Source organism: Antechinus flavipes, chromosome 4 (genome assembly GCF_016432865.1).
Source record: "Antechinus flavipes isolate AdamAnt ecotype Samford, QLD, Australia chromosome 4, AdamAnt_v2, whole genome shotgun sequence".
NCBI classification, from domain to species: Eukaryota; Metazoa; Chordata; class Mammalia; order Dasyuromorphia; family Dasyuridae; genus Antechinus; species Antechinus flavipes.
Window position 1 is genome coordinate 11,106,016 of NC_067401.1, and position 135,698 is coordinate 11,241,713.

General features: G+C 54.1%; 8 protein-coding genes and 1 non-coding gene across 11 annotated transcripts; 7 read left to right on the forward strand and 2 right to left on the reverse strand.

Moving 5' to 3' along the window:
- The first annotated feature begins 2,022 nt into the window (after positions 1-2,022).
- PSMD2 (proteasome 26S subunit ubiquitin receptor, non-ATPase 2) lies at positions 2,023-10,647 on the forward strand. Its single transcript, XM_051999936.1, has 21 exons — positions 2,023-2,194; positions 2,898-2,954; positions 3,429-3,593; positions 4,626-4,747; positions 4,861-5,085; positions 5,176-5,334; positions 5,429-5,573; positions 6,048-6,108; positions 6,258-6,404; positions 6,488-6,594; positions 6,730-6,857; positions 6,938-7,025; positions 7,388-7,550; positions 7,657-7,758; positions 8,035-8,180; positions 8,314-8,397; positions 8,982-9,150; positions 9,261-9,355; positions 9,488-9,614; positions 10,087-10,205; positions 10,328-10,647. Exons 1-21 carry the CDS (start codon positions 2,045-2,047, stop codon positions 10,508-10,510), a joined length of 2,742 nt encoding a protein of 913 aa, XP_051855896.1. The 5' UTR covers positions 2,023-2,044; the 3' UTR covers positions 10,511-10,647.
- Positions 10,648-15,574: 4,927 nt separating this feature from the next.
- On the forward strand, positions 15,575-33,040 carry EIF4G1 (eukaryotic translation initiation factor 4 gamma 1). The gene is given in 33 exon segments (XM_051999935.1): positions 15,575-15,689; positions 15,915-16,001; positions 16,471-16,491; positions 16,950-17,126; positions 17,319-17,418; positions 18,121-18,233; positions 18,992-19,084; positions 19,265-19,331; positions 19,427-20,287; positions 20,645-20,736; positions 20,824-20,869; positions 20,872-21,009; positions 21,100-21,233; positions 21,351-21,518; positions 21,605-21,793; positions 22,007-22,204; positions 22,293-22,439; positions 22,896-23,132; positions 23,248-23,352; positions 23,458-23,617; positions 23,847-23,947; positions 24,073-24,175; positions 24,322-24,424; positions 24,527-24,759; positions 24,842-24,960; positions 25,064-25,236; positions 25,323-25,448; positions 25,538-25,619; positions 31,408-31,506; positions 31,609-31,743; positions 31,832-31,913; positions 32,027-32,167; positions 32,423-33,040. Coding segments are annotated over 33 exon segments (4,872 nt in total). The 5' UTR covers positions 15,575-15,629; the 3' UTR covers positions 32,605-33,040.
- Positions 23,695-23,769, forward strand: LOC127563662 (small nucleolar RNA SNORD66). Its single transcript, XR_007954100.1, has one exon. It is a non-coding gene; the product is annotated as a small nucleolar RNA SNORD66 (small nucleolar RNA).
- Positions 33,041-35,210: 2,170 nt separating the features above from the next.
- FAM131A (family with sequence similarity 131 member A) lies at positions 35,211-40,351 on the forward strand. Its single transcript, XM_051999939.1, has 6 exons — positions 35,211-35,383; positions 35,828-35,970; positions 36,680-36,773; positions 37,760-37,942; positions 38,041-38,169; positions 39,793-40,351. The coding sequence occupies exons 1-6, from the start codon at positions 35,314-35,316 to the stop codon at positions 40,260-40,262; spliced, it is 1,089 nt and encodes a 362-aa protein (XP_051855899.1). The 5' UTR covers positions 35,211-35,313; the 3' UTR covers positions 40,263-40,351.
- A 1,386-nt stretch (positions 40,352-41,737) lies between these two features.
- On the reverse strand, positions 41,738-65,262 carry CLCN2 (chloride voltage-gated channel 2). Of its 2 annotated transcripts, XM_051999937.1 has the most exons (24): positions 65,117-65,262; positions 61,721-61,877; positions 61,427-61,558; positions 60,840-60,968; positions 60,626-60,759; positions 60,456-60,533; positions 60,269-60,347; positions 59,941-60,066; positions 59,206-59,290; positions 58,980-59,081; positions 58,019-58,103; positions 57,168-57,323; positions 54,797-54,866; positions 54,393-54,503; positions 52,844-53,057; positions 51,736-51,869; positions 49,807-49,979; positions 48,969-49,074; positions 48,714-48,787; positions 48,457-48,516; positions 48,302-48,340; positions 48,118-48,222; positions 42,418-42,504; positions 41,738-42,288 (listed from the first exon to the last, which is right to left on the reverse strand). In XM_051999937.1, the coding sequence occupies exons 1-24, from the start codon at positions 65,174-65,176 to the stop codon at positions 42,094-42,096; spliced, it is 2,691 nt and encodes an 896-aa protein (XP_051855897.1). In that variant the 5' UTR covers positions 65,177-65,262; the 3' UTR covers positions 41,738-42,093. The 2 variants fall into 2 exon arrangements, with proteins under 2 accessions (XP_051855897.1, XP_051855898.1); XM_051999938.1 differs by lacking the exon at positions 61,427-61,558.
- Positions 65,263-68,355: 3,093 nt separating this feature from the next.
- POLR2H (RNA polymerase II, I and III subunit H) lies at positions 68,356-75,119 on the forward strand. Its single transcript, XM_051999940.1, has 5 exons — positions 68,356-68,893; positions 72,063-72,146; positions 74,001-74,094; positions 74,377-74,460; positions 74,715-75,119. Exons 1-5 carry the CDS (start codon positions 68,821-68,823, stop codon positions 74,830-74,832), a joined length of 453 nt encoding a protein of 150 aa, XP_051855900.1. The 5' UTR covers positions 68,356-68,820; the 3' UTR covers positions 74,833-75,119.
- A 2,819-nt stretch (positions 75,120-77,938) lies between these two features.
- THPO (thrombopoietin) lies at positions 77,939-82,402 on the reverse strand. 2 transcript variants are annotated; one of them, XM_051999961.1, is made up of 6 exons: positions 82,306-82,402; positions 80,994-81,186; positions 80,457-80,587; positions 80,240-80,326; positions 79,009-79,176; positions 77,939-78,817 (listed from the first exon to the last, which is right to left on the reverse strand). In XM_051999961.1, the coding sequence occupies exons 2-6, from the start codon at positions 81,004-81,006 to the stop codon at positions 78,137-78,139; spliced, it is 1,080 nt and encodes a 359-aa protein (XP_051855921.1). In that variant the 5' UTR covers positions 81,007-81,186; positions 82,306-82,402; the 3' UTR covers positions 77,939-78,136. The 2 variants fall into 2 exon arrangements, with proteins under 2 accessions (XP_051855921.1, XP_051855920.1); XM_051999960.1 differs by lacking the exon at positions 82,306-82,402 and adding an exon at positions 81,841-81,969.
- A 2,748-nt stretch (positions 82,403-85,150) lies between these two features.
- Positions 85,151-97,071, forward strand: CHRD (chordin). The gene is made up of 23 exons (XM_051999986.1): positions 85,151-85,653; positions 85,871-85,974; positions 86,389-86,518; positions 86,791-86,919; positions 87,156-87,255; positions 87,433-87,520; positions 87,923-88,064; positions 88,483-88,623; positions 88,770-88,852; positions 88,951-89,098; positions 89,230-89,336; positions 89,471-89,590; positions 90,044-90,200; positions 90,350-90,570; positions 91,108-91,221; positions 91,501-91,830; positions 91,936-92,029; positions 92,141-92,197; positions 95,061-95,164; positions 95,684-95,786; positions 96,048-96,202; positions 96,396-96,492; positions 96,612-97,071. Exons 1-23 carry the CDS (start codon positions 85,338-85,340, stop codon positions 96,662-96,664), a joined length of 3,093 nt encoding a protein of 1,030 aa, XP_051855946.1. The 5' UTR covers positions 85,151-85,337; the 3' UTR covers positions 96,665-97,071.
- Positions 97,072-104,479: 7,408 nt separating this feature from the next.
- LOC127560611 (transmembrane epididymal protein 1A-like) lies at positions 104,480-105,594 on the forward strand. The gene has a single exon (XM_051995325.1). The coding sequence runs from the start codon at positions 104,585-104,587 to the stop codon at positions 105,452-105,454; it is 870 nt and encodes a 289-aa protein (XP_051851285.1). The 5' UTR covers positions 104,480-104,584; the 3' UTR covers positions 105,455-105,594.
- Positions 105,595-135,698: the final 30,104 nt, after the last annotated feature.

A 135,698-nucleotide genomic window follows, 5' to 3' on the forward strand; every position in this document is an offset into this window, starting at 1 on the left:
GACTGCCGGGGAGGTGATCCCCTCTTCAAGCCTCTCCTTGCTTCACCAAATGAATGGGTATTTGTAAAGAACATAGGGCGATGCCCAGTACACAGCAAGCACTCAATAAGTGCTTCTTTTCCCTTTCTACCCTTCCTATAGTTGCTGCAGTGATTTTCCTCAAGCACAAGGCTCATCACATCATCCTTTTATCCAATAAGCTGCATTGATTTCCAGTGCTTTTAGGCTCTGCTGTAAATCTGTTTATCATTTCAAACTTCTCACAACTTGATCCATCCCCCCCACCCCCAGACTTCCCACATCCCACTTCCTTTCAGGAACTCTATAATCCAATCCCATTCTCTCATTTGCCTTTGCAGCTCCCATTTTTCTCTTTTCCACGGGCTCTCCCAAATGCCAGGACCTGTCTCCTTCCTCACCTTCCCTTCCAAGGTTAACATCCCATCCGTGTAGAGGCTCTTTCCCATTAGACCGTAGATCCCTTCAGGAAAGGGACTGTTCAACAAAGGGCCCAGGATGTGCTTGATAAATGCTCATTGATTGGCTGAGCCAATGATGCTGCATAAAAATACTCTGAGACTTAGTTTGGCTGATTTGACATGTGATACCTTGGAATTCCAGGTCAAATGATTCCTTTCACTGATCATTGGACAACGATCCCCTACATTTATAGGGTGTGCGATTGTGAGGTCAGTTTCAGGGAATTGCTTCCTCCCATTTTAGAGATGAGAGAAGGGAGTTTCAGCGTGCACGTGACTGGCCCACAGTCACCCAGGCAGGATGTCACAAGTGGAGGAGGATTTCCAGATCCAGCCAAGTACGTCCCATTTAGGACGCGCAGTGCCAGGTGCGGGCGGCTGGGAGGACGTCTCTATAGCCACCCATACAAGCCTGCATCAAGAACTCGGCCCTCATGTGCTGGGGAGGAAAGGGAGACCCTCCCTGCCTTCAAGGATTCATATAATTTTTTAAGTTTTTATTTTCCAAAACATAAGCACGGACAATTCCGCTTCGGCCCCAGCAAAATCCTGTGTTCCAATTCCCCGCTTTCCCCACGCCCTCCCCGGATGGCAAGTGGTCCAGTACATGTTAAACCCGTTAAATCCAATATATGTACGCACTTTGTGCAATTATCGGCTGCGCAAGAAACAAAGCAGAATAAAATACAAGCAAACAACGGAGAGAGGGAGGGAGACTGCCGTGGTGTGGTCCACACGTCCGAGTCCTCCCTGAGGGCAGGGGGCTCCCTTCCTCACTGAACAACTGGAACTGGCCTGAATGACCTCATTGTTGCGGCCCCAGAACTGACCCTCGCAAATCTTGTCGCGGTGATCAAGGAGATTCTATTCTCCCGGGAAGATAAAGCGTTTCCTTATACGTAGCCGCAGGCTATGAATGATTTGGAGACAAAAGTAAAAAAACCAGGCTGCGTCCGCCTTTCCGGAGGGGACTCGGACAGGAGGGCGGGGCAGTGCTTCGGGGCGGGAGGCTTTTCGCCTCCGGGTGCCTCGGTTTCCCCATCTGCACAAGGAGACCCTCCCTCAGGAGGCTGGGACCACCAGAGGCCCCGCCGCTTGCCGAGCGCTCTCGCGATGCTTGGCAGCGGTGGGAAATCTTTCCCGTTCCCTTTTCTCCGGGTCCCTGAGGCGCTCCCCTTCCGGAGTAAGCTCTAGGAGGGCAGGGCCGGCTCGGTCTCGGACTCGGTCCCCCGTTTAAGCAGAGCGTCTAGCACGCGGTAGCCATTTAACAACAGCCGGTTTCATGAATGAATGAATGAATGAATGCATGAATGAATGTATGCATGCATTCCAGGCCGTCCCGGTGGCTTCCGCATGCGCAGCAAGATGACTAGGGCAAGAACTCCAGCCGGCCCATTCGCATTGCGACCCGTGGATTCAGCGTGGGTCGGCGCGCTGTCTTATGGGACTTGTAGTCTAACCGTGCGTGGTGTGCGTGGTGTGCGTGCGTGCCGACGAGGCGGCGTGGGCGCGTGCGCGGGCATGCGCAGCGGGCAGGGGGCGGCAGGAGCGGAGCGGAGCGCGCCATGGAGCCGGGCGGCCGAAACAAGGCGGTGTTGCCGCCACCGCCGCCGCCGCCTCAGTCGCAGCCCCCTTCGGGCGGCGCCGGTGCCGCGGACGAGAAGACCGGCAAGGAGCGTCGGGAGCTCAGCGACAAGGAGAAGGAGCAGGAGCTGGTGAGCGGCGGGCCGGGCCTCGGGCCTCGGGCTGAGTCACGGTCGGCGCCCAACGGCCTCCAGGCCCCGAGGCCCGAGGCCCGGCCCGGCTGCGCGCGGCGTTTAAGGCTTCTTTCCCCCCGCTTCCTTCCCCCACTGCCCGGTCCCGGCCCCCGCGCCTTTTCCCCGGCCCCCTGGTCAGAGCCCCCGGAGAGGATCTCGGAAACCTCCCTTGAGCTCCTTCCTCCTGTTTACGGGAGTGTAAACTGAGGCCGGTCGGCTCGAGGTTCCCCAGAGTCGATGACAGGAGCGGAATTGGAACCCAGGCCCATTTTGTGTCTCCTGGGATGGGCCAGGGGGCGGGGCTAAGTGACAGGGGGGGTCGGCGGAATGTCCCTGGTCCCCTGTGGTCCTCGTGGCGCTAAGGGAAGAAACTGAGGCACAGCCAGCCCCGGGCCTTGGGTGGGTTGGATTTGAATTCGGGTCTAACTGCTTCCAGGCCCGGAGCATCGCCTGCGCCCCAGCGCCCCTCTGCCTCTCTCCATCTCGATTTGTTTTTCTCTTTCTGTTTCATGTTTCTATTTGTTTCTCTCCGTCTCTCCCCTTCTCCCTCTCTTTCCCTCCCCTTTCCGGCTGAGGAGCTTAATACTGGCTGGGGAGGGGGCGGGGGTCCCTCCCGGGGAGGGGGGCCCAGGGCTTTGGCTGACCCTGTCTCTCGTTGCAGTCGGAGGAGGACAAACAACTTCAGGATGAACTGGAGATGCTGGTGGAGCGACTTGGGGTGAGTCAGGGGCGGGATCCCGTCCCTCTGCTTGTGCAGGAGAGCTTGGTGCTGCGGGCGCTCGCTGCCTTTTGTGCTCTGGGGCTCCCTCGCTGACGTGCAAGTGGCGATTGTGTAAAATAGGGAGTAAAATAACTGAGTCGGGACCTGGTTGTAAAGGGGAAAAATACACAAGTGCACATGTGAAAAACAAGTCCCCCTCCCCCTTCCTTTCTAATTTATTTTCTGTCTTCAAACTTAACCTGTTTCTGTGACTGATTTTTCTTACTGTGTTTGTGTTCACTGTATCTAGTCTCGATGACCACGTTTGTTTTGTTGCCTGCGGAGATGTCCGGTTTGGGGTATTCAGTCTGTCACTTTTGGTTTCTGTGAGGAGAGGGTTTTGTGGCTACGTGAAAGTCTCCTTATTCTGAGCTTTCCTTTCATTCTTGGAGGGAATGTAACTCCTCCCCTGCATCTCTTCTTCCCAACTAGGAGAAGGACACATCCCTCTACAGACCAGCTCTGGAGGAACTGCGGCGGCAAATACGTTCTTCTACAACCTCCATGACCTCAGTGCCGAAGCCTCTTAAATTTCTGCGCCCACACTATGGCAAGCTGAAGGAGATTTATGAGAACATGAAGCCCGGGGAGAATAAGGTGAGACCCCTTGCTTGGGCCCGGGCAGGGAGTCCCCAGAGTCATAAGAGTATGTGAAGGTTCACTAAGTGATTACAACCCAATAATGTGGTAAACCTAATTCCAGTGTGGAAGCATCAATTTGTCGCTGGGCAAAACTGAGTTTTATCCTTATCTGGGGTCATCTGGCACGCAGGTGTCAGAAACTGGGTCTTGATTCTGATCTTCTGAACTTTGTGCATTCAGAGCTGGTGACAGGACTTGCGTGTGGATTAGACCATATGGAATCAGGCCCTTGGTCATAAAAGGCATTAATCTCTTTCTGTAACTGTCAGTAGTCTATTAACATTAATTTTTTTTTTATTACAAACTAAATCTTAAGCGTTACCTGTCAGAAAAAATGAGTCAAATATAAATCCTCAACTCTGTCCGTGTTAAACTGGAATTCTTGCTCTGTGTCCTTGGCTACCTTGGATGATGTTTGGGAAGCCAAGAAACACACTGCCCCTTTTCAGAAATGTATCTTTAAACAATTGAAGGAAATGCTGAATTTTCTTTAGAGGTTATTGGAAATAAAGATGGTTCACAAATTTCTTAGACTCTGTTCCCCATGGACTTCCTTTTTGGTTCAGAGATCCAGGTTAAGAACTCCACATCTAAAAGGATGCTCATATAAACATATACACATAGGTGCTGGAACAAAGCCATCGGCCTTTGCTCCATTTTCCTCTCTGACTTCTGTCTGTTGCTTTCCATTTTACCCACTTAGAGTTGGGATCTCTAGTCTGATTCCATGTGGGCAGCACAGAAGGGGATCTTGGAAACCTCCCTTGAGCTCCTTCCTCCTGTTTACAGGAGTGTAAACTGAGGTCGACTCAAGGTTCCTCAGAGAGTCGATGACAGGAGCAGAATCTTGGCCCCCATGCCTGTCATTTGGGAGGCCCCCACAACAGGGTGGATGTGGCCCTCGCTCCCCGCCTGTCCTCCCATCGGGGTCCTTGCTTGTGGCAGTGCCATGTCTCCCCCTCCAAACGTGGCTCCGTCTCTTTGCAGCGCTTTGCGGCCGACATCATTTCGGTCCTGGCCATGACCATGAGTGGGGAGCGCGAGTGCTTGAAGTACCGCCTCGTGGGCTCCCAGGAGGAGCTGGCCTCCTGGGGCCATGAGTATGTTAGGTAAGGAGGGCTGCGGTTACTGAGGACTGGGGGTGGTCACTGAGGGTGGGCTCTTAGGCGTGGCCTGGGCAGGGGTCAAGGAGAAGCGCCTCCTGAACCCGGGCCTCCCCCAGGCACCTGGCGGGCGAAGTGGCCAAGGAGTGGCAGGAGTTGGATGAGGCCGAGAAGTCTCAGCGGGAACCACTGCTCACCCTGGTGAAGGAAATTGTTCCCTACAACATGGCCCACAACGCGGAGCACGAGGCCTGCGACCTTCTCATGGAGATCGAGCAGATGGACATGCTGGAGAAGGACATCGACGACAACGCCTACGCCAAAGTCTGTCTCTACCTCACCAGGTGAGCGTGGAGAGGAGCGGGGGGAGGGGAGGCCCGGGGCCCCCAGCTGGAGCTCTGGCTGAGGCAGGGCCACGGCCTTGTCCTTTCTAGCTGTGTGAGTTACGTGCCAGAGCCGGAGAACTCGGCCCTGCTGCGCTGCGCCCTGGGCGTCTTCCGAAAGTTCAGCCGCTTCCCGGAGGCCCTGCGACTCGCCCTGATGCTCAATGACATGGAACTGGTGGAAGACATCTTCACCTCCTGCAAGGACGTGTATGTGTCCCGCGGCGGCCGGGGGCAGCCAGCTGAGCCCGAGGGTGGGGGGGCTTCTGGGAAATGAGTAAAAGAAGAGGGCTTTCTCCCCCAGGGTGGTTCAGAAGCAAATGGCCTTCATGCTGGGCCGGCACGGGGTTTTCCTGGAACTGAGTGAAGACGTGGAAGAATACGAGGACTTGACCGAGATCATGTCCAATGTGCAGCTCAATAGCAACTTCCTGGCCCTGGCTCGGGAGGTGAGGCGCTCGGCTTGTGTTCATGGGCAAGGGGCTCTTCGCGCCAGGAGCGCTGAGACCAGGGTCTCGTGTCCCCAAACTCTGAGGGTAGTGGCGGGGAGACTGAGGGCTGGGCTAGGTCAGAGGCCACAGGCAGCGTCAGTGGAGAGCTGGCAAGGACCCAGGCTAGAGAGAGCGTGTGCGCCTTTGCCCCTGTTTGTGTTGGTGCACAGGTGTGGGGGGCCCTCCTCTGTTAGGGTCAGTTCCCCCAGGGCAGGCCCGCCCCCCTTGTGCGTGTGGCCTGGGCTGTGTCCAGCTCAGGGCTCACAGACGGCTGTTGTCGTCGGGGTCACTCCCCGTTTGGTGCTTTGGGACCGCCTCCTCCTCCTGTCTCGTTGTTTTTGGCCCCGATTACCTTTTGGTGGAAAAGCTGAAGGGAGGCTCTCCCTGTTGGTGGCACAGCCTTAACTTAAATCCGGAATGTTTGCTCTGCAGCTGGACATCATGGAGCCCAAGGTGCCCGATGACATTTACAAGACCCACCTCGAGAACAACAGTGAGTAGCCCCCGCAGTGTTTGGGCCCTGAGTCATCCTCTGGCACCCTCAGCTTAGACCCGGCCCGGTAACGTCCTTCCCTGGGCACCGGCGGGCTTGGACACAGGCCCGGCGGCCGGGCTCAGGCCTCCTTTCTCTCCCTGGTGCAGGGTTCGGGGGCAGCGGCTCCCAGGTAGATTCGGCTCGCATGAACCTGGCCGCCTCCTTTGTGAACGGCTTTGTCAATGCGGCCTTCGGCCAGGACAAGCTGCTCACGGACGATGGGAACAAGTGGCTGTACAAGAACAAAGACCACGGTAGGCTCTCCCCCCTTCCCCCACGCGCTGGCTCCCACTCCTCGGCTGGCTCGGCGCACTTTGATGCCCCCTTTCTGCCGCAGGCATGTTGAGCGCGGCTGCCTCCCTGGGCATGATCCTCCTTTGGGACGTGGACGGCGGCCTCACCCAGATTGACAAGTACCTCTACTCCTCCGAGGACTACATCAAGGTGAGCAGGAGCTCCCCCCCGCCCCAGGCCGGTCTGTGCCCCAAGGTTGCCTCGGGGAGCGGGGAATGGGAGTGGGGTCAGGGATTTTCTTGGAGGAGGAAGGACGGGTGGAGAGTGATGTCCTCCTCTCTGCAGTCAGGAGCACTCCTTGCCTGTGGCATCGTGAACTCGGGGGTCCGGAACGAGTGTGACCCGGCCCTAGCCCTGCTCTCCGACTACGTCCTCCACAACAGCAACACCATGCGGCTCGGCGCCATCTTCGGGTAAGCTCCTCGCTGCCGCCCCCGGCCCCTCGGGCTGCCCCTCCCGCCCTTGGCTAATGTCTTCTCTCTGGCTCGCTTAGGCTCGGCCTGGCCTACGCCGGCTCCAATCGGGAAGACGTCCTGACTCTGCTGTTGCCGGTGATGGGAGACTCCAAGTCCAGTATGGAGGTGAGTTGAGGGGGTGCTCACTCGGGAAGAGGCCTGGAGCTCTGGGAGTTCCCTGAGAGTGGGGGGGGACCTGGGGAGGAAGCGCAGGCAGAGCCTTCGGCGTGAAAGCACGAGATCCCGGCCTCGTTTGGGCTCCTGTGTTGCTGGTTTCTTGTCCTGAAGCCTCGATATTCCTTGGGAGAAATCATAACTCATCCCGAGATGAAATGGGGAACTGAGACGGAGAATGGCTCTTGGGCTGCTGTCTGGCGCTGGGAAGTAGCTGCAGAAGGAAGCTGCCTGGTGGGGCGAGAGAGGGTCCCCGAGGAGGGAGGAGGAAATCGCCCAGTGGCGGGCGAGGATCACAGCTCCCTCTCTGCCAGGTGGCAGGAGTCACAGCTCTGGCCTGTGGTATGATTGCGGTGGGTTCCTGCAATGGAGACGTCACCTCCACCATCCTGCAAACCATCATGGAGAAGTCTGAGACCGAGCTCAAGGATACTTACGCCCGTTGGCTTCCCCTTGGCCTGGGCCTGAACCACCTTGGTGAGCTGGGCTGCCCAGGGTGTGCCCGGACCTCCCGAGGCTGGTGGATGGGGTGGGGGCAGGGGGAGCGGGCAGGCTGGGAGCCCTGACCTCCCCCCTTTCTTAGGCAAGGGCGAGGCCATCGAAGCCATCCTGGCTGCTCTGGAGGTTGTGTCGGAGCCCTTCCGAAGCTTTGCCAACACCCTCGTGGACGTGTGCGCCTATGCAGGTCTGTGGGCCCGAGCCCGGCCCATCACTCCTCGGGCAACGTCGCATCCCCCTCGTTCTGAAGCATTTCTCTCCCCTAGAGGTGGCTTTCTCTGGGGGAAGGGGGTGCAGAGTCTCCTAAGTCACTTAATCTTTTCCTGCCTCAGTTTCCTCATCTGTAAAATGAGGACCAAGTGATCTTCACAAACTTAAGTCCCTTTGGGAACCTTCCGATTGCCCAATCACTCCTGCCTTTCCCTGCGAGGACCACCGCTCACCTTTTTCACTTCTGTCCCAGGCTCAGGGAACGTGCTGAAAGTACAGCAGCTGCTCCACATCTGCAGCGAGCACTTTGACTCCAAGGACAAGGAGGAGGACAAGGAGAAGAAGGAGAAGAAGGACAAAGACAAGAAAGAGGCCCCTGCCGACATGGGGGCGCACCAGGTGACGCCTGGAGAGGAGGCTCGGGGGCCTCTTGGGTGCTGGGCTGGGGAGGAGGGGGCTTCCCTGGGATGGGGACTCCCTGGGGCTGTGCCGGGGCTCCGCGCTCACTGCTGTGCCTCTGTCTGTCTGGCAGGGAGTGGCCGTCCTGGGCATCGCCCTTATTGCCATGGGGGAGGAAATTGGGGCCGAAATGGCTCTTCGGACCTTCGGTCACTTGGTGAGTTCCAAGTTCCTGCCCAGGGGAGGGGAGGACCTGGCAGCATGGGCGTGAAGAGACTTCTGGGGGTCATCTGCAACCAAACAAAATCTCACTGATTTAGCGAGTCAGGACCTTCTTCCCATGCACCAAAGGAGAGCAGAATGGAAGGCTGCTCCTGAAGGCCCTCAGACCTCTTGTGTTGATGTGGCCCAGGCTCCCCTTTGACTGTATTGCTATTATTACTTAGTTGTTCTCAGCAGGGCCTTGTGGGTGGGTTCTCACTTCCTGCTCTTCCCACCTTCCCTCATCTTGCTCACTTCCATTCCATTCACAAGCACAATAGACTGGCAGCATGGCCACCGGTCATTCCGGGTCCCTCATTTTACAGATGAGGGAACTTGGGCAGCCCATAAGTGGCAGTCAGGGCTCAAGCACATACCTTTGGGTCCTACCCTATTGGCCCCAGGGGCCCTCAGAGATTTGGATCAGAGCATTTATGGGTTGCCCTCTTTTCAGCCTAGTAGAGCTGTGATGGTCTGAGAAGTCTCTCTGTTCTGGGAGCCCTCCCTAACTTTTTAATTTTGTGCCCCCCTCACCCCCAGCTTAGGTATGGGGAGCCCACGCTGCGCCGGGCTGTGCCTCTAGCACTGGCCCTCATCTCAGTCTCCAACCCAAGGCTCAACATCTTGGACACCTTAAGCAAATTCTCCCATGATGCTGACCCGGAAGTGTCCTATAACTCCATATTTGCTATGGGCATGGTGGGCAGTGGTGAGTATTAGCATCGAAGGGCAGATATCGGGCCCAGGAGAACATCTGGGCCAGGTTTGGGCTGCATTCCTGCCTCCAGGAGGAGTCCCTCCATTGCTTCCTCTTTGCAGGTACCAATAATGCCCGGCTGGCTGCCATGCTGCGCCAGCTAGCCCAGTACCATGCCAAGGATCCTAACAACCTCTTCATGGTGCGCCTGGCCCAGGTGAGGAGCCGCTCTTCTCCAGACCTGGAGGCCGCTGTGCTGCTTGGGCTGGGCCTGGAGCGGCAGGGCTTCTGGGTGGCTGGGGGTGGGGAGCGTCTCTTGCAATCCTGACCCTCCCCATGTCCTAAACAGGGCCTGACGCATCTGGGGAAGGGCACCCTCACCCTCTGCCCCTACCATAGTGACCGGCAGCTCATGAGTCAGGTTGCTGTGGCCGGGCTGCTCACCGTGCTGGTCTCCTTCCTTGATGTCCGCAACAGTGAGTCCCCTGAAACGGCAGAGAGGCTGACTCGGGCTCAGATCTAGGGCTCCTCTGGAGGCACCTGGAAGTTTGGGTGGGAGGTGGGCCGCAGCTGGCCTTTTCCAGGGCTCCTCATAGGCCCTTTCTGTCTAGATCTGACTCTTCTTTTAGGTGGGCTCCGGTGGGGCTGATTATGTGCTGGGGATGAGGGGCTGGCCATTAATCCCAATGTATTTGGTGTTTTAGGCAACTTTTCCCCACCTCTGGAGAGTCAGGGAGAATGGCACCGGGGTTAGGGGAACAAGCAGAGTGTGGGCAGAATGGAAAGAGCGGCAGCTCTGGGGAACATAAGGCAGTGTGTGGGGATTGAGGAGCATCAAGACTGAGGAGGTGGGTTGGGGAAGGCTGGGGAAGGAGAGTTAGAGCCACCGAGGGGGGGTCTCAGGTGGCGAGGGAAAGCTGCTCACTGCCACCTTGTGCTCTCTCCTAGTCATTCTGGGCAAGTCACACTACGTGCTCTATGGCTTGGTGGCTGCCATGCAGCCCCGGATGCTGGTCACCTTTGACGAGGAGCTCCGGCCGTTGCCAGTGTCCGTCCGAGTGGGCCAGGTGAGAGGAGGAGATCCTGGAGCTGGAGCGTGTGTGGCACCTGGGCCAGTAGGTTACCGGGCTCAACTTTGCCAAGCCCTGCTCTGTTTTAACCTTTTTTTCTGTCCTCCTTTATCCTCCAGGCAGTGGATGTGGTGGGCCAGGCCGGGAAGCCCAAGACCATCACAGGGTTCCAGACGCACACAACCCCAGTGCTGCTGGCTCATGGGGAGCGGGCAGAACTAGCCACCGAGGAGTTTTTGCCTGTCACTCCCATTCTGGAGGGCTTTGTAATCTTGAGGAAGAACCCCAACTATGATCTCTGAGTGGCCCTGGGGGCCGTCAACTTTGAGTACCCCCTGTCCTGGGAGCTGCTCTGCAACAGCCCTTTAGGGGAACTGTTTTCCTCCTTTTTTGTTACGGAATGAGATGACTATGTTGAATTAAAGATCCTTGTGCCCTATGATGTGTTTGTGTCTTTTTTCCTGGAATGGGCTAATTGGGAATGAGGGCAGACAGGGCACAGGCTGAAGAGAGGGCACTTCTGGCTCAATGAGTTTTTCATACTTCATAGTAATTTTTTTTCAATTATATAGATTTACATTCATAGACATACAAAAATATATTCACATATAATATACATTGTGACTACATACAATTGCATAGAAACAATACCAAGTTAGATAAATTTTTCTCCTTCCCTCTCCTCTCCAAGACAGCAAGTGTGATAGATTACATGTGCAATCATGTTAAGTAAAGTTCTACATTAGTCCTGTCATGGAAGAATTTGGAACAAAAGGGAAAACCTGGAGAAAGAAAAGGTGAAAAGAGTCTGCTTTGACCTACTTTCAGATTCCATAGTTCTTTGGGTGTAGATGATGGCATTTTCCAAAATGAGGCTTTTGGAATTATCTTGGATTTGTTGATCATAGCTCAAAGTTGCTGTTACTGTGTACAAGGTTCTGGTTCCGCGTCCATCATAATTCTGGTTCTGTGTCCATCATAGTTGATCGCGGCCCAAAGTTGCTGTTAATATACAAGGTTCTGGTTCCGCTTCCATCATAGTTGATCACGGCCCAAAGTTGCTGTTACTATACAAGGTTCTGGTTCTGCTTCCATCATAGTGATCACGGCCCAAAGTTGCTGTTATTATATACAAGATTCTGGTTCTGTGCGCAAGGTTCTGGTTCTGCGTCCATCATAGTTGATCACGGCCCAAAGTTGCTGTTACTGTGTACGAGGTTCTGGTTCCGCTTCCATCGTGTTGATCACGGCCCAAAGTTGCTGTTACTGTGCACAAGGTTCTGGTTCCGCTCACTTCACGCTTACTGAGATTTCCTACAGTTGAGGTTTTATTCCTTTGGCTCTTCAATCCCTGAGCGTTGTTACTACTTGGCAGGTGCCGGCAGCCCTGGTCATACACCGAAAAAGGAAGCTGTTCCTACCTATCCCAAAGAACGTGCTCCCAGGAACACAGCGTGTGTAGAAATAAATGCCGAGTCTGTACACAAGCTGAGGGGGGGGGGGGGGGGGGGAGCAGGAAATGCTTCACTTTCTTGGGTGGAAGTGGAAGCCACGTCCCAACCTTACACAGTCTGGGCTGAAAGGGGTTTAAGGCTTTAAGACCCAGGCTGGCTGGCTCTCGCCGCCCACGGAGATGGTGACCCCGGGTCTGTGCCTGGGGTTTTCGGTGAGCCCTCTGCTCCCCAGCTCTCGGAGGCGCCCCCTGTCAGGATGTCTGTGCAGAGGCTGCTCCTCCCTGATTGCTCTTCACTCGCAGTGAAATTAGAAACTAGATAACCAGGTGAGGGAGGAGGGTAAGGAAGCCCCTGGTGCTCGGGAGTCAGGTTTGTGTATGTGCTGTAACGGATGCGTATTGGGCCCACAGGGCTGGACAGAGGCCTTTTTCTTCCCCATAATTTCACGTTTTAAAAAAGTTCTTGAAAAGTCTCATTGATGCTTTTTGCGGCGACTACTCCCTGTGGTTCCGGTAAGAGATTTAAGTATGAGCTCAGCAAGATCCATTGCGGGGCAGACTTGTGTGGGGCACAATATGCCACATTTTGCCTCTCCCTGCATCCCCTTCTAGCTTTCTGGTTCCCAGCCGCTTTGTGGAGATGAAGGGAGGGGAAAATGAAAGCGAATGAGACAAGGTGAACAGCAGGCCCGGGCAGCTGCCTCCTAACTGGGCATCGATGGCCCCGGAGCCTTAAGCCCCAGTTCAGTCCAACCTTACTCTGCTTGTGCTACTCAGGAAGAAGCCTTTGGGGTTGGTGCCCGGGACAGCCTCATTCGTTGGCCTTTTCCCCAGAAAGGAGTGCTCCTGCAGCCCTTCCCTGTTGGCTTCCCTGGCGAGTCCCTCTCTGTGACTCCATTTGGGTTTCCTGGGCGGATGCAGCAACGGTCTGCGTCTCTAGCTCGCTTTGCAGAGGAATCCCAGGCAGTGACTGCCAGTCAGGGAGCGGCTGAGGCTGGGATGTGAGTTCCGGAAGGGTCTCCCCGGCCTGGTGCTCCCCCCATTGGGCTAAGCTGCCACAAACCTTGTCTTTTGGGATCATCTTCCCTCTGACTTTTAACATGAAACACATTTTTTGCAAACCTCCCAATCCCACAAACCTTCAGCAAAGGGCTCGGATGTGAAGGCGGATCTCACCCTTCCCATGTGCAAAGCCCCACAGGGGTGCAGGCCCTGTCCCAAAGGGGGCGCAGTCAGGGAGGCCGCAGCAGCCCTTTCTGGAAAGGCCTTTCCCGGGGTCAGTGTCGGCAGTGCCCAGCTCTTTAGTGCTGATAAGAAATGAAGCTCCTGCCCTCAGGGAGCTGACATTCTAAGCCGAGGCAGGAAGGCTGACCCCCCTCTGATATGGAAGACGAAGCCCCGAGGCTCCCGCACTGGCCTCTCCAGGGGTTAGTCAGGCAGCCTGCGGGCGATTCTGTGTCCCCTCCCCCACCCCCAGGCCCAGGGCCGTGAGACGGAACTTTGGCTCCCGCTGGGGCTGGCCTGGGGAAGGTGTTTATTAAGCGGCTGTGGACTTTCTGGCCCAGTGGTTTGCCATCTTTGGGGACAAGGAGAGCTTCTGGCAGCTTCTCTCTTCCTTCACTTGAAAACCTGAGAAATGTTGCCCTGAGCCCTTTGTTCTCCTTCCAGACGCGGCAATCTGTCCAATGTTCCCTGACCTCGTGACCTTGGGGGGAGGGTGATTCACAGGGCTCCAGAACCTCCCCCAGGAAGAGGGCCTCCGAGCCCGAACGCACGGCCAGGGGCCGCCCCGAAGAGCTCCCCGGGGCACTCGGGAGATGCTGCTCCAACCTCCCCCTCGGGGATGGCCACGAAAGGCCCGCAGTCCTGAAGCTGACCTATCGGGGAGGGGGGTGGGGTGGGTGGAGCGCACGGTCCCGGCCCAGGAGCCCGAGGGGGGGGGAGGGGAAGATCGCCCTCCCCAGGCACCCCAGGGGGCCGTCATCTGGGCTCGCGGGCTCAGAAGGTCGCCCGGCCTGGGGATGGCCAGACAGAGTTCCAATCTACCCCGCAGGGTCCACGTGATTGCGAGGGGCCCCAGCAGGTGGGGGAGGGGGAGGTCTCTGCGCTGCGGCAGCGGGAGGACGGAGTGACGGCAGTGACGACGCACGCCGCGGGCGGCCCCAGTCCCGGCCGGCGCCACCCAGCCCCCTGCGCCGCGGCAGTCACGTGGTTAGCCGGATCGCGCCTGCGCCTGCGCCTGCGCCTGCGCCTCGGGGAAGAGGCGGCGGCGGAGCCGGAGCGGTGTGCGGGAGCCGGAAATGGTCGTGGACGGCGCCTGTGCGGCTGCGTGGGGCTCGGCCGCGCGGACTGAAGGAGACTGAAGGTAACGGCGCCATGTCCGGGCCCGAGCCGGGCCCCCTCCCCCCGGCATCCGCCGCCATCCGGCTCGGGGCCGCTCGCCCGGCTCCGCTGCTGCCGGGCCGGGCCCGGCCCGGCCCCGCCCCGCCGCCCGCCCTCCCTCCGGGCTCGGCCCGGCCCGGCCCGGCCCCGCGCTCAGCCGGGCCCGGCCCCGCCGCCGCCGCCCGCCTGCCCACGTGTGCCGGTCGCCCGCCGGGCCGGGGCCGGAGCCGGGGCTGCTGAGCGCGGGGCCGGGCCGGGGCCGGGGCTGCTGAGCGCGGGGCCGGAGCCGAGCGGGCGGGAAGTGACACGTTGTTCTCTGGCGCCGCCGCCCCGGGAGGGAGGAGCTCGGGCCGGCCCCGGGCCCAGGCCTAGGCCCTGCCTGACCCCGGCCCGGGCCACGCTCTCTGCGCCCGGGCCCTCTCTCTGCCCCGCGCCCCCCGTCCTCCTCCTTCTCCTTCCGACGCGGGCCCGGTGCCCCTGCTCTGTAAGAGGAAGCCTTTCTATTGAGCCCCTACTGTATGCCCGGGGGGTGGAGGGGTTGCTCCTATGTGCCGGGCCCTGGGCGCTCTCCCAGTCTTCTTTGCTCTCTAAGATCAAGCACTGCCTGTTGAGCTCCTACTGTGTGCAGGCCTTTGGGGGTCTCTCTCCCCTTCCTCCAAGAGGTAATCTCCGTGTAGCATCTACTAGGTTCCTCTCCCCTCCCCCTGCTCTGCAAGAGGAAGTGTTTCCAGTTTAGCACCTACTGTGTGTTGGGCACTGGGGCCTCCCCCCTTTCTTTGCTCTGACGTAAAGCACTGTCTGCTCAGCTCCACCTGTGTGCCAAGCCCTGGGGCCCCCTCCCCTGCTCTCGGGCTCCGGGAGAAGCGTTTCTAAGTTAGCACCTACTGTGTGTCGGATGTTGGGGCCCCCTCCCATCTTTGCTTGCTCAGCTCCACCTGTGTGCCAAGCCCTGGGGCCCCCTCCCCTGCTCTCTGGGCCCCGGAAGAAGCCTTTCTAGCTGAGCACTTACCATGTGTCGGGACCTTTGTCCGCTCTTTCCTATTCAGTCCTACTGGTGCCAGGCGTTCCTTCCCTCCCAGTCGCCTTTGGGAGCACCTACTGGGTGTCCCCCTCCGCTGTCAGGCCGCCCCTTCCTCTTCCCCTTTTCCTAGGACTTGGCGGCCTTCCCTTCTGGGCTCTGGCCCCCCCCGCCCTCACCGGGGCCCACGGGCAGCTTCCTCTGTCCTTCACGTGCTTTCTTAGACAAAAACCATTCATCTTGGTGGGTCTCTTGCCGCCCCCGGGGGGGGTCCCTTCCTTTTTTGTTCCTGGAGCTTGGTGCCAGGGAGACCTGGAATTTCCGGTTCTGTTGGTCTTGGGCTCCTGGAGCTGGGCTGATCCCCCCCCCTTCTGCTCCTAGGCCCCTCGGATGCCCAGAGCCCGTAGGCCACAGCGTGGATTTGTTGTTTCCCGAGGGGGTGAGTGAAGGGCAGGCGGGAGGCCCCAGGTTCGCTAGGGACAGTGAGCGTGCAGGCGGAGCTCAGGGCCTTAGCTCCCCCCTCTTTCTTCACAGGTGCTGGGGGGACCCTGATGTGGCACCAAATGAAATGAACAAAGCTCCACAGCCCACAGGCCCCCCACCTGCCCCATCCCCTGGACTCCCCCAGGTAACGGGCCCAGAACTGAGGGGGGACAGGGCAGAGCGCGCTCCGGTGGGATTCCCTCCTCCCGGCCCCCTCGTCGCGGGGCGAAGTTGGAGCCTTGGGCGGGGAGGGGGCCGTGACCTCCGGTGGAGAAACCGCTAGCTCGCTCCTTGACCCGCTCCGTTCTCCCCCCGCGGCTTCCCTTTCCCTCCGTTTCTCCTCTTGCTGAACTCTGGTCTCCCCCTTCAGCCGGCGTTCCCCCCGGGGCAGACAGCACCGGTGGTGTTTAACCCGCCACCAGCGACCCAAATGAACACGCCTTCTCAGCCCCGCCAGGTGAGGGTCTGCGGGGAGGCAGCGGGGACTTGGGGGGGCTGGGGAAGGACCAGGAGAGTAGTGGTCAGGGCCTGGCTCCTCGCACCTGACTCTGATCTCTTCCAATCCTTGTTCTCCTGTGTCCCCTTACTCTTTTTCAGTGAATTATTTGCTAATGAGTGCCCACAGGAGACACGCCTAGGTTATGGGGGTGACCCTAACGGGGAGCCCCAGAGCTGGGAGCAGTGCACCTGGGGTGGCCCTAATGGAGCTTACATCTTTTCTGTCTCCTCTCTTCTCCTGGTGGTCGCAGTAGCTCTGGTCATTGTCCCTTGTTGCCACTAGCCCATGGGGGAGAGGAGCCCTGTTTTTTCTCCCCTTCCCTGCTTCCTTCCTCCTAAGAAGGGATGCTTCTTTCCTTATTCTCCTCACTGCGTCCCTGGCCACCTGGGGGATAATTCTCTTCTTTCCTGTCCCCATGTGCTCTCAGGGAGGATTCAGGTCTCTGCAGGTAATGCCTCTTGCCTGGTCCTGGACCGTAGCCTGGTCTCCCAGTCACGGGCGGGGCAGCAGGGACAGGGTCCTGTCGGGCGCCCAGCCGAGGGAGCCCAGTGCATGGCGAGGGGCTGGGGCCGGCCCGAGCCCTGCATGTTCCTCCCTAGCGTCTGGGGGGTGGGGCGGGAGGCAGAGCAGTGCATGCTGGTCTAGCGGTTGCCTGGAAGTGTCAGGGAAGGCAGGGCGGCTTTTGTGTGAGGGGACCTCCGCTGCTGCCATATGGAGTGCATGGTTCTCTGGGAGCGAGAGCGCTGCGGCCAGGCGGAGGTGGAGGGAAGGCCCGAGGGAGCGGCCGGCCGCCCGGGCCCGCGAGCCCTCGGCCGCTTAGCGTAGCCCCCTGTCCCAGCCGGCCCGGTTTGGGTCTGGGGGCGCGCTGTGACGCCGTCCGTTCCCTTTGCTTCCTCGCCCTCCCAGCATTTCTATCCAAGCCGGGCTCAGCCCCCCAGTAGTGCAGCCTCCCGAGTGCAGAGCGCAGCCCCCGCCAGGCCTGGCCCGGCTGCCCACGTCTACCCCGCGGGTTCCCAAGTGATGATGATCCCCTCCCAGATCTCCTACCCGCCCTCCCAAGGCGCCTACTACATCCCTGGACAGGTGAGGCGGGGGTCTCCTCTCCCGGGAGGGGGGGACTCGGCTAGTCTCGCTCCTGGGTTCCAGGCTGAGGCGTCCGGCCCGAGCCCCCGGCCGCCTCCTCGCCCCTCCCTCCCTCCCCCCTCCCCGGGCCCCAGGAGGATGACCAGGCCCTCATTGCCACTTCCTCCCTCCCTCCCTCCCTCCCTCCCCCAGGGCCGATCCACATATGTTGTCCCAACCCAGCAGTATCCAGTGCAACCTGGAGCCCCCAGCTTCTACCCCGGAGCCAGCCCCACCGAGTTTGGGACCTACGGTGAGTGAGCAGCGCGGGCCGGCCCTGGCAGCGGCTCTGGCCTCCCGGAGCGCGCTCGCAGTGGTGCTTAATGTTTAACAAGTACTGGGGGGGAGTAGACTTTATCCTGCTGCCCAGAGACTCGGAGGCCTCCCAGCCTGCCCCAGGGCCTCCCCGAGTCGGAGGTCCACGTGCGGCGGCGCACGTCCTGGGCCTGCCTGGTGGGCCAGCTGAGCCCGGAACCGGGCCGCCCATGAGGGTCCCCGCCTCTGCCAAAGGGGCAGGTGGAACGGGGGTCGTGGGCAGGTGCCCCCCACTCGGTGGGGTCCCTGGGGTCTCCCTGAGTGGGAAGGAGGAAAGGGCGACCCCCGGGGTCCTTTGTGGCTATCGCTGGGTCTCTGACCTCGGGTCAGGGCCCGGATGATGGGGGGTGGGGGCGTGTCTGTGTATGTGCGTGGGGGGTGCCTTCCATCGAGAGGTGTGTGTGTGTGAGGAATCCTTGTAAACGCAGCTCAGACTGGTTCCCCGGCTTCTGTAGACGCCGAGTTCCCTGGGGGTGGGGGGCGGAGCAAGGGGCAGAGGCCCCGGGTCCCCTCCCCTCCTGCCGTGTGGGGAAAGCAGGGTTCTGGGGGCCCAAAGCCGGCCGGCCGTCCATGGCTGGGTCCTGACGTTTGCCATCGCTCCTCGTTCTCCCCCCTCCCCTCCTCGGCCCCTTCTGCAAAGCCGGTGCTTACTATCCAGCCCAGGGCGTGCAACAGTTTCCACCCGGCGTGGCCCCCGCCCCAGTCATGATGAACCAGCCACCCCAGATCGCTCCCAAGAGGGAACGAAAGACGGTGAGCCGCAGCGGCCGGGGAGAGTCGGGGATCTGGGAAGGAGGCGGCAAGGTCAGGTGGGAGCCAGGGCACTGTGGGCCAGAGCAGGGGGATTCTGGGAGAAGGGCTCCAGCCAGGCGGGGAGGGCGAGGGAAGGGCCCTGCGGATTTTGGCGGCCTGGCGGCGGAGCTTCGGCCTCGAGGAGCCCGCGGGGCGTGTGGGGGCGGCCTGAGGGGCCTGGGCTCTCGGGGGCTCCGTGTTGGGTTTTGTTTCTTGGGAACGATTTTGTCATGTGTGCTGTGCCCCCACCCCCATCCCCCACGGCCTGGAAGCTCTTGGTAGCCTCCGCCTCTGCTCAGTCCTCCAGCCCTGGGCGTGGTGCCCAGAATGGGGTGCCAGGGCTGGGGAAGCCGCTGAGTCACTGTGGCTCCACCCCTTGGAGCCCGGGCCCTGCCCAGAGAGCAGGCAATCCTTGGCCAGAATTGGGCTGTTTGAGGGCTGGATCTGAGTCCCCAAGGTGGGAGGAGGGAGGAGTCTGCTGTTGGCTTAGAGCATTGGGGGGGCAGTGGTGAGGGAGGGCATTGTGATGCACTGGGGACTCTGTGAGGTCGAGGCTCTCGTGGGGCGGGGGCTACGACTCCAGGAGCAGGGTCAGCAGTGGAATCCAGGGGCTTCCTGCTATCTACCTACCTGTTTCCTAGTGGGGGAGGGGTGGAGTGGGGGCAGGGAGGAGAAGTGGGCTCCCCCTGCTCCCCACTCAGCTGACACCCTTTTCCCAGATTCGGATCCGAGATCCCAACCAGGGAGGGAAGGATATCACAGAGGAGATCATGTCTGGGGCCCGGACCTCCTCCACTCCCACTCCTCCCCAGGTACCCAGGGTGGCGCCGGCCCCCTCCCAGCGGCCGCCCCACGGTCTCAGGGGGAGGGCTCCGACCTTGGACAGGATCTCCCCTCTTTCCCCAGAGCGCCCAGGCCGTGGGCTCGGGGGTCCGGGACTCTGGGGAGGGGAAGGCCTCGGGACCGACAGGTTGACCTTGCGCTTCCCACAGACAGGAGGAGGTCTGGAGCCTCAGGCTAACGGGGAGACTCCCCAGGTCGCTGTCATCGTCCGCCCAGGTGAGCGGCCCCCCCGCCCCCGGAGGGCTGGGAAGGGGGGGGGGGTTGCCAAGGGCAGCAGTGTCGGGACCCTCATTCTTTCTCCTCCGTCGCAGACGAACGACCTCAGGAAGTGACCGTCGGGGCCCGGCCAGGGGCTGGCCCAGAGCGCAGCCCCTCCGAATCTCCATCCCAGCCATCCTCTCCTTCCCCGGCCCCGTCACCGCCACCTCCAGCTCTACAGCCGGGGCCCGAGCCGGGGCTCCCGGTTGTCCCCATTACCGAGGACGCGATGACAGCCGCCGTGATAATGCAGTTGCCTGTCGAGGAAGCCGCCTCCACTGCCCACGAAGCCTCACAGCCGCCCTGCCCTGCTCCCGCGCCGCCACAGCCCCGCGCCTCTCCCGGACCCTCCCCGGAGGCAGAAGTGACTAGTGCTCCAGCAGCCCCCGAGCCTGCCCCTGCCCAGGCTCCCGGCCTCCACCGGTCTCCGGACACGGCGCTTTCCCCCGAGCCCAACGGCGTGGCCCCCGCGGAGGAGCCCGAGGCCCAGCCAGAGGTGGGCCAGGCTGAAGCGGTTCCGGTGCCGCCACCCCCCCCAGCCTGCCCCCAGGAATTCACAGTTGTGGCCCCTACGGCCCAGCCTGAGGAGCTGCCCAACGGGGCCCCCTCTCCCCCTGCCACGGACCTGAGCCCTATTGCTGAGCCCGAGGAGCCGGCTGAGGAGGTGGCGGTGGCGGCGGCGGCGCCAGCGCCGGCACCAGCGCCGGCACTCCCCACCCTCCCTGCCGACCTTCCCGGGCCACCTGCTGCACCTCCTGCCCAGGAGGAAGAGCTAGAGAATGAGGAGGAGGAGGAGGAGGACGAGGAGGAAGGGGAGACTGAAGGGGAGAAGGGAGGAGAGGAATCGTTGCCCCCTGAGACCACCCCCACCCCAGCCCCCCTTCCCCAGAGCCTTGACGAGACAGCCACCCAAGGTGAGGGGTAGAGGGGTGGGATAGCTGTTCACGGACTCGTTTGCTCGGGGGCGGAAGCCTCCGGGGCTCTGCTTAGCTTGTTCTGTACCCGGCATCCCCTGTGGAAGAGGTTCTGGGAGGGGAGGGGGCCCCAGGATGCCCGGAGGTGCGTAGGGGCACGGGAGAGGGGGGGCCCGGCCGCCAGGGGGGCTTGTTCCTCCGCCGACGAGGCCGCGTCTGGGCCCCCGGAGCCTGCGATGGAGCCGAGCCCCTGAGGAGGAGCCGGCACGGAGGCGCCGGAGCCGCCCGGGGAGCCTGGGCTGAGCCTGGAGCCGGGGGGAGCGTTTTAAAGTGTCTCGGCCTTTGGTCCCCTTCTAGTGGTGGCGATATCTGTGCCAAAGAAGAGACGGAGAATCAAGGAGCTGAACAAAAAGGAGACCGTGGGGGACCTGCTGGACGCCTTCAAGGAGGTGGGGGCCGGGGAGGAGGAGGGGGGTGGGGGCCGGGCGGGAGCCGGGCGTGGGGCCAGCCCTAGAGCCCCGGTCCTGTGCCCGCAGGGGAACGAGGGCACGCCGGAGCTGGAGAAGCAGTCCCCCGCGGGCAGTGCCCCCACCCCGAGCCCGAGGGCAGCCCCCGGAGCCCCCGTCCCGAGGAGGCCGACGAAACCTGGGAGGAAAAGGAAGACAAGATGGATGACGCCGAGAACATCCAGCCTGGGGACCAGAAGTACCAGTACAAGTCAGGTGAGCTCTGGGACCGAGGCAGCCGGACCGGGCTTGGGGGGCCGGGGGGCGGCGGCGCCTTTTAGAACCCCTCGCCCCTCGTCTTCTCAGATCAGTGGAAGCCGCTAAATCCGGAGGAGAAGAAGCGCTATGACCGGGAGTTCCTGCTTGGATTCCAGTTCATTTTTGCCAGTATGCAGAAGCCGGAGGGCCTGCCCCACATCAGCGACGTGGTGCTGGACAAGGTGGGCGCTGCTGGGAGGTGGGCGCCGGCCTGGGAGGGAGGGGGCGTCGTGGCTCGGGCCGCCCTGGGGCCCCTCGTCGTCGTCCCCCGCCCGCTGTGAGCTCCTTTCTGTGTCCAGGCCAACAAGACGCCCCTGCGGCCGCTGGACCCCACCCGGCTAACGATCATGAACTCCGGCCCCGACTTCACCCCGTCTTTCGCCAACCTGGGTCGGCCCAACCTCAGCAATCGAGGCCCCCCGAGAGGGCCCGGCGGAGGACCGGGCAATGAGCTGCCCCGGGGCCCGGTGAGTGAGGACGCCGACCCCCGGCGGGTGGGCTGGGGAGATCGGGCGAGGCCCTCGCGCGGCCGTCCTCACCCGGCCCCCTTCAGCCGGCTGGCCTCGGCCCCCGGCGCTCCCAGCAGGGCCTCCGGAAGGAGCCGCGCAAGATCATCGCCACCGTGCTGCTCAGCGAGGACGTGAAGCTTAACAAGGCCGAGAAAGCCTGGAAGCCCAGCAGCAAACGCGGCCCCACGGAAAAGGACCGGGGAGAGGAAGACGCGGATGGCAGCAAAACCCAGGTGCCCGCGCTCTGGGGGGCCTCACGTGGCACGCTCTGCTCCCCCCCCTGCGCTCTGGGGGGCCACACGCGGTGCCCTCTGTCCCGTCCCCACCCCACCCCTGCACTCTGAGGGCCTCACGTGGCGTGCTCTGCTCCCTCCCCCCCTGCGCTCTGAGGGCCTCACGTGGCGCGCTCTGCTCCCCCCCAACATGCTCTTCTGCCCGCCTTCCAGGACCTGTTCCGAAGGGTGCGATCCATCCTGAACAAGCTGACGCCCCAGATGTTCCAGCAGCTGATGAAGCAGGTGCAGCAGCTGGCCATCGACACGGAGGAGCGCCTCAAGGGGGTCATCGACCTCATCTTCGAGAAGGCCATCTCGGAGCCCAACTTCTCGGTGGCCTACGCCAACATGTGCCGCTGCCTCATGGGGGTCAGTGCCCGCCCTCCCCGGCTGCCCCGGGGCCCCCGCCTCTGCAGCCGGCCCTCCCCATCTAATGCCGCCCTCCCCTCCCCCACAGCTGAAGGTGCCCACCACCGACAAGCCCACGGTCACCGTCAACTTCCGGAAGCTGCTGCTGAACAGGTGCCAGAAGGAATTTGAGAAGGACAAGGACGACGACGAAGTGTTCGAGAAGAAGCAGAAGGAGATGGACGAGGCTGCGACGGTGCGGCCGGGCGTCCCCTGCTTCTCCCTCGGGCCCTGGGGGGAGGGACCCCGAGCGCTCTGCTTGCCCCGTGGGCAGACCCCCACGACCACCCCTCGCGCTGAGTCTCCCTGCCCAGCTGACCGCCGGCACACACCCAGGAGTCTCGGGCCGGTGCCCGCTGCTTCCCAGCGTCCAGACTGGGCGCGGCCTCCCGAGCTCTTTTCCACCAGTGTCAGGCGTTCGTTCCCTTAGGTTCAGGGAGTCATTTACCGTGCCCACAGGCCTTGTCTTGGTCCCGTGCTCCCGGGAAGCCCCCCAGGTCTTTCTCCTTCGGACCCTCGGTTCTCTGGCGGTTCGCGGGTGCCCGCGCTCCCGGGTGCCTTTCCCCGAGGGTCCGCAGTGCTCAGGGATGGGGGGGGGCAGGCTGGCCCCGCCGGGAGCTGACGCTCTCTCTGCTCTCCCCTGTGGCCCCAGGCAGAGGAACGGGGCCGCCTGAAGGAGGAGCTGGAGGAGGCCCGAGACGTGGCCCGACGGCGCTCCTTGGGCAACATCAAGTTCATTGGGGAGCTGTTCAAGCTGAAGATGCTGACGGAGGCCATCATGCACGACTGCGTGGTCAAGCTGCTGAAGAACCACGACGAGGAGTCCCTGGAGTGTCTCTGCCGGCTGCTCACCACCATCGGCAAAGACCTGGACTTTGAGAAGGCCAAGGTAGCGCCCCTTCCCGGCTGGGCCCGCTCCGGATGTCGGGGGCTCGGGCAGGGACCGGCTCCTGCCCCCGGCGCCCGCCCCCCTCTCTGAGCCTTCTGCCTGCCCTCTCCCGCAGCCCCGCATGGATCAGTACTTCAACCAAATGGAGAAGATCATCAAGGAAAAGAAGACTTCGTCGCGGATCCGGTTTATGCTGCAGGACGTGCTGGATCTCCGAAGAGTAAGTGCCCCCCAGGCTGTGCCCCCAGCGCCCGTCTCCCCCTCCTGGGCACCCTCGGCCTTGTCTGGGTCCGGCCCTGACCCGGCCTTGGCCTTGTTCTTGCAGAGCAGCTGGGTGCCCCGGCGCGGAGACCAGGGCCCCAAGACCATCGACCAGATTCACAAGGAGGCCGAGATGGAGGAACATCGCGAGCACATCAAAGTCCAGCAGCTCATGGCCAAGGGCGGGGACAAGCGTCGGGGGCCTCCGGGACCTCCCCCAGGCAGTGAGTCCCGAGAAGGGGGCAGGGAGGAGGAGGGTCTGCAGAGCCGGGGTGGGATCGGGCGGGTCGAGGACAGGATTCTCCAGTGATGACCTCCATTAGTGCCACGTGTCTGGGCCACTGAGACTCTGTGATGGAGCTGAGGTTCTGAGGAGAGTCGGGGCTGGTGGCGGCCTCTGGGCCGAGGCCGATCCAGGGACCGGGTTAGTGCTCACTGCCGCCCTCCCCCTAGGCCGAGGGGGTCTGATCGTGGATGACGGAGGATGGAATACTGTTCCTATCAGTAAAGGCAGCCGCCCCATCGATACCTCCCGACTCACCAAGATCACTAAGGTAGGCGCCGGAGGCTGAGGAGGGGCTTGGCTTGGGGGTCTCTTGGGGCGGGAGCAGGGAAGGCTGGTCTTGGCCCCTTGGGATTGGAAAAGTCCTAACGGGGCTCGTGTCCTATCTGATCTTAGCCTGGATCCATTGACTCCAACAACCAGCTCTTTGCTCCTGGGGGACGCTTGAGTTGGGGCAAGGGCAGCAGTGGAGGCATGGGAGCCAAGCCTTCGGACTCAGGTAGGAACAAAGGTAGGGGCGCCGGCCGTTGGGGCCCGGGATGGGGGGCGCGTCCTCGAGGTGGAGCCAGCCAGGTGCCCCTGGAATGGGGAAGGGGTCCCCGGACCAGAAAGAAAGTTTGCATTTCTGGGCTCTTGTCTCCCCAGCCACCGAGACAGCCCGGCCGTCCACTAGCACCTTGAACCGTTTCTCAGCCCTTCAGCAGGCAGCCCCCCCCGAGAGCGCAGACTCAAGGCGCGTGGTGCAAAGGTGAGGTCTCTGGTGCCCCGAGGGGGCCCCTCTGCCCGCCTCTTCCTCCCAGGGCACATGTGGGCCGGGCTCTGTGCTGAGGCTCGGCTGTCCTCCTTCCAGGAGCAGTCTGAGCCGGGAACGCGGCGAGAAAGCCGGGGACCGGGGGGACCGCCTGGAGCGTAGCGAGCGGGGAGGGGAGCGCGGGGACCGCCTGGACCGCGCTCGGGCCCAGATCCCCAAGCGGAGCTTCAGCAAAGAGGTGGAGGAGCGGAGCCGAGAGCGGCCTCTGCAAGCGGAGGGGCTGCGCAAGGCGGCCAGCCTGACCGAGGAGCGGGACCGCAGTCGGGACGCAGGTAAGGGGCGAGCAGGGCCAAGGAGGAGGGGGCTGCCCGGCCAGGTGGGCGGCCCCTCCACCTCCCTCTAACTTCTCTGCAGTGAAGCGGGAGGGAGCCTCTGCCCCCTCTGGACCCCCCAAGGCTGCGCTGTCTGAGGAAGAGCTGGAGAAGAAGTCAAAAGCCATCATTGAGGAGTTCCTGCATCTCAATGACATGAAGGTGAGGTGGGGGCGGGCAGGGAGGGGCCGTCGGGAAGAGTGCGTGCCCTTGCCAGGGACCGGCCCGCCTGACTCCCCTCCCTCATTGCCCCCACGGCCTCCAGGAAGCGGTACAGTGTGTGCAGGAGCTCGCCTCGCCCTCGCTGCTTTTCATTTTCGTGCGGAACGGCATCGAGTCGACCCTGGAGCGCAGCACCATTGCCCGGGAGCACATGGGCCAGCTGTTGCACCAGCTTCTCTGTGCCGGGCACCTCAGCACCGCTCAATATTACCAAGGGTAAGCGGGCCCCCGGGGCAGCCCCTCGGGCGCTGACAGACGGGTCTGTGGCCCGCTCCCCGGGCCCTCACCTCCAGTCTTTGCAGGCTCCATGAGATCCTGGAGGTGGCTGAAGACATGGAGATTGACATCCCCCACGTGTGGCTGTACTTGGCGGAACTGGTGACGCCCATCCTCCGGGAAGGCGGGGTGCCCATGGGGGAGTTCTTCAGGTAACATCCCGGTGGCCGGCGGCGGCCAGGGGCGGGCCGACTTTGGGGAGGTGGGAAGTGACTCGGTCTGACTTTCTCTGCCCCCACAGGGAAATATCGAAGCCGCTGAAACCCCTAGGCAAAGCTTCCCCTCTGCTGCTGGAGATCCTGGGGCTCCTGTGCAAAAGTGTGGTGAGTGTGGAGTGCTGAGGGTGGGAGCAGACCCCGAGCCCGCAGACCCTCTCAGTGTGGCCCCTGGCCCCGGAGTGGGGGGAGGCGAAATCAGGCTAAGTCTCCTCGCTTCATGTGGGCACGCGTTGCTAGGGAGCAGAGGCCCAGGGCTCAAATCCCCTCTGTGCTGGACAAGTCACCGGCTTCAGAGATGCGCGCAGTCTGGGGCGGGGGGTGGTCTGACAGGTTCCTGGACCTTCCTTCGCTGCCCCATCTTGACTCTGCAAGGGCCTTGAGAAAGGGGCCTCCAGGGCTTCTTCCAGCTTGGACATTTAGGGAGCAAGAGTAAGTGGGACATGAGAAACCCACCAGGGAGAAGACCTAGAAGAGGAGGGGCAGGAAGGTGGAGCGGAGGCGCTCCCGGTTCTCTCCCGCACTGTTGCTCCCTGTTCCCTTCCCGCTGCCTCCTCTCCCCAGGGGCACAGGCCACCTTTGTCCTGGGCTCCGGGTCTCGGGCACTGCATCGACTCCCGGGGGCTCAGTTGTTGGCCCCTGCCGATGACTGCGCAGTCTGGGCGAGCCTCTCGAGTGGCTCTTCTGAGCTGCCCATTTCCATCCTCCTGGCGCATGATTCCGAATGCCGTGCTCTGTCGGCATCTCTGATTCGGCCCGACCCAAAAGGGACTTGGGGTTTCTCCTCAAAGCCGCCTCTTCTTGTCCCTGGCAAGGGCCCCGCACTCACCTTCCTTTTCTTGAACTCAGCCCAGGTCTCAGTGGTCCCTTAGTGAACTCAGTAAACTATCGAGGGGCGAACTATGTCCTTCCCCAACTTGGTGAATTCTGTGGTTGTCTAGGAGGAAACATAAGGGCCTCTGGCTTTTGAAAGCCCGTCCCAGCTGGACCTTGCCATGGCACCTTGGCAGCCTTGCACATGGTTTCCCTTCTCTGTGGCCACACCGGTCTTGGTGTTCTTCATACACAGCACTTCGACTCTGGGCCATGTTTATCCTGGCTTTCCCTGCCTTAGGCCTCCTACAATTCTTCTCCAGTGGCATTTTCTCCATGAAGCCTTTTCTTTGCTTTTTTAAAATGTTAAACAATTTTTCTCATTTTCATTTTGAGTTCCATGTTCTATTTTTCCCTCCCTCCCCTTCTCTCCTCTCTGAGCCGGTAAGCATCTTGCTATAGGTTATACACGTGCAATCACGTAAACCATCTCCATCAAGTCATCTTGTACAAGTTGGCAAAAAAGAAAACGTGCTTCAGTCTCTCTTCAAATGGGATCAGTTCTTTGGAGGCGGATAGTGCGCTGATTTTTTAGTGCTTTGGGGTTACCTTGGCACATTGTATTGCTGAGAACAGTTGAGTCACTTATTTGAGCATCCTCTTCATATTGCTGTTACTTTGTATAATTTCTCCCGGTTCTGCTCACTTCACTTTGTATCAGTTCGTGTAAATCTTTCCAATTTTTCTAAAATCCTCCTGTTTGCACCATTTTTCATGGAACAATAATATTCCATCATAGTCATAATTTTTTGGCCATTTACCCAATTTTCAGTTTTCATTCTTAGCAGCCATAAAAAGAGCAGCTGTACAAAGAGATATATAGACCTAGTCAGGGTACTGCTGGGACATTATCGTATCGCTGCTGCTGGAGTTGTGGACTGATCCAACCACCGATTATTCTGGAGAGCCGCTTGGAACTGTGGCCAAAGGGCTAAAAAACTATTCCTACCGGTTGACCCAGCATGAGTATGATGAGTAGATAAGCTAGATCTTTGGCCAGTGGCAGGCTGGAATTGTCTCATTTTTCCCACATTCTGATATTTATCGGTTTCCTTTTTTGTCACATGAGCCACTCTGCTAGGTATGAGGTGGTCCCTCGGTTATAATTTACATTTCTCTAATCGGTAGGGATTCAGCATTTTTTTTTTCATGACTAGAGATAGCTTTGAGCTGAAAACTTCCTTGTTCATCTTCTTTGACCATTTTATCAGGTGGGGAATGACCTGTATCACAAACTCAATTCTGTGTATGTCAGAGAAATGAGAACTTCATCAGAGATACTTGCTGCAACAAGTTTTTCTCCAGTTTTCTGTTTTCCTTCTCATTTTTATTTCATTGATTTTGTTAATGCAAAAAAGTTTGCGTTTTGTAATCCTCTCTTGTCTTGTTGGTCCTAAATGCTTCCCTTCTCTGAAGGCCTGACAGAGACTCTTCCATGCTCCCCTACTTTGATGGAGCCTTTTCTTGATTTGCCTGCTGTGACCGTTAGTGCCATCCCAAACTCTGGTGTTTGTTTTGTCCGAGTTCCCCATCTTTAACACTGTGACTGGGGCCACAGGAGTGGACTACCTTTAGTGTCTGGTACTGAGGGGGGCGGCTTACCACATGCTTCTTTATTGATTAAAAGGCCATTAAAGGCATTTAAGGTTTTTTCAGGATGAACTTCAGGGGTTCAAAGATGGCAAAAACCAGCCTGTGCCCCAAAGCTGCTTACAGGCTACTAGAGGAAAACAACATTTGTGAGCAGATGAGTCTATATAGCCCTGGCAGCTGTGGGAGTCCAGAGGAGCTTCCAGTGGGAAAGGAAGTATGAGGGACAGTAGCAGCTGGCATTTTATAGCCCTTGAAGGTTTGCAGAGACAGTCACTGTTGGTAGAGTTGGTGATGTGCCCAAACCCATATGGTTCAGCTGGTGTTTGAGGCACGAGGCCCTTAGCCTAGCCTCTGTCACCCTGCTGGTGGGTAGCTGAGGGAGGGCAGAAGAGGTTTTGTTTTGTCGTGAGGACGGTGGGAAATGGCACGATCTAGCTTGTTCCTCGGGAGCTGTGAGACGGATGGCTGGGAGCTGGAGCTAAAAGCAGGGAGACCACTCAGGATACTGGCCATGGTCCAGGCAAGAGGCCGGGAGGCTGTCGATCTGGTGGAAGAGGGATGGCTGCCTAGATCAGGGAAAGGAGGGGTCAAGGACAGTTGAGGAGGAGGTGTTCTGGGAGGTATCACACAGACATTGGAGAGATGAGGGATGGCCTTAAGGGGCTGCTTCTGTGCTCTCCTCATGGAGGCCTTTGGTCCTGGGTCTGTGCCCTCTGTCAGTGGTAGGGAGAGGTTCTTGTTGAAACATACACTTAAAAGCAGACATACCCATTTCACGACTGCCGCCAGTGAGCAGGGAAAAAGCCCCAATAAGCACGTGTGTGGTTCAGCAGAGCAGATGGCTACATCTGAAAATACCTGCTGCAAACTTTGTAAAGCCCCTGCACTGTCTGTGGCAAATAGAATGTCCTTTGTAAATTGTTTCTCCTTTCTGCATTTGAAGTCCATGTCACCTCTGTGTTAAGAGAAGGGACGCTGCTTCTTGTTGTAATAATTCTTTTGGACACATGGTGTTGATAGGAAGTTGTAAAGACTTGGATGACAGTCTCATCGTATACATTGTTCTCTTGGTTCTGCTCACTTTGCTCTGTCCCAGTTCAGTGAGATCTTCCTGGTTTCCTCTGAAACTGTCCCATTTCCTCATTTCTTAAGGCTCAGCAAGCCCCCTTGTCAGTCTGCAGCAAGAGGACACCCTCTTGGTTTCCATTTTGGGGGCTGCCACATAGAACCTCCCCACAGAAAGTTCCTTTATTCTGATGATTTGAGGATTGAGACTTCGTTAGTGAGATAAGGAGATGTTGGGTCTGAATGATTTAGGACATTTGTGGGCCTTGTCTTTTTTGGTGGGGCAGTACATTTTTAACTTTATATTACATTTTGAATCCTAAATTCCCTCCCTCCTTGAGGAAAGGTGAGCAATTTGCTATAGATTATTAAGAAGCAGGGGAAACATTTCCACATTAACCATGTTGCAAAAAGAAAATAGAGCAAAAAACCCCAAGAAAAATAAAAGTAAAAAAATAGCTTTGCTCAGCATTCCGATTCTCTGCTGGAGGTGGATAGCATTTTTCATTATCTTCCAGGATTGTATTGCTGAGAATAGCCAAGTCATTCACAGTTGAACATGGTATAGTTTTGCTGTGACTTTGTACAACGTTGTGGTTCACTTTGCGTTACTTCGTACCAGCTTACCCGTATTTTTTTTTTTGAAACCATCCTTCATTTCTTAGTATACCATCACACTCCTCTACCACAGTTTGTTTCCAAATTGTAGGCATCCCTTTAATTTCTAATTATTTGCTCGTCACCACAAAAACAGCAGGTAAAATAGATGATTTTCCTTTTTTCTTGGGTCCCTTTGGGATATAGACTTGGGACACCCAGTATTGCTGGGTCAAAAGAGTATGCAGAGTTTGGTTGTCCTTTGGCCATAGTTATTATTCAAAATGGTTGGATCTGCTCACAACTCCAGCAATAGTGTATTAGTATCCACTTAAGTTATGGTTTGTGATCACCTCATATGGGGTCTCGTAACTGAATGTGGGAGTTAGGAAATTGATTTATTGTCACTAAATTTTGATTTTTATATCTTTTATATTGCTATATACTGAGGGTCATGTAAAAATCACAACAGAAAAAGAGATTGTCAAGTAGAATGAAGCTATCAGTTTTTCTCTATCCTCTAAAATTCATCATTTTCATTTTCTGTCATTATAGCCAAATCTGATAGATGTTGGGGTGGTAGCAGTTATTTTATTTTCCTTTTCTCTAATCAATAGTGATTTAAAATGTTTTTTATATGGCCACTGTAGATAGCTTTGATTCCTTCTAAAAACTGCCTGTTCATATCCTTTGACCATTTATCCATTGGGGAATGACTTTGTATTCTTACAGATTTGATTTAATTCTTTGTATGTTTGAGAAATGAGGTCTATTTATCAGAGATAGTTGCTGTAAAATGTTTTCCCCAGTTTTCTGCTTTACTTTTAATCTTGGCCTTAAGTTTTATTTGTGCAAAAACCTTCAAATTTAATATAATCAAAATTGTTTTAATTTTGCAGTGCTTGTTTGGTCCTAAATTGTTCATATACCATAGATCTGACAGGTAAACTCTGTCATGCTACTCTACTTCGCTCGTGATAATCACCTCGTATGTGTAAATCATGTGCCCATTTTGACCTTATTTTGCTGTGTGGAGTGAGGTGTTGGTCTGTCTCATTTCTGCCAAACTCCTCTCCAATTTTCCCAGCCATTATCGTTAATGGCTAGTTCCTACCCTAAAAGGTGGGATCTTTGCATTTCTCAAACACTAGATCACTCTGGTCACTTACTACCGTGTTGTGGGCCTAATTCCAAATTGCTTTCCAGAATGGCTGCCAGCTCCCAACTCCACCAGCAGCACAGGAAAGCAGCTCTGTTCTTGGCTCCTCCTTTTAAACATTGTCCTATTTTGTCATCATAGGTGCTTTTTATTAGTGACTTAGAGAATTCTTTTCATGGGATTGTTTCATAGCTTGAGTTTCTTTGAAAACTGCCTCTTCAACATTTTTTATTTGGGGAAGGCCTACCTCTTGCCTCTTCTTCCTTTGAATCAGTTCTGGATATGAGAGAAATTTAATGCAGATTTTCCTTCTAATTATTTCTCATTGGATTTAAAAAAAAAATTTCTCATTAGATAAAATTGTTGATTTTAGTAATCTAATCCCTATGAATATTTTTCCTAACCATAGATCCAGATGGTAAATTTCTTGTCTGATTTTAGGGTATCTTTTTTCTAGTTCATGTATCCATTTGGAACTTTGCTTAGCGTACTAAGATATGATGGATGGTCTGAACCCAGACCGTGGTCATGTTGTTCTTAAGGAGGGATGGGCTTGGCATATGAGATGGGAGGCATAAGGGGGCTGAAGGGATCTTGGCTTTTTTCCAGGGTCACAAAAAAGTTGGGGTACTGTGGCGAGAGGCTGGGCTCAGCTGGAAGGAATTCCTACGTGAGGACCAGGACATCAACTCCTTTGTTACTGAGCAGGTAGGCGGGTAGGGCTGCCCTTAGATGGCGACCTTTCGGTTCTGCTACAAAGCCTCATGGGATTGGGCCCCCTCACCCCGACCCTTGAATTCTCCGTCTTAGAAAGTGGAATACACCCTGGGAGAGGAGTCGGAACCTCCGAGCCGGCGAGAGCTTTCCCCTGACGAGCTGAGCCAGCAGCTGAAGAAGCTGCTTAAGGAGAGCACCAGCAACCAGAGAATCTATGACTGGATAGAGGTGAGAAGCGGGCCCAGGACCAAGAAGGGGCTGTGGGGGAGGGGTCTTGGGAGGGCCGGCGGGCTCACAGGTAGCACCTCTCCTTCAGGCCAACCTGAGCGAGCAGCAGGTGGCTTCCAATACCTTGGTCCGTGCACTCATGACCGCCGTCTGCTATTCAGCCATCATTTGTAAGCTGTGGGGGGCTCTTACCGCCTGGGGAGTGGGGAGGGCCGGGCTGATCCTGTGAGGGGCGCGGGCTGGAGGTGGGCCCAGCTGAGTCAACTCCCATCTTCGTTGGCAGTCGAGTCCCCCCTGCGAGTGGATGTGGCCGTCCTGAAGGCCCGAGCGAAACTTCTACAGAAATATGTGAATGATGAGCAGAAGGAGCTGCAGGCGCTCTATGCCCTCCAGGCGCTGGTGGTCACCCTGGAGCAGCCAGCCAGTAAGTCTGAGCCTGGGCTGGAGCTGGGCCTGGGCCTGGGCCTGGGCCTGTCTACTTGGGGCCTGGGCCCGTCTGCTTGGGGCCCGGGCCGGGCAGCCTCATTGGTTCCTTGGGCTCGCCCTCCTTCCTTCTACTCGACCTCTGGCTCTGGTGAATCTTATGTTTTTGGGGTTTGCTCCCCCACTGCCCCCCTGTAAAGGATGAGAAAGGGCGGTCCCGGGCCCTGCCCCCTCACACGGCCTTGCCTCCCTGCAGACCTACTACGCATGTTCTTCGACGCGCTCTACGATGAGGACGTAGTCAAAGAGGAGGCCTTCTACAGCTGGGAGAGCAGCAAGGACCCCGCTGAGCAGCAGGGCAAGGGCGTGGCCCTCAAGTCTGTCACTGCCTTCTTCACGTGGCTGCGCGAGGCCGAGGACGAGTCTGACCACAACTGAGGGCGGGCGCCGGCCAGGCGCCCGGGGGGTGGCCAGGCCACCCAAAGGGACACGCAGAGAGGGGCCGCACAGACTGCAGGGGGGGCTGCGGTGTGCGCCTGTAGCGTGGTGTGTGTCTGAGCTAATAAAGTGGTGGCTGACGAGGCAGGATGGCTTGGGGCTGCCTGGGCCCCCCCCTTCCAGGACGATGCCAGGCGCCCCTCCCCCCAGGGGCATAGAGATATATTATATATAAAGTCATAAAAATTGGTGTGGGGGTGGGGTACCACCGCCTACCCCTGGGGTCCTTTTTTTTATTTTAAGAAAATCACTTTGGGACGGCCGTCCTCGCTGCTGGGGGCGTTCCGCCCCAGCCCCCCGCACCTCCTCTGCTACTGCCTGGGCAGGGGAAAGGGGGGGCACGGTGCCTGTAATTATTAAACATGAATTCAATTAAGTTCCTTGTGTCTCTGCTTTCTGCCCCCCTCCCTGGAGGGGGCGCTGGGCACAGCTCTGCAGGGGGATGGTCCCTCGAGCCTTTTTGGGCAGTTGTCGGCCTGGGTGGCTGGAGAGGCTGCTCAGGCCTTGTTCTCCCATGGGGCCTTGAGAGTGGGCCCGGATGAACCTAGGATGCTTGAGGCTGGGGAAGCCCTGACTGCGGCGGAGGGGGGGGGGCGGGAATGTCAGGGCTTGTGCCCCCTGGGTTTGAGGAGTGGGGGAGCTGCAAGGTGATGAGGCAGCATTCGGCCAGTGAAGGGCCCTGGCTTGGCTAAGGGCACTGGCAGGCTGGGCGGGGAAGTAGTGATGGCAAAGGACCACCCCTCCACCCTCCTCCTCGTATTGAGGCATCTGCCGGGCCTCCCGACTCCGGGCCGGGCTCCCGGGGGCCAAAGCCGCTTGGCCCACCTGGCTCGGCCCCCCCCTCCCCTAGCTGTGACGTCAGCCCCGCTCCCCGCCCTCCCGGGCCCAGTGGCGTCACGGAGCCCGCCCCCAGCACTGACGTCCCCCCCCCCACCTCGGCTGCCGGCGGACTAGCGGCTCCGGCCCCTCCCTTCCCCGCCTGCTCCCCTCCCTCCTTCCCTCCCTCCTTCCTCCCTCCCTCCCGGGCCTCGGGAAGGTGATGGCCCGCGGCCCCCTCTGAGCGTCCGCGGGCCCTCCCTGGCCATGGGCTGCATCGGCTCCCGGAGCCCCGCGGGTAAGAGGGGGCGGCGGGCGGGAGCGGGCTCCGGGCAGCGCGGCGCGGCGGGGTCCGGCCCGGGGCAGCGCGGCGCAGCGCCGCGGGGGGCCCGGGCAGGTGGGCCCGAGGGGCGCAGGGATGGACGGCGAGGGATGGAGGCTCCGAGGGACGGAGGCTCGGAAGGATGCGGGGAGCGAAGGCGCTGGGGAGGGGGCCGGAGCCCGGGCGCGGGGAGGAGGGGAGGAGCCTGGTCCCCGCCGAGAGGAGGGGGGAGGGAGGGAGGGGAGGGGGGAGCTTGTGCTTCTGCGCTTCTCACCTGCCCGCTCTCGCGGCCCCTAGACCTGCCCGGGCCCGCTTCCCACCTGGCGCGCTGCTGAGCCGGGCTCTGCCTACCTTGACGCGGCCCTCTCAGCCCGCCCCGCAATCCAGCCATCCTGCCCTCCGCCTGCCCACACGTCCATAGGGATGCCCAGCTCCTGGCCCGGCCTCGCGGCAGCCGTCCCCGCGTGGTCCCGCCCGCCCCGTTAGCCGGCCCCTGCCCGCCGGAGACCTCCGGGGGCCCCGCTCGCGCAGCGTCCTCCCCCACCCGGCCGCCTGGCCAAGCCCTGCGAGGGGAGCAGCGTTGGCCCGGCTCGGGCCGGCCTCCCCCGCCCGTCTCCGGCTCCCCATCCGAGGAGCGAGCCCTTAGCTCCCCATGGTCCCGCTGCGTTCTAGGGGCAGAGGTGCATGCTGGGACCTGTAGTGCGGCTCGGGCTGCTAACCTACTTTGTGTCAGTGGGCTGCCTCGGGGGAAGGCCCGGCCGCCTGGGCCTGTGTGGCCCCGCCTGTGCTCCCGCTGTCTGCGGGTCGGGACCCTGGATGGTGGGAGCCCGGCCTGACGGGGAGCCGGGAGCTGTTGGCAGCTGGGCCCCGGCTCGAGGCCTGCCCCGTCCCCTGCCTCAGTTTCCCCATTTGCAGAAGCGACGGGTCTGGTTTGAATGGGCTCGTCCATCTCCAGCAGCCAAGTCTAGTCCCTGGGACCCTCCTCCCGGGCGCTGCCGCCCACACAAGGGGCTCTGCCCTGGAAGGGGGGACGCTGGCTCCCAAACATGATCTGTCGGACTCCCTCCTCGAGGGCACGGGCTGCCCTTTGTCTCCTGGCCCGGAGCAGGCGCCCACCGATGCTCAGGCCGGGCCTTGGGGAGCTCTGGCCCCCGCCCCTGCCGGGCGGCCCCCTCCCCACCCAGAGCCCCCCGAGCGCTGCGAGGGGCAGGGACAGGGAAGGGCAGTAACCTCCTCTCTCCCTTCCGGTGTCAGTGTTTCTGGGGACCACCGGCCGGCTGAGACTCGGGGACAGAGACGGCTGCTCCGGCTAAAGGTCAGTCCCGCTGGGCCCTGCCCCCAGCCCCAGAGCTCAGTCAGTCCCGGGCGCCCGCCTCCCCGCGGGAGGAGCCCAGCAGCCTCTGGGAATCAGTGAATTCTGAGTGGGAAGGAATCTGGTCCGGGGCCAGAGCCAGAACAGGAAGGGAAGTAGGAAGCAGAGCCTGCTGTCTGGGCTCGGGCTCTGAGACGACATGGCCGGGATATCGGTGTGGGGACTGAGCGTGTCCGTGGCGGCCCTCGGCAAGAAAAGGAGGAAGCATGGTGGGCTTCTGGGAGGGGGCGGCCCGGCAGGACTGGGAGCCGGGCCGGGGGCCGAGAGGAGACGGGCTGGGGGGGGGGCTGGGGGGAAGGGGCGCAGAGAAGCCAGAGGGCAGCGCCGAGGCAGGGCCGAGCGGGCAGAGGCCCGGGGGTGCAGGCTTTGAAGGTGGGACAGCGAGTGGGGAAGTTCCAAGGGGCCGCTTTGGGAGCGAAAAGGTTCTGTTTCAGGGAGCGGGGGGGCACTTTGTGTGTGGGGGGCACTTTGTGGGGAGAGGAAGCCAGAAGGGGCTGGAAAAAGGGTCTTCCAGAGCTCAGGAGCCTCCCCAGAGGCATCTCCCGGGCAAAAGGAGGCAAGATGGGGCTTCCTGACGGGGAGGGGGAAAGGTCGCTGGGAGGATTTAGGCGAGGAGGGGTCTCCTGGCTGAGCAGCCCTCGTCCCTCCCGCAGCGGCTGCTGACCCCAAGTGGGGTGCGGAGTGGATAGAGCTGCCGCGAGCCCTGGGGCTGTCCCCTCGGCACCCTGCCAAGCCCCTGCTCAGGTGGAGCCGCCCCTCCTACCCGCCGTCTGTGGACAGCCAGGACTCATCCGAGGTGCCGGGCTCCTTCTGTTTGGGGGCTGCGGTGGGGGGGACCATTCCTTCCTGGGGAGTGAGGGTCCTAGGGCCGGGATCTCCTTCCTTTTCATCCTTCCTTCCCCCCAACCTTTGCCCCCCCCCAAACACAGGGGTACCTTTCTTGGCAAATGCCTTCTGCCAGACCCCACACCCCCGCTGCTGGCGTGCCAGCCCCACCAGGGCTGACGTCAGCGCATCCCTGATGGTATCCGGGGAGACTGTTCCATGGTGATCCGTTGCCATGGAGACGTACACCTTGTCTCAGGCAGGCAGCAGCTCCCAGCCCTGGGAGGGAACATGAATGGGGTTAGTGGCAGGGCTGGAGCCCAGAGGATCCTCCGCCCCCACCCCTCCCCAAAGGCCGGGTCGCCGTCGGAGGCCGTCCGGGGGCCGGGCACGAGAGCCCCCTTAGTGGGAAGTGGAGGGAGGGGGGTGAGCTCGGGGCCGTGTACTGGGACCCCCGCTCGCGCCCCTGCCCCCGGGCTTCTGGCCACCTTCCTGAGGCAGAAAATGCTCGTTGTTACTGCTGTTCCTGTTATTGCCTCCTCCCGCCCACCCTCCCATCTTCCTCGTCTGGGTGACTTCTCACGCTGCCGTGACCGCTGCTGGCGACGGGGCCGCTGGGGGCGCCCGGCTGGGGGAGGGGAGCCAGCTGACCCCCACCGCGTCATCTCCCCTCCCCTCAGGTGAATGTTGAAGACACTGTCGAAATGCTTCCCAAGTCCCGGAGAGCCCTCACCATTCAGGAGATCGCTGCCCTGGCCCGCTCTTCCCTGCACGGTATGGGCCCCCCCGGCTCGCCAGGGTCGGCATCGTGGGGCACGAGAACCCCCGACGTGGAGCTCGGAACCTCAGAGCTACAAGGTGGCTCACGGGCCATGACGCTCGTGCCCTCCCAGGGGTACCTAGGGACTCCTGCAGAGTGGCCATGCCCACAGCCCGAGTGCCCGCAGCCCTAGTGCCCGCAGCCCGAGTGCCCGCGGCCCGAGTGCCCACAGCCCGAGTGCCCGCAGCCCGAGTGCCCATGGCCCGAGTGCCCGCAGCCCGAGTGCCCGCGGCCCGAGTGCCCACCGCCCGAGTGCCCGCAGCCCGAGTGCCCATGGCCCGAGTGCCCGCAGCCCGAGTGCCCGCAGCCCGAGTGCCCACAGCCCGAGTGCCCGCAGCCCGAGTGCCCGCGGCCCTAGTGCCCACAGCTTGGTGCCCACAGCTTGGGTGCCCGGCTCTTCCTCCATCCTTTCTCCCCTCCAGAGGACAGCTCTGACTCCTGATTAGGGATCCATTGCTCCCCCATGCCTGGGGACAGGGTCCCGTGGGCTGCCCATCGCGGGGCTGTTTGGAGAGCAGCTTCGTTGGGGGGAGAGGCTGTGGAAACCCTTCCCTGCCCCACCCCGCTGCTTCCCAGCCCCCCTCCCCCCTCCTTTGGAGCCCCTCCACATAAACAGGCAGCCATATGTGCGTGGATGGGCGCCCGCCCACTGCCTCCTGGTGCGCCGGGGAAGTGCCGGATCCGGGCTGGATCCCCAGCTCTTCTGTGTCCTACTGTGTGACCTTGAACAAGTGATGGGGGGAGCGGGGCCGCTGGGAGACAGCCAGGCCGGGCTCTCCATCCGGCCAAGGAGCCCGTGGTGGGGCGGGGTCTGGGCTGAGGCTGGTTCCACTGTCGGAGCCTCAGGGCCCCCCCCTCCCCCATAGGAGGGTTGCCCCCCCCCGGCCCTCGGGAGCGTTCTCGGCCCGGCCCCTCCTCAAGGCCCCTCCTTCGCCCGCAGGAATTTCCCAGGTGGTGAAGGACCACGTGACCAAGCCGACGGCCATGGCCCAGGGCCGGGTTGCCCACCTCATCGAGTGGAAGGGCTGGAGCAAGCCGAGGGACTCGCCTTCTGCCCTGGAGTCCGCCTTCTCCTCCTACTCGGACCTCAGCGAGGGGGAACAGGAAGCTCGGTTTGCGGCAGGCGAGTCCGGGGCAGAGAGGGGGCCTGGCGGGGGGAGGGGCCCTTCCTCCTCGTGTCCCCACGAGCCATGACGCTTCTCCCCCTGCCCCCGAACCCAGGGGTGGCCGAGCAGTTTGCCATCGCGGAAGCCAAGCTTCGGGCCTGGTCCTCCGTGGATGGGGAGGACTCCACAGATGAATCCTACGATGAGGACTTCGGGGCCGGGGCCGACAGCCCCCAACCTACAGGTGAGCCAAAAAAGAGCCCCTCCCCCTTGGGACGGTGAGGAGACAACGGCCTTTGGAGTCAGAAGGCCCGGGTTCAAATTCTCCTTTGTCACCTGTACGGCCTCCCGGGGCCTTAGGGTACCTGTTTGTGAAAGAAGGGATGAGACTACGTGACTTCCCTGGGCCTCAGGTTACCCATTTGTAAAGGGAAGGGATTGGACGCTGAACTCTGTGGAGTCTTTAAGCTCCAGAAGTCACTTTCTAAGTCACTTCCTTTCTAACCTCCCTGGGCCTCAGTTTTGTAAAGGGAACCAATTGGACTAGCTGACCTCCCTGGGCCTCAGTTTACCCATCTGTAAGGGGAAGGGATTGGACTAGCTGACCTCCCTGGGCCTCAGTTTACCCATCTGTAAGGGGAAGGGATTGGACTAGCTGACCTCCCTGGGCCTCAGTTTACCCATCTGTAAGGGGAAGGGGCTAGACTAGCTGACCTCCCTGGGCCTCAGTTTACCCATCTGTAAGGGGAAGGGGCTAGACTAACTGACCTCCCTGGGCCTCAGTTTACCCATCTGTAAGGGGAAGGGATTGGACTAGCCGACCTGTGGGGTGTCCTTCAGCTCCAGGAGTCATCCCCGAGTCACTTCCCTCCCAACCCCGGGGTCCTCAGGAAGCTGAGGCGGGGAGGGGGGCAGTCAGACTGGACGGCCTCCGAGGTCCTTTCCCCCCTAGCTAGCTCTGTTGTCTCTGGGATCCTTGCTCCCCTTCTCTGCACGGGCCCGGCAGGAGCCGCTGAAGCATCTTCTTCCTTGTGCTCCCGGGCTGCTCCTCCACACAATGGAGGATCCTCTTAGGGAGGACTGATCAGCTCCAGAAAGGATAAAGGGGTTCCAGTGAAGGAGCTTGGGGGGAGGGCGTCCTCTTTGTCTGGGAGAATGAAGCGGGGGATTGCAACGAGGCAGATCAGTTTGAATGCCTGTGAAGGATTAGAACTCGGGCCCTGGAGGTCTCTGGATGATTTTGGGGGGAGGCTCTGGGGGCCTCCCCGCGAGGGCTGCACTGTTCTCGGGCGAGCCCTTCCCCCTGATTCTGGGGGGCCTGGAGCAGACCCTCTGACCCGTGCCGGGCAGCGTGCCCTCCGGCTCGGAGGCTGGCACTCGCGGGGCAGCCACTGATCCAATGGGCCGGAGGGCATTTCCTGGCCAGACGAAGCTGGGAGGACGGCTCAGTTTCCCTCTCTGTGGGGTGAGGCATTGGATCTGACGGCCTCCCCCGGCCCAGGACTGATCAGTTGTGCGGGCCCCCCATGCCCAGGCCCCTCCCTCAGAGGCTCCGTTCCCCCGCCTGCAAACCCTGGGAGTCGGGGCAGAGCGTGCGTCCCTGGCTCCAGCTGGGCCCGGGGATAGGCCGCGTTGGGGGTGGGGGCCCAAGCAGACGGGAAGAGCCCCCCGCGGAGCGTGGCCCCCGTTCTGTCCCCTCGTGGGCAGCCGGGAGCTCTTGGGACCGAGGCCGCGCGTCCCCTTTGCTCCTTTGTTCTGCCGGCGGCGCCCCCAGCTCTCAGCCGCGTCCCGGCGTGTGGGGGTGGGGCTTTCCCGGCCCCCCAATGCGGGGCGATGGCAGGGCTGACCTTTCTCCTCTGGCCCCCAGACATAGCCGGGCAGCTGGGGCCGCATCTCCAGGACCTCCTCTCCGGGCGACGCTACTCGCGACCCTTGCGCCAGGGCTCCTGTGACCCCGAGAGCGACTCCTCGCAGACGGTGTCCCCGGAGACGCTGTGCTCCAGCCTGTGCAGCCTGGAGGACGGGCTCCTGGGCTCCCCGGCCCATCTGGCCACCAAGCTGCTAACCGAAGAGCTTCTCCTCTCCAAACTGCCCCCGAGCAGGGAAAGTGCCTTCCAGAGCCTGGGCCCCCTGGAGCGCCGGGACTCGCTCTATTCCGTGTCCTACACGGAGTCCTGCCTGTCGCCCGCCGAGGACGAGCCCCCGGCCTGCAAGGACTGCCCGCCGCTGGGCGCCCCCCCCGGGGGCAGTTGGGAGTTGCGGCGGAAAGTGTCTGACGTGGCGTCCTCGGGGGTGGTGTCCCTGGAGGAGAACGAGGCCGAGCCGGAGGAGCAGTGAGCGCCGCGCCGACGCACGCTTTCCTTGGCCCTGGCCGGGGGCCCAGCTCGGGCCACCTCGGCGGGGGGGCTTTCGGGGGGAGCGCCAGCGCCCAGAGGGCCCCCAGGCGGTTCCTGCCCCTCCGTTGTCTGTTTTGCATGAAAGTGTTTGGAGAGGAGGCGGGGGCCGGGGGCCGGGGGCCAGGGACGCATGCTCTGCCCCGACTCCCAGGGTTTGCCGGGGGCTGCCCGGGACCCCTTGAGGCATCGCTGCAGCTGTGGCAGACCGTAATGTCCATGTTCTCACACAAGACGAAACAAAACGTCCTCACACGTACCTCCTCGTCCGCTCTTCCCCCAGAGGTGGCCCCCCCAAGGGGGGCCCTTCTCCCCACTGGGACTCTCCACAGGAGAAAGAGGAGGCTCTCGTCTCTCTCCCTCCCCGCACCCCCTGCCTCCCTCCCCTCCTTGTCTCCTGTCTCTCCTGCCCGCTCCGAATGTGCTTGAGTGAGTGACCGCCCCCGCCCGGCTGGGCCGGCCCCCTCCTCCCCTCCTGGGAGGGCTCCCCGCCCGGCTGGGTCTGTGTTGTGCCATGCTCTGTGCTTGGAGGCTGTGCTGCTTCTCACCGTCGCTCAATCTTCCCCCCAGAGAAATGGGGTTTCTGGTCTATCCTTCGGTCCTGGTCCTACCTTGGAGTGGAGAGCATGGGAATTGAGAAAAAGGAGCCCTGAGCCTTCCCTGTCTGGCCCTTCCCTCCTCTCAGTCATAGTGACAGCCCGGGGTGGGGGGAGCCCCCAGAACCCGGAGCCGGATTTTGCCTCTGAAGATCACTTCCTGTTTGACCCTGGCCAACTCACTTCACCTCGGCCTCAGTTTCCTCCCCTGCAGAATGGGGGGAGAGTTTAGACTAAATAGATGTTATGGTCCCCCCCCCCCCCCACTCCAGTTCTAACTTTGGATTTCATGATTTATTTTCTGCTTATTTTCCTTTTCTCTGACTGTCCCCTCCCTCCACTGTCCTTCCTCTCTCCATCCAGTTTCGTATCTTTGTTAGGCCCCGGCCCCTCTTCTCCTCCTTTTTCCTTTCCCCTGTGTTTGGGTGCCCCCTGGGCTGGGGGAGCGGGCCCTGCGTGCCTCCTCTCCCTCCCGCCTTTTATCACTGAGCATTCCCGGCACGCGGAACTGGGGGAAAGGTGTGTGTGTGGCTGTGTGCAGGAGAGAATTCTGGGCCAGGCAGCTTCAGAAGGGGCCAAGGAGGGCGGGGGCTGCAAGGAGCGAAATCCCGTGTCCGAGGGCTAGAGCTGGACCAAGAGCGCCGGGACTCCTGGAGGAAGGTGGTACCAGGAAGCGTGGCCCTGGAGCCGGTGGCTGGGCCGGGGCCTCGCTGGTGGGCGGCCAAGGACAGAAGCCCGAGATCTCCTTGAGACGTTGGCAGGCCAGGCCCCGGAGGCAGGGCAGTGTGGCCAGGGTCAGGGCATGGGGACAGACATTCCAGGCTTACGTGGCTCATTAGGGGTTTATTTTGTTCTATTTAAGAATCTGTTTTATTAAATTAATATAAAAATCTTTGTAAATCTCTATGTACATCTGGTCCCTGGAGATTCCAGGAGGGGAGTCCCCCCTTCCGGTCCTGTGCTACCGGAGAGGGGCAGCAGCTGGGCAGCCCTGGTCCCTCCTCTGCCCCCGGAAGTCCGGCAGCCGCCCGCTCATTAGCCAGATACCCAGGGCGCAGCTGGCAGCCCCAGTCCGGAGGGGAGGGCTGGTGCCTGCTTGGTTCCACGGGCCTCCTGGAAGAGGCTGGTGCCGCCCCGTGGCAGGCTCCCGTCCCAGGGGATGCAGGCGTCGCGCCGCCCTCACTGGCACTTGTCGTCGCTGTCCGAGGGGCTGCCCTCGTGGGGCGGGCTGTGGCGGGGGCGCCGGCCCCACAGGGAGTGCACCTCTGTAGTTTCCGTGTCGCTGCTGCTGGTGGCGCTGTCTCGGAAGCTGGCCAGCGGCGGCCTGACTTTGACGCCCTGGGCTGTGACAGATCCCTCGATGGCTTTCCGAAGCTGGAAAGGGGACAGAGGATGGTGGAGGAGGGGGAAGAAGCCCTGTTTCGAGGCTCCCCTCCATCGGGAGAGAGAGGTGCCAGTGGGGCTTGGGGTGAGGGGGGCAGGAGAGCAGCCACCGGCTCTTACCTCCTTAAGCGTGACGATGCCGATGAGCCGGCCGATGCTGGTGACGTAAGCGTGGTCCACTCCCAGCAGCGAGAAGATGGTGTGAGTCTATGGGGGCGAAGAGGAGAATCAAGCTCGTTAGAGAGCCCTGGCCCGAGATCCTGCAGAGGAAGTCACCCGGGGCGCACAAAGGCCCCCTGCCGGGCCTTTGTCCGCTCTGGCCTCCCAGCACCCCCCGGCTCCCCCAACTTCCCATCCGGGAGAGCTTTACGGAGAAAACAGCCAGGAGCACAGCGCTGGGGAGGAGGGACGCTCCGGGCTCTTAGGAAAACCAATTCCTCTGCACTAGAGTCAGAAAATGCGATCTTCTGTCTAGTCTTTGTCTCATGTGATGCAATTTAGCCCACTTTCCACTGTTCTCCTTAGGGGAAATGGCTCTTCATTATGAGATTTTCTTTACTGGTGCAATCTTATAGCCTTATTTTCTTATTCTTTAATCTTTTTCCTCCTCGTGGCTCCGATCTCACCATCCATTCATTCTCTCATTCATTCCACAAGCATTCATTAAACTCTTACTGTCTGCCATGCAGATAGTGGGAGGGGGGTGTTCTGTTCCCCTTTGGACCTTCCTGCTCTTTTTCTTATTTTTTAAAAAATACTTCCTTTGTCAACAAGGATGTGAGGTCTTGAGTGAATCACTCTCTCTGAGCCTCAGTTTCCTCCACATCAAATAAGAGAGTTGGGCTTGAATGGGCTCAGGCTCTAATCCAAGATGATCTCATCCACCCCATTCATTTTACAGAGGAAGAAAGCTGACTGTCACAACAGAAACCCGGAGTCAGGCAAGCTCCAGGGGTCACATCGTCCCTAAAGTTCCCAGCTAGACGGGACCTCTGCAGGTGCCCCACGAGTGGCCGGCCTCCCCCGAGGGGCACCCACCACCTTTCCAAGAAGTGAAGCCCCCTTGGGGATGGCTCTGCCCAACATCCATCCCAAATCGGTCTCTTGGCAGCTTCCTCCCACTCGTTGCTCCTGGTTCTGCCCTCTGAGGACAAGCAGGAGAAAGCTAAGCTTTTTTTCCTCTCACTGGACAGCTTTTCACGCACTTGATGACATCTAAACCTTCTCCAGGCTAAATCAATGTGGCCATTTCCTCGCGCTGATGCTCCTATAACTTGCGTTTAAGACTCCTCAGTATCATGCTCGCTCCTCTGGATACCCTCTAACGCACACTCTGTAGAAACCCTCTTTACCAGTGGTGCCCTGAACCAAACACAACACTCCAAATAGGGTCTGACCAGGGAAGAGCGTGATGTTCGTATCCTCTCACCGATCTCTCTGGTGTTGTCTGAGATCGTCTCGGCTCTTTCACATCACATTGTTGATGTATATATGAACTTAACGGTTTGCTAAAACCCACAGATTCATATATATATTTTTAATTCCCACATCTTTCTCTGCTCTCCAGCCAAACCTCTCCTATCTTGTAGTAATGGAAAAAATTTTTTTTAACCCAAATACAAGACTTTTCATTTATCCCTATTCAGTTTCAAGCTAGTAGAGTGAACTTTGAACTGACAAGATCTTTTTAGACCCGGACACGGCCTACACGATAGCATCTTTCTTAGCTCGGGGACATCTACAAATTGGATCAACATGATTCCGGTGTCTTTATCCAAGACGCTGAACAAATTTAGAGGGCACAGGGCCAAAGCACAGATGTCTTGGACACTCTGCTAGGGCTTCCTTCCAACGTGACAGAGAGCCATTAATGACTCCCTTTGGGTCTGACCACTGAACCAGCTCTGAGTCTATCTCATTGTACTATCATCTCACCTGTGCCTTTCCAACTTTTCCTCAAGAATTAGCGTACGATACTCTGTCAGATGCTCTGCCAGAAATCAGACAAACTTTATTGGCAGCATTTCTGTTAGAACTACCAACCTACCAATCCTGTGAAAAAGGAAATGAGCTCCATCTGCTATGTCCAGATCTTAATGAAGCCTGGCTGACTTAGTGATCACGACTTCCTTTTTTAGATCTTCCTAGACCATCCTTTTAATATTACATCCAAGATTTTTTTTCCCACAAAACCAAGTCAAACTTAGGGGCTGGTAGTACATGGACCCTTTTATGTTTCCTTTTTCAAAAACTGGTCTTGGAGTCAAGCTCCTTCTGTGCTTTTAAAAAGTCACTTAGCCATCGTGAGCCCCTTTTTCTCATCTGTTCGGTGGGGATAATCATACCCGCAGCATCCGTTTCGTGAGGTTGTTGTGGGTAAAACCATGTCGTAGGCCTTAAAACACTCTAGAGGTGTGAGCTGTTTGTTGGTATCATCAGTGCTGCCCTGATTTTTGGTTCCCTGTGACCTGTCAATCCTTCTTTATTGTGCTTGGGTCTCTGCAGTGCATCAGCATCTTTAAATTTATTTTTTGTTTTTCCTCATACAATATCCTGGAAAGAAGACTGGACCAAAGGTTCTAAGAATTCTAGGTTCCAGACCTGCTTCTGCCACTTAGTAGCAGCTTAGGCGAGTGTCTTTTGTCTTTCTGGGACGCAGTTTCCTCAATTACAAACGAAGGGACTGAATTAGGGGGACGTAGGGGACCGTCCTGCTCTAACCGTCTTTAAGACGTCTTATTTCCCAGCTAGAAGTGAGCCTGAAACTTCTCATGGCAACTTGCCTGGGCTTCCTCTGCCTCTCTACCAATGGACTCTGTCCTGTTCTGTCCTGTCTGTGTGGGGAGCTTGACCGCTCTGGCCAGACTAAGCTCAAGGAGGGCAGGCCCGGTGTCCCTTCTGTACCCTGATGGCCCCCACAGTGCCCTGCAGGCAGACAACAAATGTTTCTGGAATTAAGTGGAACCAAGGTTAATTTGGAAGGCCGTGATGCCGGGCTCCCTAAAAGACAGACAGGAAATATGGGCTCTGGTCCTGACTCGGGCCCTGATCAAGGCCGAGTCAGTCAGTCAACATTTATTAAATGCCTACTATGTGCCGGGTACTGTGCTAACTGCTGACACAAAGAGTGGAGATCTCAAAGTTTGCACATCTCACTGGAGGAAGTAGCACGAGTCAGCTCTGGCTTGAGAGGATGCTAAGTCACTGCACGTAGCCCAGCTCAGACTCAGTTTTATCACCTTTAAAATGGAGATGATAACAGAACCCACCCCCCAGGGTGATCGGGAGGGTTCAGTGAGATCACACTTATAAAGGGCTTATTAGCCCAGTGCTTGGCACACAGTAGGCACTTAATAAATGCCTGTTTCCTTCCTTTACCTTTCTGAGCCTCGGCCTCCTCATCTGCTACTCCAGAGGGTTGGACTACGTGGGCCCGAAGGCCATTTCCGGCTCTGAACCCAAGACTTCCCCCTGGGGCAGCGACTATGGCTTTTCCATCCCCAGTTTCCATTTGACGGGGCCAGTGCTGGGTGACCAGTACTCTGTCCACTAATACGCGGCCTCTCTCTGGCTATAAAACAGCAGCGTCGAGGCTGCCATCCCTACCCCTGACAATGTTTGGAGGCCCAAAGGGCAGGGACTCCGGGCCTGGGCTCAGATCCTTGACGCCGCTTATTATTCCACTGATGTCGGGTGAGTCACTGAAGCTCCTCGGGAGCCCGGCCGGCTCACAGTAAAACCAGGGCTTGGAGCTGGCCCAACATCAGGAGTGAGGCTGGCCCACCTTCCTGGCCTCCTCTGCTTCCCTTCCCCCATGGCTCCTCAGCCTTTGCCCAGATGTCTGGGGGGACTCCTCCATCCCCTTCCACTCAAGGAGGGGCCGGCTGCAGCAGTGGCCTAGACTCTGGGCCCTGGATCTGGCCCCGAGCCCTGGATGTGGCTCTGAAGCCCTGGATCTGGCCCCTGGGCCCTGGGTCTGGCCCTGAAGCCCTGGGTCTGGCCCCGAAGCCCTGGGTCTGGCCCCAAAGCCCTGGATCTGGCCCCTGGGCCCTGGGTCTGGCCCCGAAGCCCTGGATGTGGCCCCAAAGCCCTGGGTCTGGCCCCGAAGCCCTGGATCTGGCCCCCGGGCCCTGGGTCTGGCCCCACGCCAGCTCCGCCTTCAGCTTGGGGAGGAACTTTGGGCCAGCCACATTCCAGTCTGAGCCACAACTTCCTCACCTGTAAAACGGGCTTGATGATAGTAATTACATGGCCTCTCTCAGGGACGGGGAAGGTTTTGTTGCTGAGTCACTTGAGTCACGTAGGACTCTTCCTGACCCCATTTGGGGTTTTCTTGGCAAAGATGCTGGAGGGGTTGGCCATTTCCTTCTCCAGCTCATTTTTACAGATGAGGAAACGGAGGCAAGAAGGGCGAAGGGACTGGCCCAGCCGCACTAAGTTACCGTCAGGGGCGGGATTTGAACCCGCATAAATGGTTCTGCAGACCCAGCACTCGGCACCACGGCGCCCCCTAGCGCCCACGCAGAGGGTTTTCTGCAAGCTAAAAGGGGGCCCCAGAACCGTGGGCAATGATTCTAACTCCTTCCTGGCCACCTGGGCGTCCGCGGGGCTTGTGCCGCAGCCTCCCAGCCTCCCTTCTCTCTAGTGTCCTCGGCTCACAGACCGAGCCCGGAGGGAGCCTTGGGGGGACCCCATTTTACAGAGCAGAAGACTGAGGTTGGGGGGTAGGACTTCGTTCTCCCGGGTTCACCCAGTAACCAGCGGAGACGGGATTCGAAGGCGGATCTTGGCTCCCCGAGCCCACTCTTTTGTGGCTTTTGTTTCTGCGGCTTCTGGGCCCCGAGGAGTCTGCCTGGCCATTGTTGGAGCCTTCTTGGTCTCCGTGTGGAGGCTGGCCGCCTCCACCCTTTGGGGCGAGCCTGAATGTAGCTGGCGTCGGGCCGGCCCCTTGGCCGCCTCTGCCTCTCCTCCTCCTCCTCTGCCTTCTGCCCGTTCTGCCCTCAAATGTTGCCAGTGGCGTGGCTGAGGGCAATGGGGGCTGGGGGCATTGGGGGCTGGCGGAAGGAGCCGCGCGGACCGGGCTCCAGATCCGGCCTCTCCCCCAGCAGTGGGGAGGGGGCGCCCCGAGCACTGCGGAGGGGGCTTTAGGACCCCACTGTCCGCCTCTGGCGTCTGATCCTCTCATTGCCCCCGAGGCCTCTCCCCTTTTCTACCTGTTCTGGGTGGTTCCCCCCTCACCCTCCCAATCCCAGGATCGGTGCCCGTGGGTGTTCAGAGCTTCCCAACCTCCTGGTCTTTGTCTCCCTGGCTCTGGAGCAGCCTCCCGGCTCTCTGGCAGCGCCTTCTCTCCCTCCCTCCTTCCCGAGCCGCCTCTGACCCCAAGTTCCTGGCCCTCCCCCAGCTGCTTTCCCCCCCTCTCTGGTTGCCTCAGTGCTGAGCCTGAATGGATCCTTCACAAAAAGCTCGGCAGGCGGCCGAGCCCTGGAGGGGCTGGGAGTGTCCCCCTTCCCCTCCCCGCCGGGGCTGGGGCTGCGCCCCCGCCCCCCCTCCCCTCCCGGGCTGGGACTGTCCCCCTTCCCCGCCCCCCCTCCCCTCCCGGGCCGTCTGCAACGTCCTTTGCAGCTGCGGCCAGTCAGTTCTACCAGCCCTGGGTACTGAGTCCGGGGCCAGCTCCTAGGAGCCGGCGTTCAAGACTCCTCCCCCTCCCAGCTCCGGGGGCTCCGAGCCCGTCCCGGCTCCTCCTCCCAGCTCCCGGCACTGGCCAATCCCGGCTCCTCCGCCTGGTCCCGCCTCTCTGGGCGGGGCTCGGCATCTGCTTACCTTGTGCAGGGACGTCCTCTCCACCAGCTGGAAAGGGGCCGGGTCGATCTTGCAGTCACTAAAATTCACCGGCTCGTCCAGCTGCTGCTCCTCCCATTCCAGAATCTGGGGAAGGGGGGGAGTGAGGGGGGGTCCCGGCGGCTCCCTGCCCCCCCACTCCCGCTCCGGCCCTCGGGGCGCTCACCTCGGTAGCCGTCATCTCCACGTCCAGGTCGGAGTCGCTCTGGAAGAGAAGGGGGAGATGGGCCGGGCCTGGCCGCCGGGCCGGCTCCTTCCGCCCCGCCCTCCCCGGCCCGGGGCCGGGAGACCCGCAGGAGGGGGAGGGGCGGCCGCACTTACCGCCACGGAGATGCGCACCCTCTTCAGCTTGCGCTTGTCGCCCGCTTCCGACTTTTCCAACTTGGTTAGGGCCAAACCAGAAAGAAGACTATTATGGGATGGGGGAAGGGAGGGGGACACTGAGCCCGGGCAGCGGGGGCGGGGAGCGGAGCTCAGGGCGAGGGAGCGGCAGGTTAGACAGAGGGGACAGCCGGGGAGGGAGGCCGGGCCGCGCAAAGCTGGGCGGGAAGAGGGGGAGGGGGAGGGGTCTGGGGTACCTCCGAGCTTCCCTCTGCTGGGGGGCTGGCGCAGAAGAGGCTCCTGAGGGCGATGCCCGCTGGCTCGTGGACCCCTGCGGGCCAAACATGCCCCCCCAGTGAATCGGAGAGGCCCCGGGCCGGCCGAGGGGGGCGGCCCTGCGCGCCTGCTTCCCCTCCCCCACAGGGTCTCCCCCGGGTGGGCCCCGTCTGCCAGCTGGGACAAAAGCCACGGCCGAGGCGCTTCATCGGATGGGGGAGGGGAGTCAGACTCACCAGGGGCGCTTTCCACCCCAGGGCTGGGCCCCCGTTTGAGGGCAGGCTTCAGTGGCTTTCGTGGCTGCCCCCGGGCGGGCGGGACTCCGGATTCCTCGCTGCTCACCTGCAAAGGACCATGGGAGTCCAGACCGAGGGCGGCAACCCACCCCCCACATTTAACAGATAGGGAAACTGAGGCTCAGCAAGGCTAAGTGATTCAGGAGCACAAGAGGAGAGAATGTCAGGGGTACCAACCCCCCACCTTTGATCTAGACCGGGAGGGTCCTTCCTCTGAGGCTGCCCAGGGCCTCCTGGCCCTGCCCCCCAGCCACAGGTGGCCCCTTCCCTTCCACTGGGACAGTCCCATTAGGCTCCTTCACAGAAGTCACCAGAAGCCGGATCCTCTCAGTTTTCAGAGTGGAATCGAGGCCCTTATTTTCGGCCGCTCTTCATGGTGTCCAGTTCTTGGTGACACCGTTTGGGGTTTTCTTGGCAGGAGAGTGGAGCCCTTTGCCCTTTTCCTCCATCATTTGGCAGATGAGGAAACTGAGGCAGGGGCGACTTGCCCGGGCTCACCCAGCTCGTCAGCGTCTGAGGCCAGATCCGGGGCCCGGGGCCCTCGGCCTCCTGGCTGTCCCCAGTTTTCCATGACTGGCCCCCAGTGGGAATGACCAAGGCCCTGACTCCATAGTCACCGGGCTTCTCTCTGTTTTGTCCAGTCCGTATGAACTTGCACCCGGCTCCCCCTCGCTGCCCCCACATCACTCCGGGGCCGAGCGAGACTCGTGCCCTTGCTCCACCGAGAAGCTGCGGGAGCGGCCTTGGGCCCCTTCCCCTCCCAGGAGGCCGCACTCACCTGGAAGTGGATGCTGGCCTCCGGCCCCTGGGAGTCCTCCTGTTCTGGTGGCGGAGAGACCTGGGCGGCCCTCTGTTCCCGCTGGTACTGCCTGCGCCGGGCAGGGCTGAGCTGGGCGCTGAGCAGGGCCACCACCTGGGAGCGCTCCATGGATCCCAACAGGATCATGGACTCTGCGGAGAGGAGGGCCCGTGAGCACGGCGGGCAGCGCGGGAGCACGGTGGGCAGCGCGGGAGCACGGTGGGCAGCGCGGGAGCACAGCGGGCAGCCCGGGAGTACAGCAGACAGCCCAGGAGGAGGGCTAAGGGAGCCTGGGAGCACGGTGGAAAGCGCGGGAGCACAGCGGGCGCCCGGGAGCACAGCGGGCAGCCCGGGAGCACAGTGGGCAGCCCGGGAGCACGGCTGGCAGCCCGGGAGGAGGGCTAAGGGAGCCTTCCATGGCTTAAGCATGAGCCTCCTGGCCATGTCTTCTATTTACGGGATAGGAAACCGAGGCAGCAAGGTGTGACATGGCGGCACAAGAGGATACAGGGAAGGGAAGGTCGTTGCGGGCCACCCCTTCTACAGGAGAGGAAGCCGAGGCTAGGGAGGCTCACGGATTGAGAGACCCCAGAAGCCAAAGATCCAACCCCTGGATTGTAAAAATGAGGAAAACCTGACCAAAGGAGAAGGTCACGGGGTCACTTAGCACAAGTTGTGATTTGGCCAAGATTATGGAACCCAAGCCCCCCGAGTCTGGCTCCAGCAAGAGGAACCCTAGAACCTCATGTAGCTTTCCAAAGTCTGGCCCCAATCAGTTCAACATGTAACTGGAAAATGTTAACAAAATAAACATGCAGTTCCTCAAAGATAATAATGGGGGGGGGGTTGTGGACGAGCAGGATCCATCTCTAGCTGAGCTACTGACTCAGCCCCCCTTGCTAAGTTTTGGGGGGCCCCTTGGGCAGGCACGCTGCCCAGTCTATTAGCCTTTCCCAAATTAATTCCTTTAAATGCTTAAAATAAAATTCATAGGATTAAAAAGGAAACCAAATAGGTGAAAATACAGTTGTCAAGGTACTTTTTTTTAAAAACCCAAGGTCAAGTTCGTGGACCCTAGATTAAGAACTCCTGATTTAGGGGCAGCCGGGTAGCACAGAGCACCAGCCCTGGAGTCAGGAGGACCTGAGTTCAAATCTGGCCTCAGACATTTAATTCCTGGCTGTGTGACCCTGGGCAAGTCACTTAACCCCAGTTGCAAAAACCCCCCAAAAAACAACTCCTGATTTAAATCAATTGCTTTGTTTTTTGCAGGTTAGGAGACTGAGGCTTAAGGGATGGGGTGACTTGCTCAGAACTAAGTGGAAATGTTGACTACGAATTCTGTGCCCTTTCCACGACCTGGGATAAGTCTCAGTAGGTATCAAGGGGCAGAATTACGATCTGAACTCAGGCCCCTGTGTCTGGAGCTGGGAGGAGCCTCAGAAGCCGCCTGGCCCAGCCCCCATCATGGGACACCGAGAATGGGGAGATTCACCCCAGCTTACACAGCTGGTCAGTGTCAGAGAGGGGGTTCTAATCCGGGCCTTCCACACTTGGAGAGCAGCCCCTCAACCTAGAGCACCACAGTCTCCTGGAGAGAAGTTTCCGCCAAGACTCATGGGTAATAAAGGTCAGAGGTGAGATTTGAATGTGGGTCCTCTACAACTTGGTGGCTTGTTGTGGCCATTGAAGTGACCCAGCAGCGCCACGCGCCCCACACGGTGCTCTGGAAATACCCGGCGAATGTTATTTCTCTTCTCATCTACCGCGACCAGGCCCAGCTGCCCCGGCCCCGGCCACCGCCCGGCCCAGCTGCCCCAGCCAGACCCCGGCCACCGCCCGGCCCAGCTGCCCCAGCCAGACCCCGGCCACCGCCCGGCCCAGGTGCCCCCCTCAGCCCGCCTTTACCTGAGGACTCCACGAGCGCCAGGGTCCGGCCCTTGGTGTGGTGTAATGCCATCCGAAGGTCCCGGAAGGTACTGTTGAGGGCGATGTGGGGTACGTCCCGCACCATGATGTCCTCGACCCGAACCCGGTACTGCCTGGAAGACAAGAGAGCTGGGGCAGCGATGGCAGCAGGGAGGTCCCGAGAGGGCTCCGGAGCGGAGGGTGAGGAGGAGATACCCTGCAGACAGTCTTCTTCCTCCCCATTTTACAGATGAGGAAACTGAGGCTCAGAGAGAAGAAGCTCATTCAAGGTCCTAGAGGGATGGGTGGATTTCCTCAAGATCAGTGCAGGCGTGGGGAACCCGCTGGAAACACCCAGGACCTTGGTAGCCTGGAGTCGGGGGCTTTGCCTGGAGTCGGGGGCTTTGCCTGGAGAATCTAAGCTCCTTGAGGACAGGCCCAGTTGGGTCTCCTTGCCCGGCCCACTTTGCAGCAGACTTGTGATTTCACTGAGGAGGAAGCTCCTTCTCCCAATGGGAGCACGGTCATGGTTCCCGGCGACCTCAGAGGTCAGCTAGTCCAACCGAGGTTTACAGGGAGGGGAACCAGAGCCCAGGGAAGTGCCCGAGATAATCTGTGTGCAAGGGTGGGCGGGAACCCGGAGTCTCGGTGCCTGCTGTGAAGTGCAGGTGGCGAAGGCCCCATGACCTGGGCTGGAGAGAGGTGGCGGCCTTACTACGGGGGCTGCGGGAAAGTGCCGACGCTGCTTTGGGGGCATCAGGAAGGGAAGGGATCCTGGGGGGCAGAGAGGGGCCCCTGGGAGAGCAGTGGCAGAGCCAGGGCCAGATGGGGCCATCCCAGAGTTAGGAGGGGCCAGGGCGAGCCCATTTTCCAGCCTGGATCTCAGGAGAAGAGGCTGGGGCCTGAGATGTCCAGGGACAGGACGCAAGGACGCAAGTGAGCAAGGCTCAGAGTCACTGAGCGGGGAGGAAGGGGAGGGGGCAGTCTCTGGGACCGATCCCGGGACTCTGGGCTCTGAAGCCACAGGCCGATGCCGAGACCAGATCGTGTCCCTCCCCTGTTCCCCGCCCCAGGCCCATCCCCCTCCCCCCCAGCGGCCCCTCCGTACTGGTGTCGGCCCCAGCCCAGCTCGGGCAGGTAGGGCAGCTTCTTGATGCGGATGATGCTGTCGTAGAGGGAGGGCTGCAGGCTCTGGGCCACGGCGTTGGCCAGGATGACGGCGATCATGACGGGCAGGATGTGCGCGATCTGGCCCGTGAGCTCAAACACGATCACCGCCGTGGACACGGTGTGGGTCACTGCCCCCGACAGCGCGGCCGCGCCTGCAGGAGAGCACCCACGTGTCCCGGGGAGAGCCCCCAGTTATCCCATCCCCCCCACACACACAGGGGGCAGATGTCACTGGGACGGGCCACACAGGTGGCCACTGCGACGGTAACTGCACAACAGAATGTAACATTCTAAGGCAGGAAATCTTTCCTCCCTCCCTCCCTCTCTCCCTTCTTTCCTTCCTTCCTTCCTCCCTTCCTTCTTTCCTTCCTTCTTTCTTTCCTTCCTTCCTTCTTTTCCTCCCTCCCTTCCTTCCTTCTTTCCTTCTCTCCTTCCTTCCTTCCTTCCTTCCTTCCTTCCTTCCTTCCTTCCTTCCTTCCTTCCTTCTTCTCTCCTTCCTTCCTTCCTTCCTCCCTCTTTTCCTTCTTTCCTTCTCTCCTCTCCTTCCTTCCTTCATTCTTTCCTTCCTTCCTTCCTTCCTTCTCTCCTTCCTTCCTTCCTTCTTTCCTTCTCTCCTTCCTTCCTCCTTCCTTCCTTCCTTCCTTCCTTCTTCCTTCCTTCCTTCTCTCCTTCCTTCCTTCCTTCCTTCCTTCCTTCCTCCCTCTCTCTCTTCCTCCCTCCCTCCCTTCCTTCCTTCTCTCCTTCCTTCCTTCCTTCCTTCTCTCCTTCTTCCTCCCTCCCTCCCTCTCTCCCTTCTTTCCTTCTTCCTTCCTTCTTCCTTCCTTCCTTCCTTCCTTCCTTCTTCCTTCCTTCTTTCCTTCTCTCCTTCCTTCCTTCCTTCCTTCCTCCCTTCCTTCTTTCTTTCTTCCTTCCTTCCTTCTTTCCTTCTTTCCTTCTTCCTTCCTTCCTTCTTTTCCTCCCTCCCTTCCTCCTTCTTTCCTTCTCTCCTTCTTCCTTCCTTCCTTATTTCCTCCCTCCCTTCCTTCCTCCCTTCCTTCCTTCCTTCCTTCTTTCCTCCCTCCCTTCCTTCCTTCTTTCCTTCTCTCCTTCCTTCCTTCCTTCTCTCCTTCCTTCCTTCCTTCCTTATTTCCTCCCTCCCTTCCTTCCTTCCTTCCTTCCTTCCTTCCTTCCTTCCTTCCTTCTTCCTTCCTTCCTTCCTTCCTTCCTTCCTTCCTTCCTTCCTTCCTTCCTTCCTCCCTCCCTCCCTCCCTTCCTTTTCCCTTCCTTTTGGTGCCTCGGGTGCATCTCACAGAGTAGATGCTCCATAAAGGCCTCCTGATCGATCACTTGATTGAAAGCCTAAGAAGGGAGCGCTCTGGCCCTGGCAGAGAAAGGCCTTTTGCTGCCAGCAGGTGGCAGCAGAGGCCAAGGAGCCGAGAGCCGGAGCCTGTGGCCCAGAATCCCGAGAGAAGTGGTCCCGGGGGGCTGGGTTCTGGGGGCGCCCTCACCGACCACGGCGTAGCCCCCGGGCACTATCCGGTAGGTGCTGCTGTCCGTGTGGATCCCGTCAGGGAACCACGCAGCCATGCTCTCCCCGACCAGGCGCCCAAACGCTGCTCCTGGAAGAGAGGGTTCCAAAGAGCAGCTCGGAGCTGCCCCCCCCCCCCCGGCAGCCCCGGGTGGTCCCGGCCAGCACCCGGGCGTCCTCGGCCCACGGCCCCAGCGCGAGGGTTTCGGGGCCACGGAGCCGAGAGCCGCAGGGACCGGAGAGATCCCGGGCCAGAAGGGGAAACGAGGGCTGCAGGTGGGAAGGCCCCCCTTCCCTCCCATCCCCCCATTTAGCAGGTGGGTGGGGAAGAGGAGCCCCAGGAGGGGTGGGCGGGGCCTGGAGAGGTCGGTCATCTAAACTCACCAATCACAAAGACCGGCATGAAGGCTCCACAGGGCACAGGGATGGTGGTGGCCAGAGCCGACATCCAGAACTGCGGAGGAGGGCAAGGGACATCCCTGAGGCCCGTCCCGTTGGGGTGTCCAACGAGAGCCTCCCGGCTGTCTCTGCCTCGAGTTTCTGCTGACTCCCACCTCTGCTCAAAGTGATCTCCCGTAGGTGCAGCTCTGAGCATCTTAGCTCCCTCCTCAACCCTAGTGGCTTCATCATCACCGTCATCATTATCACCAGCATCACTATTGTCATCATCATCACCATCATCATCACCGTCATCACCACCATCATTATCATTATCACCATCATTATCATCACTATTGCCATCATCCTTATCATCACCATCACCACCAATACCATTGTCATCATCATCACCAGCATCACTATTGTCATCATCATCACCATTATCATCACCATTATCATCACCATCACTACTATCACCATCATTATCACCACCACCACCACCACCATCACCACCATCATTGCTAGCACTTACATAACACTTTAAGTTTTACAAAGTACTTCACAAATATTCAATCATTTGATCCTCCTAAGAACCCTAGAAGTCATATCATCACCCCCATTTTATAGATAAAGGAAACTGAGAAACAGAAAATTTCGCTGACTGGACCAGGGTCACGCAGATGCCAGATGTCTAGGACAGGATTTGAACCCCTAACCCTGAGTCTTTTGCTTTATCTCTGTACCACCTAGCTACCCCATCATGGCAGGATCCCACAGAACGGCCTCTGGCACCGACCGCCCTTCCCAAGCTGCCTCTTTCCTGCCTTTCTGGTCTTGGACTTTATCTCCCTGCACACCCTCTAGGATCCAGAGTGGCCTCCTACCTGCTTCTAGCCTATGACATTCCAGCTCTCACCTCCGAGCCTTTGCCTTGGCTGTCCCCCACGCCTGAAGCACTGTCCCTCCTCACTTCCGGGCCCCCCTTTCTGTAGGAGGCTTTTTGTTTAGCTGCCAATGACATCTTTCAGCCTGTTTTGCGTCTGCTCTTGAGACTTGAGAAGAGCTAATATTTATCTAATACGGTTTGCAAAGGGAACGTGTGTGTGAGTGTGTGTGTGTGTGTGTGTGTGTGAGTGTGTGTGTGTGTGTGAGTGTGTGTGTGTGTGTGTGTGAGTGTGTGTGTGTGTGTGTGAGAGTGTGTGTGAGTGTGTGTGTGTGTGTGTGTGAGAGTGTGTGTGTGTGTGTGTGTGTGTGTGTGTGTGAGTGTGAGTGTGTGAGTGTGTGTGAGTGTGAGTGTGTGTGTGAGTGTGAGTGTGTGTGAGTGTGAGTGTGTGTGAGTGTGAGTGTGTGTGTGAGTGTGAGTGTGTGTGTGAGTGTGAGTGTGTGTGTGAGTGTGTGTGTGTGTGTGAGTGTGAGTGTGTGTGTGAGTGTGTGTGTGTGTGTGTGAGTGTGTGTGTGTGTGAGTGTGAGTGTGTGTGTGAGTGTGAGTGTGTGTGTGAGTGTGAGTGTGTGTGTGAGTGTGAGTGTGTGTGAGTGTGAGTGTGTGTGTGAGTGTGAGTGTGTGTGTGAGTGTGAGTGTGTGTGAGTGTGTGTGTGTGTGTGTGTGTGTGTGTAAATCCTAGGGATTCACAGAATTGCCACAGAAGACAGCTCTGAGGGAGGTTTTTGGGGCCTTTCTGTGTCCCCCAGCACTTTGCCCAGTGCCCGGCACAGGGTAAGCGCTTCCGGCTGCCGGCTGGCCCTGGTGCTGGCAGCCGGGCGGGGGCAGAAAGCCGCCCGGGCCCTGGGCGGGCACCTGTGCAGACACTGCTGGCTGGGGGGCTCTGGGCAAATCAGGAACCTAGACCGCTTCCGGGGGTTGGAGTGAGAAGCGAATGAGAACCCCGGGGAATACTTTTTCACCTCCAAGCTGTGATCTGAACGTCAGCTCCTTGTTATTATCGTCATTAATCCTTCTCGCCACACGGGCTGTCCGGAGCTCCCTGGCCTAAGCCACTGGGGGCCGTGGGAGGGTCGGGGCTATAACCTGGCTCCCAGGGGCACTCGGAGGCTCTCCTCCGGAGAAGTGGGGGACAAGTGTGATCCCCATTTTCCAGATAAAGAGATGGGGGATGGTGTGACTTGTCCAATATCCCCTAATCTAAGAGAGGATGGTGACCTCCTTTGCCGCCTAGTCTGAGCCCTGGGATTGCTGCAGCCCTCCCTGTCCTTCCTGCTCTGTCCAGGACCAGCTTCCCCAGGAGAACGGATCGGGCCTGGGTTTGTCTGACCGTGGCTCCCGCTTCTGAGACCAAGCGGCAAGTGCCAAGAGCTGGGGTTCCGACTCAGGCGGCGCTTCCCACCGTACCGCCCGCCCCGGGGGGAGAAGGCCGCGCACCTTCATGAGGATGAAGATGACGAGGGTGAGGAAGACGTTGGCACGCGGCGGGCTCCAGGCCTGGGAAGTGCTGGGCATCTCCAGGTCCTCCTCGATGCCCTGGCTCACCCAGGTCCGGTTGTCGAACAGAGTGACCAGAGTCTCCTTCTGGGAGAGCTGAAAGTGGAGGGGGTTATGGGGCTGGAGAGATGGGCCAGGAGGGGGCCGCAGGCAGGGGGGGCCCTGGGAGGGAGGGGGCCGCAGGCAGGGAGGGGGCCCTGGGAGGGAGGGGGCTGCAGGCAGGGAGGGGGCCCTGGGAGGGAGGGGGCTGCAGGCAGGGGGAGCCTGAGAGGGAGGGGGTTCCAGGAGGGAGGGAGCCTGAGAGGGAGGGGGTTCCAGGAGGGAGGGGGCCGCAGGCAGGAGGGGCCCTGGGAGGGAGGGGGCTGCAGGCAGGGAGGGGGCCCTGGGAGGGAGGGGGCTGCAGGCAGGAGGGGCCTGAGAGGGAGGGGGTTCCAGGAGGGAGGGGGCCGCAGGCAGGAGGGGCCCTGGGAGGGAGGGGGTTCCAGGAGGGAGGGGGCCGCAGGCAGGAGGGGCCCTGGGAGGGAGGGGGTTCCAGGAGGGAGGGGGCCGCAGGCAGGAGGGGCCCTGGGAGGGAGGGGGCTGCAGGCAGGGAGGGGGCCCTGGGAGGGAGGGGGCCCCAGGTGCAAGGGGGGCCCTAGGCCTTGGGAAGAAGTGAGAGCTGAGTCCGCTAGGACTGCTTGGAGCCCGGTCTGAGGCGGGTTCTGCTCTCAGGCGGGCTCATGAGGAGGGAGCAGAGAGGGGGATACTGGGAAATGAAGGGCCTGTGAAAAGCAAAGGGCAGGAAAAGTTACCTGTCCAGCCATGAACTGGCCAAAGCCAGGCGGGAAGGTCAGGGTGGAGATGAGCAGGGTCACCAGCGCTGGGAAGAGCAGGCGCCTAAATATGAGAGAATCCAAGATCAGGGTGTCTTGGAGGCTGTTGGTAGGAGACTGAGGGAGCGAGGGAGCGGCTGCGCCATTGTGTAATAGGTGAGTGACCCGGGGTGCAGAGGGGCCTGAGGGGCACAGAGCCGAGGCTGGGGGGGCCTGGGGGGCCATGGGGGTGCAGAGCCGAGGCTGGGGGGGCCTGAGGGGCACAGAGCTGAGGCTGGGGGGGCCTGGGGGGCCATGGGGGCGCAGAGCCGAGGCTGGGAGGGGCCTGGGGGGCCATGGGGGCGCAGAGCCGAGGCTGGGGGGGCCTGAGGGGCACAGAGCTGAGGCTGGGGGGGCCTGGGGGGCACAGAGCTGAGGCTGGGGGGGCCTGGGGGGCCATGGGGGTGCAGAGCCGAGGCTGGGAGGGGCCTGGGGGCGACCCATCCTGAGCACCCCACTTTACAGAGGGGGAAGAGAAGCCCAGGGGTGGGAGTGGCTTGTGCAAAGCCGCACAGTGCGGGGAGAGCTGCTCTTTCTGAGCCTGGGACTGGGCCGGAGCCTCCTCCTGCACCTGACTGAAGGGCCCATGGCTGAGGAGAGCTGGGGATTCCCTGAAGATCCGCCCAAGAGTCTCTCCAGGATTCCTGGGTGGGGATCGGGGGCAGAGGGAAGCCATGCTCCCTCAGGCTGCTTAGTCGGGGGTCTTCCACGCTCTTGCCCTCGGGGGGGTGACTACACCACAGGACCCATCTCTGACGTTCCCTGTGGAACTTGAGGCAAATCTGCCCCGCCCCGAGCCTCAGTTTCCCCATCTGTACAATGAGGACTGCTGGGGGGCCTCCCGCCCTGGCTCCGCCCCGCCCGTCCCCAGGACCGCTGCAGGCAGGGCCGCCTCTCTTACTTCTTCATCAGGAAGCGGTTGATGGTTTTTTGCTTCCGCATCACCTGGACGATCTTGCGGTTCAGGTAGACAAACAAGGCCCCCCCAAAGCCGCTCGCAATTCTGGGGGTGGAGGAAGCGCGAGCATGAGGCAGAGGGGGCCCTGGGGCGCTCAGGCTCCCAGCCCTCCCTCTCCTCGCCCCCCTGCCCCCCTCCCAGCCCTTCTCGCCAAACCTCTGGGTCTCACCCGATGACGGCGAAGGCCGGCAGCTCCTGTAGGTCAAAAGGGAAGTCAAGGCGGAATCGCGTTTTGAAGAGGGCGGTGATGGTCTCTGGGAGGAAGGAGAGAAAGCAGAGCGAGGCAATCTTGGCCCGAAGGGTCCCCCCCAACTGCCTCCTCTGAAGTCCCTCGTTCAAGGGACGGGCGCCTCGGGCTCAGAGGGGAAGGGCCCGAGTTATCCCATTCTACGGAAAGGCCGGGAGATGCACTGAGGCAGTCCGCGTCAAAGGCAAGATTCGAACCCAGCTCTCTGCGCCTCCAGGTCCAGCAGCCCCTCTTTTCACTGGACCAGGGCGGGGCGATTCCGTTAACCTAAGCACCTACTATGTGCCAGGGCTTCTGGGGATGTGAATGTGGAGCCAAAAGCCAAACGGTCTTTGCCCCCAAGGAGCATCCGTTAGGCACAGAAACCAGAGGCTGGGGGTGCTTTTCTTGACCTGCGTTCGAATCCTGCTTCAGACATTTACCAGCTGTGAAACCCTGGGCAAGGCCCTAAACCCTCTCGGGCTCAGTTTGCTCATCCGTGAAAAGGACATAATAAGAGCATGTGGCGGGTCACATGCTGGACGTGGGGGGGGTCAAATGCGGCGGCGTTTGCCAAGCTCGGAGCCGTGGCGATTATCGCCGAGGAGACCCCGCCCGCGGACGTCACCGCGCCTCCCGGCCCCCGGACCGCCCGCCGCTACCTCGTCCCTCACCCACCTTCATCCCGATTCCAGACCGCCAGAACCCGGAAGATGAAGGCGCTGAAGGTGGCGGCGAAGAAGCCCCGCCAGTAGTTACGGACGGCGAAGAAGGTGGAGGTGACCTCGATGCTGAACAGGACTCCTGAGGGAAGGCAGAGGAGGAGGGAGGCGGGGCGCTTCCTTGGCTTACAGAGGTCCCTGACTCAGAGCTGGGAAGGGGCAGGGGCAGGATTCGGGCCTCCCTACCCTCAGGTTCTCCCTCTGGGGCACACCGCCCTGCCTGGGGCAGCAGGGAGGAGGGAAGCACCAGGCCAGCGGGGAGCTGGGCCCCCAGGGGCTCCTACCTCCGATGGGAGCCGCGAAGCAGCAGCCCACGCCCACAGCACAGGCGGCCGCCAGCATCTCCGTGTTCCTCGACTCGTTCTGGGGGGACCGGGGGACGGGGGGTGAGAACGACCAGCCAGACCCGGCGGCTCCTCCCGGCCCCCGAGACCCCTTCTCCCAGGGCCCTCCCCGAGCCCAGCTCTTTACCTCGTAGATGCCCCCAAAGAGGGAGAGGAACTTGCTGAGGAGGGCCGCACACATGCTGGCGATGTGCACAAAGGGGCCCTGGAAGGGAGAGGGGCCTGAGTGGGGGTCCCGCCCCCGGGCCCGCTCGCCTCCCCCCCCCCCCCGCCTCCCGGATGCCCTTCTGCGCCCACCTCCTTGCCCAGGGGCATGCCGCTTCCCAGGGCACAGGTCAGCCCGATGACCTTGGCCACGAAGGTTTTGAGCGTGAGGTACTCCTTCAGCACGACGCCCCGGAGAATGGTCTTCATCTCTGGGATCCCAGAGCCTGCGGGGAACGGCCGGTCTGGAGCTGGCCCCTGCGCAGCCCCCGGCTCCCACCCCCGGCCCTTCCTCTCGCCACGTTACCGACGGCTTGGGGGGCCAGGATCTGGGTGCATCCGGCCGAGAAGGTGATGAGGACCACGGGGTAGGTGACCCAGGCCAGATACTGCAGCAGGAGGTTGGTGTCCAAGCCCCGGGACATCCACTGCTGGGCTGGAAGGACACAGGATGCTGACTCCCAGCGGGCGACCTCCCTCCCTTCCTCCTCCCCCACGCACCCTGGGCTCCGGCTCCTATCGGGGACACAAGGACAGGACCGACTCCTCCCGGGGACGGCAGGCGAGGTGAGGGAGTGGGAGGGTGGGCACTGGGAGGAGGGGGGCCTTCGGAGGGCGGTTAGTGCCCCCGGGGGGGCCGTGCAGCGGAATGGTGGCAGCAGAAGCGCTCGGCGTGGTCCGGAGGGGGCGGTGGTTGGGCCATCTGGGGTCCAGCCTGGGCCTGGGCCCACACGGGCCTGGGCCTGGAAGCCAGGACTGAGCGTGGGGAGGGCAGTGAGTGGCGGGGGGTGTCGAGTGGAGGAGAGCCAGCAGTTCCGGGGACCCCGGCCAGGCCAGGCCACGGCACGTCAGTCAGTGAGCCCCCCGGTGGGAGCGCTAAGGAGCCCCCCTCACCCTGCAGACAGGCAGCAATAGCATAGTCCATGGCCCAGCTGACCAGCGCCATGAGCAGCCCCAGCAACACCAGGAAGATCCAGTCTTCACCAACCCTCGAGATCAGGAACTTATGACAGCGGACAGAGCAGACTAGGGCGAGGAAGGGAAGGGGGGGCTACTCAAAGCCGACTTCTTCCCCGCCCCCGCCCCCGAGCAAGCGAGGCTCCGAGTGCCTCAGCCTCTCTCTGGACAAAGCCCCCTCCCCCTGCCCTGGTCCCGTCCTTGCTCCCCCACCCCTGCCCCCGGTCTCACTGCGGCATCGGGCACAGCGGCTTTGTCCGTACTCCAGGAGCTCGGGGGCCGCCCGGGGAGAAGGGGGCCCCTTCCAGGGCTCGGCGCCCCCCAGCCGGATCCGGGCAGCCTCCTCCTTGGCAAAGGCACTGAGGTCCTGGGTGTACCGGCCATACATCTGGTGGGGGGGGAGGGGAGAGGGGCATCAGGTAGGGTGAAGGGAGGACAAGGACCCAGGAGAGCCCTGCACATTATCTCCAGCCTCCACCCGCCTCCTCCACCTGGGGCATTTCCAAAGGAGCAGGGCCGCAGAGAACAATAGAGACATTACAGTCTGGGGGTGCCGCCGGGCACCAGAGAGAGCGCAAGCCACAGCGTGTGGGCCCGCCTCCAGTGGGGACAGCCTCCTCGGGCCTTTGTCCTATGCCTGAGGGTCATGGATAAGGAGCGCAGCTCTTGGACAACTGGACAACGGGAGGTAGGAAGTCAGGAAGTAGGAGGAGAGAAGGTCAGGGAGCCCTGGGTGCCCTGGGGCACTGGACGGGGGAGGCCCAAGAGCCGAAGGCCAGACCCGCCCTGGCTTAGGGAAAGGGGATACTCCAATCCCTATCACGATGTTTTCTCTGGGCCTCCCTGGCCTGGGACTGCCTCAGCTGCCTTCCTAATCCTCTTTCTGTGACCCCCCCAATCTCCTCACCCTTCCCCAGTCCCGCCAGCCTAGCCAGAGGCAGAGAGAGACACACTCTCAGGGAATGAGGAAACCCCATTCTGCCCCCCAACCCACTCTGGGCCCCTACATCCCCTTTACAAGGCGGGGATAACTTGAGGGGATGTGGAGAACCTTTTCCTGGAGGTGATGGGGGAGATGATTTAACGAGCCAAGGTTCTGGGTTTAGATGATGGGGTGGAGGGGGGTGAGGAATGGGGAAAAATCAGTGAGCTACTGGTTTAGACCAGCCAAGCTGGGTGTGTGTGTGGGGAAGGGGGGGAGAGTAAATTCCGGCCACCACCCGCAGAGCTACATGACACAAAGGGCTCCTGTTGGGACTGAAATGTGGGGGGAGGCAAGTGGAGAAAGGAAAGAGACACAGAGAGAGGGAAGTGAGAGGGGAGAAAAGAAGGAAAAAAAGAAAGGAAGAAAGGGAAAGAGGGAAAAGAGAAGAGAGACAGAAAGGAGAAAAAGGGGAGGGGAAAGAGATGAGAGAAGGCACAGGTAAAGAGAAAAGGAAGAGAGAAGAAGGAAGGGGAGAGAAGAGGGAGAGAGGAGGAAGAGAAAGTGAGCAGGAAAGGGAAAGGGAAAGAAGGGAAAGAAAAGGACAGGAGCAAAGGAAGGAAGAGGAGAAGGGAGGGGAAATTGGAGACAACTCAAGGAAGATTAAGGGCTGAAAAAAGAAAGGAGGAGGTGAGAGAAAAGGGCAAGAAAGGAAGGAAAGAAGGGAGGGGAAATTGGGGAGAACTCAAGAGAGGGCTGAAAAAGGAGCAGGAAGAGGAGAGTAAAGAAAAGGGAAAGAAAGGAAAGGGAGAAGAGAGAGGAAAGGAAAGAGAAGAGAAAGTGAAGAGAGGGAAGACAACTAAAGAGGTGAAAGAGAAGAAGGGAAAACAGAAGTGAGAGGAAAGAAATACTAGAGAAGGGAATGAGAAGATAGAAAAAAGAAAGGAAAGGGAGACAAAGTGAGAAGAAAGAGAAGAAGAGGAGGAAGAAAAGAGGAAGTAGAAGAGACAAAAGGAAGGGAAATGGATGGAGAGAGGAAGGGAGAGAGAAAAGAGGAAGGGAAAGCAAAGAAGAATAGGAGGTAAAACGAGAACAGCTGGGTCCATGGCCCAGCTGACCAAGCAACATCAGGAAGATCCAGGCTTCACTAACTGAGAAAATAAAGGGGAAGGGGAGGAATAATGGAGAGCAAAGGAAAGAAAGGCTAGGGAGGCAAAGAGAAATCAAAAGGCAGAAGGAACGAGAAAAGGAGGAGAGAGAGAAAGGAAGAGAGAAGAGAAAGGGAGAGAGAGAGAAAGGAAGGAAGAATGAAGAATAGAAAGAAAGGAAATGAAAGATGATAAGGGAGAGGAGGGAAATGTAGTAAAGAAAGGAGAGAGAAAGAGAAAAAGAGACATAAAGAAGGGGGACAAGAGAGAAGTGGGGGGGACGGGGGCAGGAGGAGAAGGTAGGCTGAGCAGCATCTAGCAAAGAGGGGAAGGTGAGAGAGTAACTTGAGAGGAGGAGGCTTGGCTTTGGGTCCCAAAGACAGAACCGAAGGCAGATCCCTAGAAAGAGAACCCGAGAGGCAGAAAGAGGCCCTGGAAGGCAGAGGCTCTCAGGTTTGACCGCTCAGGGAACTCCTTGCACCTGAGAGCCCGTCCATGGTGCGGGTGGCTTTTCCTGGGGAAGTGTCCCCTAGCCCACCTCTCCTCGCCTTCCACTAGTCTCAGTCCCTTGTCTCTGTCCTTGTTCCGGCTCCTCTGTGAGCCTCTGTTCCCCAGCGAACCTCCCGTTGCTCAGCCAGCCTCCTGCTCCTCAGCTTCCTCCTAACGGACCCTGCTGGCCGGCCCCTCCCTCACCCCCTGTCTCCCCTGGCAGTCTCTGATCTCAGCGCTGGCCCACGCTGACGGCCGCTCCCCCTCGCTCCTCCTCTGCCTCTCCCCAGGACCCAGGTTCCATCCCAGCTGCTGGATTCTGACCTGGGGAGCACCCCCTTCCCCTGCTCGCCCTCCCCATGGGCTCTGGCAGGAGATAAATGGCAGCCGAGATGCCAAAGTGGATGGAGATCGGCCCAGTGAGTCATCCCGGCCCAGCGCCCCGGTGATCCCGGCCCCCTAATGGGGTCAGAGGACACCAGGGCCAGGACTGGAGCTGGGCCTGCATTCCAGCCCACCCCCCGGGGTCTGGCTTCGGGCTGGAAGGGACCGTCCCAAACTCCCCCCAACAATCCCTCCCCGGCTCTGGGCTGGGAGAGTCAAGCCAGCCGGGAATGCGGCCCCTGGAGGGAGGAGATGGAGCAGGAGATGCAGAGAAAGGAGCTGCCGAGGAGAAAAAGGTCAAGCGACCCTGGAGAGGTGGGGCCGGGGCTCTGGCTCGTGCCCAGGTGAGAATAAAGGAGGGGGTGGGGACAATCGTGCTGATCGGGGACATCTCGCCTGGAGTCTTTGTCCAATACTCCCGGCGTCCTCCGCTCCGATCTTGGTCTCTCCTGACAAGCCAGTCATTCGCCTCATGTGCCTCAGTTTCCCCACAGATTTTTTCCTACCTGCTCCCTTTGCGTGTGTGGTTGCGGGGGTGGGTGTGAAGGGGCTTGTGAGAAGGGGAAAGAGGCAGCTACGGCGACCGCCAGGTCCCAGGCAGGACCCCTGCCCCTGCCCCGAGCCGTAGCCCCCGCGGCCGGAGAACAGAGGGCTGGGACTGGCTCCGAGCGGTCCTTCACTTACCAGGGTCTGCTGGTACTGGAGAGCCCGGGGCTCCATCCCTTCCTCCGCGGCCGCCGCCATCTCCTCCACGTAGGGCAGCCTGGCCTGGGGCTCGGCTCCGACAGCTCCGCTCGGTGCCCCAAGCCCGGGGCCCCCGCTTCAGCGCCGTCCTCCCTCCCGGCACGACGCCCGGCGCTGCCCGAGCCTTGTCCCCGCAGGCTCCCGAGTGCCGCCCGAGTCCGGTGTCGTCTCCCCCAGTCCCCTCGTCTCCTCCCTCCCGGGCGGGCCAGGGGCGGTTCCCGAGGAGCCGCGCTGGGCTGGCCTGAGCTGGACGGGGCAGTGCTGCTCCGCCCGGAGGGGACGGCTCGGGCTCGGGGAGCGGCCGCGCCGCCCCCTCCCCCCGCCCGCGACTCTCGCTGTTACGGGGGCCCCGCTGGGGCCGGGGGGGCGCGGAGCGCTCGGACGGTCCGGCCGGGACCCCTCCTCTCTTGCTCTTCCCACTGGGGCGCTAGTCCCTCCCCCGGGGGCCCGCAGAGCTCCGCGGTTCCGCCCCCAAGCCTGGAAGAACCGGGCTGTTTTTAGACAAGCGGGAGTCGCCGTGACCTCGCCAAAGTTACCAAACCTCAGTTTCCAGGGCTGTCAGACGCAGACATTGTACCGAGGCGTCTGAGGTCCTGCCCAGCCCGAGAGCCGGGACTGAGCTACCCCGAAAACCTCTAGAGGGAAATCTGCGCTCCTAGGCAGGGGGGAGGGGCGGGGGAGGGATCCAGCCCCAGCCAACGGGTCACAGTTCAAGGTGCTGAAGCTCCGGAGAGCTGGATCTGGGAGTGGGAAGGGGGTCGGGGACTCGGCCCCAGCCGGAGGCTTCCGCCCACGGGGGCCCGAGCTCCCACCGAAGCTGAGGTTCCTTATTCTCTTTATCTTCCCTCAGTCTATTGCAGACTCATCACTTCAGCACCTAGGGCTCAGGGGGCAAGTTCTGGAAGCTTCACTCAGGCCCACATGGGATTTCAGAGGAGAGGGGATTCCGAGCAGCTCTGTGTGGATCCCCCATCCTAAAATCCGGGTTGGAAAGACCAATCGCCCCATTTTACAAGTCAGTGAGCTGTCAGTCATCTCGGTAGCTGAAACAGCATTCTGATTCCAAATCCAGTCTCCTTCCGGAGCATCATCCTGTAGGTGGGAGCCCAAGGGGTTGAGGGCATAAACAGTTAACCAACGACGATCAGATGTTTACCATCTGCCAAGGAGAGTCCTTGCCGTCAAGGAGGAGAGGCTAAGAGTTCAAGGCCATGTTAGAGCTACAATAGCTAAAAAAAAAAAAAGTTCTTTAGATACCAAATGTCACCCACCCAACTTCTTTTAGACACCTGAAGTCACTTTCTACAGGGCCCAAATTTATGCATTTAAGTCCTCTCCACTACCTGCCTGACTGCCTCATTTCCAATGAAATTTCCGGTTCCAATTCTTTCTTCACCCGACTGTCAAGTCTTCTTCCTGTCCAGTCTTGAGTTTGATTCTCCTGTTCTAAAACTTTTAGTGGCTCCCTATTGCCTTTATTATGAATTTCAATCTTCTCAGTCTAGGACTTCTTCAATCTGCTTCTTCTGATCCACCCTTCCAAGTTTATGTCACATTACTCCAACTTCATGCACGCTCTTTCTAACAATTCATGAAATAAAGGGGAGGATTAATAAAGTCTTTTTAAAAATTAATTCATTTGTTTATTCACTAAGCTGGACTGTTAGTTTCCTGATGAAGGGAGCCCTCCATGCTTGCAAGTCACTCCCTTCTATCTGCTCCTTCCATTCTTGTCCTATCCAGGCTGAGCCCAAGTGCCCCCTCCTCCCCTGGTCTTCCTTGAACTCTCCAGCCCAAAATACTAGCTCCTTCCTGAACATTTCCTAGATCACTTTGAGTCTCTCTTTGCTCTGATGTGCTTCATTCTTATTTTGCATTTCTCTGTAGGGTCCAAGCACCTGAAGAGATTTGTCTGTTGTGTGTAGCTATTCCTGTGGTTTTTATGTGTGTGGACCATTTAATAAGAATTTCTTGACTTGATTCTCAATGGGAGAAGGCTCACTCAGCCACAAGTGGGGAGAAAAGCTGGACGTGATTTGGGGGGGGTCTTCCTGGGCTCAGCAGAACAGAATCATCAGTGGAAAGGAAGAAGATAGCAAGGATGTTGGCGGTGACCTCTTGGGGGAGGGGTGGCACGGATCCCTTTTCTCTTTATGTCTGCTGCCTCTCTTGGGAGCTGCCTCGAGTAATGGCTGGAATGATGGGGAGGGGGACGTCAAGGGGTGGCTGGAGACAGAAAGAAAGGCGGAAACCCCGGAGGGAGTTGCAGAAGCCACTCCCCTGAGAATGGCTCTAACTCGGCAGGGGTGTGGGGGGCAGAGGTCGCTTTTTTCTGGCAGGGCCCCAGGCCCGAAACCTGAGGAGCTGCTGACGTGCGGCCCCATGGGGAAAGAAGGGAAGAGGCCCCGTGTTCCAGAGCCCGGGAGTAGATGCGGATGGGGGAGGGGGGCTGCCAGGCGCAGGTGAGGTGGGCAGGAGGAAGCGGTGGGGAGAGGGCTTGGCAGCGAAGGAGCTGGGGGTGGGGCGGGCCCAGATGGGCAGCACCAGGGACAGGTAACATGGACCGTGCTAGGAATTGACTGCTGAGCGGGGAGGGTCAGGGTGGGCAGGGCCGGGGAATAAGGCTGGGCAGCCGCCCGATGACCTCATGGCAGATCCCCAGGAGGGCGGGGCCACATCCCAGGACTAATGGTCCCGCCGCCCGGCCGCCCGGGGGAGGCGGTCACTTCGAGGACTGACTGTGCTCACCTCCCCCGGTCTGGACGGAGGAGGAGAAGGAGGAGGGAGGCGAGGCTCGCTCCAGGCCCGGCCCTAGACCGGGACAGAGTGTGCCAAAGCCCGGGGGCGCCCTGTGGACGGGCGGGGCGCGCACTGGACTCTGAGCTCCCAGATCAAGGTCACGACTGGGGGTGCGGCCGAGCAAGGAGGCGGGGCCTTGGGCGGGACAACAACTTATTTTGATTTCTTATAGGCCCGAATGGGTTCGGGGAGGGACCGAGTCCAGAAGGCGGGGGAAGAAGTCTCTCTCGGCATTTTCATAGGCCCGTGCGGGCAGGGGGAGGAGGAGGATCTAGGAGGCGGGGAAACCCTGCCAGCGTTCTTATAGGCTCTAGAGGGTTGGGGGTGGTCCTGTAGGCGGGACTGGCACCCGTCTATAGCTCTCAGGAGTGTGGAAGGCGGGACTGGGATTTCGGGGCGGCGAGAGCTCTTGATCTCCAGCCGCAGTGGTGCGGGGTTTTCAAGGTCTTCGGCTTCCGCAGCTCGGGGACACACGGCTAGATTCATGGACTGTACTAGGAACTACGTGAGGAAACGAGATGCAGAAAGGAGTCCGAGAAACTGGAGGAGCGTCAGGGACAGGGGCGGAGCCGGTGCTCGGAGAGCCACGCGCTGAGCCGGGGCCCGCCCCTTGTCGAAGTGCGCATGCTCTGAGCAGGGTCGCGAGAAGGCCAGCTGCCCGAGGCGAGAGGGAGTGGGACAGGAAGCGGTGAAGAGGAAGGACGGAAGCGGAATTACGTATATAGACGTCCGCCCCTAGTTTGCACGCTGCACTTCTGCGCACGCGCGGCCCCTGGTCTCGAGCGGCTCTCGCGCCGGCCTCGCGCTCGCGTTGGTTCGGCCTCCGTCGCCTCCCGCGGGCAGCCATGGCGGGTATCCTGTTCGAGGATATTTTCGACGTGAAGGATATCGATCCCGAGGGCAAAAAGTTCGACCGAGGTGAGGCTCCCCCCGGGGAGACCGCCCCCCACCGTGCGTCACTGAGGAGCCCCCTTCTCTCATTTCTACTCAAGAGTCGCCCTCCCCCTTGGATAGGAAGCCCCGCCCCCACGGACATTTCCCCCTCGGGTCCACTTGGGAAACTTCTTCCCATCATTCATTCACTGTCATCAAACCCAGTCAATTTATTAAGCACCCACTGTGTGCCGGGAGATACCGAGAGAGCTTCCTTCCCCCCTCCCCGCGAGCTGTCCACAGTCTGAGACAGGCAGGTCACGAAGAGGAGTCGGCCCCAAGTTACACGCGGGAAAAGAGGGAGATAATTACTTGCGAGGGTAGGGCCTGGGAGATCAGTGGTCAGGCGTGGCGCCGGCACGGAGGCACCGCTGTCCCTGAATGCACGAGGCAGGATCCAGGAGGTGGGGAGCCCCTAAAACTTAGGTGGGGTTGGTCTCTCTTTGGGAAAAAGTGGAGAGGGGAAATCCAGCCCAGCTACTGGTGAGAGTCAGACCCCGAGGAGAAAGTGGAGGCGTGGGGAAATGGGCAGACAGAAGGGCCTCTGGGACGAGGAGGGGGCCTTGCGGTAGGATGGAGCAGCACCGAGAGAGGCCAGTGGCAGGTGTGAGGGGCAGCCCTGGTTGTCGAGAGCTCTGGGGACAGTGGGGGAGCCGAGGAGAGGGTGCCGTTGTCTCCTGGCAAAGAACTGAGGCGGGTGTCCCAGATGGGGAGGTCCCAGAGAAGCAGTCGAATCTCCCTGTGGCTTCACAGAAGGAGGGCCTGAGGAGGGTAGGGAGCCGAAGCCCCGAGTCAAGACTTGGATGCTGCAAGGACTGTGCTGAGTCCGGAGATGTTTGGGGGAAAGGGAAAACGGTCTCTAGGAGCTTACATTTCATGGGGGAGACCCCGCCTCCACAGGTTTGCACTCTCCAAGGTTCTCTCTCTCTCTCTCTTTTTAATGCCTTTTTATGTGGTGACTGTGATCAGTTGTCTCTGTGGATCTATACAGTTAGTCCTGAAATCCTGAAGCGCCCAGAGGAGAGCAAATACAGGACAGCCAGAATAACGAACACTTAAGAGCGTTACTTGCTAGCTAGCGACTGAACACCAGAACTGGGGAGTCAGTATCAAGATTTCAGAGACACATATTTATAGAAAGAGACATTAAAGTTCCCTAATACATTTGTCATACTAAAGGAATTTCATCCTAGATAGGCAAAGGTTATCACGCCAAGGACGCCATTCCCAGACGGGCAATAAGACAGTATTTCTTTGTTTATCAAGTTGTCAAGGTTTTTTAGGGCAGCACATCTGGGGGTGTACAAATGCCATCTGTATTAGGGCATGAAGAGCTGGTAACAAACTTCTCACTACAGTTTCAAGATTATATTTCTCACGGTCCAGAGGAACGTCCTTCCACTTTAATCCCATCCTGCCTCCTGTCACCTGCTTGTTGGATATTTTGAACTATCTAGAAGTCTCATGTCTTGTGTTCCAAACGGCTCAGACTGTCTTTCCACCCAAAGCTGCCCTTCTTTCAAACGGCCATATTGCGTCACCTCGATTTGCAGCCTTCGCATTTGTCCTTCGCCCTCACACATTCTCACTCACCCACAGATCAAGGCAGTTTCCAGATCTTGCCCTTTGTCCATGACATGACTTTAGTTGAATTTTCTCAGTCAGGAAACATGCAATAAGTGCCAAGCATCTGGGATACAAAAGGCTCTAAAAACCACTCTTCCCTCCTCTCACGTTGTCAGTAGCCACTTTAGACCCTGATCACCTTCTGCTGATGGTGACCAACAGCCTGCTAACTAGTTTCCTTGCCTTTGATTTCTCCTTTCTCTCATTCATCCTCAGGTAGCTGCCAGTGATTTTCCTGAAGCCCAGTCTGACCAGATCATTGCACTCTGGTGACTCCCTGTTATATACACATACATGTTTATATATATATGTGTGTGTGTGTGTATTTAAAGCCCCTTACAGCCTGGCTGCTTCCTATTCTTGTACTTCCCTCTTCTCTAACCACTCAAGCTTTGACCAGGCTAACTTACTTGTTCCTTATTCATGATCCTTTGTATTCTCCCTCTTGGCTGTCTGTCCTTGAAATACTTTCCCTCCTTCTACCTCCATGAATCCTTGACTTTTTTTTTATGATTCTGCTTGGTTGTCACCAGCATTCTGCAGAAGTCATTCTAGGTCCTCTCAGCTGCGAGGTCCTTCTCCTCTGAGGTTAGACCACTTAAAATTAAGTTGGATTATTTTAGATACTCTTTATTTATCTTGTGTCTCTTCCCATTTGTCTTCCTTATTAAACTGTAAGTTCCTGGAGGAAAGCGACTGCTTTTTCTTTATATCTTCAGCCTCTAGCACAGAGCCTGTCACATTTACTAAATAAATATTTATGGGTAGGTTATTTGACCCTTCCAAAAGATACTTTCCTTCCAGAGTAGACCCCTTTACATTTTCATTCTTCTAGGAAAATTTCCCCTCACTTATATGCATTGGGATGTTTCAACTGTCTCCTTAGTGATCTGGGGCCTCTTCTGCTTCCTTCTCTTCTTCAGAGGTCCCCCCCACCCCATAACGTACCTATGCTCAATATTCATAGACCCTCATTCGTGATACTTTTCTGAAGGGATTTTCCTCCCACTGATATTACTGTTCCCCTTTCTACCAAATGCAAAGACATTTCTTTCCTTACCTCTCACATAGCCTCTCTGAACAAAAGTCACACATATAGACAATGATACACACTCATATGCTCATACACAAGAGAGTCCTTCCTCTAATATCTTTCTCTGTTTTCCCCAACTCAGGAGATCTTTTCTTTTTTTACTCCTATTCCCAATACACATGTCCCTTCTTGTTAAGGGACTTGAATGTAACTCCCCACATCTTTCCTGCTCTTATCACATACTCTACAGGGACACTCCACTACTGGCCATTCTCACAGCAGCAGCTGGAAAGGACCCCAGGGAAATTAAATGATCCATTTAATTCAGCCTGCTTATTTTACATATATAGAAACAGATCAGATTTTCTAGAAGAGAGGAAATGATTTGTCTCAGTTCATAGTGAATTAGTTGTAGAAAATGGGCTAGAATCCAGAGACTTAGACATCTGTCCTTTTACAAACATCTCTTCTATAATCATTTCTCTTTGTCATTAGTGTCCCGGTTGCACTGTGAGAGTGAATCCTTCAAGATGGACCTCATCTTGGACGTTAACATCCAGATCTATCCTGTGGACTTAGGTGAGTGTTTGATGGAGGATGACCAGAAAATCTGCCATTCTTTCTGTTGTTGGCGATATGATTTGTATTCTACACCTAGATGTCATCAACAAAAACAAGCAATGAAGAACAAAATCAGAAGGAAGAGATTGTACATGAAACTAAAAACATTATTTACAATTTTAAAAAAAATAACAAAAATCTCCATTTGCTTGTGTCATCCCCTCAATCCTTTCTACAGATTTATTTTTGGATTTTGTGAAGTTCTCCAAGGAAGAAATATAGATGATCAGTAATCACCTACAACTTTCTCAGCTTTCCTAAGCAGAGAAATAGCACAGTAACTCAGAGGGGCCACCTCGCATGCATTAAATTGGCAAAGAGAGTGAAAAATGATGCTCTTCCCTATTGTAGGGGCTGTGGCAAAGTAGACACACTGTCCACACTGTTGAGGAAAAGGTGCATTGACATAATCCTTTGGAAAGCAGGGTAGCCAAATACAATAAGAGCCACAGAATTGTTTGCATTTTGTGATTGGTGTTTTCAAGGACTGTTGTTAAAAGGACAAGACTCATATCTCTTAGACATCCACAATGGCAGCATTTGCCATAATGAACTGAAAAGAGGTTGCATAGTCAGCAGTTGAGGGATGGCTGAACTACAGATGATAAATGAACATGTGACTCTTGTGCCATCAAAAATGACAGCTAAGAAGCAGACAGAGAAATATATGAAGACTTAGGAATTGATATAATAATTCAGCCAAGATTTAAGTTCCTACCATATCCGAGGCACTGTGTCAGATAGTGGGGGATGCAGAGGTAAATTATACTTGCTGTTCTCAAAGAGATTACCTTCTGCTGGAGAGGCAAGCAAGATAAGGATGTACTAGAGACAGAGCTGCATTATACCCAGAACACTGTGATAGGGCCAGAAGAGTGATCAGGATAAAAAGGGCTCTAGAAATATTTCAGGGGCAAGAGAGTATTTTCAGCTAGGGGCATCTAGGAAGATTTTGTGAAAGGCTGTGATAAGGACGTAGAGAAGGCAGAGCTTTGCTCCAGGATTGAAGGAATATTCAGAGTGCGTCTGTCAGGTTCATGGAATAGCTAGTCTGGTCTGACAGAAACATGATGGATTATAGAGGGGGGAAGGGAGGGAGAATAATGTGAAATTAGGCAACCAAATTGTGGCAGACCTTGAATCCCAGGCTAAAGAATTTGTATTTTATTCTATATAGTTCTTAAAGTTTTTGGTTTTTCTTGACTGCCTGTGAATCCCTTCTCAGAATTATTTTTTTGAATGTATAAAATAAAAGGGAAAGCAATAGTATTGAAAGAGCTGTAAATACACACACACACATATATACATACATACATATACATATACATATACATATACATATATAAGTTGATGTACCTAGTGTATATTAAGAAATCCTGCTGTATTTTGGTCCGATTTTTCTTGCACAACATGACAAATTGGAAATATGTTTAAAGGATAACCCGTATGTAACATCAGATGGCTTGGTTTTTGCGGGAGGAGGGAGGCAGAAAAATTTAGAACACAAAGTTTTACAAAAATGAATGTTGAAAACTATCTTTACCAGTATTTGGAAAAATAAAATGCTTTTGAAGGAAAAAAAGAGATCCTGCTGTAGGCCCTAGTGAGGTAGTGCGGGTGTTTGAGCAGAATAGTGACGTATTCAGAGATGAAGAAACCCTGGGTTGGAGAAGAGCAGTGCTAGAAGCAGCAGGACTGTCCAGAGAGCTTGAACTAGGGTGTCATGGCCGGGAGGAAGCCAGGTTTCAGTGAACAGAGGGAGAAGGACAAAATGCCGGGTCTGACCCCACCAAATCTGTGGTTGGTTTTCAGGTGACAAGTTCCGGTTGGTGATAGCTAGCACCTTATATGAAGATGGGACCCTGGACGATGGGGAGTATAACCCCACGGACGACCGGCCTTCCAGGTGAGAGATCAGGGAAGAGCAGGTGCTCTTTAACCTGGGTTTGAGTCACTTCTCTGATGACATTCTCTTAAGGAGACCTCGCTGGTGACCTCTGTCTGGCTGCCTGGAGCTTGGCAGGAGCTGAGGCACCAGAGGGAAATCCCGCCCCCGTCTGCTCCGGGCAAGAGCCGGGCCAGCACGCTCGTGGGGTCGTCTGCCCGGCTCCGGGCACAGCGGCTGCTGCTTGCTGTGCAGGGGACAGTGTGGGGAGCAGGACCCAGGAGCATCTTCCTTTCACTGCAGGGCCGACCAGTTTGAGTACGTGATGTATGGAAAGGTGTACAGAATCGAGGGGGACGAGACCTCCACAGAAGCGGCCACCCGCCTGTAAGTGCTTTTTTCTAGCCTCGTGCTTTGTCCCAGAGCCGGCTGAGGGTGGGGCAGGGCAGAGTGGGCTCTTGCACTTCCAGCAACCTGGGGCCAGAGGGTAAGTGTAAGGCTTCTGGTGCCTTGGCCGCTTTCCCGGGCTACCCGGGCTGTGGCTTTTCTGGCCCATTTTTTGCCCCGGGTCGGGGAGAACAACTACCACGGTTGAGCTGCCTCGGACCCTGGGCTGACTTGGGTGCATCTTCTTGCTTTAGCTCCGCATACGTGTCTTATGGGGGCCTGCTCATGAGACTCCAGGGAGATGCCAACAACTTGCATGGCTTTGAAGTGGACTCTCGCGTGTACCTCCTGATGAAGAAGCTGGCTTTCTGAGCCACGCGGGAGCTCGTGCCGTCCCCTCCTCCCCATCTGGTGGGCCCGGCCGGGGCTTTGCTCTTCCTAAGTGCGGCTCCGGCGGGAGGAGGAGGGGTGAGGAAGGGCCTCGTTCTCTGGGAGAAAGGTTCTTCCTTCACTTAATGGACTTGGGGATCGCTCGTGGTTTGTCAGAACTAAGTGGAAAACTGCCTGCTGACCTTCATTGGATCCCCACAGGAAGAGCTCAGGTTGAGCTTTCAGATACTTTGTGTGCTGGTTCAATTAAACTGTGATTTTTTTTTGTATTTGTTTCTCTTCTTGTCCTCCTGCCTACCTGGAAATTGCCTTTTCAGGTTCTTCTCCTGAAGCTTTTCATGCATCTGACTTAGGGCTGGGAGGTGATGTTTCTGGCCAGCCTCACTCAGCATGCCTCAGTATTTAGCCTGTGTGGTTCTGCTCAGGGTGTCTGGGCCCAGCCCCGGGGATGGCAAAGGACACGTTGGCCAGGATAGCTACTGAAGCACTTGCTTCCCTCTAGGAAATCTGTTCAAGTCTAGGATGAGTCGTTTGCATAGCCTGGAATTGATCGTGTGTGTGTGTGCGTGTGTGTGTGTGTGTGTGTGTTTTGCAATCATGGGTGGATGCCTTCTGACACGGACATGAGGCATGATTGTGTCTAAGGAGAATGGGAACATGGGAGAGCATTTGATGGATGGGAATGCCAGTGGGGGGCTGAGTGATTGCATTTCTGCCAGGGATCCAGGAGGGAAGGTAAAAGGCAGTGGTTTTTGCTACCAGTAAGAACTAAAGAGGGAAAGGGGGCTGCTGCAAACACCTTTGAGGGCACCAGCAACACCAGGGAGACTCGGTCTGGTCCCTTGGCTTCAGAACAGTATGTCCCTTTAACTTTTGAGACTGCGGGCTGGGAGAACCTTGGGAAATGGCGGCATGTTAGCCGAGGCCTTAAACTGCCCGAGTCCCTGGTTTTCTTTTTTGGATGAAGAGAAGCAAGCTCAGGAGCCTGTAGTTCTGAGAAATTCTGGGCGGGACATCTGGGATCTGTCCTTTGGAAGCTGCTTTATCCCAGGAATTGGTCTCCTTAGATACTGCCTGCTGGGCCCTTCCCTGCCATTTTCAAGTCTGTGAAGAAGGTGTTAAGAACAGGATTTAGGGGAATGGGTTGAAAGGGAATGAGCTCTGCAGGAAGAAAGGAAAAGTGTTTTTGTGGTTTCTCCCTTGGGGGGGGGCAGATGAAAGGGAGGGGAGGGAAGGGGGGAATGGAAATGAATGTATTTGAGAATCTCAGCAGCTTTCTGAAGTCTTAAGTCAGGGGGAGGAATGGGAGTGGATTCGAGGTGGATGGAGGGAGGAGAACACAATGGTCTCCAAATAGTGGTGGGCCGGAGGAAGGCCGGCCCGGGAGGCGCTGGGACAATCCACATGAAATACTGGTGTCCTGACAGTGACGCTGGGGCCTGGCTGTCAGGGGAAGAAAGGCGCTGCTTTCCTCGGCTTGGCGGGCGTCCAGGTGTGGGCTGGCTTCGGGACTGGACTAGTTGGGACTAGAAAGGACTTTTTTTCTCTATATGAGTGGGGAGGCTCTTGGTCCGGAGCTATGTAGGTCAGCCTTCAGTCTCCGCTTGGAACTTCCTGGAGTGTATGTGTGAGTCGCCCTGAATCGGACGGTCCCGCGGCCACGCTTGAGTTGTGTCAGAGCTGGCTCATTTATATGCCATAAAGGGTTTTATTTGATCGCTGCCTCTCATCCGGTTTCCCCAGAAGCAAATTGCAGGAAGCGGCTTCTCTTCCCTTCCTAGCCCGGGCAGGGGGACTTGGGGGTGGCAAGGAGCTCGCGTCTCTCCCGGCAGCCTGGGGTCAGTGCCGGCCTCTTCTGGGAAGGGGGAGAGGCAGCTCCAAGGCGGTCCCTTCTAGTGCCTCCCTTAGCCCGAGACCCTTTGGGGGTGAGATGTCCTCCCCACCTCGTTCAGCCAGGCCCGAGCAGGGGCAGTAAGGCATCCTGCAGGCCTGGCATTCGCGCTGTTTGCCCCCGGCCGGCCCCACTCGAGAAAGGGAAGCGGCCGGAGGCCGCCCCTTGTCCTGGCCTCCAATAGCCAGATAAGGCCTTCTCGCCCTGCGTGTGGGACCGAGGCAGCAGTGCCCCGGCCCCCCCGCCCCGGCTTTGGGGACCCAGCTTGCAGCAGCATCCCTGGGGGTTCCATCGGAGAGCTTACTGGTCCTTGTTCTTGGGGGTCTCCCTGGTTCATGCTGGGAGCTTGCTTCTGCCGGGCATCTTGGACTCCCCGTGCCGGAAACCCCCCGCGTGGGAGATGGCAGAGAGCACTGGGCAGGGCTAGTAGAAACGGGCAACCAGGAGAGTCAGACCTAGTGGCCTTGGGGGCGAGGGGGGCATGTGATGCCTTCTGGGCCTCAGTCTGTTAATCTGTAAAATGAGCCGCCCTAGACCACTTAGGTCCACTCCAGCTCTGCTAAGCTTTGTTCTGTGATTCATCATCTGATGCTCAGCAGAGTTTGCCGGGAATCCTACAGAGCTCCTCTTTAGTCACTCAGGGCTTCTGGGAAATAGGGCACAGACTCTCCCCTCCTGCGGAGGGGAGCTGGGGGAGCCGGCAGGATGCTTCCTGCACTTCTCCCCGCCTCCGCGGGAGGGAATCGGGAGCTTGGAGCCGGTGAAATTTCCTCTGGGAGGCAGGCTGTTTGCTCAGCTGTGTCAGCCAGGCCTTGGCCTCCCTGGGGCTGTCTCTAAACCTTAGCTGAGGTGTGAGGTTCCCCGGGACTTCCTGTCAGCTTTCAGGGATCCCACTTTCCCCTCCCAGAAGGCCCCCCTCACCTTCCTTCTGTCCTCCCCTGCTTTTCTGGGGCCGCTCGGACGCGGGCGCCAGGCAGGTGGCCGAGCAGGATTGGAGCAGATTCGGGGAGAGGGGGGAGGATTTGGAATATCACAGGCTTTGCTGTAAGAACGGTCCCCCCAGAAAGCCACGGAGGCTACAGGGATGGGGCCTGCCGTTTGTATTCCCCAGAGAGCTGCAGGTAGAGGTTTCGGGGTGATGGAGAACCAGAGATCACCAGGAAGTGGGGGGGGGAGTTGTGAAGAAATGAACCAAAGGTTCCGGGAGAATCCACTTTTCTGACAAATATTTATCTGCTTAAAAAAATATTTTCTGAAATTGTACAGTGAAAAATGTTCCCTTCTGGCTGGAGGAGGCTCTGGGGGGTTGTGGGGAGGCCTCCGGGTTTCTGTAGCCTGCCCTCGAGTTCTGAGAGTCTGGCCAGGCTGGGCAGGGGGGCTCGGGCCAGGCTGGGATCACGAGTGTTCCGGCCCGCTCCCAGGAGGACGTAGGTGGGGGCTGAGGTCCCTAGTCTCGTCCCGGGAGGGAAGGCAGCAGGGTGCGGGAGCCGGGTTACCTGAGCTTGTGGCCGAGGAGGGAGCAGAAGGGATGGGAGCCCTGGCTGTGGGGCCCAGTCGATCCCTGGGTGAGGGAGAGGGGGGCACGGGGTGTGCAGGAGGGGGGATGCTTGGGGGAGAAAGCAGTTCGGCCAAAGGAATGGGTGGTCGGAAGGTTCCCTCCTGACTGGAAGGCGGGTGGGAGTCTGCCGGAGCATTGCCGGCGGGTGCGGGGCAGGGAGCCTGGGTTCCGTTTGAGGGCCCCACGGTCACGTTCGGGTGCGTAGGGGCTCCGTCCGGGGCACTGGCCGTGCGGTTCAGCAGTCCGGGAATCCTGGTGGGATCGGGGGCCTCCGTGGCGGAGCTCCCCGGGCCCCTTTCCAGCGCTGCCAGGGTCCGGTCGGTGAGCCCAGGGGCGGTCCTGATGGAGGGCACGGAGCCGCTGCCGGGGGTCGCTGGGGCTGTCTGGTCCTGCCTGGCGCAGAGGATGGGCCTTAGTGCATGCAGCAGGAACCGCACCTTTCCTCGCAGGAGCTGCTGGAAGCTCAGGAAGATGGCCGTGGGCTCCCTGTGAGCTGCAGTCTGGCCCTTTGGGAGAGACTGGGGGCAGAGGACGGGCCCAAGGCCAGAGATCACGTCTCTGACAAGGGCAGGGGTCTCTAGGCCCGGGGGCGAGGAGGGAGAATGCGGCCCACCCGACACCCGTTGCCCGTTGCCGGGCACTCCTGGCTCTCTGGGAGGAGATGGTGCGAGGAAGAGACACTTCCATGGGGCCTCGAGCGGGCTCTTACCGGAGTTCCCAGGAGGCCCTGCAGGGCTCCCAGGAGGACGTGCGTCTGGGCTGTGAGCTGCCCGAGCAGGGACGAGAGGCAGCTGGGGCTCAGCTGCTTCCGGGCCGCGATCACCCCTTCCAGCAACAAGGTCACGGCTCCTAGGACCTCCTGCCCCTTGGTCTGCTCCTGAGAAAGGTGGGGCAGGAAGACCACAGTGAAGGGGCTGTGGGAGGGACGCTCCCGTCTGTGGCCTCCCTAACCAAGGCCGCCCCGCTTTTCTCGGACCCCTCTCCTCCTTCCTCGATCGGCCCTCGGCCCCCCGAAGGCCCTGCAGAAGCTCGTGGTTTCTGACTGTGGCGTCAGTCACAGGGCCAGAGGGCCCGGGCCTGCTCCTGCTTCTCCCCCGCCATCATGCCGTCGGGGGGCTCGAAGCTCTGGGAGTCCCAGCAGACGCCAAGCAGACAAGTTCTAGGGTCAGATCCCACCCCAGTCACTTACCACGTGTGACCAGAGGCAAGTCATGGCTCCTGGGCCTCTGTGTGAGAACGGGCGGCCGGCCCCGCCGGGACCCCAACGGCCCCTTCTGGGTCTGGGTCCTCACCGGCCCAACCGGACCGACAGAGGCTCGCACCCAGACCGGCCTCCCAAGTGGGCAGTGGGGAGCCCCCTCCCTTTGGGAGTGACGCGGCGGTCAGTGGGCCAGCCCTCGCTACCCGGCTCTAACGCCCGGCACCTCGGCCAGTGCTGGGGGCTGCAGCTGCGTCCCCACAACCGTTGCCGGCCAGAAAGCTCGGGGCCCACAAAGCAGCGCTAGAAGTTCCGGGGGGGGGGCCCTCACCGACGGGACCCGCTGCAAGTCTGGGGCTCCTCCAAGCAGGATGGGGCTGCAGGGTCCCCTTCGCCCCTCACACGAGGCGCGGGGCCCCCCAGGCTCCCAGGGAGCCTCCTGCCCTCCCCCAAAGCCTCCCTTGCCATTTCTCGGGCTGCTCCAGGAGTGACCTGGGCTGTGTCATCCTGCAGGGAGAGAGCTTGGCCCGGGGTCGGGTTTGTCGTTTCATTTTATTAAGACTTGGATGAAGCTTTTCCCATTTGTGAATGACCCAGCGTGGAAAGGGAGGCCAGATTACACAACTCGGGGCCGGCTGCCACGGTCGCCCAAGACGGACGAGAAGATGGGGCCGAGGGGAAGGGCTCTGGCCGCGGGGTCTGGGGGAGCTGGGCCCAGGATCCCAGCCCTGGGACATCTCACCGTCTTTGCTCTCCATTCCCGAAGGCTGAAGTCCACGGTGGGCAGCAGGACAGGGATGGGCAGCGGGCCGAGGTCCGAGCATTGACTCTGTGAATCGGGAGCGTGGGGTTGAGTCTGGGCGCAAGGAGCGAGGGCTCACGGGGGCAAGGAGCGAGGGATCACGGGTCCCTGCGGGAGACTGGGGAGGGGGCCACGCAGGGGCCCGCAGGAGTCTTACCAGTCGGCCGTGTAGGGCGGCAGAGTCTCGGAGCAGCTTGTTGAAGAGCCGGGGGTCGCAGACGGGAGCGGGGCTGGTCAGGGTGAGGGTTAATCTTGAAGTGAGGAGAAACATGGCCACAACAAGCAGCTCTGGCATGAGGAGGACAGTCAGAGGGTATTAGTTGGAATGGACGCAGACGTGGCTGCCAGCTTGAGGAGGGTGGGAGGGATTTGAAACCACAGGTCCTGGGTTCAAATCCTTACCCTGCCACCCATTAACTATATGATGTTGGGCAAGTTACTTCCCCCGGGTAAACCTCAGTTTCCTCGTCTGTAAAACGATGACAACATTCCCTATATTGAAAGGAAAGTGCCTTGTAAATTTTAGAGTGCTGTAAAAATAGAAGCTATTATTAGTCTGGAGACGGTCCAGAAATTCCTAGTCTGAATGCAGGCCGCTCGGCCAAAGACTGATGCTCCAAACCCTAATTCCAGGAGGATTTAGAGCCATGAAGGATCATCCCTGCTGGAGCCCCCCTCCCGCCCGGGCACTCACCAGTCAGCTCCATGCTGAGCAGGCGGGCTGCCGGGGTGGCTCCCTGCGGGGGGCCTGCTCCCCTGGGTTCCGCCCGGGGCCATGGAGGCGGCTGGAGCGCTGAGCGCCTGGGCGGAGTGGGCTGCTGGCGCCGGGGGCAGGGGCTGGGGGCTCCTTCCGGGCAGCTGCGGAGCAGGACGCCTCGCTCGGAGCTCTGGGGGCGAGAGAAGCGGTCGTCGGCATCTGCGGGCCGGCTCTCGGGGACCCTGGCGTCAGGGCGGGGGGCTCACGGGGAGCTCCCCCACGCTTCGGCCAGGGGCGCCGGTGGGCACGGGGACGGGCGAGAGGCGGGCTCTGCCCACGGGGGGACAGCTGCTGGCTTAGGCTCCACCAGCGCCGAGTCCGGTTGGAGGGTGGGGTCGGGGTGTGAATGAGCAAGGATTCGGGGGCGGCTGTGGGAGCACCTGGGGGTGACTGAGAAGGCCTGGAGGGGGAGAGAGAGCTCCCTGCTCGCTTAGCTTTGTCCCTCTCTCCGTTCACCTAAAAGCCACGTGGATCTTTCCGCCCCCTCCTCGTCTCCCGGGATCTCTGGCTCCCAGACCGGACCCTGGATTAGGGGAGTGGGGATCCTCTTGTGGCCCCAAGACTTCCAGGAACTGGGTCCCACTTGGTTCCTTTCTGGGGCTGTGGCCTCTGCACTTCCAAGTGTGTCCCTTCCTCCCTGCCCCCAGCAGGCCCCTTTCCAGCCCCTCCCAGGACCCCCCACACGGCTTCCTCTTTTCACAAGTTGTGCAAAGAGGTCTGCACCTGATTCAATATTGGGATTTCCTGTAAGTCTGTCAACAGGGCTGGACCCTCCCCCCTTTACCTTCCACTCCTCCGCCTCGTTCTTCTCCCCCAGATCCCGGAGGCCCTGAAATCGGCCTCAGCTTGGACGGGGACAGGCCAGGAAAGTGATGGGGAGGTTCACGTTCATCCCGAGAAGTTCTTGCCTCCCCCCAAGCCCCCAGAGATGGGATTTCCAGGGCTGAGTCAGCTTCCCTTTAGCCGGCTCCCCTCCCTCTCTTTTTGCCGCTGTGGGGCTATACCCCCTTATAGGGAACTATAACTGCCTTTAGGAACGAGGCCTCCTCCTCTCCCCCACACCCCACCCCCTACTCCAGCTCTGGCTCCGGCCTGCTCCTCCCATTCTGGGAAGAGGCTCCAGGCTTCCTGACAAAGGTCAGTGGCTCCAGTGTAACTGCCCTTCCCCCAGCCCCAAAGCCTCCTTCCTACCTCTTCCACCCCTGACCAGCCTCCCCGCCCGCCCTCAGCCCCCCATGCCCACACTCACCAGGTGGAGAAGAGCCTCGGGCGCAGGTGTCTGAAGATGGCCCGGCAGGGGACCCAGAGCCCTGGGGCCCAACCCTTCCAGAGCAGTAGGGTCACTCGCCCGTCCCGGTCACTCCTGCCCAATCAGAGCAGGGAGCCACCGAGCACTGACTGGGGCCCCCGGATGTGACGCCCTCCTCTTCCCGCCCACAGCCGCGCCTCGGTCCATTCACCCAGAAAAGCCCCTCCAGAAACTCCCCGATGAGAGAGTATTTGTTCAGTTGGACTTGGGGGCTCCTCTCCAGGAAATGGGAAACATGGCACCTACTCTAGGAAAGGGATGGGGGGGAACTGGAACCCACGCCGTCTCCTGGGACGGTCCTGACAAGAAGACCCCCATCCCTGGCAGACCCCGGGAGGGAGCGGACCTCCGAGCTCCTTGTTAGAGGGGAGCTCTTTCCTGTTGGGAATTCCTAGAGGGCACGCAGAGATTAAGGGACCTCAGCGGTTTTCCAAAGCCAGGGACTGTCAGAGGCAAGGCTTGAACCCTTGTCTTCGTGCATCTGAGGCCGTCTCTGTTAGTCATGCTGCACCCCACAAAGCACATCTGTGGCTTGTTTTGGTTCGGGGAATGTCCTGTCTCTGCCTCTGCCTATCTCTCTCTGTCTCTGTCTCTGTCTCTGTCTCTCTCTGTCTCTGCCTCTCTTTCTCTGTCTCTGTCTCTGTCTCTGTCTCTGTCTCTCTCTGTCTCTGTCTCTCTCTGTCTCTGTCTCTCTCTCTGTCTCTCTCTGTCTCTGTCTCTGTCTCTGTCTCTGTCTCTGCCTCTCTCTCTCTGTCTCTGTCTCTGTCTCTGACTCTATCTCTGTCTCTGTCTCTCTTTGACTCTATCTCTGTCTCTCTCTGTCTCTCTGTCTCTTGTCTCTGTTTCTCTCCCCTGCCCCTCATCTCAGTCTCTCTCTCTTTGACATTTATTAATGACATCCTTTGATGGGACGCCTTGTTCCCTGACACTCTCTGTGCTGACTTCTACTCTTCCCCATTTCTCTTTTTTTAACTCTCTCCACCCATTGGAGGCTCCTTGGATAGAAAACGAGCCTGTTAGGACTCGGTGCCCCGGGAAGGCAATGCAGGTGTGTTTGGGGGCCCAGTGGAGCAGGAGGGAGAGGGCGAGCGACCTTTGTTGGACCGGTCACTTTGGGCAGTTGGAATTCCCTGCTCTTGGCCCTTCCCCCTCCCCTCTGCCCGCTTCTCCCTCATCTTCTTCCCTCCTTCTGCTCCACCTGCCTTCCCCTCTGAGATAATGACCCGTGTTCCATTGGAACGGAAGCTCCTTTAGGGGAGGGCCCGTGTTTGCTTTCTCCAAGACTCAGCACAATGTCTGGCACATAACAGGAGCTCGCTGATGTGACAGAGGAAATAACTAGGTCTCTGTGTACTTCTGTTGGGAAAAACTGCCGGTGAACCTCCGGTTAGTGAATACCTCCTCCTGGGCCGAGCTCCGAGCTCCCCGGAGTGAGTTGTTAAATCTTCAGTGTGAGCATTTCCAGCTCAGAAATCAGTAAATACTCCAAACGGGGCCTTGATTTATCGTTTTATTAATCATCTAGCCCTAAGAAGGTGATGGATAAAATGTTTCGAATGCAGATGAAGCCGAAAAGGCCTTGTAGTTACACTCTGGAGAGCTGGTTGTTAAACATTTACCAGAGCATCCCTGCTCCTTGAACACCCCCTTCAGCTTCTCTCTAACTCCCGGCTTCTGGCTCATGATCCCCCGGCCTCCTTCCCGCTGCTGCTCCTTCCTCGCTCCCCGGCTCCTCTCCTCGCTCAGCGTTGTCTCCTCGGGAACAGGGCCCAAACCCTGGAATTTTCCAGTCTAGCCAGACAAGATGTCTTTGCAGATTAGAAAGGGAGGGGTGGCTGGGAGCTGAGGTAGTGGGGAGTGTGAGTGTGTGTGGGGTGTGTGTGTGTGTGTGTGAGTGTGTGTGTGTGTGTGTGTGAGTGTGTGTGTGTGTGTGTGTGTGTGTGTGTGAGTGTGTGTGTGTGTGCAGGTGGGCAGCAGACAGGGTCAGAAAGTCAGGGGGGGAGCTTCTGACAGGGGAGTCCCAGGAGCAGGAGGGCCGGAGCGGGGAGCAGGCCACGCTTGGCCTGCAGCTGGGCCGCTCTGCCGGAGAGCCTGAAGGGCCGGGAAGCGGGGGGCGGGCCACCGGGAGGAAAGCTGTCCCTGCTCCATGGCCCGGTCCCCGGAGCCCGGAGAACGGAAAGTACTTAGAGAAGAGACTGGACGGAGGGCAAGGCAGATGGATCCGGGTGGGGCGAGTGGCGGAGCGGGAGCGGAGCCGGGAAGGAGCTGGAATGGATGGGGGAGGGTAGCTGGAACTGGACCCTGAGCGATGGAGCTGAAATCCCCGGGCGAGAGACAGGTGTTGGGGGCAGGGGGCGAGGAGGGGGGGAGGGGAGGCTTTCCTCTGCTTCCTCCCTAAGATTGGCCCTGAGCTCCCGGCCCCTGAGCTGTGCTCCTTCTCCTGGAAGAACCCCACTTTCTCCCGCAACCCCAGGCCTCCCCCCGGGATTGCCTGAGCCACAGAAGGCCCTCCCACTCGGAGCCCCTCAAAGGGGTGTCACCGGCACCTAGCTAAGAATGGTCAGTGCGTCTTTGGCTTCTCCCGCCTCCCCCCCCAGGTGGCGTCCCCCGGAGGAGGGGGGGAATGGGGGGCTCCCGCCCCGCCCCCGCGTAGGGACATTCCCTCCCTTGGTCCCCCTCCAGCCCCTCCCTCCCGCTCTGCCCCTCCCCTCCCCCAGCTCCAGCGGGCCGCGTCTGCAGCGCCGGACCCCCCGGGCTGGGCTCGGCCCGGCCCCTCGCAGTGTCGCCGCCGCCGCCGCCGCCGCCCCGTTTGCTGACGAGGAGGCCCCCGGCCGGGGCCCTGGGCGCCGGGCATAAAACGGGCCCGGGCCGGGGCTGGGGCCGGAGCCGCCGTCCCCGGGCAGCGGAGCCGCTTGGAGCCCGCGTCTAGGCACCGTCCGCCCGCCCTGTCCCGCCCGGCCGCCGCTGTTGTAATGCCCCGGCAGCATCGCAGTCCCCAGCTCGGCTCGGCCCGGCCCCGGCCCCGGCCCGGCCTCGGAGAGTCCCCGGCCGGCCGGCCCGCCCGACCTCCTCGCCTCGCGTCGCCCGCCCCGCCCGGCCCGGCCCAGCCCGGAGGCTGCCTGCCTTCGCCGGCCCGCGTCATGCGGAGCCTCTCGGGCCCGCCGGCTCACTTTCTACTTTTTGGGCTCCTGGCGCTGGGGTCCCGGGCGGCCCGCGGCTCCGGCCCCGAGCTCCCCCAGCTGCCCATCCGGCCCGAGAAGGAGCCGCTGCCCGCCCGGGGTTCGGCAGGTAGGTGGCAGCGGGTGGCACAGGTGCCCGATGCTGCTGCGGGCACGGGGCTGGGGGGCACGTCTGGCACGAGGCGAGGCGAATCGAGGCGAGGAGAGCGCTAGCTCGCAGGGGCGGGAGGACGCCGGCTGGCCGGCTCTAGGGAGGGGATGGGCGCAGGGGCGGGAGGGCAATGGGCAGGGAGGCGGCGGCTGCCAGCTGAGTGCCCGTCCCGCAGGCTGCTCCTTCGGGGGGAAGCTCTATGCCCTGGAGGAGACGTGGCACCCGGACCTGGGGGAGCCCTTCGGGGTGATGCGCTGCGTGCTGTGTGCCTGCGAGCTGGTGAGTGGTTGCGGGCACACGGAGGCCCCTAGTCGCCGGGCAAGAATTGCCCGTTTGGAGGACCTCGGACTGCCGGGAGCCGAGATGATCCGGTGGTGATGGAGCGGGGTGGGGGAGGGCCCAGGCCTCCGGACACTGTGTGTGGACGCCCTGGGCGGGTCTGTGGGGAGCACGGGAGAGAGCGAGGGGCCAGGTTCTTTCTCTTGCTCCCTCACCCCGGGGCACTGGGGGCAGCTTCTGCCGAACCTCCGTAATTCCGGGCCGCCCGGTCAGTTCCCCCTCCTCCCTGGCCCGGATGCGCGGAGAAGGCCTCCCCCATCTCGCTCCCAGTTCCCCAAGCGGACTCTCTAGTGTCTGGGGTGCCCCCCTCCCCGTCTTGACCGTTTTTTCTTCCTGTCCCTACTTTGGCCGTAGCCCTCTTGGGGTCGCCGGGGCAGGGGTCCGGGACGAGTGAGCTGCAAGAACATCAAACCCGAGTGTCCGGTGCCGAACTGCGGGCAGCCCCGGCAGCTGCCGGGTCACTGCTGTCAGACGTGCCCCCCTGGTAAGGCCCGCCCCCAGGTCTAGGCTCCGCCCCTCGCCCCAGGTGCCGAGACGGGCTGCTCGCGGCTTCAGCTCCTCGCCCTGTCTGCTCCCTGGCTCCCTGGGGGTCAGGGCCTTGGGTTCTTCTTCCGCTCCGCTTCTAGCCCCGTCGGGTGGCAGCACTTGGGAGGTGGGGGAGGAGGTGGGTCCCAGGGGACTCTTCCCCCTTTTGCGTTCGTGGCTGGGATGAACTTTTTTGAGCCCTTCTCTCCGATCCTTCTCCACTCCTACCAGAGCGGACCCCTCCCGAAAAGCAGCCCTCCGCTTCGGCCTTCGAGTACCCCCGGGATCCGGAGCACCGCAGCTACAGCAACCGCGGGGACCCTGGAGCTGAAAAGAGGGCTCGAGAGGATGGGCACACGGGTACGGGAGGGGTGGAGGGAGGGAGGATGGGCGTGTGGGGACGGGAGGGTGGGGAGAGGGAGGATGGGAACTCGGGTAAAGGACTGGCACGATCTGGGGCACCTGGCGGGAGGATATGTGCGGGTAGGGGTACGGGGGCGGGGAAGGCGGGCGGCTATTGGCCGGCCCACGCAGGGCGTTCGGGGCTCGTGGAAGCGAAGTTCTGAGTGGAGCTCGGGGCTGCTCTCTTCCCGCAGACTTTGTGGCACTGCTGACCGGCAGAGGGTCGCAGGCAGTAGCCAGAAGCCGGGTGCTGCTGCTGCGGTCCACCCTGCGTTTCTCCGTCTCCTATCGAGGGTGAGCTGAGAGGGAGAAGGGGCCAGAGAAACTAGGGGACCAGATTGTCCTGGTGTGGAGGGCCCGGAACCGAACGAGAACGGGGGGGAGGGCAAGGAGGACCTGGCAAAGCGGCAAGGGGCGCCCGGGGAGCTGCGTCCTGGTCCCCTCCTCCCTAGCCCTCTCCTTCCCCTGCAGGCTGGAGCGCGTCACCCGAGTCCGATTCACAGACCCAAGTGGCAACATCCTTTTCGAGCACCCTGCTCCCCAAGCCCAGGATGGCTTGGTGAGACCCTTCCCCAGTCCTGGTCGCCATCCCATCTCCCCCTGCTCCTGGGCCAGGCGGCAAGACCGCGGGGGTGGAGATCAGGGGAGGGTGCGGCGCATCTCGGCCATCGGCTGATCATGTCAGCTCATAGATTTAAAGCTGAAAGAGCCCCCTCGCCACCGCCCAGTCCAGCCTCGAATTTTGTAGTTAAAGCAGAGCCTCAGAGAAGGAAGTGGTGCTCCCCGTCCCCCGCGAGTCAGCTGGGGAGTAAGTCCTCTTGGGGATTGTTTATCTACTTGTGCCTGACCCCACCGGTGTCTTCTCAGTTTGAGCGCTGTCCATTTATCTGTTTCTCTATCTGTGTCTGTGTCACTTTTTCCGCCTGCCTCTGTCTATTCGTTCTATTCACGTCTACTTCAGGTCTGTGGGATGTGGCGGGCACTGCCCCGGCTGTCCCTTCGGCTCCTTCGGGCTGAGCAGCTGCACGTGGTGCTGGTCACACCCACTCACCCCTCAGGGGAGGTCTGGGGGCCCCTGATCCGCCACCGGGCACTGGCTGCAGGTGAGGACTGATGGGGGGAGGAGGGGAACCTGTGAGACCTTGAGCCTTGGCTTGGAGAATTCAATCAATTGCTCCATGTCCCCACTCATGATTCTTGTGACCCCCCCCAAAAAAAAAACAAAACCGCTGTCCCTGGGCACCTTACCCCTCCTACCCTATTGTTTCTCAAGGGGCCATTTTACTTTTTTGCATTTGTATCCTTGTCCCTTTGTGCAATGCTGGACACACAATATTCATCCATCCATCCATCCATCCATCCCTGTACCCATCCATTCACTCATCCAAAGAGAAGCCCTAGTCTTAGCAGAGGGGGCTTTTTTTGCCCCCTCCCCTCGTTTTGAGCTAGTTCTGGGGAGGTACGTATCCAATAGGGAAAGGAAGGCCTGCTTTGAAATTCCTCCTCTCCCCTTGTACCCAGAGACCTTTAGTGCCATCTTGACCTTAGAGGGCCCACCCCAAGCCAATACTGGGGGCATCGCTCTGCTCACCCTGAGTGACACAGAAGACTCCCTTCACTTCCTCCTGCTTTCCCAGGGGCTGCTGGACTCTAAGAGTGGTGGTGAGTGAGAAGAAGTGGGCGCAAGGCCCTGGTGGGCCTTGGACCCTTCCTGCAGGTCTTACATCTTCCTTCCAGGGAGCCAGGAGGGAGGAGGGGGGAGGGCATGGATATCTAAAGCAGACAGGTACCCATCCATGTTTCTGCAGGATCTTTCCATACTCCCCTGCGACTGCAGATTCAACACCAGGACCAGCTCCTCCGAGAGCTCCAGGCCAATGTCTCTGCTCATGTAAGGGCCCAGCCTGTCCTCCCAGCCCTCTCGATCCGGCCGGAGTCCTGCCCTTCCTGACTCTTCTCTCCCTGAACGCTCTCCCTAACCCTCTCCAGGAACCTGGCTTTGCTGAAGTGTTGCCCGACCTCACGGCTCAGGAGATGCAGTGGCTGGCTCTGGGAGAGCTTCAGATATCCCTGGAGAGGAAGGAGGGTCCCGGCCCCCGAATCAGTGGGCACATCATTGCCAGGCAGAGCTGTGACAGTGAGTGGCTGCCCTGGGCCACCCTCCCCAGCTGGAGGGAGGGGCGTGGGCTTTAAGACCAATAGGATGGCCTTCCCCCCCCCGCCCCCCCGCTCCTGCTCCTCTACATCCTTGTTCATTTTTCTCCAAAGCCCTGCAAAGTGTCCTGTGTGGCGCAGAAGCCCTGGTGCCAGTGGAGACTGGTGCCGCAGGCTCGGCCAGCCTCAGGCTTCTGGGGAACGGCTCTCTGCTCTACCAGGTTAGGGGCTGCCTCTTGGAAAGTCCTTGGGGAGTTGGCTGCAGGGGAGGCTGGACACTGGAGGGGCTGCAGTTGGAGGGCTTCCAGGGTCCCTGATCCTCTCCTCCCCTCTGCGTCTTGTCCCTGGCCCTCAGGTGCAAGTAGTGGGCACGGCCAGCGAGGTCACAGCCGTGACTCTGGAGACCAAGCCTCGGAGGAGGAACCAGCGCAACGTCCTGTGTCAGATGACCAGGGGCCAACAAGGAGGGCGCATGGTAAGGGAATCCCGGGGAAGGAGGGCAGGGCTGGGGTGCAGGATTAGAAGAGCCCTCCCTTGGGCTGAGGAGGCTGAATGAAAATGTATTTTTATTATTATCATTTGTTTTTACTGTCACCTAAATCTCCCAATATATTCTCCCCTTTCCTCTCCTAGAGAGCCACCCTAAGAAAGAATAAAAAATGAAAAAGAAAAAAGAAATATTCAACAAACCTAACCAATAACCAATCCATTGAAAAAAATCTAATGTCCTATGTAGTGTTTAAACCCAGTCCCCCACCTCTGCATAATAGTTGAGGGGTGTGTAGGCATGCATGTGTGCACTGTACACGTGTGTGTGTGTGTGTGTGTGTGTGTGTGTGTATGCTTGGGTGCTAAAGTCTTTACCTCTGCTGACCTCCTTCTGTCTATCCCACCCTATGGGATCCCCCTCCCCTGCCTTGTTTGCCAGATCGTGGGCATGTGTCCAGGCCTAGGTGCCCGGGGAGTCCACATGCTGCTACAGAATGAGCTGTTTCTGAATGTGGGCACCAAGGACTTCCCTGAGGGGGAGCTGCGTGGGCATGTTGCCACCGTGCCCTATAGTGGGTATAACGCCCGTCAAAATGGTGAGTACCACAGTGCTTTCCCTTCACCCCATTACCGGTCAGGAGGATCTGATGGCTGACTTCCCAGGCAAGTGGCCGGGCACCCTGGGCCAGGATCTCCTGTAGGAGGCAGGTCCTCTCCTTACCTGGTACATCCCCTCCCTTTCCAGTGCTTCCAGTGCCCTTGGCAGGAGCTCTGGCCCTGCCTCCCATACGAAGCCAAGCTGCGGGGCACGCTTGGCTTTTCCTGGACGGGCACTGCCATCTGCATTACGAGGTCTTGCTGGCTGGACTCAGTGGTTCTGAGCAGGGCACTGTCACTGTCCACCTCATCGGCCCTCCCGGCCTTCCAGGGCCCCAGCGCCTGCTGAAGGGATTCTATGGTCCTGAGGTGAGGGAACTTGCTGAGCATTATCGGGGAGCCTTATGTGGGCAAATAAGAAATAAGTCCGTGGCCCTCGGGGAATGGGGAATGTGGATTCGGGTCGTTCTCCGCTAGCTGGGCCCCTCCTGGGGGAGAGGGAAGGCTGGGGATCCAGGTCCCACGGAAAAAGCCCTGGATTTGTAGTCAGAGGTCCTGGGTGTGAGTGTTGCTGATACTCCTTGTGTTTCCTCCTCTGGGAAATCAGAGGGTTAGACTCGAAAACATCTGAGGTGGTTTCCAGTTCCGGGTGACAGCTTTAGAGCCTCATTGACAGGGTTGGGAAGATAAAACCTCCTGGGCTTTGGAGATAAAGACTCTATTCTGTGTGATATTGAGAACACTGGGTTTGGAGCAGGAGAACCTGACTCCCCTTAGTCTATGGGCAAATCGCTTTCTCTGTGCCTCAGTTTCTTTATTTGTAAAATCGAAGAGTTGAATCAATGATATTTGAGGGTCCTTCCAGCTCTAGATCAAGCCTTCCATTCTGTGTCTCTGTGTCCACAGGCCCAGGGGATTGTGAAGGATCTGGAGTCTGAGTTACTGCACCACCTTTCCCAGGGCAGGGCCTTCCTGCTGGTCAGCACCAAGAACAGCCCCCGTGGGGAACTGCGGGGACAGGTGGGCTGGGGCTGCTCAGGGAGAGGGGATGGGAGGGAAGGGGATTGGGGGGGGGTTCCAGGGCCCCTTGGAGAGAAGAGAGTAAGAGGGAGGGGGTCCCGGTGGGCTCTGGGGCGCTCAGGGAGAGAGGATGGGTGGGAGAGGGGTTCTGGGGTGCTCAGGGAAAGGGGATGGGAGGGAGGGGGGTCCCAGGGGGCTCCGGGGCGTTCAGGGAGAGCGGGAGTGAGGGAGGGCGGGCAGGAGGGAGGCGTCCTCAGTCCCCGCCCCCTCTCCCTTCAGGTGCACATCCCCAACCAGTGTGAGGTGGGCAGCCTGCGGCTGGCGGCCCCTCTGCCCGACAGGCCGGCCCCCGAGCTGCAGGCGGCCGCGGCGCCCAGGAGCTACCTGAGCCCCGAAGCCCCGCTGGTGGCCGCGCCCGCGGTGCCCGCATCCGTGGGCCCGGTGGCGCCCCCGCCCCCGCCCGAAGCTTCGCTGGCGGCGGTTCCTAAAGGGGGCGGGGGCGGGCCCCTGCGCGAGCCCAACACGTGCTTCTTTGAGGGGCAGCAGCGTCCGCACGGAGCGCGCTGGGCTCCCAACTACGACCCGCTCTGCTCTCTCTGCACCTGTCAGGTAAGGGGGCCGCCCGGAGGGGACTGGGAAGGAGGGAAAGGGGGCTGCTGGGGGCAGGGCCCCGGGAGCTTCCTCCATCCTCCCCTCGGCCCTCTCTCCTGACAGAGGCGAACGGTGATCTGTGACCCCGTGGTGTGCCCTCCCCCGAGCTGCCCTCACCCCGTGCAGGCTCCAGACCAGTGCTGCCCAGTTTGTCCCAGTAACCAAAGAGGGATGGGGGGAGGGGAGGAACAGAGGAGAGGAGCAGGAAAGGGCAAGGGGGAAGTTTGGAGCACTGGAGGAAACTGAGCCCCGCCTCCTTGCTCCGCAGAAAAATTGGACGTTGCAGACAGACAAGGGCTGGATCGGAGTCGGGATCCCGGAGAAGGTGAGGGAGGAGCGAGGAGGCGGAGGGGGAGGGAGAAGAGGGAACTGCTGATGGCTCTAGGAGACGGGAGAAGAGGGAAACGGAAGGGCATGAAAGCAGGAGCGAGGGGGTGGGGGGGAGTGGAAGCTGACCTTTAAGGAAACCAATTGCATTGGGGGAAGATCAAATCTACCTCCCTAAAATCTGCAGCCCTCCTGCCCCACCTTTCCCCAGCCCCTCCCCTAGTGCAGGCCCTCCTCATCTTTGCCCTGAATTGTGGACCACAGGCTTGTAAAGGGTTATCTGCAGCTTCCTTCAATTAAAGCAACATTTCCCAAGTACCTACTGTGAGCAAGGCACTGGCAGGACACACATAAAAACCTAACGGTTTCTGCCTGCCACAGACAGACAGATAGACACAGGGACAGAGAGAGAGACAGACACAGAGACAAAGAGAGAGACAAAGAGACAGAGACAAAGACAGAGAGAGAGAGAGAGAGAGAGAGAGAGAGAGAGAGAGAGAGAGAGAGAGAGAGAGAACAGAAGCCAAAGAGAGTCTTAACAGCTGAAAGGATGAAGAAAGGTCTCACCTAGCAGGTAGCCTAGGAATTGTGTTTTAAAGAAATTGGGAGAGACTCAAGAAGTCAGAAGCGAAGAGGGGGGCATTCGGAATATGAGGGCCCACCTGGGCCAAGGCCTGAATAGACGCCGGTCTCCTGGAATGTCACGGATGGGGAATGACCAGCGGAACGGTGAGAGTGGAACAGAGAATATGTGAAGGAAATAAGGTTAGGGGGAAGTCATCTAATGGAGTCCTCTAAATTCCAGGCTGAGGATTTTGTGTCTGACAGGGACAGGGAGCAAAGGGGCATAATCGGAAATTGTTTTGGGGACTATCGGTTTGGCAGCTTTATGGAAGATGGAAAGAGACCTGGAAGGAGGGAGAACAATGAGGACGTGATACAGGAGAGAAGTGATGGTGATAGTGGAGAGGGGAGAATGAGTGAACGATGAAGTTGGAATAGACAAGACTTTGCAACCGCCCAACTACGGGGGTTTGGAGAGAGGGAAGACATAAGATGGTTTCAGGAATTTAAATATGGGCCATTGGAAGGACGGGGATGTGTTCTCAGTCATCTTGGAAGAGAAAAAGATTTTAAACTAAAAATGATGGATTCTACCTGGGCTCTGCTGGGGTCCAGCCAGGACTTAGGACAGCCGGGAGGCCCTTGTCACCGGATTGTCGAGTTGGGGGACAGTGACTATAATGAATTTTACCCTGGCTCCATTTGGTTGAGATGCTTGGAGATGACTTCTGTTTTCCCATCTGTAAACTGAGAGAGCTAGCCTAGCCGGCCTCTGAGATCCCTTTCCGCTTGGGGGCTCCGGTCCTCTGGCCTGTCTGTCCCTTTATAAATCCTTTGTTGGATCTACTTCTTCTTTTTTTTTTAAATAACTTTTTATTGACAGAACCCATGCCAGGGTAATTTTTTACAGCACTATCCCTTGCACTCACTTCTGTTCCGATTTTTCCCCTCCCTCCCTCCACCCCCTCCCCTAGATGGCAAGCAGTCCTATACATGTTGAATAGGTTACAGTATATCCTAGATACAATATATGTGTGCAGAACCGAACAGTTCTCTTGTTGCACAGGAAGAGTTGAATTCAGAAGGTAGAAATAATCCGGGAAGAAAAACCAAAATGCAAGCGGTTTATATTCATTTCCCGGTGTTCTTTCTTTGGGTGTAGCTGCTTCTGTCCATCCTTGATCAATTGAAACTGAGTTAGAACTCTTTATTGAAGAGATCCACTTCCATCAGAATACATCCTCAAACAGTATTGTTGTTGAGGTATATAATGTGGATCTACTTCTTAAGGCACACATCTGATCATAGAGTCTTCCCAACTCCTTCCTGTCCTCATCAGAAAATCTAACCTCTCTAGCCTAGGATTTAAGACCTGTTCTGACTCCGATTTCCCTTTCCCAGCCCTCTGGGGGGTTAGTGCTTTCCCATCCCTCTACTTGTCCTCCCCTCTTCCCTTTGAGCTTTTATTTGTGCAGAAAGGACTTCCATTCATTGCTGCTTGTTGAAGTCCTTCCTTTCAAGACCTAACTCCAATTCTGCCCCTTTCCTGCTCTCCCTCAGTTTGAAGCAATCTCTCCCTCTCCTGGGAACTCCTAATTCCTTCCCGAGCCCTCCCTTTGTATTCACTATGTTCTACCTTGTCATATTGCTTTGTGACTCTTCCTCCCCCACCTAAGCTCCTTGAGACCACAATCTATTGTCTTTCCGTTTTCAATTAATCAATGCTACAGCGAGGATTTATTAGCTCCTATTTGTGCTATGAGCATTGCCAAGAATGAAACAGACATTCTCCAGGGGCTAGTACCTCGGACAGTACCCGGCACCTAGTAGGTGCTTACCAAATGTTTCTGGACTTAAAATTTGATTCATCTCCAGGAGCAGAGACCGAATGCCTTGTTTGAAAACCCTTCATCTCCCAGCCTTTCTCACACTCTATGGGACGACCTCAACAAGTCGGTGACAAGGGCCTCCCGGCAGTTCTAGCTCCCGGCTGTCCCCCGTGCCATTATCTTGGTCTCCCGGCTTCATTGACCCAATTTCGGCCTTCTCCAGAGACCTCTCTTGGTCTTTCCCCCTGCCAGTGCCTTCCTTCTGAGGTTCCCTGTCTCGTATTGTCCGAACACAGTCATTTACTCTTTTTCCCCATTAGAATGTCAGTACCTTGAGGGGAAGGACTGTTTTTTCCTTTTGTATCACAGAGCATAGTAAGAACTTAGTTGACTGACTGACTGATGTCTGTCTGTGGCCCGGAAAGAGCCTCCCTGATCTTGACCCTGGACCTTATTTTCTCTCCACAGGCTGCTACTTTGACGGTGACCGGAGCTGGCGGGCGGCGGGTACCCGATGGCATCCCGTGGTGCCCCCCTTTGGTCTCATTAAGTGTGCCGTGTGTACTTGTAAGGTACGGGCAGCTTCCCAAACCGGCCTCCCGTCCCCTCCTCAGCACAAGTCGGTAGCAAGCCACAGCTACCAGAGGAGCTGATTTGATCTTGGGCTTCATCAAGGGAGGGCTGGCCTCCAAGAACAAGGGGTGACAGTCCCGCCGGGCTCTGCGCGGCTCCAGCCACATCTGGACCATTGTGTTCAGTTCTCTGTGGCGCAATTTAAGGGCTTGACAAGCCGGAGTGTTGAGAAGGGCGGCCTGTGGGGAAGAGCCTGCGTCTGTGTCGTATGAAAATTGGTGGAAGGAGCAGAAGTTTGGATGGGGGAGAGAGCGTGGGGACCCAGGTGGATCGGGGGTGGGGAGGATGGGAACAGTTTGTGTCTCTATCCTCCGTATCCGGCGCCGTTCCTGACACACAGTAGGCACTTAATGAAAGTTTGCTGCTTTGTATTAAGGGTTTGGGTCAGATAGGGCAGGTGGGCTAGCTCACCCCTCCCGAGCTCCTGGTCCCTTCCAATCCTGCTGATTCCCCCGTAGGGAGCCACAGGGGAGGTGCACTGCGAGAAGGTGCAGTGTCCCCGACTGACCTGCGCCCAGCCGATCCGGGCCAACCCCACCGACTGCTGCAAACAGTGCCCAGGTGAGCAGGTCTGGCCCAGGTGAGCGGGTCCGGCCCAGGTGAGCGGGTCCGGCCCAGGTGAGCGGGTCCGGCCCAGGTGAGTGGGTCCGGCCCAGGTGAGCGGGTCCGGCCCAGGTGAATGGGTCTGGCCCAGCTGGCATTGCGCCTGGAGTTCCCTGGCCAGGGTGGGAGGAGGGGATCTGTCCCCATCTCTGAATCTTTCTCCTCTGAATTCCATCTCTGATTCTCCTCCTTCCCGTCTCCCTTCCTCCCTTCACGCAGCGGGCTCTGGAGCGCGGGCCTGGCTGGGGGATCCCATGCAGGCGGACGGGCCGAGAGGCTGTCGCTTTGGGGGTCAGTGGTTCCCTGAGAGTCAGCGGTGGCATCCGTCGGTGCCCCCCTTTGGGGAGATGACCTGCATTACGTGCAGGTGTGGGGTGAGTGCTCTATTTGGGCCGGGGAGTGATAGTGGGAGGGACCCACAGGGAGGGCTGCCATGCGGGAAGACCCAGATGAGCAGGAAAGGTATCAGCAGAAGCAGGAGCCCGGGATCCGGAGACACCGGGAGCCCCGGTGCTGGAAGGCGCCCAACACCTGCCGGGAGGCCCACCGGCTTCTTCTCTGTCCTAGGCCGGGGTTCCTCACTGTGAGAGGGACAACTGCCCCCCCGCCTTGGCCTGTGGCTCCGGGAAGGAAAATCGCTGCTGTTCTCACTGCTCATCCCGATGTAAGTGTGGAATCCATGGCGGGCTTCCCGCTGAGGTGGGGCCCCGGGAAGGGGAGACAAGGGTGGGAGCAGCCGCGGACCGGCTCCTCTGCCCGACACCTTTCCACGTGTCTCTGCAGCCTCTGAGACCAGGCTGGAGCCAGAGCTGGAGAAAGAAGCTACGGACTCTTAGGCGACTGACTGAACCTGAACAAAGTGTGTGCAAGAAGGCCGGGCCGAGGGGAGTGGGCGGCCGGACAGGTCATCCAAGGGAGGACCGATGCCAGCGTGGCCTCGCCTCTGCCGCCCCCGGCTCTATCGGGGACTCGGGTCCCAAGCTGGCGCCAGTATCAGGCCCCGACACTGCATTGCCTGCTCCACCTCTCCCCGCCCCCACTTGTTTGCCCCCGCCCCGGCCTTCGGGCCCTTTTGCCCCTCGCCCCCCAGCCCCTGTATATAGCGCCACCGGCTTTTTGGGATTTTTAATTTATCCTCACTCAGCACCAAGGCTCCCCCGCCCCCAACCTCACCATCCTCGCCCTGAGCTGAGCAGAGTCATACTGGAAATGTATATATTTATTAAAAATGTTTTTCAGTTCATCGCTCCAGGCTCTCTTCTTTTAGTTGAGGAGGGAGGGAGAGCCACGGGCACGAGCTGGGGCATCGAGTCTCTTGTGATGGGGATGAGCTCCCCGGGCCTGATGGGCCTGCGAGCTCTTCCCGCTTCTGCCTTCAGGAGTCGGGAGCCCAAGGAGGCAGGAGGCAGTTTGGAGCAGCTGTGCCCGGGATGGCTTTAGGGGCTGTTCGGAGGGTGAGAGGAAAGACCAGGCGCAGGCTGGGTGGCCCATCTTGGCAGACCGGGCACTGGCTCTCCCCTCCCTGGGCTCCCCCCCCAGGGGCCTGCCCTGAGCTCCCTGCTTCACTCCTGGCAGCTGGGTCAGTGATGGAAGTCCTCGAGCATGCTGGGCGGGCCCCATGAGTAACCGCTTGGCAAAAAGCCCGGCTAACCTGCCAGCTCTGCCAACACACAGACAGGCAGGGAGCGCTTCCCTCTCAGAGCGGCCCGGGTGCAAAATGGGGGCCTTCCAACGGCCGGAGCCAGATGAAGGTGTCCATCTTCCTCTTTGCTGGAAGCCGGTCTTGTTTGGGTCGGGCCGGTACGCTTGTGCTAGACTGGGCCCAGAGCCGGCCGTGGCCCAGCCTGGCCCCTCAGGGACCTTGGGCGAGCCACCCGGCCACTAGTGATGCTTTACTCCAATCCAGTCCGATCCAGCATTTATTAATTACCTACTGGATGCCAGCCACTGTGCTAAGTGCTGGAGATACAACGAATAAAAGAGTCTGCCCCAAAGGAGCTTATGGTAGAAAGGAAACAGCTTACAAACCTGGAGGGGAGAACTGACCCCCAGACCCCTAGCTAAGCCATGGGCGTGATGGGCTGCCCCATAGGGACAGTGCTGACAGGCACCCCGCTGACCAAGGTGGGCCCAAACTTCTGCAGGACAGGAGGAAAGCTGGGCAACCCCCCACCCCCAGGGCAAGAGATCATTTCTATTGGGCTTGGTTAGGGGCCTAATGAATAGGGAGAGAACTGACTTTAGCCCTTGTCTTTTAAACTTAAAATTATTTTTTATTGACTCCTTTTTCCACATCATCTTCCTTTCCCCAAATTGTCATTTGTTGTTCTGATTCTCTGTAACCCCATTTGGGGTTTTCTTGGCAGAGAAATGGAGCAATTTGCCATTTTCTTCTCCAGTTCACTTAACAGATGAGGAAACTGAGGCACGCAAAGTTAAGTGACTTACCCAGAGTCACACAGATGGTAAATGCCTGAGACTGGTTTTAAACTTGGATTTAAACTGAGGCCTTCCTGGCTCCAGGCTCAGTACGCTCCACTGAACCCCCCAGCAGCCTCTTTCCCAATATATTGCCAACTTTAAAAAGTTTTATTGATTCCTTTCTTTCCCATCTCCCCTTCCTGTTCTCCTATATGCAATAGTATGGAAACATTCTGGCTCAACTTGCCCCATAAAGTATCAACCTTCCTGGTTCTTCTGGGACCTGATCTCAGTGGAGATTGCACTAGTTCTCATGATAATTATGAAGAGTAGATTTAGGTATCTGAATGATGGGCCGTTTCACGCACCGAGGAGACAAAGAAATCATAAAAAAGGGGAAAGGATCTACATGCACAAAAATGTTTGTAGCGGCCCCTTTTGTAGTAGCAAGGAGCTGGAAACTGAGTGGCTGCCCATCAGCTGGGGAATGGCCAAGTAAGTGATGGTATATTATGAAATATTACTATTCTAGAAGAAACGATCAGCAGGATGAGTTCAGAAAGACATGGAGAGACTTACAGGAACTGAGGCAGAGGGAAGTGAGCAGAACCAGGAGAATATCGTACATAGTAAGGGCGACATTGTCCGATGATCATTATTGAAAGACTTTGCTCTTCTCAGCAATAAAGTGATCTAAGACAATTCCAAAAGACTCACGATGAAAAATGCTGTCCACATGTAGAGAAAGAAGGATGGAGACTGAATACAGACTCAAGCAGACTATTTTACAACATGTTTAATGTGGAAATAGAAACATGATTGTACATGTATAGCCTATATAAGATTGATTGCTGTCTTGGGGAGCAAGAGAAGAGGAGGCTGGGAGAAAAAAGTGAAAATCAAAATCTTATAAAAGTAAATGTCAAAAACGAATATGTTTTAAAAATAGAATTTAAATTAAATTTTTTTTAAATGGAAAATTCAGAAGCAGAAATGATAATTAAAGATGAATTGACCGTGATCTTTCTGAAAACGGATACATTGTAAATAATTATGTTGTTTTGTTGCTGGTTGTTTATTAATAAGCAATATAGTCGGTAGCTTTGAAGTTTGTTTAAGCCTAAGAAATTAGGGGGTTTGATATGAGCAAACAGGATCATAGGATCCTCGATTTATAGTGACCTTAAAGGTGATCAAGTGATCTTAAAGCTCTCATTTTACAGATGAGTAAATTGAGATTCAGAGAAGTTAAATGATTTATGAGAAAAGAAGTTTCTTTAGTTTATCAAAGAAATAATACATAAAAATTTAGCAAACTATTAAATAAATAAATTGTACTTAATAAATTATGATGGAATCTCATCACTAATCAGTGAGAGATGTCACTTTTAATAATGAGAATAAAAATATCTCACATCATCTTGATTACCTTAGAAAATGGGATGAGAATAAATATGGAAAGTCTGCTAGTAGCACGTGAAGAGAAAGGTGATTGACCCATCTAGTCTATATGTAAAAGTTGACCCTAAAACTTGCTACCAATATACTTGATTTTTATTCCTTTTGTTTCTATGATAATGAGTTAAACATTATATATAGTCAAACTCTGCTTGCGTGGTCTCTCCTATTACACCATGTTCAATGTGCCTGAGGAAGGAGTGGCGACTAAAATGCCCAGGGTTGTGGTAGATCACACTCAGGACTTATACACATTCAACAAATACAGAAGTAAAAGGAGAGAAATAACGTAGAGATATTGGTTATACATTGTTGGACTGTGCAATAGAATGATGATATTGCCAAAAGTGATTCACAGATTTAGTGCTGTGGTGTTCTTCTTCTTTTCTATAATATAATGGTTCTCTGGGAGCTGGTTTCTTGGGGAGATTTTCTGGAGGCAGCCTTAGTTTCAGTTCCAAGTAATAATCACCCCCAATGCCGCCAGCTGATAAAATCCAAACATTTATTTTCTCCTTCCAAGTCTTGTCTCTTTCCTTGGGCCCGCTTAGCTAGATTCTTAGAGGCTTCTCTCTGCTTCGTTCCAAGAGCTCCTGCAGCTTGTCTTTTAGCTCTTCCAGCTTCTGCTTCTAGCTCAGCTCCGACTCTTGGCAATTTTCCGACTGACTTCACTGACTCAGCTCCTTTTGATGCTCTCTCAAAGGCTGACTCCTCCTCGGAGAGTGGGATTATGGGAGGTGCGAATTCACGAAGTTACAAAGTTAACTTGGTGTATCTCCGGTACTTGTGAACTCCCATGTGTGAGCCAATGTGTGACCTCTCAAAGGTGCAAAGCCAAGCCCACAAGCATTGCTTCCATCAATTCCATTGAATTATCACCTTGTTTCAAATTCTGGCTCATAACAGAATGAAATAACAATCAAACCACCAATGGACAAACAAACAAAAAAATGACATTGCGGAAGTAACATAAAACTACAATGTATCTTCAATGGAAGTTTTGGACTCACCAAATACAGTAGCAGCAGTATTAGCTCTTTGGAAGAAGATGTGTCTCCTCAGAAAGTGAATGCAGTTGCCTCTTTTGGTTAGGTCAGAATGTGCAAGAGGTAGTCTCTTAATTTGGCCCCCGATAAATGAGGGGACAGAACCTCTTTTGATTTGGTTAATAAGAGGATGTTCCTTTTTGACTGAAATCAACAATTCACTCTCTTTTGGTTTATCCACCATGAATTAAGAGCTCTCCTTTAATTGGCAGAATCTTCTGCTCAGGGGAATGGAGGTTAAGGACCAGATCAAGGATGTTATAATACAAATCATTCTTTGCTTTTATAACTCCCGGGGCCTTAATGCTGTTGACTTAGATAATGCATGGGTTAGGCTTTCTGGGAAGCTGCCATATTTCAATCGGCCACCAGAGGGCACTTAGTCTACAAGTGCCAAGGCTGCTTTCCCTACCCATGCTTTTTTTTTTTTTTTTTAATTTTGCCAACATATATTTTCTCATTCCACAGATACTAATATCACAACTATTGTCATGTGAAAAATTTTACTTATTTTTTAAAAATAACTTTTTATTGACAGAGCCCATGCCAGGGTAATTTTTTACAGCATTATCCCTTGCACTCGTTTCTGTTCCGATTTTTCCCCTCCCTCCCTCCACCCCCTCCCCCAGATGGCAAGCAATCCTTTACATATTAAATAGGTTACAGTATATCCTAGATACAATCTATGTGTGCAGAACCGAACAGTTCTCTTGTTGCACAGGGAGAATTGGATTCAGAAGGTAGAAATAACCTGGGAAGAAAAACAAAAATGCAAGCAGTTTACATTCATTTCCCAGTGTTCTTTCTTTGGGTCCTACCCATGATTTCATTGGATTGTAGTTTTATATCTAGACATCTCTCTCTTTGTCTCTCTCTCTCTGTGTCTCTGTGTCTCTCTCTCTCTGTGTTTCTCTGTCTCTCTCATTCTCTCTGTCTCTCGGTCTCTCTGTCTCTGTCTCTCTCTGTCTCTCTCTGTCTCTGTCTCTCTGTCTTTCTCTGTCTCTTTCTCTGTCTCTCTGTCTTTTTCTGTCTCTCTGTCTCTGTGTCTCTGTCTGTGTCTCTCTCTCTCTGTGTCTCTCTCTCTCTGTCTCTGTCTTTCTCTGTCTCTCTGTCTCTGTGTCTCTGTCTGTGTCTCTCTCTCTCTGTGTCTCTCTCTCTCTGTCTCTGTCTCTCTGTCTGTCTCTGTCTCTCTCTATTTCTCTGTCTGTCTCTGTCTGCCTCTCTCTCTCCTTTCCTCCTCCCCTCCCTCACTCTCTTCCTCTCTTGTACAACATAGTTTAGCACCTACTGAGTAAAAAAGAAAAAGTTTTGAAAATACCTGTGGGATGAGAAACCTGACTCCCTTTCCTCATTCCCCATTTTGTATCCAGAAGCTTTGCTTGTCCCTCAGGTGCCTTTTTTCTCCCTTTCCCATAGAGGGCCCATCAATCCTACCCTTGCCACATCTCCTCAATGTGTGTTTTATTGTTCTGAACATAGGTCCAACCTGTGGTAAGTGCCCTCAGCACACAAAGTCTTAGTCATGGCTTTGACAGAACTTGGCAGGGATAATCTAGAGTTACTCTGGAGGGATTTTTTGGAGGCAATTAAAGTTAGGAGACTTTCCTCATTACAAAGCTAGCAAGTGTTAAGTGTTAAATGTCTGGGGCTGGATTTGAACTTAGATCCTCTTGACTTCAGGGCTGGTGCTCCACCTACTGCACCATTTAGATCTAGGGATCTAATGATAGCCAGGAGAGGATTCTGTGATCCCTAGGTGCTCCAGAACGCTGTCAGAAGCTCTAACATTGTCTGGGCTCTCCTCTCTCAGCTCTGGGTCCGGTGCCCTCACTGACCACGTGGTGGGATGATTTCGTTCATTGGATATAGAGCAAAGTCAAAGAGAAATAAATTGTGTGCCTTCATGAAGCCGTCAGCCATCTCCCAAACCGTCTCCCCCAACAGCATCCCCAAATTTGAATGTGGCCCCCCGAGTGCCACCAGCAGGGACCAGTAGTTAATAGCAAAGGGGTGAGAGAAGGGGTGGCCATTGTTCATCCCAGGACCTTGGACTAGTGACGAAGACAGAACCGGGATCATGGGCAAGGCAATGTGGGTAAGACAGTGAGGGAACCCATTCTCCCTTCCAACTTAGCTCAGAGCCATTCGAAAAGCAGGAATCTGGGCAGCTCTGGGTCTTGGCACCCCGTGACTCCCAAGTCAGCCTTGCTTCTTTCCTCTGTGCCGGCTTCCGGTTGGCTCGTCCTTACGATTCTGTGGATGTAGAGCCATCTCTGCTGTTTTTTATTTTCCTTGCGGCTCTGGTCGTATCCTACATGGTCTCTTGCACTTGCAGCAGGAGCTGTCACAATTGTGCCCCAGGAGCTCCCTGCCCTGCCCCTGCCTCTGTCTCTGTCTGTGATTCTTTGTCTCTCATAGAAATAGTACATGACAGGCAGGATAAATGGAAGGGAAAAGGGAAGAGTGTTAACATGGACATCCCAAAGTACAGAACATCCCCCCCCCCCAGTCTCTTTATGTGGGACTTCAGCTCAGTTACAATGAGGGGAGAAGGACCCTGCCCTGGGGAAGGCCCAAGAGCTGCCTTGTGCTAGGATCATGAGAGGATCTTCTGCCATTCTACTATGAGCCAGGTGTGCCACAGTGGCTAGAGCACCAAGGAAGACTTGAGTTCCAATCCAGCTTAAAGATCCTTACAAGCCGGATGAGTCTGGGCTGGTCACTTAATTTCTAACTTGTCCATGGTCCTAAAGTCTGTACGTATCTGACAGAGGAACCAAATTCCAGGTTTTCCTGACTCCGATGCTTTATCCCCATGCTATGGATGCCATCTGGAGGGTAGTTCTCTCACAAAGAGATGTCCATTATGTGGGCGTCAAATGCTGAGAAAAAGGGAGAAGATGATAAGGAAGAGGAGAAAAGGAAGGGGAAGGAAATGGTGATGGGAGAAGAGGCAAAAAAGAATGATGTTCCTTTGAGAAAGGATAGAAAGAAAAATAAAGAGAAGATCATCAATAGATCCCCAAAGACACGGAAGGCCGATAGCCATGCGGCTCATGGTATTCCCGGTGACAGAGGCTGGGCAGGAGCCATCTTGGGTGCTGATTAACATCATCCAAAGACAACAAGACAGAATCAGTTTCCTACTAGTTTAATGGTCATTGTACTTCCTACTTGAAGAGGACCCAAAAGACAGCAAGATGTCTGGGTACAGTGTGTCCGACTGGGGCTGAACAGACAGAGGTGAGTTCAGAAGACTCTATCACATTTCGGGCACAAAAGTCCTTGTGAACAACTGGGATGGAACTGGCTCTAAATTTGTGACTCTCACTTTTCTTTTGAGCGACTGGGATTCTGCTTTGCTCACGGAGCCACAGAACCCTCTCTGATGAGAGGGTGCCAGGCGATAATACTTGACTGCAAAACTATTACAGTCTCAGTTCTTTTTGGATTTGCATTTGGAAGTGCCCAAACCCTTTTCAGGACTTCCAACCTGGGCTAGAGGGGCGGGAGGGCAGGGGCGAGAGCACGCAGCTCGGTTGGCAGGATCTGGGCAGGGCCATTGGCAGAACTGAGGGGGCAGCTCCGCTCACTGCCTTGGCAAGAGAGGATGCCTCCGAGATTGAAGTCTGACTCTGAACTCTCAGAGTCCCACCCTTGGAAACAGCCTGGGAAGTGCAGGGTGTTTTGAGAGGCGTGGAGTCAACTCAGAGATGCATATTCACCCAGTGGGCAGGATGGGCGGGCTCCTTCTCCCTGACATAACCAGCTTCTCCCGGGAGCCGGGAGCCGGGAGTCGAGCTCCTCAGCTTTGCCCGTGGCTTTGGGATCATGACTACCTTAGCTGGCCATCTGTTCCCTGGGTTGATTTTTGTTTTCCTCGGAATCTACTATGCTGTGCTGACGTCTCTGGCCCTCCTGAGGGGGCAGCGGCTCCTGGTCCTGCCACTTCCTCCCCGGAATAAGAGAACGCAGGGCTGGCTACAGCAGCTACCCATGGAGGGTTTAGGGAAGACTTTTTGCGGCATCTTTGGCGTGATAGGTACTTTTTTCATTCCGCTGGGATCCAACAGGTTCGCCATGATAGATTGGGAAGACCCCGGACAGCCGTTCTTGCATCACAACTCCTGGCAACACATGACCATGTACACTTTCTTGCTCCTCAGTGGTCTGGTGGACACAGTGAGTCGGTGCTGTCTGGCCAGGCAGCAGGTGAAGCTGGAGCAAGCGGCCTGGGCCTTCGCCTTCCACGGAGCTTCCCTGCTTTTCATCTCCCACCTCCAGGGCAGGGATGCCCTGGAAACCCGTGCCCATCTCCTAGTAGTGCTGCCCCTCATGCTGGCCGGTCTGGTGCTGACCATTGAACTCTGGTTCCCTGACCAGCCCATGCTTTGGATACTCAAGGCATGGATGACTCTCCAGTTTGGTTCGTGGTTTGCTCAGATAGGGAACTTCCTCTACTCTCCAATTACCGGCCACCCTTGGAGGGCAGATAAACCTGGAGATATCATGTTCCTCACCACCTTCTTCTGTTGGCACCTGATCGTGAATGCTCTGCTGATAGCTGCCATTTATGGGCTCTGTGTCCTCTGGCACCAGCGGCATCCCCCTCAGCAGGGGGCCAAGGGCGCTGGGTACCGGCTGTGCCCCACAGATTCTGCCAGTGAGGAACTAAAGAAGCTGATGGTTGAGATGAACTAGGATGGTAGCATCTAGGGTGTAGAACACTTACAGGCTGTGCCTTTTCTCCAGCATGGAATGAGGATTTTTTAGAACAGTTTCTAGCTGCAAAGCCAGGAAAACTGGTTTTTCCTCAATAAAAAGGACAAACCTGATCAAAACTTCTTAGTTTGCCTGTCTTTGTGTGAGGGCCATTTTGTATCTTTCTTGTGGGGATTTCTGAAAACAGAGGGACCAAGGAGGAGGAGGTAGGGCCGTGCTCTGACAGCTGGAGCGCCTTGGCTAGAGGGAGTCACAGGAGGGAGAGAAGTGGCAGGGATGGGCTCCCCTAAGGAGGAAAAGAGGTTCCAAATTCTATCTCTTGCATTTGTTACTTACCTTCTCTGAGATCGTTTCTTTAACTTTACAATGTCCCATAGACCTACAGGAACTGTTGCTAAGTGAAGTGAGCAGAACCAGGAGATCGTTGTACCCAGCAACAGCAAGACGGTACGATGATCACTCCTTTTTTTTTTTTTTTAATTTTATTTTATTTAATAATAACTTTGTATTGACAGAGTCCATGCCAGGATAATTTTTATACAACATTATCCCTTGCAACGATGATCACTCCTGATGGACGTGGCTCTTTGCAGCAATGAGGTGATTCGGGCTGGTTCCTTGTGGTGGAGAGAGCCGTCTACGCCCGGAGAGAGCATTGTGGGAACTGAATGTGGATCACCACATAGCATTTTCACCTTTTTTAGTTTTGTTTGCTTGCATTTTGTTTTCTTTCTCATTTTGCTTTCCTTTTTGAATTTATTTTTCTTGCACAGCACGGTCATTGTAGAAATACATATAGAATTGCATATGTTTAACCTACATTGCATTACTTGCTGTCTAAGGGAGGGGATGGGGGTGGAAAGGAGGGAGAAAAAAGTTTGGAACACAAGGTTTTGCAAGGGTGAATATTGACAACTATGCATGTTTTGAAAATAAAAAGTTTTAATAAAAAAAAATACAATGCCTCCAATGAGGAGATTTCTGTAGAATTTTTCAGGCCTAAGAAACTCAGAGAAGTATTTGCTATTGTCATTATGGATTGATGGGCACTGAGGGGCATTAGTTGGGCTTGGTGCTTAACTACTTCCCCGCAAGGGAAAAGAAATGCAGGTCCTGGTGGGTTGGAGCACCAGGGAAGTCAGAAATCTTCCTTCCAGGCAGCATTAACAGAGCATTTTTATAATCAGGATTTGAAACAAGAGGAAAGAACGGACTCTCTAGCTGATGAATAGCATTCCTTAACCAAATTCCCCCAGCATCCTTCCCCCGTCTGCCTTGTCTGCTGCCTCCACAGCCTAAGCCTTCTCTGGGCTGCCCTTGTTCTGTCCATACCTTGTATTCTTTTTCTAAGTGGGTCCAGTGTTTGCAGGGAGAGTTCAAGGTAGGGAGAGGCCGAAGAGAGATAGGGAAAGTGTGAAATGAGGAAGACTGGAGAGGGAACAAAAATGGGAAAGGAAAAAACAGCTGTCCAGTCAAGAAGGGAGAGGTGGGGGAGTATCAGGAACAGGAAGCCTGGGAGCCCAGAAGAGCAGAGTGGAGTCAAGGCCAGAGTCTGGCGCTTTGGGGTGAGCACCTATTTTTTATTTTATTTTTTGCAATTTTTCTAAATATATTTCCACATTTATCATTCTACACAAGAAAAATCAGATCATAAGGGAAAAAAGAGAAAGAAAAAAAAAAACAAGCAAGCAAACGACAACAACAACAACAAAGGTGAAAAGACCGTGCTGTGATCCACACTCAGTTCCCGCAGTCTGGCTTTCTCCATCCCAAGTCTATCGGAACTGGCCGGAACCTGACTGTATTTTATGACAAGCTGTAGCTGCATTTGGAATCACACGGACCGAGTGGCTTTGTGATGTTGGGCAGGTTTTCTCCCACGGAGCAGCAACTGCTATGTTTCAGGAACCGTGGTGGGGGCTAAGAGGACCCCACCACAAGGTACTGATGTCACGGCAGCAGCCACCCCTGTCCTTCCGGCTTGGGGAAGCGTGCCAGCACCCCGCCTAGCATTCAGGTGCCCTCCTCTCCCCACTTGGGCTGTACAGGCTCATGGACTGAGAATAACCCTAGGGACACCATTTCAATAGTGAGAAAGCTCTGCCCTGCCCTGTTCTTGGTTTTCTGGATTTCAAAACTATGTGTCATCTATTGTCGGCTCCTTTTGGAACTTCTCTCAGTGCCCCGGGCTTTCTTGCCTTGGGAACACCTGAGAAGTTTGCCACAGCTCACAAGGCCCATCTTCCTCTTCTGCCATTGGGGAATTTCCCTCGGAACCTCCATTTGGTGGAGGCTGCCAACATTGTTCTATCTACCTGGGCTTTCTGGATTTCAAAACTTTCTCTGCTCAGGCTCCTCTCATTCCTGTCTCTGGCTTTCTCCCACTTCTCTTCAGTTCCCCTTTGTGTGTTGTCTTCCACCTTTAGAATGTAAACTCCTTGAAGGAAAGGACTGTGGGTCTGTCTTTTAGTTTTTATTCATATTCTCAATGCTTAGCTCAATGACTGGCACATAGTAAGCATTTAAATATTTGTTTCCTTCCTAATTCTTTTCCCTTCTTCCTTTCCTCCCTCCCTCTCTTTTTTCCTTCTTCCCTCCCTCCTTTTTTCCTTCTTCCCTCTTTTCCTCCCTCCTTCCCTTCTTCCTTTCCTCCCTCCCTCCCTTCCTTCCTCTCTTTCTTTTTTCCTTCTTCCCTCCCTCTTCTCCTCCTTCCTTTCCTTCCCCTCTTCCTTCCTTCTTTCTTTCCTTCCTTCCTTCCTTCCTTCCTTCCTTCCTTCTTCCTTCCTTCCTTCCTTCTTTCCTTCCTTCTTTCCTTCTTTCCTTCCATAAATTCTTCTCTTTTCCAAAGCTCTGATAGGTAAACTAGCCCTTGCTCTCCTAATATGCTTGTAGCATCCCCTTTTATGCCTAAATCATGTACCCATTTTGACCTGATTTTGGTATGGGGCGTGAGGTGTAGGTTTATGCCAAATTTCTGACATATTATCTTCCAGTTTTCCCAGCTGTTTTTGTGAAATTGTGAGCTCTTATCCCAGAAGCTGGAGTTTGAGAATTTATCAAACACTAGCTTACTATAGTCATCGATTATTGTGAGCTGTGCATCTAACCTATTCCCCTGATCCACCACTTTATTTCTTAGCCAGTACGATATGGTTTTGATGCCGCTGCTTTGTCATAGAGTTTTAGGCCTGGTACTGCTAGGCCACCTTCCTTTGTAATTTTTGTTCTTGACCTTTTGAGTAGTTTGCAAATCTTAAAAGTCCTACATACAGGGTTTTTCTTATTTCTGTTCAAGAGCCATTCAGTCTCCAGTGATTAGAGTACTTCCATTTCCTTCTTCCTTTTCCCATCCTGGTGATTCTGAGCACACTGCCAAAGAACAAATCTTCCTGACCCCAGCTGTCCTCATCCCTATCCATCTTAGCCTCCCTTTCCCTATAATGTCCCATTTTTTAAAATTAATTTTTGTTTATTATTTGTTGTTTTTATTTTTATTATTATTAAAAAATAATAAACAAATTAATTGTTTATTAATATTGTCCTATCCTCTCCAAGCACAGATCCTATTCTCTCTTGGATCCATCCCCCCACTCCATATAGCTAAAAACCAAATAGTTAAACCAAACCATCTGCATATATTGTTATAAAATACAATTCATGCTGTCCTCTTAGACAGAACCCCATCCCTGAGAGTGGTTCTCAAGTGTCTTCTCTGCTGGACTCTACAATGGTTATCTTGAAGCCCTTTCTTCCAGAATACCCTGGGTTGCCCATGTTTAGTCTGGAACCCACCCTGCTCCTACGGGTGGGAGCAAGAAGTGAGACAGGAAAGAACCATGGAAGTCTAAAGAGAGAAAAGGACAGATCACCAACAGAGAGAGAAAGGATGGAAGCAGGAAAGGAGAAAGCAGGCAATCGCAGTGGAGGAGACTTGAAGAGAATGAGAAAGGAAAAAGGAAGAAGCGCTGACATACAGATGTGAAAGACCCAGACTTTGAGGGCCAGAGTACTTGGATTACTTGGATAGTGAGTTTTATGTTGTATTATGTTAACAATACTGAGTTATTATTTTAATCGGTGAGGAAGTGAAGGGTCTTGGAAAGAGACCTGGGATCAAACACTCTTTTCTACTCTCTAGGTTATATTCATTTCTTCTTTCCAGGCTTCAGTCTTTGCATCTGCATAATGGGAAATATTTAATATAATTTTTTTTCCAGCTTTAAGTCTATGAGATCCTAATTATCATACACTGTTGGATTCACTCAAGGACTATTTACAAGCTTGATCTTATCTAGTATCTCCTCCTTCCCAAGTTGCTGGAATGAAGGTATGTGGAACATGGTCAGTGAGTGGCAGGACTGCCAGGATTTAGAGCTTTCTTTTGGTGATGAAAATAAAATCGGATGCTGTAAAGACCACTATTGCCCAAGAACCTGTTATATAAGATCCATGAGCCAAAGGGTCATGTAGATCAAATAGGAGTTGGAAAAATTAAACATTGACATCTTGGGTGGCAGTGATCTTAACTGGATGGTGAAAAGTGCATTTAATTCAGACGACCATTTACTTCTGTGAGCAAGAATCTCTTAGAAGAAATAAAATATTCAAGGCAACCTCAATAAACATTAGATGGAAAACAAATAGCTGAGGAAAGAAGGACAGTGAAAGGGAAAGATATATCCCACTGAGTGAAGAATTCTAAAGACTAATAAGGAGAGACAATAAAGTTCTCTTAAATGAGCAATGCAAAGAAATTGAAGAAAATGATAGGATGGGAAAGACAAGAGTTCTCTTCCCAAAAAACTAGAGAATCTAAAACCATCAAAAGCATTATCTGTAATGGGGATGAGCTAGAAGCCTTCTCAGTACAATCAGGAGCGAAGCAAGGAGACCCATTATTACCTCCATTGTTTAATATTATAAAAAGTTAGCTGCAGCAACAAAAAAAGAAAAGAAATGAAAGGAATTAGAAAAGACAATGAGGAAACACAATTATCACTCTTTGAAGATATGATGTTATATTTAGAAAATCCTAGAGACCCAAATTAAAAAAAAAAACTACTTGAAATTATTAAAACTTTAGCAAAGTTGCAGGATACAAAATAAATCTACTTAAATCATTAGCATTTCTCTATATTTCCAACAAAGTCAAGCAACAAGAGACAGAAAGAGAAATTCCATTTAGTATAACTGTAGACAATGTAAAATACTTAGGAGTATACAACCCAGGAACTATATGAACACAACTATTAAACACTTTTTGCATAAAGTCAGATCTAAGCAATTGGAAAAATATTAATTGCTCAAGGATAGCCAAGCCAATAATAAAAATAATAATTCTACCTAAATTTATTTATTCAGTGCCATACCAATCAAACTATGAAAAAACTATTTTTATAGAGTTAGAAAAAGTAATAACAGAATTTATCTGGAAGAACATAATCTCAAGAATATCAAGGGAATCAATTGAAAAAAATGCAGAATAAGATGGTCTAGGTATATTAGACCTCAAAGAGTATTTATAAAGTGGTAATTATCAAAACAATCCGATCCCAGTTAAGAAATAGAGTGGTTAATCAGAGGACTACAGTAGGTATGAATTACATTATAGTAAATAATCATACTAATCTAGTACACAATGAACCCAAAGATCCAAATTTTTGGAACAAAAAGTCATTATTTGACAAAAACTTCTGGGAAAACTGGAAAATAGTATGGCAGAAACTAGGTATAGACCAACATCTCATACAGTATAACAAGATAAGGCCAAAATGAGTACATGATTTACATATAAAAGGTCTCTTAAACAAATTAAGAGATCTTGTGGAACATTTTATCTGTCAGATTTATGGATAAGAGAAGAATGTAGGACCAAAGAAGAAATAAAAAGCTTTACAAAATGTAAAATAGATGATTTTGATTATATAAAATTAAAGTTTTTGCACAAACAAAACCAAAGCAACAAAAATCATAAGGAAAGTGGAAAACTGGGGAAATTTTTTTTTTTTTTTGCAACAAGTAACTCTCATTAAGGCTTCATTTCTCAAATATATAGGGAACTGAGTCAAATTTCTAAAAATACCAGTCATGCCTCAATTAATAAATGGTCAAAGGATATGAACAGGCAGTTTTCAGGCCAAGGAATCAAAGCTATCTATAGTCACATGAAAAAAATACTCTAAATCAATATTGATCAGAGAAATGCAATTTTCTCACACCTATCAAATCAGCTAATATGACAAAAAAGGGAAATGATAAATGTGGGAGGGGGTGTGGGAAAACTGCTGGTAGAACTGTGAACTGATCCAACCACTTTGGAGAATAATTTGGAACATCGCCTACCTTTCGATCCAGCAATACCACTGCTAGATTTGTGTCCCAAAGGAAAAAAATAAGGTGTGTATATGACGAAGGACCTGTGTATAAAAATATTTACAGCAGTTCTTTTTTGTGGGAGTTATGAATTGTAAAATAAAAGAATACCCAGTGATTGGGGAATGGTTAAAAAAGTTGTGATACATGATTCTAATAGAATATCATTGTGCTATAAGAAACAACAAATAGGATGATTTTCAAAAAACATAGAAAGATTTACATTAACTGATGTAAGTGAAGTGAAATGAACCAGGAGAATGTTGTACACAGTAATAGCAATATTGTGTCATGCTTTTGTCAACAATACAATGATCCTAAGCCAATACCAAAGGATTAAGATGAAGCACACTATCTGCTTCCAGAGAAAGGAATGATATTGATTAAATGCACACTGAACATGTTATTTTTCACTTTCTTTCATTTTTTCTTTTATTTGAGTCATGTACAAAATGACTGATATGGAAATGTTTAACATAATTGCACATGTATAATTTACATCTGATTACTTATCATCTCAGGGAGGTGGGGAGGGAAAGGAGGGAAGGATAGAATTTGGAATTCATTACTTTAAATAAAAATGTTTTTAAAAAAAGGTGAACATTTATCAAATATTAAATTAATATTTCATCAAAATGAAAAATCTAAACTGAATTTTAAAATAAATAATCACCTAAATTTTACTTAAAAATGAGATACAAACTGAGAAATTTTTGACTGTAGCAGTAACCAGGAATATGCAAAGGTGCTATCAGATTTCATCATCTTGAGCTTTAATCAGATAATGACATGAAACAGACTAAGGCTTTTTCATCTCTCTGTTCTGGAGAATGAAATGTTATTTGCCTGATGTTATGGATGGAAATTCCTCAATTATGCTATAATTACCTGCAGAGGTGAGGCAAATTAGTGCTCAATGGCTCAAATTCCAAGTGAGTTAAAATGCTGTTGGGATTTTCTATTTCTTAGTTTGTTTTTAAGACGTGCTAATTAGGAAAAAGCACTTTCTTAAGAATAGGTAAAATTGCAAAACATTGAAATTTTTACAGCCCATGAAGTTATCGTCTGCTGGTATCGGTCATAATCAAGAAGCAAATCCTACCATCAGCTTCCACCTCATTCCAGGATGCTTGGAATTGACCAGCAATGTTTGTCACACTGTCTTTGTCTGTGTTTAAGCTCAGCTTTTTATTTTTATTATTTTTATTTTTTTACTGTAGTCATTCTAGTCAAATAGTTGGTCAATTCCAGAAATAATTTAATTTTGGAATGCGTAAAAATGGAGTTCTCTCATGCTCCTTTTTTGGGAGGACTCACATATGTTATCTATAGAAATGGATGTTTTTCTCTTCTTCAATGAGAGGAATTGAGAGATTATTTTCTATTTTCACACTGGCATTGAAACTAGGCTTGTACACTTTTTTCTCTATTTTTCCCTCCTTTTTGTTCTGATTTTTCTTGCACAGCATGAAAAATGTGGAAATAAGCTTCAAGAATTGCACTTTTAATCTATATTGGATTGCTTGCTGTCTAGAAGTGGGGGGAAGTGAGAAGGGAAGGGAAAAAATATGGAACACAAGGTTTTGCAAGGGTGAATGTTGAAGGCATGTATTTTGAAAAATAAAAAGCTATTATTAAAAAAAAGAAAGAAAGAAAATAGGTTTGGTCAAATTGGAGGCGATCTGGAATTGTCATATCTATAGATCACAAATTTTCTTTGAGGAAACATGGATTCTAAGATATCGCCTCGCCATCGCTGCCCCTGAAGTCTCAGGCTTTGCACCTTTGATGGGTGCTGGGACTTGCGTCCACATGAGGAAGGCAGAGAAAGAGACATGCTCCAAATTCGGATGGACCCATCCTTTACTCTGGAAACACTCATCCTCATGAAGCATCAGCAGGATTCCCATGTCCTTCACTTGTTTTTTCAAAAGTGAGTTGGCTGTGAATCATCTGAGTCTTCAAGAAACCCCACCTGAATCAGGCTATTTCTCATGGTATCCAAAGGATTATGCAAATTATTTGTTCTTGACTTTGCATAAAGCGAGTTGAGATAGACAGCTTGAAAAGCCTTCATCCTTTCTGCTATCATCTGGAGAACTGGGAGCATCAATGGACAAATGAAAACACAGCCAAATGATTTCAGTTCATGGGCCCTGGTTTTTATTTTGGAATCAATAAGGTGAATAGTTGGTGATCTTTTGTCCAGTTTTTTTTCAGTCATATCCAACTCTCCATAACTCCATTTGGCAAAGATCCTAGAGTGGTTTGCCATTTCTGTCTCCAGCTCATTTTACAGATGAGGAAACTGAGGCAAATAAAATTCTGTTACTTGTCCAGGATCACATAGGTAGTAAGTCTCTGAGGCCAGATTTGAGTTCAGGAAGATGAGTCTTCCTGATTCCAAGTCCAGAGCTTTATGCACTGTGTCCCTTAGCTGCCATTCTCCTACCTAGCAGGTAAAATGTTAGAATAATTTTGTTCCACCATAGAGACTGCTTCTTTTTCTTCTCCTCTCTCTCTCTCTCTCTCTCTCTCTCTCTCTCTCTCTCTCTCTCTCTCTCTCTCTCTCTCTCTCTCTCTCTCTGTCTCTCTCTGTCTCTGTCACTCTCTTTTGTCTCTGTCTCTGTCTCTCTCTCTGTCTCTGTCTCTGTCTCGCTCTCTCTCTCTCACACACACACCCACTCATCCACACCCATCCACACCAGACAATTCTGTTTTGTTTACTTAAAGGGACTACAAGACTAGTAAGATGGGGTTCAAATAGGACTTGTAGCAATGTACATAGAGTATTTCGGTTTTTTTGCATCTTATTTGAGCTCCTATAATAAATTCATCTTTAGTAGGTACTCTGATAAAAGAGACAGACGTCACGGCTACTATTTTAAAAGAGACAGTTTTTAACAATGTCAAGGATGTCATTTATCTGGTCAACAACAGACTGGCCCCTAATTATTTTGACTGAACCAACACAAAATGTTCTACTGAATTGTGATTTTTATTATTCAGAGTGCCCACTCAGCAGCAATATCAACAGTTATTGAGCTAATTTCCCCATAGAATGGAGCTTTCCACATTCTGTTGCAAAATGTAGAACGATTTATGATTAACTTTGGATACTAAATTAGACAGATGGGGGATACTGAAATTATTGCAAATGCTCTGCCGCTGTGGGGTCCTTTTTTGGGAGCATACTGACTACATTTAGATATGGTGAGGGAGAGGGATTTGTTTCTCCCCAGTGCAATGGCTACTATCACTGGAGGGACAGAAGTATAAGTCATTTTGACCACGTGTGTTGCCCATATATTTGCCTCACTATCAGTCTAAATTTGTGCACAGTTTTCTTAGGGATGGTGTATGTAGTGGGATGGTGTGCCCCAGACTTAGGGCAAAATGTTGGGCAAATGTTGTTCTTACTGTGCTATCTCAGTTAAACTAATTGTATCCATTTGCCGACTTTTTAAAGAAAAGGGCACCAGTGTGGGCTTCTAGACTATGGTTTTAGGAGTTCAGACCTACAGAGTACTCAGAACCCGGAGTATCTAAACTATGTATAATTTCTAGGGATCACCCTACAGTGCTATAGAGTGATGTCTTACTCTGGAATATATTTAGTTGCCCTATAGATTTGTAGGAACCCAGTGGAGAGATTCTCTACCTTAGACTCTCCTTCTTGGCTTCTCTTATATTTTTTCCCTCATATTTTAATCAATTAACCAATAATTACTCAATAAACGTCTACTAAGTGTGTATATTGTGTCAGTACTGTGCTAAGCACTGGGAATTTCAGGGATCCCCTCTTGAAAAATTAGTGATTTCAACATAGTGTTTTCATCTTTTTTGTTGATGTTTGCTTGCTTGCTTTGTGTCTTTCTCTTTTTTTTTTTCATTTTTGATCTGATTTTCTTTAACACCATCATTAATATGGAAATATATATATATATATACACACATATATATATAGAAACAAGAACAAAGCACTGATTGAAGGTTAAAGAGGAAACAACAAGGGAAATTTTACCCATGAAGATGAAGCTTTAAGGGGAGCTAAGGGAGCATGAAGGGAAGGAGGAATATTTGGATAAATATTTCACTAACTAAAATCATACTTTCTTTAAAAAAAAAGGTAGTGATTTTTTCTTTCTTTTTTGTTTTAGATTATAATTGGGCAGTTAGTTTTCTTGTACTGCTCAATCAGATCAGTCACATTGACACAACTTTTGTAGGGTTGAATACTTCAAAACTTCTAACTCTTGTAACTACATCCATCATGAGTATGCAATTATGGATGTTGCATCCCTAGAATACTGCATGCTTAGTAATTTGTTTTCTTTTTCCTTCCCTCTTTTCATCCCTCCCTCCTCTTCCTCCTTTCTCCTTCTCTTCCTCCTTCCATAATAATATTTTTTGCAATTGCATGTAAAGATCGTTTTCAACATTCATTTTTATAATTGAGTTTCAAAAGTTTCTCCTTCCCTCCCTTCCCTCATCCCTTCCCAAGATAGCTAGTAATCTGAAATAGGTTGTACGTGTATAATCATGTTAAATCTATTTTCATACCAGTGTTCCTATGAAAGAAGAATCAGAACAAAAGGGGAAAACCATAAGAAAACAATAAACAATAAAAAAGTGAAAATAGTATTCTTTGATTTGTATTCAGAAACATTAATTATTCATTATTTTCTTTTATTTATATTATTTATATATATTATATAATATTTTATATATATTATTTCTTTATATTATTCATTAATTCTTTTTCTGAATGTGAATAGCATTTTCCATCACGAGTCTTTTGGTATTGACTTGGATCATGTATTGTTGAGAAGAGCTAAGTCTGTCATAGCTGCTCATCGTACAATATTATTGTTACCGTGTACAATGTTCTCTTGGTTCTGCTCATTTCACTGAACATCAGTTCATGTGAGTTGTTCTAGGTTTTTCTGCAATCAGCCTGTTCGTCATTTTTTACAGCACAACAGTATTCTCTTACATTCAAATACCACAATCTGTTCAGCCATTTCCCAATGGATGAGTATCCCCTCAATTCCCGATTCCTTGCCACCAAAAAAGAGTTGCTATCAATATTTTTGTATGTATCTATCCTTTCTCCCTTGGTATGATCTCTTTGAGATACAGACTTAGTAATAATATTGCTGGAACAAAGGGATCCAGTTTTATAGCTCTTTAGGCATAGCTCCAAATTGCTCTCCAGAATCCTTCCTTTCTTCTGACAGAGACAAGATCCATTGCTTATCGAAAAATCTTAAATGTCTGGTTTTTTTTTTTTGAGCATTTATGGGATGTAGACAAGGGAGCACAATCCTGGACTTATATACTGAGAAAGAACAGATCAAATTGGTTTGTTTTATAGTTCTGGTTAAATTAAAGCAACAGTGGTCTTGCTTGAATTTGGAAAAAGCCTTCAATCATATCTCAAAGAGAAGTGACTAAAAATTAAAAATATAGCTTGTATCCCTTGCACATGTTTAACATATACTGGATTATTTGCCATCTAGGGGAGGAAGTGGGGGGAAGGGAGGGAAAAATTTAGAACACAAGATTTTGCAAGAGTGAATGTTGAAAATTATCTGTGCATATATTTTGAAAATAAAAAAACTTTAATAATAGTAAAAACAAACAAACAAACAAATGAAAATTCCCTCAAGACATTCTTAGTGTCAACAAGACTGTAGAAATTCTGGCTCCAATCTACAAACAGCTTTGGCTGGAACTAATTCCAGTTTATTTAGAATACTGGCAGAAGAGGTAGAATGAAAAGAACGTACATGTTTATTAATTGAAAAAAATTAATTCTGTACTTTAAAGTACACAAAGGTTACATGCTGAATGCCGAATACTGTGAGCAGATTGAAGCATAATGCCTGCACACCTTGACCATCCATATCTTTTGTTAAGCATACAAGAGGATAGAGTCCAGTTGCATTAAACAGCAAAAGGGCCCTGGCTTTTCCAATTCTGAGGTATATATATTTAGGGGATTTGCATTAGGAGAATTCCCCAAAACCAGAGCAGTGGAAGGAATAGTTGATACGGAAGTTTAGCAAGAGGACAAATGTATTCTCCAAGCTGAATGGAATATTGGATGTGTCCAAGGAGTGATTCCTAACATCCAACTAAAATTCCTTTGTCTGTGACCAATGATCTCAGAGAACGTCTCAGGAACCTCCTGAATGGTGTCATCACAGAGTTCCATGGCCCACACATTCTATTGGCGGTAGTAAGGAGTGGAAAGAATTAGACGTGTGTTGACAAGTGTGTGTGGGACAAAAGAACCAAAGTGTACTGATATATCATGCTGACAAGGCATCTTGGGTGTTTGTTAGAAAGGTTTATGTGGCAGGGGCTACTATGAGATCTCTAGAGGAAGAGAGGGAAGAGATTGCTTTCATCCACCCATCTAGATTTTACAAATTTGAGTGGATATCTTGGGGGGCACCAGCTACTTTTCCAAACTGGATGGAAAAAGTAATGAGTACATAAATTACCTGCAAATGCTGTTATATCTTGATAACATTGTTTTCTCTGTGAAGATCTTGGCCTTGCATGAAGAAAGATTGACAAAAATATCGACTATATAAAAGACTAGACAAAACTTTCTATTGGCATATAGTAGTCAAAAAGTGGAAATTTTATTCAGTATCTAATTCTTACCAGTGGAGAATTGGTTGCTGGGTGAAAATGATGGAAACCTTCCTCATTGAGCTTGAGATAGAGGAGAGAAAAGCTGGACACAGATTGGTATGCTCCTTAGGTTTGGGAAGAGTAGATTTCTCTTTTTTTGAGCTGCAATCCAAGCTGTATTTTCCATTAAAACAAAACATTAAACGGTATCTCATTTTTCTAGTCCCCCGAAGCCCCACTGGTGTAGTGGTCCTGCCACTTGGAAAAAAGGGGAGATGCTCTAATGCCTTCCTGTTCCAGCTGCATGAGAGAAGAGGGAAGGATTGTCCAAGTTAGGGCTTCCTCCCATTCGCATTTTGGGAGATGAAAATAAGGCCGAGAGAAGGGACTTGAAAATCACAGAATTCAAATCATTTAGAAGAGATTTGGAGACCATCTGGTCCAGGCAATCCCCTCATTTTATAGAAGAGAGGCTCAGAGAGATAAGGGAATTCAACTCAGAGACTATCAGTACAGGGCGAAATCTTAGAAACCATTATTGATTACTATATGAGGATAAATTCTGATGAAAGTGGCTCTTCGGCAATGAGAGGATCCAATTCAGTTCTAATTGATCAGTGATGAACAGAACCAGCTACATCCAGTGAAAGAACACTGGGAAATGAGTGTGGACCACCACATAGCATTTCCACTCCTGTTTTTTGTCCGCTTGCATTTTTGTTTTTTCTTCTTAGGTTATTTTTACCTTCTTCCTAAATCCGATTTTTCTTGTGCAACAAGATGACTGTGTAAATATGTATATATTTATTATATTTAAGATATACTTTAACATATTTAACATGTATGGGACAACCTGCCATCTAGGGGGAGGGAGTGGAAGGAAGGAAGAGAGAAAAGTTGGAACAGAAGTGTTTGCAAGGGTCAATGTTGAAAAATTACCCATGTATGGGTTTTGTCAATAAAAAGCTATAATAATAAAAATAAAATAAATACTTTAAAATATTAAAAAAAAACATTGGTACTAAATCTTTGTTTTGGAGAAACAGGTCCAGAAATACGAGGGGAGATGCCCATGTCAAGTAAATGGCCACCCTGGGCCTGGTGGAGTGGGGAGGAACCCCATGTTCGAAGCAGAATTGTACTTTTAAAAAGCCATTGAGTTCTCACCAGGGCCTGTTTTATAGGTGGCAAAACTGAGACCCAGAGAGAAGGGACCTTGAATCTTAAGAGTGTAAAAGCTGGAGAACACTTTGAATTCCAACCATTTTAAAGGAAAGAAAAGAGTCCCAGAATTAGGAACTTGGCACCATGTGTCAGAGTTGAAAGGGACCTTGGGGAGTCAGTCAACTCCCCATTTTACAAATGGTGAAACAGGCTTCTATGGCATGTTGCCAGCCCGAAGTCATAGCCCAGCTGAGGCCTTTTAAATAGGGGCGTAGGAGATGGGGAGGACTTTTTCCCCACTATAAACCACTCACCCCAAATGAAAAACAAACCAGAGGTTGGAAGTTAAAAAAACAAACCCCTCACGTTTGACTAAAAGACAAACCTCATAATAGGATCAAAAATGAGATCATGAGCTGGAATTCAGGTGACAAGGGGAGAGCAGCTTGCCCTGGCTCCATGTTTGGAAGGGGGAAGGCTGGGCCTGGGTCTGTTGCCACTGCTGAGGCTGCTGCAGCAGCAGCTGCTTTGTCCTCCTGACTGGAAGAATGGAGGGACCCGCCTCCTTTCGCCCACTCCATCCACGCCTCTGGACTTCCTAGTCCTGGGGCTAGAGCGTCAGGCCCGGTGACTTTGGATGATTTTGAAGATAAGGCATCTCTCCTTGTGCTCACTGGCCTCTGGGCCTTCACCTCGTAAATGCATCCTGCCCTTCGCATCCGAGGGCTCCATAGATGGAGAGGACAGGGGCTCACTCTTAGAGACCCAGACTGGGTCTTACGCTGGCCCTTTTCTCCATGTGATGCTAGAAGATGCTAACGAGGCTGTTCTCCGGGCACCGATGCCTGTTTCTCCAGGATGGGGCTCCTCTGTTGGGGTGTGTTGGGCCCCACCCAAGACACACTCCATTAGAACGGCTGTTGTCATAGACCAGTTGGGCTGGTACTCCGAGCACTTGCCACACACATGGCCACAGGCCTTACAGCTGTGTCTCTGTGATGACTGATGCTTCTTGGGGTGGCCGGGGCTCAACCTTTCTTCTCCCCCGTAGCCCTGGCCTGCACCTCCAGAGAAGACTGTTCCCAGACTCCGGGAAGATCTGCGGCAGATTCGGGTTGACCCTTTCAGCTCAGGGTCATCCACACCTATGCATACGGTCTCGGGAAGGGTTGTTGAACAGGATGAGGTATCGGTCCTAGAGGGTTGGGTCCTTGCCAGACTGCTCGGGGACCTGACCATCCTCGACGAGTTCATTCCTGAGCCCGATTTCCTCCATGAGGAATGACGCGCAAACCTTCAGGAGTTTGTGCATCTTCTCCATTTTGCTTATGGAAGCATCGAAGCTCTGTCCCTCTGTTCACAACCTCCATGGCCCAGTCAAAGTTCTTGATGTACTCATCTTACGTCTTCAAGAATGGGGCGCCCTTCTGCAGCATGTCCCCCATTCGAGGGTATTAGTCCCTGGGAAGAGCAGGTTTCAATGAGCTTGGGGGAAGGAGATGTAGCATCTGGTGGACTAAAATTCTCCAGGGGAAACCAGCACAGGACAGATGAAAGATTAAAGAATGGAATTCTGAAGACATAGAGATGGAATCAATCAACAAGCATTTATTTAGGGCTTATCATGTGCCAAACTTAGGGACCACAACGCAATGAAACAGAAAGAGCAACATAGATCCATAGAATATGTATGATATATTTATGTCATACACTATATCCTTGATATATTGTATGTTTATATATCATACAATGTATCCTTAATATGTTACATATTTATATATCATACAATATCCTTGATATATTATATATTTATATATCATACAATATATCCTTGATAGGTTATATTTTTATATCTCATACAATAATACAGTATATATTATACAATATATTCTTGATATATAGTATATTTGTATGTTATAAAATATATCCTTTTGCTTGTCATCTAGGGGAGGGGGTGGGGGGAAGGAGGGAAAATCTGAAACACAAGGCCATGCAAAGATCACTGTTGAAAAATTATCCGTGCATATGTTTTGAAAATAAAAAAGCTTTGATTAATAACATGTATTTGCCTGAATCAGACATCTAGTAAGGGAGAATAATACATAATAAGGTTAAAAAGGTATCTTGGGACCACATTGTGAAGGGTCAGATTTAGATGTCAAATGGAGGGCAAATCCAAGGAGAACTAGAAATGGAAGCGGTTTGAAGAGACTGATAGAGATTGGCAGCAATCTCACCAATAAGTTTTTATTTTGTTTGTTCATTCATTCATTTATATATTCATTCAGTCATTTATTTATTTATTTTTTGCTGAGGCGACTGGGGTTAAGTGACTTTCCCAGAGTTACACAGCTAGGAAGTATTAAGTGTCTGAGGTCACATTTGACCTCAGGTCCTTCTGATTCAGGGCTGGTGCTCTATCCACTGCTCCACCAAGATGCTCCTCAATGTTTATTTTTAAAATGACACAAATAGAAGACTTGAGCAAGGGTTGGTAAGAGTGGATGGATACAAAAGAGATTCCATGGTCATGTAATAATAGTATTAGGAGTGTGAAAGCTCAGAATGCACTGAGACTGCTAAGGGAAGTGAAGTGTAGCAGAAATGGAGGAGGAAAATTCAAAGAAAAAAGATCTATTGAGGAAAAGAGATGAGGACAAAAAAAATGGAAAAGACCATTGCTCGGGCGGATGGGATAATAACTGCCGACAGAGAGAAGGTGGAGACCAGATCGATTCTATTTTTGCTTCTGTTTTCTCTACCAGACCTTTGGATTGGAAATAACAAAACAAAACACGGCCAGTGTTGCGTTGGTTGGTGTGTTGAATACCGACGCAGATAAGCAAAAGAATACTGGTGCTTCTTTCCAGTCTTCTGACCAAATGGATGCTCTCCTTTGCTATCGCAAGACTCCGCAGATGTGGTTGTTGAAGAGCAGGTGCTGGCCTGGTTTTCAAAAAAAAAAAAAAAAAAAAAGGGAAGATGATAAGAGTCTGCAAACTAGAGGCTAGTGAGCCTGAATTCAGTTACTGCCCAAATTCTAGGCCATCTTATTATAGGCTATAAACAGGAAATGCTGGGAGGAATAGTCAACACACTGGAAGAAAGTCAGGAATTCAAAGAGATCAGTCTTAAAAGATAAAATTTGGAACTGAATCTAAAAAGATGAAGTTTAATGGGAATAAACATAGATTTTTTACAAGGGCTCCAAAACCCAGTTTCATAAGTACACGAGAGAGGAGACATGCTTGGTTTGAAGTTTAAAGGAAAAAGATCTGGGAGGGCTTAATGTGACTCAGTGTGAATCAATAATAAGATGGGAGTGGTGGTTGTCCTTTGTTATAGAAGAAGATGAAAATGATATCACTGTGTTAGAGTCGAGTTGCAGTGTCTGACTGTGGCTGAGCAGATCCATGCCAGCTCAGAATGCTCCAGTGCAGGTTGGACACAATTGTCCCTATGACCATTTGTGGGACTTCTCTAACTGCACATTTCCTGTTTCTTTTTTTCTAATTCAATTCTGCTTTGCTTAGAGAGCACAGCACTTTCTCTGATGAGGGCATGCCATGCTGGGGCGGTCCTGTGCCAGTAATATGGTAGCCAAAAAGGAAAGGCTGTCTTTAATTGTATTATGAGCAGTCTCAAGGAATAAGACTATTAAATCCTGTTAGATATTGCCTTGTTTGGACCTAATCTATGACTTCCTGTTCTGTTCCTCATGCCATAGTAGTGAGAGAATGCCCAGAAGGAAGAAGGGCCATAAGTTCACACCTTAGAAAGACTGGTTGAAGGAACTGGAAAAGTCTCAGAAGGGACACAGTAGCAGTCTTGAAGGTTCTGAAGGGCTGCCATACTGAAGAGTAATTAGACTCATTTTGGCTAGCACTAAAAGAGCAACGGAGCGAAGCCACGAAGAGACAAATCTAGACTTGAGGTCAGGAAAAAAGGCCCTAATGAAGAAAAAAGAAGAACAAGCTGATGGGAAAGGGAGCCCCTCATGGGAGGACTTCAAAGCACAAGTCAGATAGATTGTAACAGGGATTCTCGGTATGTGTGTGGGGAGGGGGCATGTATTCAAACCAAATGGTTCTTGGGGTCCCTTCCAATTCCTGTGATTAAGATTTGTCTAAATTCTAAAGGACTGCTGATGAAAATTGCTCTCCTCCAGAGAGGGAACCGAGAACCACTGAGTACAGACAGAAACATATTTTTTTCCATCTATCTTTCTTTTTCTTTTTTTTTTTTTTGGGTGGGTGGGGTGCAACATGGTAAATATGGTTATACATTTTGCATGACCATGTGTACAGGCATACCTTGTTTTATTGCACTTTGCAGATACTGCCTTTTTTGTTTTCCACTTGAAGGTTTGATGATTGAATCCATGATGAGCAAATCTATCACCCTCATTTTTCCAATAATGTGCTCACATTTTGGTAATTCTCTCACTATTTCAAACTTTTTTTTATTATATTATATTAGTTATCATGATCCATAATCAGTGAACTTTGATGTCACTGTTGAAATTGTTTTGGGCAAAAAACACCATACCTATATAAGATGGGGAACTTTTTTTAAAAATTAAAACATTTTATTTTTCAAAACACATGCATGGATAATTCTTCAACATTACTTAACCCTTGAAAAACCTTGTGCTCCAATTTCCATCCGCACCTCCACCCACTCCCCTAGATGGCAAGTAATCTAGTATATGTTAAACATGTTAAAATAGGTTAAATCCAAAATAGGCGTACGTATTTATACAATTATCGTGCTGCACAAGAAAAAAATCAGATCAAAAAGGAAAAAAATGAAAAAGAAAACAAAATGCGCACGAACAACAACAAAAAAAGTGAAAATGCTATGTTGTGCTCCACACTCAGTTCGCATAGTCTCTCTCTGGGTGTGTACATGGCTCTTTTCATCATAAGATCACTGGAACTGATCTGAATCACCTCATTGTTGAAGAGAGCCACGTAAGACAGTGAATTTAATCAAGAAATCTTGTGTGTGTGTTCTGACCACTATGGTTCCACCAACTGTGGTTCTCCCTTCTCTCTGTCTCTCTCTCCTCAGACTCCCTATTTTCCCAAGTCACAACAACATTCAAATTAGGTCAATTAATAATGGCGTTCAATGGCCATTAAATGTTCAACCAAAAGGATAAATTAATCCATGTGATAAAGTTCATTGTCTTAGTTTAAGAAATTGTCGCAGCCAGGTCAGCCTTCAGCAACCCAGACCACCTTGGTCAGACAGCGGCTATCACCTTTGCGACAAGTCCCTCCATCAGCAAAAAGATCTGCAGGTTCAGCTAATGGTTAGCATTATTTTTTAGAAACAATTATTAAATATTAATATTAAATATTATTATTATATTTAATAAAATAAATATTAAAATTAAGGCATATACATTTTTAGACATAATACTTACTATTGCATACTTAGTAGACTATAGTATAGAGGAAACATAACTTTTATATGTAGTGGGAAGCACAAAAATTTACATGACTTGCTTTATTGCAGTATTTGTTTTATTGTGATGCTCCGAACTGAACCTGCACTATCTCCAAGGATCCACATCCACATCCAAGGGAATCACATTGCTTGCCTTCTCAATGTGTGGGAGCGTCTACAGGGAGGGCAAGAACTTTGGAACTCAAAATTTAAAAATAAGAAGTTAGTTTAAAAAATTGGGGTAAACTGACATCATCGTTAAAGCCAGACTTTCCTATGTCTTCACTTGCTGAAATCCTTCCCTTCTTTGAAGTCCCAATGTAGGTGTCACTTGGACTCTCGCCAGGCCCCAGCAGCCAGTGATGAACTCAGTTTCTTAGCCTGTTTGACCTCACCTATATACTTATTCCTCTTATCTTGCGCACATTTCTTTCTCTCTCTTCTTCCCTCTCCCCTTTTCTCAGTCTCTCCTTCTCCCTCTCTCCCTCTCTCTCTTTCCCTTTCTCTTTTTTCCTTCTCTCTCTCTCTTTCTCTTTTCCTTCTCTCTCTCTCCCTCTTTTCCTCCCTTTTTCCCTCCCTCTTTCCCTCCCCCCCCCTCTTTCTGTATGTACACGTGATATTTTCCTTCAGAAAAGAGACTATGTTGTTTTTCATTGTAAGAAGCAGTGAGGTAGAATGAGAGACCACTAGATTTGGAGTTGGGAAACCAGGGACTTTGGCTGCCGTTCCCCTTCTATGCCTCTCAGTGACCTTGTATGTAAATTCAGATTTACAGCACCTTCGCCATCCATCTCACCGAGTTATTTCTAGGAGAGCACTTTGTAATGCTTAAATTACTAAAGAAAAGGAAATCTTTGGGTTTTTACCTTTGTATCTCCATCATCTCTACAGGGGCCCTGCCCAGTGTTGGGAATATGTACCAGTGAGATTTTCTAGAGCAGATGTTTAGCAATTACTTACTTGGCTGCCTTAAGCTTAAGATGGTAGAACTCAAAGCTGAAAGTGAGCTTCGGAACCATATTCCTAATGGAAAGTCTGAAACTCCGCCACGCTATCTTGTCTAGGTTCACCTGGGTAGAAAGTGACAAAGATGAGTTTGGAACCATCTTGCCAGTCCCAGTCTACACCACCATCCTGCTGGTTTCTTACTTTACTTTTTTCCATTCCCCATCCATGCCTCTCATCCAGAGGGGCAATGCCCTCTCCCATCTGTGGATGTCCAATGTACATGTTTAGGAGTTGACACCAAACATCTAAAATACTAGTGAGGCAGTGGGTGACTCACTGGGATACACGTGGATGGTTCTGGCTCATGGAATGGGGCCATAACCAGACAGGGTTGAAGATATGAAGAAAAAGCACAAACATACCTCTCCCAAGGAAGAGAAGGAATTGAAACTCTTGTGAAATAGAGATAAAAAACCCAGAACCAAGAAGAGGCTGGAGAAGGGAGGCTAAGACTAGAGAAGGGAGGCTAAGGCTGAGAAGGGAGGCTAAGCTGAGAAGGGAGGATAAGGCTGTCCAGACTTCATGGACAAAGCAAGTATGCCTCCAAAGCTGATGCTGAGTGTTGGAGGCCATCCGGGCTAACTCTCCCTAAAGTAGGACTGTCTTGTGGAGCTCAGCTCCTATTAGCTTCAGGTTCCATGACACTCTAAATCACAGATCAGGCAAAAATGTTTGTTCTCACCGGTAACGGAGTGCTGTTGTAATCAGACTGTGTGCTTGTGGGGGTCTGCATATAGTTGGGATCAGGTCAATGTGGATCAGTGGCCTTTTTGCATGTACATGGGGGTTTCTGACCCCTTCTGGCTGTCTGATCAAGGTGACCTGTCCCTGACTGAAGAGCTCCTTTCAACAAGTGTGAAGCAGAAGGAAAATGTTGTGGTCAGCTATCTCAAGTGAGTTCTGGTTCTATTTCTGCCCTGACCTTGGCCTGTCCTCAAGGCACAGGCTGATCTCCTTTGGGGAAAAGAAGGTGAAAGGCACACCCCCCTCTGCCCCATAGGTGATGGAGGAAGACCGGTGGGGGGTGTATGTATGGGTAAAGAAGGACTTTGATGTGAAACTAAGATGAAAAAAGCTGAAGGGAGGCAAGACGAGGTGCGTGCCAGAGATTGGAGGGTTGCACAAGGCCATGCGAGGGACGAAGGGGAAAAGGACAGAAGAACCATGACTCTTGTGAAGAGAAGGGAGCTGGATGTCGGGAGGAGGCAGCTTTGTCTTCCAGGACATGATAATGGTGGGCACAGATGCTCAATGAGGATCAGGGGAAGAAGAGACTCATGATGGTTGGTTTTTCCATGCTGAGGCAACTGTTTCTGGCTAGTGAGAAGAGAGAGCGGCAAAGTGGCCCCATAGTACACAGAGCTCATCCTGCAGCCAGGAACATGCAGCTTCCTGAGTTCAAATCTGACCTCAGACATTCCTAGCTGTGTGACCCTGGGCAAGTCACTTTACCCTGTTTGCCTCATCTGTAAAATGAGCTGGAGAAGGAAATGGCCAAGCACACCACTATCTCTGCCAAGAAACCCTCAAAAAGGTTACAGAGAGTCAGGCACAATCAAAAACAACTCGACAGCAACACTGATAAACACTGATAACAGCAAGGTGTGCTCTTTTCTTGGGCATGTTCTAAGACAGAAACCATGAATGTCTCCAAACCTGTCAGACTAGGTGCTGCCGGCCATGTGAATCACAAGATGATTCTGATAATCCAAATGGGCGCAGATGATTCAGTTCGGAGTCTTAGTTTTTCCAATGATAATGATAAGACTACAGAGCACAGAGATACATTTATTACTTGGGCCCATTAAGGGAAGGATTACAGGAGAGAAATGCAAATTGGACAGATAAACACTGGTTAAGAAAATGGCACCCTGAGAATGGGATTGGGACTTAAAAACCATCAAACACTTGGCATAAACCTGAGACTTTGGGAGAATAGATTTCAGAACAACGATCGATAGAAAAGGTTCAAGGGGCATTTTTCCCCAGAAGAAATGGGAATTTCTCAAGAGTGGTGAAGATACAGGTCTGAAAAGGAGGAAAACGGTTGAAAAAAATTGGTTTAAAAAAAATTGGACATTGAAGAAGAGAGGAGAATCAAAGAAAGGTTAGGATGATGGGATAGTGATAATGGATGAAAATCCATTGGACGCTGGAGTTGTGTGATTCATTGTCTTATTTTCTCTGCCAGGAAAATTTATTTTTGCACTGGAAAAGGTGTATTGGGGTGGATGTCCCAGGACACATCATCATTAACATGAGGATGAACCTTGAGTGAGGGCCTTGAATGGACTAAATATCAGCCTTCCTCAATAGATTTCTATCCAGGCATTGTAACTCTGCCTGGTCTCACTCCTTATTGGCTAACTACTATTATCCCTCCCCATCCCCAAGCTCTCTCCAACCCAGCGATTTTGAATCCTCAGCTGTTGAGGTACAAATCATGCTTCCTATTCCTAATGGTTCACATCCTTGCTTCCCCCTTCTCAATCAGCTTATCCCCCAAGTTCCACCCTAGACATTTGTGTCCCTTCTGGGATCTGGTTTCATAATGAACCAACCTGCTTTCACTTTAAATAGCTTCTTTTTTTCACTCTCTCTATCTTCTGGTTCTCCATGAGACCTGAGCCCTTCCTTTGCATCTCTTTCCAGCACCGGTTATACTCGTTGCCCCCAACTCATTGGCTGTGGTGGGAAAGTTGGAATATTCCTTGCTCATTATTGCCACTTCCAGGATCTCCCTCTATCACCATCACTCAGCCTCCTTTCCTCCTTTGGGATTCATATTTCCCAAACTTCTCATCCAATTCAGGTCCTGATGATCATCAGCTATCGCATCTCCAAATGCTCTCCTTTATTCCTCAATGAGTTCAGTTTCTAGCTCACCCAAACTCTTGCCTTCGTATTTAGGGGGTTTCAACATAAATTTTTAAAATTATAACTTTTTATTGACAGAGCCCATGACTGGGTAATTTTTTACAACATTATCTCTTGCACTCACTTCTGTTTCGACTTTTCTCCTCTCTCCCTCCACCCTCTCCCCCCGATGGCAAGCAATCCTACACATGTTAAATAGGTTACAGTATATCCTAGATACAATTTATGTGTGCAGAACCGAACAGTTCTCTTGTTGCACAGGGAGAATTGGATTCAGAAGCTAAAAATAATCTGGGAAGAAAAATAAAAATGCAAACAGTTTACATTCATTTCCCAGTGTTTTCTTTGGGTGTAGCTGTTTCTGTTCATCCTTGATCAATTGAAACTGAATTAGATCTTCTCTTTGTCAAAGAAATCCACTTCCGTCAGAATACATCCTCATACAGTATCGTTGTTGAGGTATATAATGATCTCCTGGTTCTGCTCATTTCACTTAGCATCAGTTCATGTAAGTCTTGCCAAGCCTCTCTGTATTCAACGTACATTTTGATGCTCCCTCGACTACCCTACCTTACCAGATCCCCATTCTATTCAATTCTCATGACCTATTCTTTTTTTTTTTTTAATAATTTTTTATTGATAGAACGCATGCCAGGGTAATTTTTACAGCATTATCCCTTGCATTCATTTCTGTTCCGATTTTACCCCTCCCTCCCTCCACCCCTTCCCCGAGATGGCAAGAGTCCTTTACATGTTGAATGGGTTGCAGTATATCCTAGATACAATATATGTGTGCAGAACCAAACAGTTTTCTTGTTGCACAGGGAGAATTGGATTCAGAAGGTAGAAATAACCCGGGAGGAAAAGCATAAATGTAAGCAGTTTATATTCATTTCCAGTGTTCTTTCTCTGGGTGTAGCTGCTTCTGTCCATCTTTGATCAATTAAGGCTCTCTTTATCGAAGAGATCCACTTCCAGCAGAATACATCCTCAAACAGTATCATTGTTGAGGTATATAATCTCATGACCTATTCTACCATTCTATTTATTGAGAAGTCATCATTTACAGATTTCTATGCATTCCTGATCCTATCTTCTGTCTTCTTCAGTAGATGATCCTCACCACCATCCCTATTCTCTCTCTAATTTACAATTTCTCCCTATCTACTTGTGGCCTACAAAATTACCCAGGTCTCCACTATTCTTCACAAAAACCTTTACTGACCTGGTCATTATGCCCAATCATCTCCTCCATGTCTTCACTGAGCTCCTTGAGAAAGCCATTTATACTTAATGCTTCCTGTACCTCTCCTCTCACTCCTTTGTAAACCCTCTTCAAACTGATTTCCAACATCATTATTCAATAAAAACTTCTCTCTTCAAAATTCCCAAATGATCTTTTAATTATTAGGTTAATTAAACCTAACCCTATGGATCACCCTCTTCTCTTAGATACTCTCCTGTCTAGGCATTTGTGACTGCTCTCCATTGGCTCTTCTCCTCCACTATTTCTCAGCCTCCTTTACTAGATCTCTATCTAAATCACATCTGTTAATTCTGAAAATTTCTGTTTCATTTAATGATCCATCATATTCTTTCTTTCTTTTAAAATAATAGTTTTTTATTTTCAAAATATATGCAAAGATAGTTTTCAACATTCACCCTTGAAAAACTTAGTGTTCCAAATTTTTCTCCCTCTATTCCCCCATCCCCTCTCTTAGACATCAAGTAATTCAACCAACATATGTTAAACATGTGCGATTCTTCTATATATTTCCACATTTATCATGTAACCCAAGAAAAATCAGATCAAAAAGGAAAAAAAGTGAAAGAAAAAATCAAGTAAACAATAACAAAAAAAGGTGAAAATACTATGTTGTGATTCGCTTTCAGTCCCCATGCTCCTCTCTCTGGGTGCAGAAGGCTCTCTTCAAAACAAGCCTATTGGAATTGACCTGAATCATCTCATTGTTGAAAAGAGCCATATCCATCAGAATTGATCACCACATAATTTAGTTACTGTGCACAATGTTCTCATGGTTCTTACTCCCTTTACTCAACATCAGTTCCTGTAAGTCTCTCCAGGTCTTTCTGAAATCAGCCTGCTTGTCATTTCTTACAGAACTATAATATTCCAAAACATTCATAGATCATAACTTATTCAGCCATTCTCCAACTGATGGGCATCTACTCAGTTTCCAGTTTCTTGCCACTACAAAAAGGCCTGCCACAACCATTTTTGCACATGTGGGTCCTTTTTCCTCCTTTAAGATCTCTTTGGGATACAGACTCAGTAGAGACACTGCTGGATCAAAGGGTACACACTATTTGATAACTCTTTGGGCATAGCTCCAAATTGCTCTCCAGAATGATGGGGTCAATTCACAACTCCACCAGCAATGTATTAGTGCTCAGTTTCCCCCCTCCTCCCAACATTCATCATTATCTTTTCCTTTCATCTTAGCCAATCTGAGAAGTGTGTAGTGGTACCCCAGAGTTGTCTTAATTTGCATTTCTCTAATCAATAGTGATTTATAGCATTTTTTTTAATATGACAAAAATGATTTTAATTTATTCATCTGAAAATTGTCTGTTCATATCTTTTGACCATTTATCAATTGGAGAATGGCTTGTATTCCTATCAATTTGAGTCAATTTTCTATATATTTTAGAAATGAGACCTTTATTAGAATCCTTGGATGTAAAATTTTTTTCTCAGTTTCTGCTTCCCTTCTAATTTTGTCTGCATTGATTTTGTTTGCGCAAAACATTTTAAATTTAATATGATCAAATTTATCCATTTTGTATTTCATAATGTCCTCTAGGTCTTCTTTAATCATTTGGTCAATGCCTAGCTTCTGCCATACTAATTTCCAGTTTTCCCTGCAATTTTTATCAAATAGTGAGTTCTTATCCCAGAAACAAGAGTCTTTGGGTTAATCAAACACTATATTACTATAGTCATTGACTATTGTGTCTTGTGAGCCTAACCCATTCCACTGATCGACTACTCTATTTCTTAGCCAATACTAAATGGTTTTAATGATCTTTGCTTTATAATATAGTTTTAGATCTGTACAGCTAGGCCAGCTTCATTTGCATTTTTTTCATTAATTCTCTTGAAATTCTTGATCTTTTAATTCTTCCAGATGAACTTTGTTATTATTTTCTCTAGCTTGGTAAAGTAATCTTGGCACCTTTTGATTAGTATGGCAATGAATAGGTAGATTAATTTAGATAGAATTGTCATTAGTCATTACCACCATGAGCACTTGATATTCTTCCAATTATTTTGATCTAACTTTATTTATGTGAAGTATTTTGTAATTGTGTTCATATAGTTCTTGGCTTTGTCTCAGTAGGTAGACTGCCAAATATTTTATATTATCTAGTTATTTTAAATGGAATTTCTCTTTGTATCTCTTGTTGCTGAACTTTGTTGGTAACATATAGATATTTTATGATGAATTATGTGGATTTATTTTATATCCTGAAACCTTGCTAAAGTTATTGTTTCTAGTAATTTTTAATTGATTCTCTAGGATTCTCTGAGTATACCATCATGTCATCTGCAAAGAGTGATAATTTCTTTCCTTTTTACCTACTCTAATTCCTTTAATTTCTTTTTCTTTTCTTATTGCTAAAGCTAACATTTCTAATACAATATTGAACAGTAATGTTTTAACCCTAATCTTATTGGGGATCCCATCATTTTCTATTAGTTCAGTTATCATCTCTATGTAGATGATTCACAGATCATATATCCAGCTCTAACCTCTCTCCTGAGCTCAAGATCCAAATCACTATCTATCCTGTGGACATCTTGAATTAGATGTCCTGTGAACATCTCCCACTCAAGTTGAGCATCATGGAACTCATCATCTTTCCTAAACTCCCTTCTTCCCCAGTTTTCTTTTTCTGTTAAAGACATCACTATCCTTCCAGTCAACAGTCCATGTGATTTCAGTGTTGTCACCCACTTAATTTCATTTCTCTCATATACCTAACCTAATCACATACCCAAATCTTGTCTATTCTGACTTTAAACTATATATCTCATATGATTCCTTCTCTCCATTCACAAAGAAACTACCTTAGTTTAGGGCCTCATCATCTTTCACCTAGAGTATTATAAGCAGCTTTTAGTTGATATCTGTCCCTCAGTCTCTTACCTCTGATGAATATTCCTCATTTAATTGCCAAAGTGATTTTTTCAGAGCAAAAGCGGCACCATGACACCCCCTGTCCCCCACATATACACCACTTTCTAAATCACTAATCCTGAGAGGTTTTCTATTTCGGAAGTTCTCCTAGAGTCCTTTCTTTGGCATTTAGAGCCCTTCATAACATGACTTCTTTCTACCTTTCTAATCTTTGCATTTTACTATCCCTCATGCAATCTATACTCCACGCCTTTATATTGATTACATTGGATGCCTGAAGTGTTTTCCTTTACTTCTACTTCCCAGCCTCCTTGACTTCCTCAAACTTCTTATCTCTAGTTTCCATCTGCCTCTGTTAGTGCCTTCCCCCTGAGGTTGCCTCCTATTTACACTGGGCATATTTTGAAAGTGCATCATTTAATTGCATATTTTCTCCCTTATTAAAATGTTAGCTCTTTGAAGACAGGGGCTGTGGCTTTTCGTTACATCTCCAGCTTGCTATAGTTTCTGGCACACTTATTGTGTATTGACTGACTGACTGACTGTTGGACAGAGATCATTTCTGGAATCACATACTCTCAATCGGTAGGCCGGGCCCTCAGACATCATCAGGTCCTAACCTAAACTTGAACAAAAGTTCCCCTTAGACAAGTGTGTTAGGTACAAGTGTGTCAGGTATTAGACAATACCCAATAAGTGGTCATCAGGCCCTTGCTGGGACACTTACAATGAAGAGACACTCATTTCCTCTTGGACCAACCCATTTGAATTTTGGGGAGCTCTAATGGTTAGGAAGTTCTTCCTTTGATTCAGATTATATTGCCCTCTGTGCACTGTCCCAGGTTTGCCCTTTGGGGCCAAATGGAACAAGTCCAATACTTCTATCACATGGTGAGATAAAGATACCCATTACATTGCCCCTCTACCCCCTCTTCCCCAGCTCCTTCTCCCCTCATATGGCCCTCCCTGACCCTGATTGCTCTACTCTGGAACACTCTCTGCTGGCAGCAAGAGATCTCAAAAGATGAGGGTGGGCTGGGGGTGGGGAGTAGTTAGTAGATGTCACCTGTGATAAGAATTAAGTCTTCCAAGAAAGCTTTAATGTAATCTTAGATGGGATTAAGAAACTCAGTGACTAGGATGAAGCAATTAGAGTTTTCCTGTATTCTGTATTTGTCAGATCACATTTGGAGTAATATATTCAGTTATGGCCACCATATTTTAGTAAGCTCAGTATGACTTGTAACTTATGTCTACACAGAGAAGAACCACCAAGCCTTTAGATCATGCCATGTGAGGGGTGGAAGAGCTGGAATGTTTAACCTGTAGAAAAGAAGATATAGGGGAGATTCAGTAGCTTGTGGTTCTGATATAAATGTGTCCCCTTTAATCTTTGCGGGGAGAAGGATTGGAAAGGAATCTTTGGGGGAAGGGTGGTCCTGGAGTCTCAAACTCTCCCAGCCTCTGGGAGGGGCCCCACCCTCCTATAGGAAAAACTCCAGATAAATAATCTTATTCAATTGGAAATCTTGCCTGGGGCATGGTCAGTGTCCTTTATTGGGTTGAAGATTAGTCCCTTGAACTACTCCCCAGCTCCGGGCCAGGGCAACCCCGATATAACCAAGGACCTGTCAATCCATTGCTGTTAATTTCTTGGGAATGCCCACTGAATTGATTCTCAGCGTAAACCCATCTTAGTGGAAGTCCTAAGAGGCTTTTGCCCACTAATGCAGATATCTTCTTCTCGTTCTTGCCACAAACCTCTCACCTGTATTTATTGGGGTTTACAAATTTTTTTTGCAAAGTCTGCGACCGACCAGCCAAGGGGATCCTATTAAATAACACAACCCTCATTTCTCACACCTCAACAGTTCTGTTGCTTTAATAGGGACCATATTTGGAGTTTTCTTAGCAGAGATGTGGGAATGGTTTGCCATTTCCTTCTCTAGCTCATTTTACAGCTAAGGAAACTGAGGCAAGCTGGGTTAAGTGACATGCCCAGGGTCACACAACCAGTAAGTATCTGGGATCAGATTTGAACTCAGAAAGAGAAGTCTCCTTGATACCAGGCTCAGCACTCTAAACACTATGATGCAACCTAGCTGCCCAGGGAAAATTTTGGTTCTATAATGAAAGTGCTTAGTATAGCACTTTGAGATGACAAAGAAAGTCTGTCATGGGCCATGGGGCATAAAGACTCACAGTTTCCTAATACCTTTACAAAGAAAAAGCTCCCATCTGTTAGCTCTCCAGGAGATATCTTATCACTCTGAGACTTTTTTATGATGGGCAACTTTCCTCATCTTCTATGTTAAAAAAAAGGGCCAGTAGAAGAAGAATCTGGAGTTTCTCAGGCCTGACATGTGCTTGTGATTAAGCACAAAATTTGGAAGCAAGGAAGCTGCTCCTGACTGGGTCAATGCTGGCTCTTTGTTGAATATTCCTTCCATGCTATTATGAAATTGACCTGTTTTTTGTTAAATAGGAGACAATCTATGGATATCTCATTTTGTTCCAATCCTGAGGCTATGCCGCCA

What these genes read in the sequence shown, in the direction of transcription:
- CLCN2 (XM_051999937.1), bottom strand. Translation starts at nt 65,176, where the DNA reads ATGGCGGCGGCCGCGGAGGAAGGGATGGAGCCCCGGGCTCTCCAGTAC. An exon ending in TCCAGTACCAGCAGACCCTG is followed by an intron (nt 61,878 to 65,116) that starts GTAAGTGAAGGA and finishes CCCCCCCACCAG; the next exon opens with ATGTATGGCCGGTACACCCA. An exon ending in AGGCCAGCATCCACTTCCAG is followed by an intron (nt 49,075 to 49,806) that starts GTGAGTGCGGCC and finishes GGTCCTTTGCAG; the next exon opens with GTGAGCAGCGAGGAATCCGG.
- THPO (XM_051999961.1), bottom strand. An exon ending in CCGCCCTACACGGCCGACTG is followed by an intron (nt 80,327 to 80,456) that starts GTAAGACTCCTG and finishes CCCGATTCACAG; the next exon opens with AGTCAATGCTCGGACCTCGG. An exon ending in AGGGCCTCCTGGGAACTCCG is followed by an intron (nt 78,818 to 79,008) that starts GTAAGAGCCCGC and finishes CTCTGCCCCCAG; the next exon opens with TCTCTCCCAAAGGGCCAGAC.
- FAM131A (XM_051999939.1), top strand. Translation starts at nt 35,314, where the DNA reads ATGGCCGGGATATCGGTGTGGGGACTGAGCGTGTCCGTGGCGGCCCTC. An exon ending in CAAGAAAAGGAGGAAGCATG is followed by an intron (nt 35,384 to 35,827) that starts GTGGGCTTCTGG and finishes TCCCTCCCGCAG; the next exon opens with CGGCTGCTGACCCCAAGTGG. An exon ending in GGCCCGCTCTTCCCTGCACG is followed by an intron (nt 36,774 to 37,759) that starts GTATGGGCCCCC and finishes CTTCGCCCGCAG; the next exon opens with GAATTTCCCAGGTGGTGAAG.
- PSMD2 (XM_051999936.1), top strand. Translation starts at nt 2,045, where the DNA reads ATGGAGCCGGGCGGCCGAAACAAGGCGGTGTTGCCGCCACCGCCGCCG. An exon ending in TGAAGCCCGGGGAGAATAAG is followed by an intron (nt 3,594 to 4,625) that starts GTGAGACCCCTT and finishes GTCTCTTTGCAG; the next exon opens with CGCTTTGCGGCCGACATCAT. An exon ending in GGACGTGTGCGCCTATGCAG is followed by an intron (nt 7,759 to 8,034) that starts GTCTGTGGGCCC and finishes CTTCTGTCCCAG; the next exon opens with GCTCAGGGAACGTGCTGAAA.
- POLR2H (XM_051999940.1), top strand. Translation starts at nt 68,821, where the DNA reads ATGGCGGGTATCCTGTTCGAGGATATTTTCGACGTGAAGGATATCGAT. An exon ending in GGGCAAAAAGTTCGACCGAG is followed by an intron (nt 68,894 to 72,062) that starts GTGAGGCTCCCC and finishes CTTTGTCATTAG; the next exon opens with TGTCCCGGTTGCACTGTGAG. An exon ending in ACGGACGACCGGCCTTCCAG is followed by an intron (nt 74,095 to 74,376) that starts GTGAGAGATCAG and finishes CTTTCACTGCAG; the next exon opens with GGCCGACCAGTTTGAGTACG.
- LOC127560611 (XM_051995325.1), top strand. Translation starts at nt 104,585, where the DNA reads ATGACTACCTTAGCTGGCCATCTGTTCCCTGGGTTGATTTTTGTTTTC.
- CHRD (XM_051999986.1), top strand. Translation starts at nt 85,338, where the DNA reads ATGCCCCGGCAGCATCGCAGTCCCCAGCTCGGCTCGGCCCGGCCCCGG. An exon ending in TGCTGTGTGCCTGCGAGCTG is followed by an intron (nt 85,975 to 86,388) that starts GTGAGTGGTTGC and finishes CTTTGGCCGTAG; the next exon opens with CCCTCTTGGGGTCGCCGGGG. An exon ending in GTGGGGAACTGCGGGGACAG is followed by an intron (nt 91,222 to 91,500) that starts GTGGGCTGGGGC and finishes CTCTCCCTTCAG; the next exon opens with GTGCACATCCCCAACCAGTG.